Here is a 131,319-nt window from a genome sequence, read left to right on the forward strand (position 1 = left end):
CTGGGCAGGGTGGCTCATGCCTGTAATCCTAGCACTCTGGGAGGCTGAGGTGGGAGGATCGCTTGAGGTCAGGAGTTCCAGACCAGCTTGAGCAAAAGTAAGACCTCGTTTCTACTAAAAATAGAAAAATTGGGGAACTATAGTTGGGCAACTATAAATAGAAATAAAAAATTAGCTGGGCATGGTGGTGAGTGCCTGTAGTCCCAGCTACTGTGAAGGCTGAGGCAGGAGGTTGAGATAGGGTCTTACTGTGTCACCCAGGTTGGATGGTAGTGGCACAATCATAGCTCATAGCAATCTTGAACTCCTGGGGCTCAAGTGATCCTCCTGCTTCAGCCTCCCAAGTAGCTGGGCATGCACCACCATGCCCAGATAATTTTTATTTTTTTTGTAGAGACAGGGATCTTCTTATGTTGCTCAGGCTGGGAAAGTGTTAAATAGTATGCACTGTCATTCCTCAGACTCATCTGGAATTTTAGATAATTAAATATTATCACATTGTCAATTTTAACATAACCAGTTGTAATGTAAGCAACTGGAAGGCTACGGCAGGGTGTGAGCAGGAATAGCTTCCACATCAAGATAGTAAATAATTCAAAGATTCTTAAGTTTCTTCTTTGAAATTAAAAAATATATGATCTTGAATGAAAATGAGTACGATAATCCATTTATCTCATGCATTAACTAAATATTGATGCCCCATCCTTTAAAAGATGTGTTGTACTTTTCCTATTGGTTTAGAATTTGAGCCAATAAGGAAAAAGGAAACTTTATAAATATTCACGAATTAAGGCTGGCATAGTGAAATGTTGAGAGAAGATTGCTTTGTTCTTCATTGGAGTCTGACTTTCAGAACTTTATAGTATTGACGTTTTTCTTTTATTGAGTTAGTAAGGAAACTTAAAATATTCAGCTGGGGTATTGTCTTTGTGGCTTTAGATATATTTTCCAATGTTAAGAATGCTTTATTTCTTACTGTTCAGACTTAAGATGTGATGAATCCTTAACAGATGTTCACAGGAAAATAAAGAATTTAAATGCCAGTCTTTATTATTATCACGGTGAACATATTTCAGAAGCAAATTAATATTAATTTCCTAGACTTGTTTGAAGTTTATAATTAGTAGGTTTTTTTCATTTCTAAAGTGGCATGTATTACAGTTATTAGTCTCTTTTAATGGCTGTTTAGAGGCAGAGTTAATGTTAGGTTCTCAGCAATAGCTATTTATATCTTGAGATTCTGGGTTATTATAATTTTTTTGTTTTTGAAATTTAATAAAAGCATTAATAAAGGAGTTTGTATAGTAATTTCTTAGCATTAGGACTCAAAGGATCTCTAAAAATATAGAAAATCGTACAAAAGGAAAAACAATTTTCCCTTTGTATTTTTCTCCGCGTGGGCAATTTCATCAGAAAATTTACCATCCTGAGGTCTCTGCTTAAATATTACTGGTTTCTAGACAAACCACTAGAATGTTCTCATTTAGTGCGAGTAGGTGTTCTAATTGAACCTAAATAAAGGAAAAAAAACAAAACCCAAAAAACCCCACTTGTACTTGCCCCCAGTTTACACTCAGTTTAAAGCAATTGCCATGACAACACTGATAGATAATCTGTCACTTTGATGCAAAGGAATATTTCGTCGTGATGTTATTTTGTTTCTTTAGTCTATGAAAAAACAGTGAAAGTGGAGTAAAAAGTAATTGCAAAGGGAGGAAAAGAGGTAGGAAAAAATTTGGCAAAACCATTACCACCACCATCCCCGCTTCCCCAGAATGCAAGAGTGAAAAATTTGTGTAACCCAGAAAACACTGAACATTTCACGTCAGAACACAGAACACATAAAGCAGAAAGAGCAGAGTTTGGGGGGGGGGGGACGGAGCAGGCTCGAGGGACGGATCAATAATACAGCGGTCGCAAAAGGGAAGAAGCAGACCGTTGCTTCCTCTTGGCACCTGAAAACTCCAGCTCTGCAGGGGCAAAGGCCGGCGCCTGCGGTTCTCGTGCAGACGCGCACGTTGCTGTGCTCCCGCCGGCGTTTCCGGGCCGCGCGTCGGCAGCGCGGGCTGGGACTGTGCAGCGTCAGTCCGCCCTGCGGCCGCCCGCGGCTCCTTTGTCTCCCCGCGGGGCTGCGAGAAGGCTGTGCCGAGGCGGCCGCCGGGGCGCGCAGAGGGGCAGCGCCGCGCGCGAGGACGCGGGTCCGCGCCCGCCGCTCCCAGCCCGGGGTCGGCGCTGCGGCGCTGCGCTCGGGCCGCCTCGCCGGCCTCCGGCTTGCAGGCGGCCCCTGCCCGTATTTCCCCTCTCCTTGGCCGGCGAGTGCGACCGTGTGTTTGTTTTGTTTTCGGGCTCGGGAGCGTGCCCAGGGTAGAAACAGCTGTGGCTCGCCGCGTCGCTCGTTTCGGCAGAAATCCGGCCCCTGTTACCACGCTCACCAGAGAGAAACAGCTCCTGCTTCTCCCGAGAACCCCACACTGAAAGAGGCGTACGCCTCCAGTGACCCGCGTGCCCAGCAAAGGGGGAAACCGACAGTCTCCGGGCAGCCTAGGGGTGGAGGATCGGAAGCCGCAGAACCGGCCAGGCCGGGCGCGGGAGAGGTGGGAGCGCCCGCGGGGCGGACCGATGCGCCCTCGGAGCTCGGGGACGAACCAGAGGTCGCGGCAGGCAGCCGGCGGCTGTGGAGGCGGCGATCCACCTGGGCGACGTGGCGGCCACTGCCAGCTCCTCGAGACCCCTCCCCACTCGGCCGCCCACCGCCCTCTCGCGGCTGGCTGCTGCGAGGCTGCTCTTCCCCGGCCGGACGGAGAGCGGCAGTGTCTCCCCGCCGGGCGTGCTCGCCGCGCGTCCCCCGCGGCCGCCGCTGCTCGCCAGCCCTGCGCCGCGCCAGAGAGCGCAGCGGCGGCGGGAAAGGGCTGCGGGCCCGCGGCGGGGCGTTGCGCGCTCGACGACGCGGCTCCGGCTCCGGCGCCCTGCGCTCGCTGAAGCAGCAGGTAAAGGCAGCGGGTGGGAGGCAGGGCTCCGAGTCCGGGCTGAGGGCCTTGGAGGGAAGGGGTCCTGGGGCTACGAGCCAAAGTGGAGGGCCTGAGGTAGTGGCGGGCGCCGCTGTGTCCGGAACCCAAAGCTCCGAACGCGGGGGCCGGCGCGGGCCTCCTCCTGTCTGGCCCACGGCCCGGCCGCCCGGACGGAAGGGAAGTGAGGCGTCGGCGAGAGGCGGGCCCTGGCGTGCCGCCGGGGCCGGCGAAGGCGGGGGCCCGGCCACGGTCGCTTTCCCGGCCTCCCTGTGCCTGGCGGGCCTCCAGGCCCCGGAAACGCCCCCGGCCCCCGGAGGCTTCCTGCCTGTCCGTTCCCGCCGCGACTTGGCCCTGCGCGCCTGCGGCGCTGCCTGGCGGAGCCCGCTGGGAACTCAGGCCGCCCCCGGGCGCGCAGTGCCAGCAGAGCTGCAGCTTTACGCGCTCAGAGCCGCCCCGCCGCTCACTCCGCGCGTTCGGGTTTGGGCGCTGCGGGGAGACAGCCCTCCCTCGCCGTTTGTGCGTGTTTGACCCTCTGCCCCGATCCGTAACTTTGATCCTCACTGGGACCTTCTAGAACCCTTCTCTCATCCGGACGCTCTCCGAGCTGTCCGTTTAGAAATTCCTCTTCAATAGAGTGAGTCTCGTGTTTTTTTGGTTAAAATAGTTTTTTCCTCAGAAAGAGAGCTAGAGACAAAAACGTAGACGGCAGATCTCCGTCAGTGTTGGCTTTAAGCAGTCTTCCTTTTGGCAAGTTTCTAGAACCGGGACCCGATTGTTTGAGGCGCGGGCGTTTGCAGTCTGTCGCCGTGCGGCGGTTGTGGCGTCGCCGTGGCGCGGTGCGGGCCGAGGGCGGGCTTGGCCGGCCTTGCTCGCCGGCTTCAGCCAATCGAGCGGCGGCTCGCCGGGCCCGGCGCCTCGGAGGGGGCGGGCCGAGCGCGGAGGAGAAGCCTGAGCGGAGCCGCCGCTCGGAAAACGGTGACTGATTTGCAGCTGTCTCTCTTCTGCCTAGAAACAAAAAAATTTTCCTTAGCTCCCAACACCAGCCTTTTCACTCCGCTTTTGTTATTTCCAGTGTTTTTCTCTCAAACGCCAGCTGTCTTTTGTAACTGGTTTTAACCTTAACTGGTTTAATTCTTCAGTTTTCACTGAAAGAATTCTTAGGCGCTTCAAGAAATGTAAGAAATGTTTTGTGTTTTGATAAACGTGATTCAATTTTCTTTTCGTACGTTGTTCATTTTCAAAGGTCAGAAATTAGATCAATATTTTGGAGTTTCTGTGCCAGGGCCGTTGTTATTGAAGTGCTGTGTTAGGATGGGGGCGGCAGTGGTGGAGGGTGGTGGGAAGAAGAGGAAGTAAATGGCTGCTCTTCTGCAAGGACGCTACATTGTAGTTAATGGAAAAAGACTAACCTGTAAAATAATAAATCAGCATACAGTCTTTACGAATGTCAATTTGTGTACCTGTTGACTTCAGTTGTTTTGAAGGGTAGAGAGAGGATGGGATTACTGGATTGCCTGGAAAAATGGGCTTAAGTTATGGTAAAGGCATAATCACAGTATCTTGGGCATGACAGAGGCTAAATAAATATTACCATTGTTGGGGCATTTTTTTTTTTTTTTTTTTTTTTTTTTTTTTTTTTTTTTTTTTTTTTTTTTTTTTTTTTTTTGAGACAGAGTCTCGCTTTCTTGCCTAGGCTAGAGTGAGTGCCGTGGCGTTAGCCTAGCTCACAGCAACCTCAAACTCCTGGGCTCAAGCGATCCTGCTGCCTCAGCCTCCCGAGTAGCTGGGACTACAGGCACGAGCCACTATGCCCGGCTGATTTTTATATTATATATATTTGTTGGCCAATTAATTTCTTTCTATTTTTATGGTAGAGACGGGGTCTCACTCAGGCTGGTTTTGAACTCCTGACCTTGAGCAATCCGCCCGCCTCGGCCTCCCAGAGTGCTAGGATTACAGGCGTGAGCCACCGCGCCCGGCCTGGGGCATTTTTTTAACACTAATTATTTTCCTTTCCTTCATGATTATCCATGTCTTTTGATATGCAAAGCAGTAACCATTTATTAGTCTATGTGAATTTTAGAAAATAGCTATCTACCTTCTTTGCCTTGCTTTCTGCTTTTTATATGCAAAATCACATTGTAAGTCTTGGAAGAATCTCAGATTGCCAGGTCAAGCAATGAATCTATTAAATGCTTTCTGAAGTATTTTATGTTAGGAATTAAAGAAGAGATTGAACATTTGTTGATGTCTACCGTGCCAAGCTATGAGTAAGCTATACATCAAGCCATACATCATTATCACTCTCATTTGCCCTTATCTTCAGTGTATTATCAAATGGTATACACACACACCCTGGGCATGGTTTTAAGCAGTTTACATACACTGTTGTAGTTAATTCTCACACCTCTATGAGATTTACACTATTCTCAGCACTGTTTTATATTATAGATCAGGAGACAGAGACTGAGAAATGTTAAGAAAGTTGCTGAAGGCCCTTCCACAAGTGTGTGTGTATGTATATATCTCAGAGTCACAATTTAGTGGAACTTAGATCTCTGTGACCCAAAACCTTATTCTTAACATTATTTCCATGGTCTTTCTATCCATTCATCCCATTAGTTGTGAGATGGACTATTTTATGTGCCACCACAAAGAAAGTTGCTCCAAGTAAACTAGGACACGTCATTGATTCTGGGATGCATCCCAACTATATAAATGTAAAAATGTCTTAAAATTGATGAAATAAGTTACATTGGTTTGTCAGGTGAACATTTTTCCTTCCATATTACTCTTACTCAGTTTGTTCATATATAAAAAAATAACATATACAGGTGTTAACGTTTCTCTGAATTTTGGTATATTAAATTTATTTACAAACATCTTCCTTACCTATCTTACTAAAGTCTTAAAATATGCCTAGATAGTAGGTTGCCAGGCTTTTCGAAGGTAGGCCTTATGAGGCTTGGGGAGTATTTTACCTTCTTAACCCTGAGTTTAAATCTCAGCATCGCCCTCCAGAAATTATTTTATTAGTACTGTACATCTAGAATTTTAAAAATTAAAAGAGCAGTTCATCAATTTACGTGGGGGAATAAAGTGGCTAAACCAGTTAGATTTTTATGACTGTTAGTAGAATTACTGCATCAAAGAACTCACATTGTGACACTTAACCTGAGCACTGGGGCAGGGTGTAATGATTTCACTAAACCTCACTAGACTGATTGGTAACACTCTTATTTTTCTAAATGTGGACTGTCCATAGCTTTTGATTGTCTATTGGTTGTTTTTTCTTAAAATTCTGAGCAAGCCCTAAATATATGGTTATTAGCATCTTTTTTCTTTAGTTTGCTGTTTTACTTTTTGGTTGCTTTTAATAGTAGGAAGTTTAAAATGTTCATATATTAATCTGTCATTCTTTTCTTTTGTCATTGATCCATCTAAACTGAGACATTTCATTGTTTTAAAGATGTGATAATCAGTTTTTTCTAGTATTACTAGAGTTAACTCTTGGTCTGTCAGAATTTATTTTAGTATAAAGTGATGATTTTTTTTTTTTTTTTTTTTTGGAAGATAGGGTCTTGGTCTGTCACCCAGGTTGGAGTGCAGTGGTGTGATCATAACTCACTGTGGCCTTGAACTCCTGGGCTCAAGCCATCCTCCTGCCTCAGCCTCCTGAGTAGCTAGGACTACAGGTGCGTGCCACCACACCCAGCTAATTTAAAAAAAAATTTTTTATATAGTGATGGAGTCTTTTTTTTGTTTTTTTTTTTACTTTTCATTCAGTGCTTATTGAAAGAATTGATGGGGTCTTGCTATGTTGCCCAGGCTGGTCTCAAACTCCTGGCTTCAAGTGATCCTCCTGCCTTGGTCTCCAAAGTACTGGGATTACAGGCATGAGCCACCGTGGCTGGCCAGCCTCTATCTTAATTGTTTTATGAATTACCATTAAATCATTTTAATACTTTATTAAAAAATTCTATCATGTTTTAAAAAGCCTATTTTATTGCATTTAAGTTTTGAGATATATTTAGGCCTATTTCTGGCTTATGACTTCATTGTAATTCTTCCATCTTTATTGGATTTTTGAATCTGTAATACTAAATTTTATTGTGTTACTTTAATATGTGCTTTAGTATTTAGTAGGGCAAAATTCCTCCATGTGTCTTTTTTTTTATAACACATTTTATAAGTATTCTCTATTCATTAAATTTCAGAATTAGTTTGGGAGACTGACATGATTAATACTTAATTTTTCTGTTACAAAGCAGGGCATCTTTTTTTTTTTTAAATTTCTTTCTGTCTTTGAATTTATTATTTCTTCTGCCTGCAGTGTTGCCCAGGCTATAGTGCTATGGCATCATCATAGCTCACTGCAGCCTCCAACTCCTCGGCTCAAGTGATCCTCCAGCCTTAGCCTCCTGAGTAGCTAGGACTACAGGTGCACACCACCATGCCTGGCTAATTTTTAAATTTTTTGTAGCAATCGGGTCTCACTATTGCCCAAGCTGATCTCAAACTCCTGGCCTCAAGCGATCCTTTTGCCTCGGCCTCCCAAAATGCTAGGATTACAGGTGTGAGCCACCGTGCATGGTCAACCTGGAGTGTCTTCACTGCTCTCCCCGTCCTTCTCCTCCTAAACTCTATGCTAACCTACTTCAAGATGTAGATGATATTTTTTCTAAAGTCTTTTTTCTTCCTTCCCCCAGCAGAGATAATCATTTATGCCTTTTTATTACTGCTGAACCTTTGAAATATTTCCATTATTTGCTTGTCACGGTATTGAGTCACCTTCATTAACTGTGAACTTCTTGAGAACTGAGACTGAATCTTGCTTTTTTTTTTTTTTTGCCTAGCACCATTCCCAACACTTTACAGTTCTGTAGGTATTAAATATATGTTGGCATGAATAACAGATATTTTACTTCAAAAAATACTCTCCCCAGTTACCATCTGTATGCTGATAATTCTCTAATCTTCAACTCAAAGCTGTTTTCTGATAACTGGACTCGTAGATTATCTATCTTCATGATATGTCTATTTGGATGTTCCTACAGGTTCCTCAAACTTAGCTTATCCTACACTGTCATCATTAATAAACTTCCCATCCCCAAACCAAAGAAGGCAAGACAAACTTTCTCTCTTTTCTTTCGTATCTCTAGGAGATAATGCTTGTGTGGTAAGAAGTCAGTAAATAGTAATATGCTGCTAATAGTAACTTGGCAGCAACATGGCTATTCCTTGTGCTCTTCTCTTTACTTTCACATTCCGATTGATCACTGAGCCTTATTGGATTCTTTAATATCTCTTAAATCTGTTCCTTTTCCCTATTCCTACTGCTTTTATCCTACTTTGTAGTTAGTATCATCTCTCACCTGGGTTCTTACAGTAGTCTTCTTACCGGTCATTCTGCTTGCAGTCTTGCCTTTCAATCCATTTTTTCCCACTGTAGTTAGAGTGTTCTAACACATTTGATCCTGTAACTCCTCTGCTTAAAACCTTTTGTGTGGTGTTTCATTGCCTTCAGGATGAATTGTGAACTTTCTGACTTAACTTGCAGGATCCTTATGAGTTGGTTTGTGTTTATGTCTTCTTCCTTCTATCATTTTCTCTCTTTGTCCTCAAGACTGCTAGTCCTATTCAATTAGTTGCATTTCTCCCTTAAGATGCCCAGTTCCTTAAATATAGGCCTGAGTATAGAAGCTTCTCTTTGTCTGGAATACCTTCCCTAGTTCTCTGCTTACCTCCACTTTTGTTTTGTTAACTGACACTTGTCTTTTAGATCTCAGTCTAGGCGATAACTCCAGGAGAAAACCCTCTTCGATACCTCAAGTCTGGGTTACTGGTGCCTCCTATTTGTTTCCTTAGCACTTTATGTCCTCTTATCACATGTATTGCTTGCTTATTTGTCAACTCAGTATGTACTAGTTAGGGCGTAGCAAAGGAAAGAGGTAAATTACTCATCTTAGAAAATGATGTGATTTGCACAGATTATATCAAAAGTACAATTAAATAGTAAATTGGGGGGTTATCCAGTAGGGAAAAGAATGAGACATTGTATCTAATAAATGAAAGTTTTCTAAGTCAGAAAAGGTATAGTAGGCCCTTTTACAACCTGAATGGAAAATGTCTTTTGACATTTTATTTCCCTCCATTAAGTTTCTCTGTTTATTAGTTAGGACTCTATTGACTACAAGTAACAGAAATATAGCTTGAAATAGCCTGTGGGGGAAAAGTTATTGGTTCATGTAACTACATAACAGAAATAGTGTGGCTTGGAGATGTCCAGGAGAAGTTAGGATGGGACCTTGCCCATAGTTGGGTCCTTTCTCTTCTTATACTCTGTGCATACTGGCTTCATTCCTTTTACTGTAGACATGCGTCTGCACATGGGGTGGCCGGGTTCCTGGCAGCACAGGCTTTCTACTTAGAGCCTCCTGTTAGAGGCTCTAGATAGATTTGGTCACATGGCCATATCTTGACCAATGCCTGCAGTTGAGTGGATGAGGTACTATGCCTAGGTCAGCCTAGGTCTTAAGATATGCTCACTTATATGGCCAGGGATCTGTCAGCAGCAAACAGACCACTGATGGGGTAGGAGAGGGGAAGGAATTTGGGCAGACACAAACAATATCCATTGTAGTTCTTAACTACCCTTCTGATTATGAATTTATTTTCATAGGTGCTTTATTTGTGGGAAACAGATGCTTTGTATTATGGACCTAAGTATTCCAGGTACTGAAATGGTAAGTTCAATATTTTAAAGAACTAAGTTGGCTTTTTGGTTTGTGCTGGCATATGACACATATTTGTTGAGGTATTGTTTGCTAAATAAGACACATATCTGGGCCGGGCGCGGTGGCTCACGCCTGTAATCCTAGCTCTCTGGGAGGCCGAGGCGGGCGGATCGCTCGAGGTCGGGAGTTCGAAACCAGCCTGAGCAAGAGCGAGACCCCGTCTCTACTATAAATAGAAAGAAACTAATTGGCCAACTAATATATATAGAAAAAATTAGCCGGGCATGGTGGCTCATGCCTGTAGTCCCAGCTACTTGGGAGGCTGAGGCAGGAGGATTGCTTGAGCCCAGGAGTTTGAGGTTGCTGTGAGCTAGGCTGACGCCACGGCACTCACTCTAGCCTAGGCAACAAAGCAAGACTCTGTCTAAAAAAAAAAAAAAAAAAAAAAAAAAGACACATATCTGAAGAGATGCTTACAGACTAGTATACTAAACAAATAAATACAAAGGTGCTAAGCTAGAGGTATGCCTAGGATACAGTGGAAGCTATGGCCAAATCAGACTTTGGGATAGTGGAACACTTTCCTCAAGGAAAGTTAATTGAGCCAAAAAATATGGGTTGGATGGTAGCGGGTGGAGGGATTTCTGGGCAGAGCATGTGTGAACCACAGAGCTGTGAAATGGCCTACCTTGTGTGGGAAACAAATAATTAGGTACAGGTGGAAGAGAGAGTACAGAGGAGGCTGTGAGTAGGTTAGGGGCCAGATCATAGAAGTCCTTGAATGCTTCACCAAGGAGTTGGAACTTGATCTTGAAAGCTATAGAGAATCATTGAAAGATTTTTAAGCTGGATCCCTCAGGTTTAAAGTGCCCATGAAGTATTCAAGTGGGTGTGTCTCTAAGGCAGTTAACTATATTGGAGTTTGGGAGAGGATGCTTGGCTAGAGTCACAGTTATAGGTATCAAAGCCATGGGTTTAGATGGACCTAGAAAAGGTAGTGTTTAAGAAAAACTCACTCCATTTTTCTTTTGCTGTCACACCACAAAAATCAACACAGAAGACTTCTGTGACCCCAAAATATGTGGGGATTTCACTCTACCAGTGAGCAAGCAATCGTTCCTGCAGTAGACACCAACTGGGTGTCCTTCAATTTAGTTCTGACACTGTCTACCTGGAGATAGCATCAGATCCCACAGGTTGAGGGCTCAGTCCCCAAACTCTCCCACTTGAGACACCAGTCACAGTGCAAGCCTCCAGAACTTCTGACTAGCTGGCTTCACATTGGGGTTCCCATGACCTCCTCTTTGGGTTTGATTAATTTGCTGGAGTGGCTCATAGAACTCAAGGAAACTTCATTACCAATTTATTATGTAGGATATTACAAAGGATACAGATGAAGAGGTGCTCTGAAGGGGGGAAAGAGTGAGGAGATTGTATGCCTTTTTTTTTTTTTTTATAGAGACAGGTTCTCACTCTGTCTCCCAGGCTGGAGTATGGTGGCACAAACACAGCTCAGCGCAACCTTGAACTCCCAGGCTCAAGCAATTCTCCTGCCTCAGCCTCTTGGGAAGCCAGAACTATCGGGTACATGCCACCATGCCCAGATCTTTTTGGGTTTTTATGGGGCTTCATTACATGGGTGTGATTGACAATGATGTAGAAGTATGACTGGGTAAAAAGGGTATGATCTCATACCTAATAGACTAAGTGGGGAAACCCAGCAAGGCCTGTCTGTTCAGATTCTTCCTGGCCTGTCTGTGTAGCATTCCTTCCTTCAGGTATGAGACAGGACTCTCTGGAACGAGGGTTTTAGAATCCACAATCAGATTAGAGTCCTGCCTTAGACAGGTAAAAGGAGGGCAGGAGGTGGTCAGAGAGCGATTCTATTTCCTGGGGCCTAAACTGCCCCAACATTATACTACAACAAGGGCTATGGGAGTTATAAGCCAGGAACCATCGATGAAAATCAATCAATCTATCTATCTGTCTGTCTATCTGTCTTTTTCTACCATAATATCATAGGTAGGTAGAGCAAAAGGTTAGAGATAGAATCTAGGAGGATTCCAGAAGAGCTTTTGGAAGAAAAAAAAAAAAGGAACCCAGGAGGAGTAATAACATTGAAAAAAATGGGCAGAAGAGAAGAAATCCATGAATGAGACTGAGAAGGGCTAGGCAGAGAAACACCAGCAGATCCCAGGGGTTGTGGAGCCAGGGGAGGATGGTGTTGGGGAAGGAGTCAACAGAAAGTAAGAAGTTGAAACAACTATAAACTCCTCTTAAGAAGGCTTACACCTGTAGTCCTAGCACTCTGGGAGGCCGAGGTGGGCAGATTGCTCCAGATCAAAACCAGCCTGAGCAAGAGCAAGACCCCGTCTCCACTATAAATAGAAAGAAATTAATTGGCCAACTAATATATATAGGAAAACCTAGCCGGGCATGGTGGCGCATGCCTGTAGTCCCAGCTACTTGGGAGGCTGAGGCAGCAGGATTGCTTGAGTCCAGAAGTTTGAGGTTGCTGTGAGCTAGGCTGATGCCACGGCACTCACTCTAGCCTGAGCAACAAAGCGAGACTCTGTCTCAGAAAAAGAAAGAAACTGAAACTGTATAAGAAATATTAGGAGTTTGGTTAGTGTGAGTTAAGAATTCCTCTGATCATTATCAATTTTGGATATGTTGAGAAAATTTCTAGACAGTTCTTCCAGTGGAGGAAGGCATTTTTACAGACAGGTAGGAGAGCATGTAGGCTTTTTGGTGATTGGTGGTTGGGAGGAAAGAAGTAGTTGAGTAGGAGTGATATGATACAAGCACAGTTACTGGGAAGTACAGGTACCTAGTAGAGTATTTTGTACGTAGTTTCTGGACCTATGTATCTCCAGTAAAGCTTCTAGTCAGGGGACCCAGAGTTGATAATTGATTGTGTAGATGCAATTAAATTTAGTTCATTTCTCAGAATTTCTATTTGTGATTTTCTTTTGTTTAGTGAAATCCTAAGCCCCCTACTAACTGAACAGACCCCTCTTGGCCAAGGGGAGCCCAGAGAAACCTTAAAACTAGGTTCCCAGCCATGACAGGGTGGGAGGTATAAAACACAACTGCACATGTGCATGTTTTCTCTTTTTGTGAATATTCATGACTCCTATAGTTTGTTAAATATGTATATTTGGCCATCTCACTCAGTATAAACTCCGGTTCCCATTGTGCCTGCCTCTAAGCGGGTGTTCCTGGCTTGCCCTGCTTCCCGGTCTGCTGGAATGGCCATCGTGGGCTGAAACCCTTATGAGAAATAAAACTCTCTTTTTCCATATTATAAACCTCATCATATTTTTTTCAGTTAATGTTCTATTTTTGACTCCACCTCTCTTGAGTGAATATTCTCTTTCCCTACTAGACCAACTTCTCGAAATTTTTTCTTTGTAGTTAAACTCCTTATAGTTAAAAAAAATCATGAAACATTTACTACTGTAACCATTAGGAGTTAACTATATGCACACTGTTGTGCAATTTTTCATCTTGTAAAACTGAAACTCTACCCATTGAACTCCCTTTTACACCCTTCTCTCATCCCTTGGCAACTACCATTCTATTTTCTGTGTTTTAGAGTTTGACTGCTTTAGGTACCTCATCTAAGTAGAATCATGTCATTCTTTTCTTTTTGTGACTGCCTTATTTCACTAGCATAATGTCCTTAAGGTTCATCCATGTTGCAGCTTATGACCTGATTTCTTTCTTTTTGTAAGGCTGAATAACATTCCATTGTGTATATATAGAGCACATTTAAAAATTTTTTTAAATTTATTTTCTTTTCTTAAATTTTTTCTTTTTCTTCAATATCTTTATTATATGCCATAAAAATGAGAAACAGAGCACGTTCATCTGCTGGGCATTTAGATTGATTCTACCTCTTGACTCTTGTGAATAATGCTATAGTGAACATATGTGTGTAATTATGTCTTTGAGATCCTGTTTTCAATTCTTTTGGATATGTACCCAGAGGTGGAATTGCTGAATCATATGGTAATTCTATTTTTAATTAATTAATTAATTATTTTTTTGAGACAGAGTCTCGCTTTGTTGCCCAGGCTAGAGTGAGTGCCGTGGCGTCAGCCTAGCTCACAGCAACCTCAAACTCCTGGGCTCAAGCAATCCTCTTGCCTCAGCTTTCCAAGTAGCTGGGACTACAGGCATGTGCCACCATGCCCGTCTAATTTTTTTCTATATATATTAGTTGGCCAATTAATTTCTTTCTATTTTTAGTTGAGACGGGGGTCTTGCTTTTGCTCAGGCTGGTTTCGAACTCCTGACCTCGAGCAATCCACCTGCCTTGGCCTCCCAGAGTGCTAGGATTACAGGCGTAAGCCACCTTGCCCGGCCTGATTTTCATTTTTCTGAGATTAGTGATGTTGAGCATCTTTTCATATACTTGTTTGCCATTTGTGTATCTTTGAAGAAATGTCTATTTACATCCTTTGCCTGCTTTTTAATCAGGTTATTTGGTTTTTTTGTTGAGTTGTATTATTATTATTATTATTATTTTTGAGACAGAGTCTCACTGTGTTGCTCAGGTTAGAGTGCTGTTGCATCAGCCTAGCTAACAGCAACCTCAAACTCCTGGGCTCAAGTGATCCTCCTGCCTCAGCCTCCTGAGTAGCTGGGACTACAGGCATGCGCCACCATGCCCCAGCTAATTTACCATAGTGTTTTGATTACTGTAGCTTTGCAAGGTGTTTTGAAATCAGGAAGTATGAGGCCTCTACGTTTTTCTTTCTCAAATTTGTTTTGACTATTTGGGGTCCTTCTCATAATTTTTATCCTTTTAAAAATTCCTTTTCATTTTCTCCCTTCCTTTTACCTATAGCATGATTGAATTTTTCTTTTCTCAGGACACATAAGGACAGATAGCCTATAAATAACCTTTCAAATATGGAGTGTGCCCTGCTTTATGAAAACTTGGCATATTTGAATTATAAATTTTAAATTAAGGGTTGATATTTGAATTAAAGGAGTTTTTTTTTTTTAACCTTGTGGTGATATTCTTTGAGTGAATTAAACATGGTTTTATTTTTATCAAACGTTTTAGAAACCAGTTTGCTTGAAGCATGGCACATTTGGAAAATTTTTTTTTTTTGAGACAGAGTCTTGCTTTGTTGCCCAGGCCAGAGTGAGTGCCGTGGCGTCAGCCTAGCTCACAGCAACCTCAAACTCCTGGGCTAAAGCAATCCTGCTGCCTCAGCCTCCCAAGTAGCTGGGACTACAGGCATGCACCACCATGCCTGGCTAATTTTTTCTATATGTATTAGTTGGCCGATTAATTTCTTCTTATTTATAGTAGAGACGGAGTCTTGCTCTTGCTCTTGCTCAGGCTGGTTTCGAACTCCTGACCTTGAGCAATCCGCCTGCCTCGGCCTCCCAGAGTGCTAGGATTACAGGCATGAGCCACCGGGCCCAGCCTATTTTGAAAACTTTTATTAGGAAAATATTTGGACATATAGAAAAGTAGGATGGTGCATTGAATCCACACATACCCATCTCCTAGATTCAATAATTGTTAACATTCTGCCACGTTTGCTTTATCTACATGTATATATAAATTTTCTAAAACATTTAAAAGTAAATTAGTAGTGGCAAATGAGATTTTTCTTTGTTTTTTCTTGTGAGTATTATATATTTGTGTTATAAATGTTATTTGTATTTTGGACTTTGACATCTAAAAATTTAGCTTGAAATTTGCTCTCTTAAAAAAATTATAAGAAGACATATTATCTTTAGCGTATCGCCCAGGAAAAGGACATTGTCCTATAAAACCACAAAACAATTATTATTCCTAGCAAAATTACAAATAATTCTCTGACGTATTATACTATATTCATAACGTCTTTTATTACTGTGTTTCTTTAATAAATACCAAGTTTCAATCAAGAGCTACCTGTTGCATTTGGTTATTATTTATCTCTTGAGTCTTTTTGTATACAGAACTATCTCTTCTACCCATCCCATTCCCTTCTCTGCCTTTCCTCACCTCCCCCAGGTATTGACTTGCTAGCTCTACTGAGACTGTATTACATTTGGTATTGCTAATTGTTTCCTCATGGTGTAGTATAACTTCTTCCTCTACCCCCATATGTATTTCCTGTAAACTGGGAGTTAGATCTAAATGTGTAAATAGGCTCAGGCTAAACATTTTGGGGAAAGTACTTCATTTAGTAATACTGTCTACTTCATATTGTTTCATATTGAGACACATATAATATCTAGTGCTCAGTGTTTTGATGTATTTGATCACCAAGCTAAGGCGGGGAGAACCTGATCATTTCGTTGTAGAGTTACGTTTTTCTTTTTGTGTCTAGCAAGTTGGAATCTGTGGGATGGTACTTTGACAACAGGTCACTTTCTATCAACCTTTCACCTAATGATTTCAGCATTCATTGGTGATTCTTGATCTGCTGTTTAATTATGGGTTACAAAATGGTAATTAGTTTGGATTCTATTATTCCTTTTACATTTAGTAGCTAGCCACCTACTATAAAGACAAAATTTCTTTCATCAACTAGGGCTGTTTTGTTACCTAGAAATAGTGTTCTACTTAAAAGGTAGAATAAATGCTTAGTTCCTTCCCTTTACAGAACCATTTTCAGAGTGCATTAGTCACCTACAGTGATGACAAATGAGACCTTTCTTGTCTTTTTTCTTTCATGACTTTCTCTTTGGAATATCATATATATTTATATTATAAACATTATATCTATTTTGGACTTTAGTTTCATTTATATCAAATTTTTATATAATTTGATATGAATTTGCCTTTAAAGTACATACCTTTTTTTTTAATAGTAAGAAGACATGTTGGATAATCAGAAGAGCTATAGAGTTTGCAGATATCGACTGTGGCCTTAATAAGCACCTTGATAGCATCAATGCTTAGACAGACAGTAAGTCTTATTAAAATTGTGGGATATGAAATATTTTACTCATAGGTTTTTAAGCTTTTTTTTTTTAACATATTTGAGTGATTTTAAAAAATCTCTCAAGAGAAAGAAAATATAATCATAAATTGTTACTAGAATTTCCAAAAAAGCTATGGTAGTATAAAACATGTTGACCCAGGACATGTAAAGAACTGCATTGTGGTCCTGGTTTTCTCATTTAATGAATGTTTTGTTTTCTTTGCCTCTAAAAGTCTTGCTCCATCATATTTTACATATTGTTAGCCATCCACAAATATTATTTGTGCCCCTGTTTTATGTGTGGATCTGTGCTAAGTGCCAGATTGGAGTAGATGTCATGATTCCTGTTTTCAAGAAGCATGGTTAGTTTCGGAGATAAACACATACAGTCAGTAAAACCAGGAAAGTGAGGCTCTGAAATGATTAAGCAAGACTAGTACTGCAGTAAGCAGTGCAGGATTATAGAAAGTGTTGCTGGATTATGGAGAAATAGACCTTCCTGCCATTCTTTGGACTAAAGCTGTATATTGTTCAGCAAGTGGCTTTTTGCCTTTAACAATATGTCTTGGAGGTCTGTGTAGTTTTTGGGTACATCTTATGTCTACATTGTACTTTATTCTTTTTAACTCTGCTGTATAGTATTGCAAAGGGTGATTTTTTTTTTTTTTTTTAGCCATACTCTTTTCCATCAATATTCCATCAATAAGGATGTCCTTAATTCTTTTTTTTTTTTTTTTTTTTGAGACAGAGTCTCACTGTGTTGCCCGGGCTAGAGTGCCGTGGCGTCAGCCTAGCTCACAGCAACCTCAAACTCCTGGGCTCAAGTGATCCTCTTGCCTCAGCCTCCCACATAGCTAGGACTACAGGCACGTACCACTATGCTTGGCTAATGTTTTTCTATTTTTAGTTGTTTGGCTAATTTCTTTCTATTTATAGTAGAGACAGGGTCTCGCTCTTGCTCAGGCTGGTCTCGAACTCCTGAGCTCAAGCATTCCTCCTGCCTCGGCCTCTCAGAGTGCTAGGATTACAGGTGTGAGCCACTGCGCTGGCCTTTAATTCTTAATTACAATAATTCTTATGACAGATAAATACATTTAAAGATGATTAGTTACCATAATTATTTGGTTACCCCTCTCCCTCACCCGTCTCCCCTCTCCCCTCTTTTTTGGGATAGGGTCTTGTTCTGTCACCCAGGTTAGCACACAGGGATATAGCCATAGCTCACAGCAACCTCATACTCCTGAGCTCAAGCAATCCTCCCACCTCAGCCTCCAGAGTAGCTAGGACTACAGGTGTGTGCTACCACACCTGGCTAGTTTTCTTATTTTTTTGTAGCAATGGGGTCTCACTATGTTACCTGGACTGGATTACATTTTTTAATAAATAGTCTTTTAGTGACTACCCTTGGTACCTCCTAAAATTTTAGTATTTACCTTACTGTTATCATAGCAGTATGTTTGAAATCATCTTTTAGGCAACATAATCCCCAGTAAAGATTGATTATATTGTTCCTTGGTAGCATTTGCTTTTTTTTTTTTTTTTTTTTTTTGGGATATGGTCTTATTTATTATTTAACTCAAAAAATCTTATTTTTGGCTCGACTCAGACTTAGAAGTAGATGCTCTCAGAGAGGACAGCCTACGTCTCTTGGCAATCTGTTCCTGTGCTTTTCTTTGGCCTCCTTCATTCTCTTAGCCAAAAGTTTAGCATATTCTGCAGCCTCTTCCTTATTTTTCTTAGTGCGCTGCTGCTTCAGAGCAATACGCCGGCGTTTATGTTGCAGGACACGTGGAGTTACAAGTCGCTGAATCTTGGGTGCTTTGGTCCTAGGTTTCTTACCCTCTTTATTTAAGGGCTTCCTCACAACATACTGGCGAACATCATCTTCTTTAGACAGATTGAAGAGTTTGCGGATTCTGCTAGCTCTTTTGGGCCCCAGACGACGAGGTACTGTAGTATCTATCAGTCAGTCCAGGGATATCCTTCTCTCCTTTTTTTACAATAACCAAGTTGAGAACACTCAGGTTGGCATCCACAATACAACCACGAACAGATTTGCGCTTTCTTTCTCCAGTTCTCCTTGGTCTGTTCTCCTTGGTCTGTAGCAGGAATGCCCCTTACTCAGTAGCAGGCGAACACGGCCATGGGTCAAGACACCCTGCTTCATGGGGAAACCTTGCTTGTCGTTCCCACCACTGATTCGGACCACATAACCCTTCCATTCTTCACCCAGAGCGTCGGCAGCAACTTCCGTGGCCATACGCTTCTCATAGAAAGTACGAAGTTTGCGTTCATCGTCCACTTCAATGAGTTTCTGGCAGCCAGTGGCTGGGAAGGAGATATTCAGCTTCATCGTGAAGCAGCTGATTGCCTCCGAGGCGCCATGAAAAAGAGCAGCATTTGCTTTTGAGGAAGATGTTTTGTGATCTTTTCTGGGAGCATGCTGTGTTTGAATACTGTAACTTCTCTGTAATATTTTCTTGGTTTCTTTTATGATGGTTATTATTATTTTTTTTTAAATAGATGGGATCTCACTCTGTCACCTGGGCTGGAGTGCAGTGGTGAGATAATAGCTCAGACTGCTGGGCTCCTGCCTTAGCTTCCCCTTAATCCCCGTAGCTGGGACTACAGGCATGTGCCATTGTGCAAAGCTAATTTTTTCATTTCTTTAGAGACAGATCTTGCTTTGTTGTCCAGGCTTGTCTTGAATGCCTAGCCTCAAGCAATCCTCCTGTTTCAGCCTCCCAAAGTGCTGGGATTATAGGTGTGAGCCACCGGGCCTGGCTTATACACCAGAATTTTCTTTACTATACCAAACATTTGAACACTCAGATTGCCTATGCGTTTAGATCTTTCTACATACAAGTAGTGAAAAAAACGAGAATAAGAGATATATAACTTGCAAGCTGGTGGAAGTATAGTGAGAAGTCCATGATTCACCTTTAATTTATAATAGTGATTTTTTTCATGAAAAATGTATATATTATAGATAGGTGGAAAATGCAAAAGTAGTATATTAAAAAAGTAGTATATAAAAAAATGAAATCACCTATAATTCTGTTACCCAGAGATCTCCCTTCTAGTCTAATCTAATCCATCCCATTTGAGTGCCTGTAGATTATATTTAATTTAATGTCTTGCTTTCTTTTTGAACACTGTCTTTAAAAAAACTACAGACCGAGCATGGTGGCTCATGCCTGTAATCCTAGCACTCTGGGAGGCTGAGGTGGGCAGATCATTTGGGCTCAGGAGTTCGAGAGCAGCCTGAGCAAGAGTGAGACTAAAAAAATAGAAAGAAATTAGTTGGATAACTAAAAATATATAGAATAAATTAGATGGGCATGGTGTCACATGCCTGTAGTCCCAGCTGCTTGGGAGGCTGGGGCGGGAGGATCACTTGAGCTAGGAGTTTGAGGTTGCCGTGAGCTAGGCTGATGCCATGGCACTCTAGCCCAGGCAACAGAGTGAGACTCTATCTGAAAAAAAAAAAAAAAGAAAAACTACAATTGAATATTATCCAAAGCATAGTCTTTACTGGCTGCCTAAAATTCCATTATATGTATCTAAAGAAATGTTGTACTTAATAGAATCTTACAAACCTGGATTCAGGTTAACGATAAAAACAACCCAATTTACAAAGGGGCAAAGGATCTGAATAGACATTTCTTCAATGAAGCTATGCAAATGCCAATAAGGACATTTAAAGATGGTCAACAATATTAGTCCTTAGGGAAATGGAAATCAAAATCCACAATGAGGGGCTGGGCGCGGTGGCTCACGCCTGTAATCCTAGCACTCTGGGAGGCCGAGGTGGGCAGATTGCTCTAGGTCACGAGTTCGAAACCAGCCTGAGCAAGAGTGAGACCCCGTCTCTACTTTAAATAGAAAGAAATTAATTGGCCAACTAATATATATAGAAAAAATTAGGTGGGCATGGTGGCGCATGCCTGTAGTCCCAGCTACTTGGGAGGCAGAGGTAGTAGGATTGCTTGAGCCCAGGAGTTTGAGTTTGCTGTGAGCTGGGCTACTGCCACGGCACTCACTCTAGCCTGGGCAACAGAGCAAGACTCTGTCTCAAAAAAACAAACAAACAAAAAAAAAAACAAACCACAATGAGGTTCCACTAGGATGAAGTGGGAGGATTGCTTGATCCCAGGAGTTCAAGACCAGCCTAAGCAACATAGACTGTGTCTCAAAAACAAACAAACAAACAAACAAACAAGATGGACTGTAGCAGGTGTTGGTGAGGTGGTAGAGAAATCAAAACCCTTATACATTGCTGGTGGAAATTGAAATTGGCGCAACTGCTTTGGAAAAGTCTGGCAGTTCCTCAATAGGTTAAACACAGAGTTACCATATAACTTAACAGTTCCACTCTGAGGTATATACTTAAGAGATATGGAAACATGTCCACACAGAAGTCATATGTGAATGTTCATAGCAACATTATTCATAATAGCCCAAAAGTGGAAACAGCCCAAATGTCTATCAACTGATGAATAGAGAAATGAAATGTGATATATCTGTACCAGGGAATATTATTCAGCAATAAAAGGAATGAAGTACTGATACATTCTACAACATAGATGGACCTGGAAAACATCATGCTAAGTGAAAGAAGCCAGTCAAAAAAGGCCACATACTATACAATCCTATTTATATAAATGTCCAGAATAGGTAAAATTTACAGAGACAAAAAGATTTGTGGTTGCCAGGAGATAGGGGAAGGAGGAATGGGAGTGAGCATGGGGTTTCTTTTTAGTGAGCTAATGAGCATGGGGTTTCTTTTTAGGGTGATGGAAATGTTCTGGAATTAGTGGTGATGGTTGTACAACTCTGAATATACTGAAAATGACTGAATTGTACCCTTTATTTTTTTTTTTTTTTGAGACAGAGTCTCGCTTTGTTGCCCAGGCTAGAGTGAGTGCCGTGGCGTCAGCCTAGCTCACAGCAACCTCAAACTCCTGGGCTCGAGTGATCCTTCTGCCTCAGCCTCCCAGGTAGCTGGGACTACAGGCATGCGCCACCATGCCCGGCTAATTTTTTTATATATATATCAGTTGGCCAATTAATTTCTTTCTATTTATAGTAGAGACGGGGTCTCGCTCTTGCTCAGGTTGGTTTTGAACTCCTGACCTTGAGCAATCCGCCCGCCTCGGCCTCCCAAGAGCTAGGATTACAGGCGTGAGCCACAGCGCCCGGCCTGAATTGTACCCTTTAAAATGGTGAATTTTGTGGTTCGTACATTTTAGTAAAGTTGGTATTAAAGAGCTCATATGCTCACAAAAAATGTCTTTGACCCAGATGGTAGTGGTGGAAGTGATGATTCTAAATGTACTTTGAATTTATAACTAGCAGAATTTGTTGAATGATTAGATTTGAGGTGTGAGGGAAAGAGGAGACAAGAATGACTCTTAGTGTTTTGGTCTCAGAAACTGGAAATTGCCATTATCTGAGATTGCGAACACTATAGTTAGGGCAGGTCTTCAGTGGAGGATCAGATCAATTTTAAACATGCCTGGTTTGAGATGTTTATTAAATGCACAAAATAGAGATGTTCAGTGGGTAGTTTGTGGGTCTAGGGTCAGAGACAAGGTGCTGGTTGGAGATGCAAATTTGTTAGCATGTTGATAGCGTTTAAAGCCTTGAGACTGGATGAGATTACTAAGGGCGTGGATAAGAGGCACTAGTACTGAGTCCTGGAATACTCCATCATTTCCAAGTTGAGAGATGAGAAAATCCTGAATGGCAATGTCCTCAGGAGAAGAAACCAAGTTCTTAGGAGGAGAGACTGCTCAACTGTGTAAATGTTGCTGATAAGTCTAGAAAGATAAAGACTGAGAATTGACTATTGGATTAAATTTAAATTTGTTTTCTAATTGTTGCTGGTATAAAGAAACACAATCCATCAACTTTGGTAAATAATCTGATTAATCCAATAGATAACTATATATTCTTTTGGATTTTGTGTGTATGCAAAATATGTTAATAATGGTAGTTCTATATTTTCTTTTCCTATCCTTTTAACTTTTATTTGCTTTTCAAGTTTAATGCTCTGGCTGTGATCTCCGGTACAAGATAGTAGAAAAGTGGTGATAGCAAGAATCTTTGTTTCATTTCTGATTGCAGAGGGAATGTTTTCAGGCCAGGTGCGGTGGCTCACGCCTGTAATCCTAGCACTCTGGGAGGCCGAGGTGGGCGGATTGCTCGAGGTTAGGAGTTCGAAACCAGCCCGAGCAAGAGCGAGACCCTGTCTCTACTATAAATAGAAAGAAATTAATTGGCCAACTAATATATATAGAAAAAATTAGCTGGGCATGGTGGCACATGCCTGTAGTCCCAGCTACTTGGGAGGCTGAGGCAGGAGGATTGCTTGAGCCCAGGAGTTTGAGGTTGCTGTGAGCTAGGCTGATGCCACAGCATTCTAGCCTGGGCAACAGAGTTGAGACTGTGTCTCAAAAAAAAAAAAAAAAAAAAAAAAAGAAAGTTTTTGCCAATCCACAATTAAGTATGAGTGTTTTTTTCTTTGTGTTTTTATCAGTTCCCTTCTATTTCTAGTTTGTGTAGGGTTTTTTATGATGTGTAGAGTAAATGACTTTTTTCAAGTGCTTTTTCTACATACATTGAATTGATTATGTGATTTCTCTTTATTTTGTTAATGTCAGGAATTACATTGATTGATTTTTAAATATTAAAACAACTTTATATGTTAAATTCAAGTGAATTGTGGTACATTATTCTTTTCATAAATCACTGATGTAATTTTTTTTTTTTTTTTAGGATTTTTTTTTTTTTTTTTTGGAGACAGAGTCTTGCTTTGTTGCTCAGGCTAGAGTGAGTGCCGTGGCATCAGCCTAGCTCACAGCAACCTCAAACTCCTGGGCTTAAGCAATCCTACTGCCTTAGCCTCCCGAGTAGCTGGGACTACAGGCACGTGCCACCATGCCCGGCTAATTTTTTTTTTATATATATATATTAGTTGGCCAATTAATTTCTTTCTATTTTTTATAGTAGAGACGGGGTCTGACCTTGAGCAATCCGCCCGCCTCGGCCTCCCAGAGTGCTAGGATTACAAGCGTGAGCCACCGCGCCCGGCCACTGATGTAATTTTTATATCATAAAACATGTCACTCATACAATTTATCTATCACTATTTTAATAATTTGTTTTGGAATATTGCATCTATTGTCTTTTAATGTTTTTGTAAGGTGTTGGTATCAGGGTTAGGCTGGCTTCATAAAATGAGTTGAGAAGTGTTTTGTCTTTTTCTATTCTCTAGCAGGTTATTTAGTGGAATTTACTGATGAAGCCATCCATACCTGGGATTTTCTGTGTGGGAAGGTTTTAAGTTTCTTTAATTAATATAGGACTATCAGATTTTGTTGTGTCAGATATGGTGTGATGTGCATTTAAATAAATAAATTCACTGGCTCTACAGTTAAAAAATAGTTAGATCATTTCATTTAAAGTTTAAGTCTTTCTATTTTTAATAGAGACAGGGTCTTGCTTTTGCTCAGGCTGGTCTCGAACTCCTTACCTCGAGCAATCCTCCTAACTTAGCCTCCCAGAGTCGTGTATATTTGTTTTCTTTCCTTTTCTTTTTTTAGCCAACTTATGCAAACCATGGATGTATATTTGTTTTCCACTTTCTGCTCTTTATTATTTCATTCTTTCTAGTTTCTTTTGGTTTGGTTTGCTATTTTCCAGCTGCTTGTGTTAGATGCTTAATTAGATCATTGATTTTTTTTAGCCTTTCTTCTTTTTTAATATATCGTTTATATGTATTTTATTTCTATGCATGATTTTTGTTGCATTAAACAAATTTGGATATGTAAAAATTTTTATTTGGTACAAAAAATATATATATATATATTTTTTTTTTGAGACAGAGACTCACTCTGTTGCCTGGGCTAGAGTGCCATGGCATCAGCCTAGCTCACAGCAACCTCAAACTCCTGGGCTTAAGTGGTCCTCCTGACTCAGCCTCCCGAGTAGCTGGGACTACAGGCATGTGCCACCATGCCCAGCTAATTTTTTGAATATATATTTTTAGTTGGCCAATTAATTTCTTTCTACTTTTAGTAGAGATGAGGTCTCACTCTTGCTCAGGCTGGTCTCGAACTCCTGAGCTCAAGCAATCCTCCTGCCTTGGCCTCCCAGAGTGCTAGGATTACAGGCGTGAGCCACCTCGCCTGGCCAAAATGTATTTTTAAATTTTCAAGCAGTTGGGTTCTAATTACATTTTTGCTGGTGATTTCTACCATAATTCCACATGCACTTGAAAGTACATTGTAGCTAGGCACAGTGGTGCATGCCTGTAGTCCCAGCACTGTGGCAGCTGAGGTGAAAGCGTTGGTTGAGCCCAGGAGTTCTGGGTTATAGTTCTGAGCTATAGTTCCTGATGCTGATCAGATACTAAATTAGGTACTAAATTGGGTATCAGTATGGTGACTTACTTTCTTGTTGCCTAAGCAGGGGTGAACTGAGCAGATCAAAACTCTTGTGCTGATGAGTAGTGGGATGACACCTGTGAATAGCCACTGCACTCCAACCTGGGCAACATAGTGAGACCTTGTCTCTATGAAAAAGGCAAATTGTATACTGTGGCCATTGGGCCTAGTGTTCTATAGATATCAATTATATCAAGTTATATTTATTGCATAGCTCAAATCTTCATGTTCTTACTGTTGTTTCTCCGCCTCTTTTCTTCTATTAGGGGGAAAACCCCCAAAATCTTACCCCCTTTTTCCTCCCCACTTCTTTTCTTCTTTCCTCTCCTCTTCCTTTTTTGGAGGGGAAGTGGGCAGGGAGCTCTTTATATTAATAGTTACACACAGAGGAGTTTTATTTGAATTTTACATACTTTTTTCAAAATTAAACTTTTTATTTTGAGATATTATAGATTCACATGCAGTTGAAATAAATTATACAGAGAAATCTATACTCTTTACTCAGTTTTCCCCAGTGGTAACATCTTTGTAAAAAAATAGTACAAGATGACAACCATGATATTAACATTAAAATAGTCAAGGTCCAGAACATTTCTATCACCACAGGGATCCCTGAAGTTGCCCTGTGTAGTCATACCTACTTCTCTCCTTCTCCCACCCCCTTTATTTATTTATTTATTTATTTATTTATTTATTTATTTATTTATTTATTTATTTATCTATTTATTTATCTATTTATTTATCTATTTATTTATCTATTTATTTATTTATTTATTTATTTTTTTGAGACAGAGTCTCACTTTGTTGTCCAGGCTAGAGTGAGTGCCGTGGCGTCAGCCTAGCTCACAGCAACCTCAAACTCCTGGGCTCAAGCAATCCTCCTGCCTCAGCCTCCCGAGTTGCTGGGACTACAGGCATGCGCCACCATGCCCGGCTAATTTTTTATATATATATCAGTTGGCCAATTAATTTCTTTCTATTTATAGTAGAGACGGGGTCTCGCTCTTGCTCAGGCTGGTTTTGAACTCCTGACCTTGAGCAATCCGCCCGCCTCGGCCTCCCAAGAGCTAGGATTACAGGCGTGAGCCACAGCGCCCGGCCTATTTATTTATTTTTATTTCAGCATATTATGGGGGTACAAATGTTAAGGTTACGTATAATGCCCATGCCCCCCCCTCCTCCCACCCGCCCGACACCCGATAAATGTTACTCCTATATGTCCACTTAAGTGTTGATCCGTTAATACCAATTTGCTGGTGAGTACATGTGGTGCTGGGTTTTCCATTTTTGAGATACTTCACTTAGTAGAATGGGTTCCAGCTGTATCCAGGAATATACAAGAGGTGCTATATCACCATTGTTTCTTAAAGCTGAGTAGTACTCCATGGTATACATATACCACATTTTATTGATCCACTCATGTATTGATGGGCACCTGGGTTGTTTCCACACTTTTGCTATTGTCCCACCCCCTTTTTAAGCCTTGGCACCACTAATCTGTTCTGCATGTCTATAATTTTGTCATTTAAAGAATGTTTTGTAAATGGAACAATTTAGTATATAACCTTTTTAGGGTTGCCTTTTTTTACTCAGCAGAATTTTCTGGAATTTCATTTAGGTTGTTGTATGTATCGGTAGTATGTTTTTTATTGCTGACTAGTTATTTCATGGAATGAAGGTACCATAGTTTGTTTAGGTGTTTATGCATTGAAGGACATCTGAGTTGTTTCCAGTTGTTGATTTTTATGGATAAAACTGCTGTAAATATTTATGTATGGGCTTTTGGATGAATGCGATTTTTCAGTCCTCAGGGATAAATGCCAAGAAATGCAGTTGCTGAGTTGTATGGTAGTTGCATATTTTGCTTTTAAAGAAACTGCAAAATATTTTCCAGAGTGACTACATTTTACATTCTCATTAGTAATGTATGATCTAGTTTGTCTGAAGTCTTGCCATCATTTGGTATTGCCCGTATTTTTTTTAGCCCAATTTGATAGGTAAGTAAAATCTCATTGTAGTTTTAATTTGTACTTACTTAATGGCTAATGATATTGAACATCTTTTTATGTACTTACTTGCCATCTGTAAGTCCTCTGTGGTGTAATGTTTTTTCCTCTAATTTTGCTGATTTTCTAATTGAATTGTTGGGTTTTGTTTTTACTGTTGAGTTTTGATAAGTTCTTTATGTGTTTTAGATACTAGTTCTTTGTCACATATGTGGTATGCAAATATATTCTCCCAGTTCATAGCTTGTCTTTTTATCCTCTCAACAGGGCCTTTCACACAACAAAAGTTTTTGTTTTTGTTTTTTTTTTTTTTTTTTTTTTTTTTTGAGACAGAGTCTCGCTTTGTTGCCCAGGCTAGAGTGAGTGCCGTGGCGTCAGCCTAGCTCACAGCAACCTCAAACTCCTGGGCTCCAGTGATCCTTCTGCCTCAGCCTCCCGGGTAGCTGGGACTACAGGCATGTGCCACCATGCCCGGCTAATTTTTTATATATATATCAGTTGGCCAATTAATTTCTTTCTATTTATAGTAGAGACGGGGTCTCGCTCTTGCTCAGGCTGGTTTTGAACTCCTGACCTTGAGCAATCCGCCCGCCTCGGCCTCCCAAGAGCTAGGATTACAGGCGTGAGCCACAGCGCCGGGCCGCAACAAAAGTTTTTATTTGATGAAGTGCAATTTGTTTTTCTTTTATGGATCATGATTTTGGTGTTTTTGCCTAACCCTAGATCCTGAAGATTTTGTGTTTTTTTCCCCTAAAAGTTTTTTAGTTTTATGTCTTACATTTACATCTGCAATCCATTTTGAGTTAATTTTTCTGTAAAGTGTGAGACTTAGGTCAAAGTTTATTTATTTATTTATTTATTTATTTTTTTTGAGACAGAGTCTCACTTTGTTGTCCAGGCTAGAGTGAGTGCCGTGGCGTCAGCCTAGCTCACAGCAACCTCAAACTCCTGGGCTCGAGTGATCCTTCTGCCTCAGCCTCCCGAGTAGCTGGGACTACAGGCATGTGCCACTATGCCTGGCTAATTTTTTTTTTTTATATATATATATATATATATCAGTTGGCCAATTAATTTCTTTCTGTTTATAGTAGAGACGGGGTCTCGCTCTTGCTCAGGCTGGTTTTGAACTCCTGACCTTGAACAATCCGCCCGCCTCGGCCTCCCAAGAGCTAGGATTACAAGGCGTGAGCCACAGCGCCCGGCCTTCAAAGTTTATTTTTTACCTGTGAGATCTACTTGCTCCAGAATCATTTGTTGAAAAGGTTGTCTTTTCTCCATTGAATTGCTTTTGCAACTTGGTCAGAAATCAGTTGGGCATATTTTTGTTGATTATTTCTGGGTTTTCCTATTCGCAGATCTATAATCTCTTATTACTTCTATATGTCTGTCTGGACCTCCACTGATACCACTTGGTCTTAATTAGTGTATTTATGTAACAACTCTTAAAATTAAGTTGACTGATTCTTCCTACTCTGTTCTTTTTCAAAGCTATTTTAGCTATTCTAGTTCCTTTGTCTTATACATTTTAGAATAATATTGTCTATATCTATAAAAAAACTTGCCTTTTGATAGGAATTATATTAAACTTTATATCAATTTGAGAATTGATATCTTCACTATATTGAGTCTTCTAGTCTGTTAACATGATTTCTTTCATTACTCTTTTGTAATTTTCAGCATATAATTCTTGCACTTGTTTTGTTAGGTTTATACCCAAGTACAGTAAATCCTCACTTAACATTGTCAATGCATTCTTGGAAACTGCCTTTAACTGAAATAATGTATAACAAAATCAATTTTTTCTTCAACAACGTTACAATGAAATGAATGAAAGGAGGACATTATTCAAGGACCTTCTCTAATTTGTTTCATTTTAAAGTTGCAGTTTTCAAGAACCTATTGACAGTGTTAAGTGAGAACTTACTATATTTTTGGAGCAATTGTGAAACTATTGTGTTTTTAACTTCAGTTTCCATGTTTTTATTGCTGGTATATATAAATACAATTGCTTTTGTATGTTTATCTTGTTCCTGCAACCTTGCTGAACTCACTTCTTTTTTTGGAGACTTTATAGATTCTTTGGGATTTTCTACATAGACAAGCATATCATCTACAAATAGGGACAATTTTATTTCTTCCTTCCTGATCTGTGTGCATTTTATTTCCTTTTTTGTGGTCTTATTTCACAGGCTAGAACTTCTAGCATTACGTTGAATCAAAGTGGTGAGAGTAGACATCCTTGCCTTGTTCCTGATTTTAGGAGGAAATCATTTAGTATTTCACCACTAAATGTAATGTTAGCTATAGGTTTTTTTTTAGGTGCTTTTATTAAGTTGAGGAGGTTCCCCTCTGTTGCTATTTTTCTAGTAGTTATCATGAATGGGTGTTGGATTTTGTCATATTTTTCCTGCATTGATTGATATGATTGTGTTTTTTCTTTGTTAGCCAGATATGATGGTGGATTACAGATTTTTGAATTTTGAACTAGCCTTACATTCCTGGAATAAATATTGTTTCATCATGATGTATAATTCTTTTATATATTGCTGAATTTTATTTACTAGTGTTCTGTTAAGGATTTTTGTGTCTATATTCATGAGGGATATTAGTCTGTAGTTTTCTTTTTTCATACTGGCTTTGTCTGGTTTTGATATCAGAATAATACTAATGTCATAAAGTGAATTGGAAGTATTTTCTCTGATTTCCAGGGAGAAATTTTGTAGGATTAATGTTAATTTTTCTTAAAATTGTTTGTTAGAATTCTCCATTAATGCCATTTGGCTATAGAGATTTCTTTTTTGGGAGTTTTAAAATTATGAATTAAATTTCATTAAAAAATATAATGCCTTTATCTGTTTCTTAGTGAGTGAGTTGTGGTAATTTGTGGTTTTTGAGAAAGTAATCTCTTTCATATAAGCTGTCAAACTTTTGTGTGTGTAGTTGTTCCTAGGTCTGTTTTCATTCCTAACATTGGTAATTTGTGTCTTCTCTCTTTTTTCTTTGTAATTTTTGCTAGAGGTTTGTCAATTTTATTGATCATTTCAGTGAACCAGCAATTTGTTTCATTGGTTTTTTTAACTGTTTTTCTCTTTCAAATTTAATTGTTATTTGCTATTATCTTTATTATTTTCTTAATTTTGCTCTTCTTTTTTTTTATTTTTTTTGAGACAGAGTCTCACTCTTTTGCTCTGCCATGGCATCAGCCTAGCTCATAGCAACCTCAAACTCCTGGGCTTAAGCAATCCTTCTGCCTCAGCCTCCCGAGTAGCTGGGGCTACAGACATGCACCACCATGCCTGGCTAATTTTTTCTAATGGCCAATTAATTTCTTTCTATTTATAGTAGAGGCGGGGTCTCGCTCTTGCTCAGTCTGGTCTCGAACTCCTGACATTTAGCGATCCTCCTGCCTCAGCCTCCCAGAGTGCTAGGATTATAGGTGTGAGCCACTGTGCCTGGCCTGCTCTTCTTTTTCTACGCTCTTGTGGTAAGGGTTTAGATTATTGATTTGAGACTTTTCCTTTTTTCTAATGTATGCATTTAGTGCTAAAAATTTCTTTGTTATCACTGCTTTAGGTGTATCCTACACATTTTGATATGGTGTATTTTCATTTGCATTCAGTTCAATGTAATTTTAAAATTTTCTTTGAGACTTCATCTTTGATCCATGAATTATTTAGAACTATATTGCTTGGAGATTTTCATGTTATTATTCTATTATTGATTTCTAGTTTGATTCCATTATGGTTGGAGAATATATTCTGTACAATTTCAGTTCTTTTAAATTTGTTGAGATTTGTTTTATAGCCTAGGATATGGTCTATCTTGGTAAATGTTCAGTGGGCACTTGAAAAGAATGTATATTCTGCTGTTATTGGGTGGAATCTTCCATAAATGTTGATTAGATCCTCAATTGTTGGTGATTTTTTTTTGTTGTTGTTGGTTTGTTTTTTTTTTGAGACAGAGTCTCACTCTGTTCCCTGGGCTAGGGTGTCATGGTGTCAGTCAGCCTAACTCACAACCACCTCAAACTCCTGGGCTCAAGCCATTCTCCTGCCTCAGCCTCCTAAGTAGCTGGGACTGTAGGCACATGCCACCACGTGCCCAGCTAATTTTTTTCTATTTTTGTAGAGATGGGGTCTTGCTCTTGCTTAGGCTGGTCTTGAACTCCTGACCTCAAGCAATCCCCACCCCCCAACCTCCCAGAGTGTTAGGATTACAGGCATGAGCTACTGCACCCACCTTTTTTGGGGTTCTTTATCCTTGCTGATTTTCTGTCTAGTACTGTCAATTGTTGATAGAGTAGTATTGAAGTCTCCAGCTATAATTGTGAATTTGTCTATTTCTCCTTTCAGCTCTGAGAATTTTTTGTTTCACCTATTTTATAGCTATGTTGTTTAGTGCATACACACTTAGCATTGCTGTGTCTTCTTGGTGGACTGATCCTTTATCATTATATAATGTCCTTCTTTGTCTCTGATAATTTTCTTTGCTCTGAATTCTACTTATATCTGATATTAATTTATAAACATGTAATTTTATTTAATTATAATTAATTTAAATTTAAATAGGCACATGTGGCTGGTGGCTGCCATATTGGCAGTGCAGTTCTGGAAGGTGGAAAGAGCTATGACACAGATTTAATTAAAAGGTAAATTTTATAGTATGTTAGATGGTGATTAAGGCAATGGGGGTTAGCAGAAAAGAGGAGATTGGGATAGAGGAAGTGGGGTATGTGATATTCAGTTGGATAGTCAAAGAAATCATTGTATATGATACTTCAACAAAGATTTGAAGAAGTGAGGGAGTTAGCAATGCAAATATCTTGGGGAAGAATATATCAAGGGCTAGAAGGGAAGTAGGCCATTGTAAGAACTTTAGCTTTTACTTTGCATGGTGTGGCGAACCACTTGAGGGTTTGGAGCAGACCCAGATTCAATCTGACTTAGGTTGTATAAAGATTGTTCTGGCTGCTATGTTGAAAATAGACTGTAGGGGGCATGAATGCAAGCAGGGAAACCAGTTAAGAGACAGGAATATAGGTGAAAGATGATGGTAGTCATACCCAATGGCTAAAGCACATTTTCGTAAAAATTAGACATTTAGTTTTGGATATGAATCCCTGCCCTTGTGGAGCTTACACTTTGTCTGAGTACAGATAGTAAATAAATCAATAAAACATATGCTATGTTAGGAGATAATAATTCCTACGTAGAAGATTCAAGTAGAAAAGAGGGATAAATGGTGTTGGGGGACTGAGTTCCTGAGAAGGTAACATTTGAGTAATGATGAGGAGGTGGTGAAGAAATAAATCTTATAGATACCTGTGAGAAAAATAGTTCAGGTAGAGGGAACCAAGATATAAAGATTCCCCGGGAGTGCATGGATGTTGTGTTTGAAGCAGAGAAAGGACGCTAAGTGCGGCTGAAGTGGTACAAGTTAGGGAAAGAAGGTTATGGGCAACTGTGTGGAGGTAACAAGGGTTCACTTTATGGGCCATTTTAAGGGCTCCGGCTTTTATCCTTTGTGAGGTAGGAAGCTAATGGATGGTTTAGCAGAGGAGAGGCTTGATCCAGCGTACAGTTTAATTGAGTCACTCTGGCTTCTGTGCTAAATAGACTTAAGGGGCAAGGGTGGCAACAGGGCGATTGGAAGGGAGAATGTCACAGTAATTCAGGCAAGAGGCTGTGGTAGCTAATTAATTGTAGGATGGTAGCAGTGGAGGTGGTGAGGGATGATCGTGTTCTGAATACATTTTGGGGGTTACACTGACAAAATTGGCTTATCAGTTGGATGTGGGATGAGAGTAGTCAAGGGTCATTACAAGATTTTTGGCCTGAGCAATTGGAAGCATGGAGTTGCATTAACTGAGATCGGAAAGACTGGGAAGAGCAGGTTTGAAGGGGCTGATCAGGAGCTCAGTTTTGGACATGTTAAATTTATGATACCTATTAGATATATGACTGTAGGTGTTCAGTAGGCATTCTAGTTATATTTATGAATACTGCCTTCTGCTTTTTAAAAATGAAACAATGGTATTAAAACAGTATACTAACTGTTCTGAAATATATTACATTTTGTTAATATCTTAATTTTTAACATGTTCATTACTGGCAAAACCTGAATATTTTGGAGAGAGAAATTGACTACCTTTTGGTTTCGCTGCCAGAGTGGATGGTACTTTCTTAGAGTTAAATAAAGATGTCATTCGATTTTAGAAGTGGAAATATATAGTCTGAGTGTTTTTAATTGCTTTCTATTTTAGGTCCTTTTACAGCGGGATTGTGCAAGATATTTAACCCTGTTTTCTTTGAATTATGACTTAAATATCAAACATCTTAAATAAGAAAAGGGAAACATTTTAGTTTTGGAAGTCAGAATGCCAAGGAGAAAGAAAAATGTTGGGGGAAATCCTTTTCGGAAGACTGCAAACTCTAAGGAAGTTGTCGTATCCAGTGTTACTAGTCATGAGGAGCCAACTGCTACTCTTCCTTCCATGGGTGAGACAAAAGTTGATCAGGAAGAACTCTTCACCAGTATCTCAGAGATGTTTTCTGATCTGGATCCTGATGTAGTGTATTTGATGCTTTCTGAATGTGATTTCAAAGGTGAGAAAAAGTTTAGTTTGAACCCTTTGCATCTTATAAGAAGACTTTATGTACTATGCTATGACCAATAGTAACATAGAAAAATGACTGTGTTATTCCCATTTTATTCTTCATTTATTAAGCATCTGCTGTGGGCAAGTTATTAAGTTTGGTATTATGAGGGGTTTGAAGAATAAAGCATCGTTTCTGCTCTTAAGAAATGTATAGTTCTAGATGTATGACATATACATAGATATCATATTCTATGTTTTATCTCTTTTTATCTTCCCTCTAGAACAGGTTGGCACTATTGGCATTTTGGGCTGCATAAATCTTTGTTGTGAGTGGCTCTCCTGTGCAGTATAGGATGTTTATCAGCATCCCTGGCCTGTACCACCCACTAGATGCAAGCAGCACTCCACCTCTTCAGTTGTGACAATCAAAAATGTCTCCATATATTGTCATTTGTCCCCTGGGAGGCAAAATTGTATTTGGTTGAGAACCACTGTTCAGAATGTAAGCTCCATAAAGACAGAGGTTTTAAAAACTGTTTTGTTTTACTGCTGTGTATCCAACCCATAAAATAGCAAATGACCCATATTGGGAGCTTAGTAAATATTTATGAAGTGACTAGGTAATTATAATTATGAAAATAAGACCTGATTAAGAGTTGAGGCTAATAGAGTAATGTGGTTTCAGAACATTGGCTTTGGAGTTAAGAAACCTGGATTGGATTCCTATCCTAGCTCTGCCACTAACCTCTCATTTTTCTAATCCATTAATGAGAAAAATAATAGTATGTCCTATAGGACTTTTTTGGTGAGGATTGAGTTTTGTTTTTTGTTTTTGGTAAAATAATCAGTATTATTAATATTAATAACTGGTAATTAATCATTTAGAAGTATGTTTATAGACAGAAGGGAATCTATGTAAATTGGCTGAATGAGTAAATTAAATGTTGATGACTCAGTATTATTGGCCATGATTAGTATAAGATAAAATTATTCTAGATTTGTGAAGTTTTAGTAATGCATGTTAAACTTCTATTTCAGTCGTTGAGTGACTTGTGATGTGAGCATCTTATTTAGCTTGTTATGTACGCAGAGAACCAGGTCTTAGAAGTGCACATAATGCTCAGAAATGATAGTATATAGTGATATAAAAGTGTCTTCAACATTTATGTCCTCATTTTGATGTCTTTAAAATTTATTTGTTACACATACACTTAACATAGCAATGGAGAATTACAAGAAAACTATATTACCCTGTACCCTAACAAAAAACTTTTTTCTGTCTTCCAGAATCTTCTGTAGACTTTATTCAGAAACACTTGATATTTGAATAGTTTAAGTAATAGCATTGATGAAATTGTGTATTCTCCTTTTTTAATTTAACGTAAGCATTTTTTCGGTGTCGCTGAAATCTATATTTTTAATAGTTTTCTACTTTACTGTGGTGTTGTGCTCTCTTTAATTATATCTAAGTTTTTCATGAATAATTAATATTACAGAGAACATCTTGGTAAAAATAGCTTCTTCTTTCTTTTGTTTTTTTTTCTTAGTCTCAGAGCTTTACTTTCTTGCGTCACAGGGCTTTTGGCTCTTTTAACTATACTGCTGAATTGCCTACCAAATGACATGCGCCAGTTTGTAATGCCACCAGCACCGTATAACTGTAGTGGTGTTGCCATAGCCTTTTCAGCATTGTGTCATAGTATTTTAAGATTTTAATGGGAATATGGGAATAAAATTGTACCTTTTATTAAAAATTTGTGTTTTTTTAATATAGAGGAATGACGAACATTTTTGTACACAATTGTTCATTAATTATATTCTTGTGTAAATTGTTCATTCACTTTTTTGTTGTTTTCATATCATGGTTTTAATTTTTCCCAACAATTGTATAAGGACTTTTCTTTTGTGTGGTATCTCTGTATCTTGATCTTTTACTCATTTTTACTTAATGCTATTTTTCATCACATACATGTTATTATTTTTTTTTTTTAGTTGATCTTTTCTTTCTGGTTTTACTATCATGTAGATTTTTTTCATAGAAATACTTCTTATAATTTGCCACCTTCTTTTTTTTTCCATTTTTTTCATTGTTAGGGCTTCTAGCCTATGTAGTATTGCTATGATCTCCTGATTGGTCTCTCTGCCAGGCTTGCCCCCTCCAATCCCTCTTTGTTTTTCTTCTTAAGGGAACATTAATTGGGTGCTTACTAGGTGCCAGTCCTTATGCACAGCACTTTTTCATGGATTATGTCATTTAATCCTCACAGCAATCTATGAGGTAGGTACTTTTATTATCCCCATATTACAAATGAGAAAATTGAGATTGAGGGAAGTTAATTAACTTGTTCAAGGTGTCAGCAGTGGAGATTTAAATGCTGGTGTTCTGACTCCAGACCAGAGCTATTACCAGAGCTTTACTGTGTTGTTTCCTGATTTATCTTCCTTAAAGCAAGATAAAACACAAAAGAAACACCCCCATTCAAGTTCAAATGCTTAAAAACCCTAATGACTTCCTATTTGTGTTATAACAGAAAGAGCTCAGCATTGGAGTCAGACACGTCAGTCCTGGCTCTGTCACTTATTATCTATGTGACTTGGGCCAACTTAATGTACTTTCTGAACTTTCTTTTCTTTATCTATTTGCTAGGAATAATATATCTCATAGTATTATTTGAGGATTCAGTGGGGTGATATGTATAAAGTTTCAAGCTCAAATGCTATGACTGGTAGTTTTCCTCAAGTTCCCTTAGAAAATAAGATTAATATTTCTTAGCATGAAATACAGGCCTCTTCCCAGTTTCACCCAGTCTCCCTCTCCAGTTTGATTTCCTTCTCATCTACCACTGTGTGCCCACACTCCAACCAACTTTTTTTAACTCCTTAAACAAGCTTTGCATTTTTGTTCTCTCTGTTTTTTTTTTTTTTTTTTGAGACAGAGTCTCACTCTGTTGCCTGGGCTCGAGTGCCGTGGTGTCAGCCTTGCTTACAGAAACCTCAAACTCCTGGGCTCAAGCGATCCTCCTGCCTCAGCCTCTTGAGGAGCTGGGACTATAAGCGTGTGCCACCGTGCCCAGCTAATTTTTTCTATATATTTTTAGTTATCCAGCTAATTTCTTGCTATCTTTTTTAGTAGTGACAGAGTCTCGCTCTTGCTCAGGCTGGTCTTGAACTCCTGAGCTCAAACGATCCACCCTTCTCAGCCTCCCAGAGTGCTAGGATTACAGGTGTGAGCCATTGGGCCCGGCCAAAGTTTGCATTTTCAAGCCTGGGTTTACCTTTCCCCCTCTTGTGTCTGGTATATTACTTTTTCATCTTCAAGTTCAGTTCACATATCACCTTATGCAGAATCTTTTCTTAGTCTCCTATACACGTCTCAGCATTTGTACATTATCAGAAGTGTGCATTATTTAATCTCCTCTATTAGACTGCAAAATCCTTTGAGGGTAGCAAGGATTGTTTTATCTTTTTACAAAGTATTTCTGATACACAGAACATGCTCATAAATATTTTTTGTATTAAATGAAATTCATAGCATGGGCTATATAAATAAATTAGATTTACTAAGAGAATATGTAAAATACTACTTAAAAATACATACTGTAGGTAAGTATTTGTTGAATAAATCAACTGGCTTGAGGACCTTTATAAATAACCGTAATACATACAATTACAGATATTTATACATTTACTCAATAAATTCAGCAAAAAGTATTTACTTGATAGTTTATTACTGTTTGTCTGAAAGGACAACACTGCATGTCTCTCTCATTCAAACTTTTCACTAATGTAGACTTTGGTATATTAGTAAAATATTAATTTTGGGAAAAATGACTTGAATATTATAACTTTCTCTATATTCTATTCGATGCAAAAATCCAGTATGATTTTAGCTGGTTTTTAATACAATTTTTTCTCTCTATATATTTTTGTTATTGTTATTGTTGTTCTTGTTATTGTACAGTTGAAAATGCTATGGATTGTCTGTTAGAGTTATCTGCCACTGATGCCAAGATAGAAGAATCGTCTTCACAAAGTTTCATTGCTTCTGAGAACCAAGTAAGTGCAGCAGAAAGTGAAGTAATGGAAAAGTGTCCTCCTGAAGAAGAGAGTGAAGATTCAAAAATGGATTCATTTTTGGACATGCAGCTAACTGAAGACTTGGATTCCTTAATACAGAATGCTTTTGAGAAATTAAACTCTTCTCCTGATGACCAAGTATACTCATTTTTGCCTTTGCAAGATGTTAGTAGTTTTAATGACCCGAGTGAGTTTATAAATTCTGATTTAAGTACTATGACTCCCATTCTTTCTACACACAGTATGAATTTGAACAGTGAAAATTTAGAGAATTCTGCCTCCACATTAAGTTCAAACGCATTTCCTTCAGATTTGGTTTTCAATGAGTCCAAACATTTTATAAAGGATAACATGTTGGCATTGGAAGGTAAATACCCAGAAGATTCTCTTCTCAGTAGTTCTTTAAATCCAGCAAATGACTCTATTGTAGGTTGTAGCAATCTCGATCAAAAACAGAAAGAACTTTTAGAATCTGAGTGTGCTGAGGCTCAGTTCCCTCAAGCTTCTGTGCATCTGGATGCCAGTGAACCTCAGGCACCTTTAAGCCTTCCAGGGCTTGATTTACCAGGTACAGGTGGCGATCAGAAATCGACTTTTGTCTCTGATGTGTTTGTACCTTCTGAAGGGTTCAATTTTAAGCCACACAGGCATCCTGAACTGCCACCAAAGGGGAAGGATGTGAGTTACTGCCCGGTACTCACTCCCCTCCCTTTGCTGCTGCCGCCTCCCCCTCCGCCAGTGTGGAGCCCAGGGGTTCCTGCTTTGGACCTCTTTCATGGGAGCCGTGGCTTTGTAGCTCCTGTTGTGACCACAGCTGCACACTGGAGACCTGTCAACTATACGTTTCCACCCTCAGTTATTTCTCACACTTCCCCAACAAAGGTATGGAGGAACAAAGAAGGAACAAGTGCTTATCAAGTACAAGAAACCCCCGTTTCTCAGGTTGTAAGAAAGAAGACAACATCTTACGTAGGACTAGTTCTTGTTCTTCTCAGAGGCCTTCCTGGATCAGGAAAATCTTTTCTGGCAAGGTATGAAGTTAATTGAGTTTTTAAAAAAGAGTTTAATGCCTGAATATGAACAGGTAGTGTGAATATGCACAATGCTTTGCTTAGTAGAGATCTTTAATAACCTCTAGAATGTTCTCTCTCTCTTTTTTATTATTTCTACATATTATGGGGGTACAAATGTTTAGGTTACGTATGTTGCCCTTGTCCCCAGTCCCCATAGAATGTTCTCTTTTTACTAAATTTTTCTGACTTTGTGTTCTCTAGAAGTTTTTTTGGTTTGTTTTTTAGAGACAGGGTCTCACACTGTCACTTAGGCTGGAGTACAGTGGCCTTGTGTAAGAATTTTTGTCTTTTTTGTTTCAAACAATTTTGTTGAAACAATGCCTGGCACTTAATGGATGCTCTAGAAATGGACTTTACATCTTCAGAAAAGGATAATTAACCATTTGTTCATCTTCAAACCTTCATATAGTTAAGAATAAAGGTCTTTATAATGTTAAAAAAAAGTTTCTGAATAATAATTTACATGAAGCAAAATAGACCTGCCTTAGGTCAGTTTTTTTGGAGTTAAACTTCTGCTCAGAGGATTTTCAATATGATTTGTTTGAATATTATAATATTCTTACTCTTTTAAATGATACTATATGAGTTATTTATTTGGATTATGACTTTGAAAGTTAGGAGAAGGAATTTAGAAGAAAAATTAATGAAAATAATTCCATTTGTTATTCACAGGACTTTGCAAGAGGATAATCCGAGTGGAGTCATTCTTAGTACTGACGATTATTTTTACATAAATGGACAGTATCAGTTTGATGTAAAGTACTTGGGAGAAGCACATGAATGGAATCAGAATCGTGGTAAGACTAAGCATTAGATTCTGGGTAATATTAAGAGTAATACAGGCTGGGCACAGTGGCTCATTCCTGTAATCCTAGCACTCTGGAAGGCTGAGGTCAGAGGATCGCTTGAGCTCAGGAGTTTGAGACCAGCTTGAGCAAGAGCAAGACTTGGTCTCTACAAAAAATAGAAAAAACAGCTGGGTGTGCTGGCATGCACCTATAGTCCCAGCTACATGAGAGCCTTGAGCCCAGGAGTTTGAGGTTGCAGCGAGCTATGATGATGACATGGCACTCTAGCTGGGGCGACAGAGCAAGACCTTGTCTCATAAAAAAAAAAAGAGTAATATAAAGAAAAAAATTCACTTAATATATTTGTATTTTGGGAGATATAAGTAAGACATATAACTTAAATTTATAATCACTTTAATTCTATGATTATATAATACATAAAATTATAACCATAATTAACATTAATTTTCATGTTACATAATAAGAGGTAAAAGAGGTGGTCTTACAGAGTTGTTATGAGGATTAAAAGAATTAATTTTTTTTTTTGAGAATCTCACTCTGTTGCTTGGGCTAGAGTGCTGTGGCGTCAGCCTAGCTCACAGCAACCTCAAACTCCTGGGCGCAAGCGATCCTACTGCCTCAGTCTCCTGAGTAGCTAGGACTACAGGCATGTGCCAACATGCCCGGCTAATTTTTTCTATATATTTTTAGTTGACCAATTAGTAGAGAAGGGGTCTTGTTCTTGCTCAGGCTGGTCTTGAACTCCTGACCTTGAACAATCCTCCCGCCTCAGCCTCCCACAGTGCTAGGATTACAGGTGTGAGCCATCACGCCCAGCCAAAAGAATTAATTTTTATAAGGTACTTAGAATATTGTATGGCATTTTTAAGTATTATTTAATCAATGAGGATCTTGTCAGAAATAAATTTGATTTTCTACTTAGGTCTCAGAATAGCTTAAGGAAGTTATAGTTTTCTGGTATGCTTTGGTTCCTGTTTTCTAAGAGGCAATTTGCATTGTTAACCATAATTTTTATAGAGGATAGTATGAGAATAAAATGGCTCTCTTCAAACTGAATCTGTAGGGAGATCATAGGTAAAACCTTAGTTTCCTTATTAGTACAGCTGTCTATTCACTGAGATGATTTTCTTATTAAATGTTTAATTATTTGCATAATTTGAATTTTGTATGGAGAATTCTTATTAAGAGACACAGAGCATATTTTACTTAGCCTTTCTTCTTTTATGATAAATACACTCTGAGGGCGGTTCTTGAGTTTGCCATCTTTAGAGACTGGTATTTTTTTTTTATTTTATTTTTTTTTTATTTTGGCATATTATGGGGGTACAGATTTTAAGGTTTCAATAAATGCCCATATCCCCCGCTCCCCCCAAAAGTCTGAGTCTCCATCATGACCATCCCCCAGATGGTGCACATCTCACTCATTATGTATGTATATACCCTCCCCCCTCCCCCCTCCCACCTGCCCAATACCCTATTACTGTAGCACCTATGTGTCCACTTAGGTGCTACTCAGTTAATACCAGTTTGCTGGAGAATATATCTGGTGCTTGTTTTTCCATTCTTGGGATACTTCACTTAGTAGTATGGGTTCCAGCTCTAACCAGGAAAATATAAGATGTGCTATATCACCATTGTTTCTTAGAGCTGAATAGTACTCCATGGTATACATATACTACATTTTATTAATCCATTCTTGGATTGATGGACACTTGGGCTGTTTCCACAGCCTTGCAATTATGAATTGTGCTGCTATAAACATTCGAGTGCAGGTGTCTTTTTTGTAGAGTGTCACTGGATCATTTGGGTAGATGCCCAGCAATGGGATTGCTGGATCAAATGGTAGATTCACTTGTATCGCTTTAAGGTATCTCCATATTGCTTTCCACAGAGGTTGAACTAGTTTGCAGTCCCACCAGCAGTGTAGGAGTGTTCCTCTCTCTCCGCAACCACGCCAGCATTTATTGTTTGGAGATTTTTTGATAAAGGCCATTCTCACTGGGGTTAAGTGATATCTCATTGTGGTTTTGATTTGCATTTCCCTGATGATTAGAGATGTTGAGCATTTCTTCATATGTTTGTTGGCCATTCTTCTGAGACTGGTGTTTTTTTAAGTTAAAAAATTTTTCAATTTAGAAAATTTTTTCTTTCATGTTAGATGGGTAATGTGCTGATGTCGTAACAAGGTCTGAGGGAGGCATATTTTACGTGAGTGTGAACACCCAATCATTATGCTTATGAACTATAAAAGGATTTTCAGACATTATTAAATTTTTGTATATTATAGTTCTTTCTTGAACTAAAAATTAAAGTGAGAACTTAGGACTATGAAAATAATACAAACACAACTAAAAACAAAGGAGGCAGTATGATGTGGTGATGAAGATCAACCTTGAATTCACTAGTTACTAGCTGTGTGATCTTGGGCAAGTTATCCCAGGATTGCTGAAAAGGTTAAATGAAAATAAAAGTGCTTAGCACTTGTTCAGCATGCCCTTATGACAACAATAAGCACAGTAATAATAATAATAATATATTAATAGGCAGAACTCTCTTTAAAACCACTTTATTGATCTATAATTCACCCATATATTTATTTATTTATTTATGAATGAATGAGAGAGACAGGATCTCACTCTGTTGCCCAGGCTGGAGTGTGGTCGCAGCCTCCAACCGCTGGGCTCAAAAGCAGCCCTCCCACCTCAACCTCTTGAGTAGCTGGGACTACAGGCATGTGCCACCATGCCCTGCTGAATTCACCCATTTAAATTATGCAATTTAGGCAGCTCATGGTGGCTCATGCCTGTAAACCTAGCACTCTGGGAGGCTGAGGCGGGAGACTGCTTGAGCTCAGGAGTTTGAGAGCTTTGAGAGTTTGAGCTATGCTGATGCCATGGCACTCTAGCCTAGGTGACAGAGTGAGACCTTCTCAAAAAAAAAATGCAAGTTAGAATTTAATATTCAGAATTATGTTTTCATCACCACAGTCAATTTTAGGAAATTTTTATAACTTCAAAAAAATTCTGTACCCATTAGCAGTCACTCATTTCTCCCCAATGTACTTTTTGTCTCTGTAGGTTTGCCTATTCTGGACATCGTTTTTTTTTTTTTTAGATAGAGTCTTGTCTGTTGCCTGGGATAGCGTGTAGTGGCCTCATCATAGCTCACTGCAACCTTACACTCCTGAGTTCAAGCGTCCTTCTGTCTCAGCCTCCCCAGTAGCTGGGACTATAGGTGCACACCACCATGCCTAGTTAATTTTTCTATTTTTTTGTAGAGACAGGGTTTGCTTGCTCAGACTAGTCTCGAACTCCTGAGCTCAGCAGTCCTCTTGCTTTGGCCTCCCACAGTGTGAGCCACTGCGCCAGGCCAATTCTGGTTATTTTAATAGAAATGGAATCATACAATATGTGGTCTTTTGTGATTGGCATCTTTCATTTAGCATAATGTTTTCAAGGTTCATCCATGTTGTAGCATGTATTAGTACTTCATTTCTCTTTATGGCCGAATAATATTTCATTGTATGTTCATTGTATGTATATACCACATTTTATTAACCTATTCATCAGTTGATGGACAAATGGGTTTTTTCTACTTTTTGGCTATTGTGAACAATGCTGCTATAAATGTACATGTCTATGTTTAACCTTTTTAGGAACCACAAAGGTGTTTTCCAAAGCAATTGCACCATTTTATGTTCCCACTAATAGTTTATAAGAGTTTCAGCTTCTCCACATTTTCACCAACACTTATTATTTGTCTTTTTGATGACAGCTGTTCTGGTGGGTGTGAGTGGTAGCTCATTGTGGTTTTGATTACATTTCTCTGATGGCTAATGATGTTGAACATCTTATTGTATGCTTATTGACCATTTTTATATCTTCTTTGGAGAAATGTCTGTTTGTATCCTTTGCCCATTTTTAAATTGGGTTATCTTTTCATTATTTAGTTGTTTAAAGACAACTTAAAACTTCCAGATAAATTCCTTATAAGACTTTGTCATGATACCTCCTGAATGGTCTAATTCCTTGGTGGGGAGAAAAAAGGTAATTTTATAGGAAAATCCCTTGTACAACAATATAATGTTTTCTTTTTTCAAATCATTACATTGTGTATGTATATTTGTCCATTTATGTTTTTGTTTGTTTTCAAACTTTGTTTTGGAATAATTTTAGATTTCTGGAAAAGTTGCAAAGATAGTATAGAGAGCTTCTATATACTGTTCACACATTTTTCCCTCATGTTAACATCTTATGAACTGTGGTACCTTTGTCAAAACTAGGAAATTGGTACATTATTATTAACTAAACTCCAGACTTTATTTGAATTTTAGTTTTTGTACTAAAGTATTTTCTGTTCCAAAATCTAAACCATGATATCCTGTTGCTTTTAGCATGATATAATTTGGTCTGATTATTATATAACTTTAGTATTTATTTATTATTGTTCAGCATTTACCCATACTTTAATATTTTATGTACTCAAAAGTGATATTTAGAAGTTGAGTAGTGAATAAAATTAATACATGTCTGTGATTTCCAAATTATGAAAGTCCCAGCTACTTGGGAGGCTGAGGCAGGAGGATCACTTGAGCCCAGAAGTCTGATTCCAGCCTGGGCAACACAGTGAGACCCCATCCTTATTAAAATAAAATAAAATAAAAAAACCCAAGATAATTCTTAATATTGTTATTAAAAGTTATTTGTTATTTTCTGTTGTGTTTTTCAGCAAGAGAAGCATTTGAGAAGAAGATAACTCCTATAATAATAGACAATACAAATCTACAGGCATGGGAAATGAAGCCATATGTTGCTTTGGTTTGTACTATAAGTTATAAATTTAGAGTAGTGGGTTTGAAATTATTGGAGGATGTTATTTATTTACACAAGTGAATCTCAAGCACTTGAGAATCTCAGAATATTGGATTGTCTATAACTGAGCTTTCTTTGGTCTTTAGTAAGATGAGAAAAATAGGACAGTATAGCTGAGTTTTTCCATAAAGCTAGATTTGTTCAGTTTTTAAATTCTAAAATTCAGTTTATTTTCTTCTACAACTCATGGGGCTGAATGAAATTCAATTTTTAAATTCTGAGATTTTTGGGAGGTGTTTTTAATGAAAAAGTAGTGGTATTAAATTATAATTTTATGGGTTTTTTGGTGTGTATATATGTAATATATATATTTATATTTCTGATTCCTCTTGGAAGAATCAATATTGGGTAGTCCTTTGTTATTCTCCAAATTTCTTTTTAAATTTTGCTATTCTCAGATATTCTGAATTCTGTAAACTCAACTATTTTCTGTGAATCTGCTAGATTCCTTTTCATATCTAGTGCTTCTCCCTTTACTTGGGATATACCTGCTCCTCTACGTTTACTTGTTCTTTTTTGCCCAGCTTTGATGTCACTGCTTTCAAGAAATTAGCCATCATTAACTTATTAAAAAGCTGAATTTAGGTACTCAGTTATCCTTGAGTAGGAGAGAGGGGGGAGTACACAGGCACAGGGCTTGGCTGTTAGATTATAGCGAAATTAGAGCTTTGAAACATATGATGAGATATTGTTTAAAATAGTTTTAGAATTATAAAGGGCATGCATGTGTATGGTAAATAATCAAAGAGTGCCAAAAGTTCTACTCCCTAGAGATAGATGCTTTTTTCTTTTAAGAGGTAGATGCTTTTAATAGTATTTTTGAGAATTGAGATGTTTTCTATGTGTGTACCAATGTTTAAATAATCCTTTTTACTTAAGTGAAAATTCTTTATCTTAACAATTTATTTTAAGGACATTTTCTCAGTAACATATATAGAATTAAAAAAATACTGTATAATATTATCACCTTATGATTTTACTTTCATCTATTCAGCCCATTCTGTATTAATAGTCAGTGAGTTATTTGTATTCTTTTGCTTATAAATAATGGTGACCTCGATATCCTGGCATATATTGTATTTATCTTATTTAATACTTATATGTGATAAGTATTTATCAGTAGCATAAATTTCTGGAAGTTAATTGCTGGGTCAAAGAGTATTTTGTATATTTTGCCAGTTTAACATATCCATATAGATGAGATAATGTTTTAGGTTCTTTCTTTTTTTAACATGCTATGAGTTTGGTGTCTCACCCTCTGGATGCCAAAAATATATATAAAAAAAACATGCTGTGAGTTTGGAAACAAATTTAATTTCATGGAAATAATTATTTAAAAATGTTTTTGTCTCTTTTGTATGTAGTCTCAAAAACATAAATATAAAGTCCTTTTCCGGGAACCAGAAACATGGTGGAAGTTCAAACCAAAGGAACTTGCAAGGTAAAACTTGGAGAGGGTATCTAACAAGCTTTTTATTTTATGACAGTTATAGAAAATCATCTAGATTTTTCCCCTTGCAAATGATGAATGAATTGGTTAGATTGCAACTTTGCCACTTAAAAATTGATAACAAATTTTGTATTGCTTATGGGTCTTTGTCTCTCTCTGTCACCCAGTTTGGAGTGCAGTGGTCCCATCATAGCTCACTGTAACCTTGACTTCCTGGACTCAAGTGATCCTCCAGCCCAGCCTCCTGGGTAGCTGGGACTATAGGTGTACACCACCGTGACTGGTTAATTTTTTAATATTTTGTAGAGATGAGGTCTCACTATGTTGCCTAGGCTGGTGTCAAACTCCTGGGCTCAAGCAATCCTGTTACCTTGGCCACCCAAAGTGGTGGGATTATAGGAGTGAGCCTCCGTGCCTGGCCTCAATTGTCTTATATGCTCAGTACTTTATTACCTTTAATAACAAGTTAATATCTGAAACTAGAACAAATGCTAGGATTTGGCACACCTGACCCACCTCTACTGGAAAAGGCAAATTATTGTATCTGCCTAGTGACTTAGAATACTGGAAGGTAGTAAGGAGGTAGAGATAAAATAGCCAATAGCTAGCTGTCTGGGTATTTTGGTCTCCCCCTACTTCCCTTCAAAGCTGTACTTTTTTTTATTTGGTTGCTTGACTTGAGCAAAAGTGTTACTAGGGCATGGACATACAGTGTGTTTCGCTTTGTGCTCTGTGTTTCCTTAGAGCCCTAACTTAATTTTGGTCAAGCTATTTTTTTCTTGATAACTTAAACTAATTTCAATACTAACTAAAGGACAACCTAATTTTAGTATATCCACAATGTTGTGTGATCATCACCACTGTCTAATTTTGGAATATTTCCATCCCTTCATAAAGAAACCCCTTATTGCTAGCAGTTACTCCCTCTTCTCCCTCCTCTTGGCAACCACTGATCTGTTTTCTGTATCTATGGACTTTTCTATTGTGGACATTGCGTATAAGTGGAACGTATAATTTATGGTCTTTTGTGTCTGGCATCTTTTCACTTAATGTTTTTAAGGTTCATCCATGTTATAGCATATGTCACTACTTAATCTCTTTTTTTTTTCCTTTTGATACATTAGTGGATTGAATTTTCTAATATTCTTTTTAGGATTTTTGCATCTGTATAAATGAGTAGATTGACCTACAGTTTTCTCTTCTTTGATCTGCCTTGCCTGACTTTGGTATCATAGTTTTAGGCTCATAAAATTGGGAAGTATCTCCTCTTTTTCTTTTTTCTAAGTTTATCTAAGTTTGAATGTTTGTTAGAATTATGTACAAAATTCTCTGAGAATGAATGTTCAGTTGGAATTTTTCCTGTACACCAAAGTTTTTCAATTTATTAAGACTTTATTAAAACAATTATGGTAGTTTCTTATTGTTTACATCTCTGCCGTGTTAGCAGTTAAGTTCCCCCTTTCAATCTTAATATGTTTACATTATCTTCCTTCTTTTTTCCTTCATTATTCTCACCAGAGATCAAATTTCTTTTTTACTAGCCTTTTCCAATAAACAACTCTTGGCCTGATTGATCTCCATTGTAAGTTTGTTTTATGTTTAATTCATTTCTGTTTCTCTTTATTCTAACTTTTTGCTGTTTAAAAAATCTATTTTTCTTTTTTTAATTCTGTCATTTTTTTAAACTTCTTTACTTGAAGGTTTAGGTCATTTTCTAATATGAGCATTTGATCTAAAATTTCCCTATATACTACTCTAGCCACTCCAGAATTTTAATATATAATACTTTCTTTTTGTTATTATTTAGTGACTTTCTAATTTGCATTATTATTAATTTTATTCTTTAACTCTTGGGTTAATTTAGAACTGTATTTTTTAGTTTCTGAACAGGTGAGTGTTTTATATTTTTTTTAATAATTTGGTTTTTAACTTAACTGCAGTGGGTCAAATTGTGTAGTTTTTGTGATACTAATTCTCTGATATTTTTAAAGACATTTTATGGCTTAGTTAATTGTCAGTTTTTTATAAATGTTTCATGTTAAGAATGTATATCCATTAACTCATACACCCTCAATATATCCGTTTACTCATGCTTATTAAATCTGTTGCTCATACCTCCTATGTTTGAGAGTGGAATGGTGAAATGTCTTTGTTATGTTGAACATGTCAGTTTCTCCTTATAGTTATACCTGTGTTTGCTTTATACGTTCTGAGGGTATTTTTTGAAGTACATACAAGCTTAAGATTTTTATATTACTTTAATTAATTGAACCTTTTAAGCTTTTCTAGTGATTTTCTTTTGCCTTTGATAGTAATTTTTGTTGTAAAGTCTGATTTGTCTAATATTAATAGAATTGTACTATTTTGCTTTTAGTTAGTACTTGAATGTTATTTCTTTTTTCATACTTTTACTTTCAATATTCTTATGTTAAGTATCTCTTGTAACCATTATGGCTGGGTTGTAAGAAATCCACTCTGTCCCCTTTGGCTTTTAACTGATAAACTTAGTTCTTTTATAGTTATTTTGGTTATTCATGTAATTGATCTTGCTTATTGTCTCATTCTGTGCTTTCTATTTATCTCACCTTTTCTGTGATTGTTCTCCTATTACAGAAAATTCTATAGTTGGATTTTTTTTTCCTGTCATTCCTTATTTTGGATTTTTTAATTGATTGAATCCAAGTTTTCTTACTCAATTTTTTTCATCTCTACTAATTTGGAAATTGCATATACTATTTTTGTTCTTTTAGTGGTTATCTTACAAGTTTTAAAATGCAAACTTTAAAGTTAAACCATTTTCTTAGCTTTCCTCCTTACAAATATAGGACTTTAAAACATTTTGTCTCTGATACCTCCCTCCCAACTTACACGCTACATTGTCCAGAATATACAGACAGTATTTGTTTTCACTTATTCATGTAGCTATTGCTTTCTGCTTCATTTTTTCTTATATCATAGACCTTTCATTTGGGAATTTCCTTCTGCCTGACATTCATCTTTGAGAATTTTCTTTACAGTGAGGGCCTGTGTGGTGTTAAACTCTTTTTTTATAGATCTGCAAATCCTTTTATAGCTCTCATTCTTGTAAGATACTTTTGCTGGATATATATATTCTAGAAAGACAGTTATTTTCTGTTGTTGAAGGTAAAACACTAAACTCTCTTCTGACTTTCATTATTACTGTTAAGCCAGCTGTCATTTTAATTGTTGCTTTCTTTGTAGATGACTAGTTTTAAAACAATTTTTAAAATATTTGTAGTTGCTTTTAATATCTTTGTCTTTGGCAAATGACCATTTCAGTACTATGTTTCTAGTTGTGGATTTTTTTTTTTAATCTTGTTTGGGATTTGTTGGGCTTCTGAAATCAGGGGTTTGGTGTTTTTCATCAGTTCTGGAAAATTCTTGGCATTTGCTTCTGTCCCATGCATTCTCTTCTCTTTCTGGGACTTCAATTAGATGTATAGTAGACCTTTTTGCTCTGTCCTCTATGTCTATGTCTCTTAACCTCTCTCTCATATTTTCTATCTCTTTGCTTCTCTGTGATTTGAAGCCAGACAAGATTGAGGTAGGTAAATATGAAAGCCAGATTTGCCCTAGTGGCAAATGCTAATATTATCCCTGGGATCCAGGGATCCTGGGATCCACAAAGCCTTGACTCTAACCCAAGATAGCAGAGTTGCAACTGAGATGTTTGCATGAAGACAAGACCTTTGAGAGACTAATGCATACCATCTTACCTCCTGGCAGATGCAAATCTAGATGCTGTATAAATTGAAAGTACCCCCAGTTTAAGGCCTAAGGATTCCCATATATTAAGTTTAACCAAATATGAGCTCATAAACAAATATATAAGTAACCCACCATGGGTGAAAACATAAACAACAAGCTTCATATTTGGACATCCAGATACTTCAATACGAGGAATTTTTTTCTTTGTTTGAACTTAAAATGTATTTAAAAATATGTTTGCTTTAATTCACTTGGAATCTAGTTTTATTGTGACAGCAGAGCCCATTGGGACATATAGTCTGTCATACTGGCATAAGTGGAAACCTTTATAGTGGAAATTTTAAGAGAGAGCATCTCACCTGTTGCCCAGCCTGGAGTGCAGTGGCCATAGCTCACTGTAACCTTGAATTCCTGTGCTTAAGCAGTCTTCCCAAGAGCTGAGATTATAGCAGCATGCTACCACACCTGGCACATTTTAAAAATTTTTTGTAGAGATAGGGTCTTGCTGTGTTGCCCAGGCTGGTCTTGAACTCCTGGCCTCTAGCAGTTCTCTGGTCTCAAGTGATTCTCCTGCCTCAGCTTCCCAAAGGGTTGTGATTACAGGCATGAACCACTGATGGTTGTGCTTCTCTTATGAGATTTTTTTGCAGAGCTTGGAAATAACTTCTTTTGAAGTTATTGGGATCTATTTTTCCAAATTGATAAGAGTGTTTGGAAAAGATTATATGGAATGATTAATAAAATGATAATTTAAGAATCCTTAATAAAATGAACATTAGAATCAAAACACATATATTGTGTCATAATAAGCTAGCTTTGATATTCTTATGTATTAGAAATATATCATTATTTTTCTGAACATATCATACAGTTTTTAAAAACGTAATTACCAATATTTCTTCAACTCTCTTCTCCCTTGGAATTTTCAGGCGTAACATTCATGGTGTAAGCAAAGAAAAAATAACAAGAATGTTGGAACACTATCAACGTTTTGTTTCAGTGCCAATAATCATGAGTTCTTCGGTTCCAGAGAAAATTGAACGTATTGAGTTGTGTGCATATTCTTGTGAGGATAAAAGTACTGGGTAGGTTAAAATGCCTTATGTACAAAATTCAATTTGAGATATTTTAAAGAAGTATAATTTTGGAGCTTAGAAATCACTGCTGATGAAGTTTAGAAATAAGGTAGACTTTTTGTTATTGGTAAAGGTTTAGATATATAGTCTTACCTGGAGTGGAATCTATATAGTGAGCAAGAGAAGTAAAAGTTCATGTGAGAGATGACGTGAGAGTTTTTTCATTGTCCTCAGAATTTTGTAATTCCATGATTATACTATGAAACTCCTGCCCTTTTTATGTAATGTCCTCTGCTATTCCAATATTGCCCTTATCTTCTTGTTATTGTTATTTTGTATCTACTTAACATCATTTCTTATTTCCTTAGGTTTTAGTAAAAATAGCCTTTTAAACTAATATTATAAAAATTAATTATTAATGGTATACTTAATAATATAATCATAGCTTTCTAAAAGTTTACAGTCTGAGATAGTACTGTTTTTATTAAGCATTTAAGACACTTAAACAATTGAATAAATGAGTTAAGAAGAACCTAAATAAATGTATAGGTCTAAATCATCTATATTTTATGATGGTAACGGATGGAGAGACTATGTTATAAAGGAATTGGGAGTGGAGAAGAGAAAATTTATAAATGCTTTTTTATTGGGAAGCAGTGTAGTAAAGTGATTAAGAGCATGGCCTCTTGAGCTGTATTTCCTGAGTTCAAATCCTGAACCTTTGTAATCTTTGACAAGTTCCGAAATCTCTCTATACTTCAGCTCCTAATTTTTCAAATGGCAGTAATAGCCCTCTGTTCATAAAGATCTCATAAGGATCATGAAGTAATACATGTAAAGGACTTAGAATAGCATCTGGCACATACAAAACTCAATTAATGTTAGGTATGGTTTCACTTAGGAAGCCTTCATGGGAGAGTTGGGACTCTGAGAGCTCCTGGAATAAGGAAAGAAAGGAAGATGAATTGACAAATTGAATAAGGAAAAATCACTGAAATTGAAAGTATAATGATAGGTAAAAGTGTTCCGAGTCTGAAATCAACATTGAAGATGGTTTTAAAAAATTTCACAAATGACATTTCAAATGAATTCTCTCCCTGCTTTCTTTAATTTCTCTTAATCCTACAAATCATGTTCCGTTGGCTCTTTGTGGCTTTGTGAGTGGAGCTTCCTCTGCAGCAAATGATAGATTGGTAGTAAAGAGGCAGACCTAGTTTTACAAATGCAAGGCTTAGATAGGTCAGAAAGAAGCCAGGAACAAATTCAGAGCTTTGACATTAATATTTCATGCATAAATAAACACCTAAACTGAAATCTCATATATACTATTTAATTGGAAAAAAGTTTGAGTGCTTCATATATGCCAGGTATCATGGTAGGTACTAGGTTTATAAGAAAGGAATGTGTTCATAGTGTATTAGTGAAAGCTTAAGATTAGCTTTTTTAATTTTAATGTTTATTTCTAGAATTTTCAGAATAAATGTAAGTTCACTGTCAGGTAAATGCTTCTTTAAATTAAATATACTATTAATGACAGCAGTAAGAGATTTCCTTATGATACTTTAAAAAAAAAATCTTACAGCCCAAGAGAAAATGAAGATATCACCTCTGAAAAAGAAGAAAATGTTTTATCCTCATCGTTGAAGCACCTAGAGTTAATTGAAGAGAAGAGTCTTGAAGTGACCAAAGAAACTATGTTACCTGAGAATGTTACGTATCTCCCTGATGCAGATTTAAACAAAGGAAGAAAAGAAATAAGTGGTATGAGGCAAAACATTCAAAGTACTAACATTCAGGAAGTTCCACACATGTATTTTTCTGACTCTGAAAGCAAAGTAAGAGTGATGGACAAAAGTGAAGAAGAAGTAGAAATGTCATCTGAAAAAGAGTGTGGTAAAACTGATGCAGATAGTTTTGTTGAGAGAGTATCACTGAGTGTTTGCTATGATGAAAATAATCAAGAAAATTGTGATCTTGTAAATACTGTATCCCTTCAAAACGAAAAATCTTCACCTGGCGAAACATTAGAAGAAAGAGCAACAGTAAAGAAAAAAGCCTTTGGGAAACAAAAAAGTAAATTGACTTTGGAAAAGTTCCCAAGACATGAGCTATCAGATTTTGTTGGTGACTGGCCAGTTGATAAGACTATTGGTCAGAGGACAAAAAGGAACCGAAAAACTGAAAAAACATCTGTACAAAGTGACAGAAAGTATAATTGCCCTCAGTCATGCAAAGTATTAGATAATAGTGTATCTGTGAATATAGATTGTATCCAGAAACAAGGATCTCCACACGAAAGTGTAAAGGATGGCAAGAAGTCACAGGGTGATGCTGTTTCAGAGTCACTCAATAGCTGTAAATGCAATCCTTGTAAAAATACTGAAAAAAACTCATTCAGCATTGTGGGAGATTGGCCTTCATCTGACTCTTTAGCTCCGAGGGAGCACAGATCAAGAATGACAAAGACTGGTTTAAATGAACCCAACCTAGAACTTGGAACAAATGACAATATGAGTGAAATATTTTTATACACAGCACGTGAGGCCTGTTGGGACACAAACCTTGAAAAACTAAGAACATTGGGCAGCTCCAGTCTAGAAAATTCCGAAATGCTACCCAGTGAAATGAGCTGTGAGAGTCAGAGTTGTCTAAGTAAAAAGATTCATGGGCAATACACGTTGCCTCTTACCAATAGCGCACCAACTATTCCTGGAATAGTAGGACCACAAACTTCAGCTGAATTTCCAGAGGGAATGCCTCAAGGAGTCCCTGGAATAGAAGTAGGCATATGTACTCAGACTGAACCACAGGATTTTGCTCTCTTATGGAAAATAGAAAAGAATAAAATTAGTATTTCAGATTCTGTCAAAGTATTAACAGGAAGATTAGATGGATTTAAGCCGAAAGTTTTCAATATTAACACAAACTCAGACGTTCAAGAAACAATTCCATATAGGGTGATGTATGATAAAAGCACATATGTTGAAGAAAGTGAGCTTACCAGTGCTGATGAATCTGAAAATCTTAACATTCTTTGTAAGCTATTTGGATCTGTTTCATTAGAAGCCCTAAAAGACTTATATGAGAGGTGTAATAAAGATATTATCTGGGCCACAAGCCTTTTGTTGGATTCTGAAACTAAATTATGTGAAGATACTGAATTTGAGAATTTCCAGAAATCATATGATGAATCACAAATTGGGCCATTTTCTCTGGGATTGAATTTGAAAGAAATTATTAGCCACAGGGGAACTTTAGAGGATTCTAATTCTTCCTTGCCGGAATTTAGCCATGGATTTGCTGTCAGTAACACTAATACACAGTCCACCTGTGATGCAGAAAATGAAAACTCAGAGCAGGCAGAAATAAGAGCTATAACTCCTGAAAAACCTGATTTAATAACAAGTATATTTCCTAGTGCTGCTGTAGATCTAAAGAATAATAGTGAAACACTTCCTAACAGTCGGGCAGAACTTTTACATAGCATTAAGCAGACTTTTCCAGGTATTTCAAAAGCTACTACCCCTAAAGATGTGTGTGAAATGGAGAAAAATCTAGTAATCACAGAGACTGGAGACAATATACATTCTTCTTTAAATCTGTCTATTTTAAACTCTGTGTCAAGCACTTCAAATCTTGAATTAAATGAAGAAATTTATTTTATGGACTCTATTGAAATAAAGAAAAACAAAAATCTTCCAAAGGATTATATGAAATTTCCAAACACAGAAGAATTTATGAATGAAGATGAGCAGGAAATGGAGAAAATTCTAATGGCAGGGAGTAGTTTGTCAGCTGGAGTTAGTGAAGAAGATAAAACTGAAATATTGAATCCCACTCCAGTGATGACCAAATCTCTAACCATAGACTGTCTGGAATTGGCATTACCCCCTGAACTGGCTTTTCAACTCAATGAATTATTTGGCCCTGTTGGTATTGATTCAGGTAAGGAAAAAATAAATTAGCTACATGGATGCCTTTGTGTGAATAGACTATAGAGAGTTCTATTTTGATTATAAAATTATTTCATATTAATGTATAATATATACTATGTATACACATTATATATATGTATAACATATATACTAACTGAAATGTAAAAGTAATTTGTGTTGCCTAATTTCACGTAGTGTCTTATTTTTGACACAACATGTTTTAGAGGATTTTTAAAAATCTAACTTGAAGAAATAGGGAATATTTGCATGGAGTTTGTGTTCATTCTATGTATATGAAAGTTTCCTCCAGTATTTACTGCACACATATTTGTACAGATGAAGCTTCTTGAATCCCCTGGTGCTACTCCAGATACATTTAGGCAAGATTGATTTTTTTAGAATAAATTTATTGAAAAGTCTTGATGAATGGAAATAAATATATTTAGACTAACAGAAATGTATAACTTAAAATAGATTTATCTATTATTTAAAATAGATTTATTATGAAGCTTTGTATAATTTTTATTATTTAAGAAGTATGAAAACAACATAGCATATAACATAAAGATATTATAAGAGATTTAGTAAATAGAAACATAAATTAGCAATTAATGATACAAGTTAGTTTTATGATGTATAAGGTGGTTGAATGTTTTTTGCAAATACATAATGAGTAATGATTATATTTTCTTTTCTTCCTCCCCCACCCCCTAAGGATCTCTAACAGTTGAGGATTGTGTGGTTCATATAGATCTGAATCTGGCTAAAGTGATTCATGAGAAATGGAAAGAATCTGTGATGGTTTGTAGGCTTCTTTTTATAAAGAGCTCCTTTTTTGTCCATTTTGTCATCTTTGCTTTTCCATAAAATCTACCATGTTATATGAAAGAGTTCTGTTGAATTTTGACTTTTGAACTTTTACCAGTTACCAGATTACTGATTCCCCCCTCCCCCCTTTCCAGTATTTTAAATATTTCCAGACTGGCCAAATTATATAATTAGTGATGGAGCTCAATGTGATTGTTGATTTTTTTTTTTTTAAAGGAAAAAAATCATAAACAGTGAGTGTTTCACTACCGAAATTGAAGACTGCAATGCTGATTGATTAAAGACGGGCTTTTAAAAATGTAATATAAGAGCTCTATAAGTGGAAAAAATATATAGATATATTCATACCTTATAATTTGATTTATCTAGTTTTATTGTTTTATTTAGATTTAGGAAGAATTATTTATAGTTATGTAAGAAGTGATTTCTAGAGAAAAAAATAACATAACCTTGTAACTTTATTTACTAATGAACCCCTTCTTTGCCAATCCTCTGCCCTGCATTTGTGTTTAGGAGCGACAAAGACAAGAAGAGGTATCTTGTGGCAAGTTTAAGCGAGGTAAAGCACATATTTTTACTTCTAATGTTCTTGTCTTAATGGTGAAACTTGGCATGTATGTTTGAATTTTAACTCATTCTAAATATACTTCCATAAAATGTTACTCACAAATTTTCATTTGCAAATAAAAGTTCTTTAAAAATATTTAACATTTAATGTTGATATAAAATAAAACTGAAAGGAGAAAAGAGCCACTATAATATATATTTAACTTTTATGAGTGCTCTGGAGCACCTAAGATGTACTTTAGTACATATGGTCAAAGTGTTTCCTGTTAAGGTTTTGCTCTGCATGAAAGAAAACTGTTTTGGTTTGCAAGCAATAGATGTTCATGTGGGTGATAGCATTGTTGAAATGATTACTTGGCTATTCAAAATTTTATTGGTGTCAGTGTTATTAGAGCACAAAAGTCAGCCTGCCTTTTTGATGCATTCTGCCAACTTGAAAATATTTAATTACAAATGGCTTTTCTTAGTATTGTCTTCAGTGTTTATTGCAGGTTGGTAGAACTGTTATTAGGGCTCCTCCTTTTGTGCATAAGTTTCTCCAGATGCCTCTTTTGTCCACTTCATACTGGAACCAAGGCAAAGAGCTCCAGGTTGGAGATTCTTAGGATCTGCTTTGGTTCAGACCTGTGCTCATGTTGTACTTTAAGAACTAAAGCTATTTGAGGAATAGAGGTGCCCAAAGGGTATCATGGTATACAAATACCATTGTCAGCTGTTTTTTCCCCTCCCCAGAAAAGCATAGGAATATATCAGAATGTGTTGATATCCATTAGAGATGCTGAAATGTAACACATTAAATTCTGTTATTATGAACTTCTTAAATGTTCAGTTATTTTGAATGCCATTTGCATAGTCTTTATTGTGTACCTCCACTGATTTATATGTTTGTCAAAATATTGATCTTCTCAGTTCTTAGATTGAGTGGGCAGAGCTGACGAGATATATTCTAGTTGCTCACTTCCAGCTGGCTATAACTGCTTCAGTTTACCTGTGTCCAATATACGTGTCACCATTTTTTGTGTTTTGATGCAATAAGAAAGAGTGGGAAGCATTAAGTCAGTTTAAAATTTTAAAATTAAACCCAGATCTTTGCTCATTTGACATGTTTGTATATTAACACATATCAATTCTTTTTTTTTGAGACAGAGTCTCACTTTGTTGCCTGGGTTAGAGTGCCATGGTGTCAGCCTGGCTCACAGCAACCTCAAACTCCTGGGCTCAAGTGATCCTCCTGCCTCAGCCTCCCGAGTAGCTGGGACTATAGCCACCATGCCCGCTAATTTTTTTTCTATGTGTTTTTAGTTGGCCAATTAATTTCTTTCTGTTTTTAGTAGAGACGGGGTCTCCCTTTTGCTCAAGCTGGTTTCAAACTCCTGACCTTGAGTGATCCACCCGCCTTGGCCTCCCAGAGTGCTAGGATTACAGGTGTGAGCCACCGCACCCGGCCCAACCTAATTTCTTAATAGTCTTCAATCGAGTCTTCCACTTCAGTAGTTTTTTTTAGTTTTTTTTTTCTTGCTTGTAACTCTGTGAAGATATATTTTGAAATTTCAGAGTTGTGTTATATTTATAAACTGAAACATAAAAAACCCTGTTTCCTTGGTTTTGGAGGTATCTATGACAGAGTGAATAATGTTTAATTTGTATATTTATTATTGAGAGTATGATACTATTTATTCTGCTCTTGTAGATTCTTCCCTGGTTGGACATATTGGTCTTGATAATCCAGAACAAAAATCATCTCAGAGAACAGGCAAAAAATTACTGAAGACTTTAGCAGCATCTGAAATGCTACCTTTATTGGATCATTGGAATACTCAAACTAAAAAAGTATCACTAAGAGAAATAATGTCAGAAGAAATTGCCTTACAGGAGAAACATGATCTGGTATGAGTTAATATAAATATTAAGCTGTTGTTTCTGACTCTCCTTGGTTTTGTGTGTTTACTTTGTGATTTTCATTTGCTTGTATATTTCCTAGTCTAGAATCCATATTTAACCTGATTGAAGTTAATATTAAAATTGAAGGATGTTTTAAGTATACTTTGAAGCTGAAGGTTTTCACTTTCCGGGAAATTAGTTGATACTCTGTAACAATAAGCAATCTATGTTAAATTTGTGTGCTAGATATAATGTTGCAGGTGATTGAGCTACATCTTAGCATTTATTATTTATCTCTAAATTTTTGTATCTAGAAAATCATGAAAAAATCTTTTATTTAAAGATAATTTCATATATAAATTAGTAATAAGAAATGTCTTGCTATTAAAGATATGTCTATCTTTGAAACAACATTTTTTGGAGAAAAATTTTAGAAATTATGAATTTGAATTTAAAAAATTAAATAACTCTTCCTTTTCAATTAAAGTAGTTCAGACACTTTCCTTTGAACTTGCTTTATTTTTGTTCCTTATTTCAACGTATTTAATTATATATGAAACCATTAAGTGAAATTGTTTTCTTTTGGATTTCTTCTTAATCTTTTTTGGAATTCTGAAAATTAATACTAAAGAATTTCAAAATCTTCTTACTCTGAGCAGGGCAATAAGAAAAAAAAAGGAAATTTCAAAATTAAAAGGGAAAAAACCTTAGAGGTTTAGTCCAATTCTCAAGGGAAAAAAATTCTACGCTCTTTCTTATTCATTTAACTCCTCAAAGCAGCACCTTTATATTTGGCTGTAATACATAGAACTGGGGCATAGGAAGAATGACAGGATTTTTCCATCTTCATATTTATTTATTTTTATCTTGTTCATTAAATTAGAAATATGCTTTCATTTCTATCTTTGCATTCTAACATAATCCAAGGAACAATCTCTTCAGTAGATCTTATAATTTTAGTGTTGCGTCAAATAACCTCTGCAAGTAATATATGTAATAATTTGGAGAAATAGACTTTCTTAAAAAAAAAATAAGGAAAGCCTAACATGCCCTAATGGTGTCATTCTTTTTGTTGAAATGCCATTTTCTAGTACTGAAATTTATCTTTATGGTTCTAACTTGTCTTTAATATCTCAGTATGATCATAAATAAATGAGCATCTTTTGACTTCACAACATAATACATTTTTTTTCTCAGTGATTTTTGCTTGTCTCTCTATGGGTTAATAGAAATTGGATGACTTTGTCCCAGGTATGTGCTTTTTTACATAAAGGTTCAGTAAGAACATTTCTTGATGCTTCTCCTCACTTTGTTCTGAAAGAAGAAATACACTTTGTATATTTTTTTAAAGCAAAGAATATAAAATAAACTGTATATATAATATATGAATAATTAATTGTAAGATGATTATAGTCATTCATTTTTATTAGCTTCATTCATAGTTCATTAGACCTCAGAATTTGGAGTTTAGATACTATGAACTGATAGATAGCTAGAAGATCTGATCAGTGAATTTTATAGTAAGTTTAGATTATAATGCATATTCTTAAGTAAAATGTGAAAAAAAATTAAAATTATTTGTATTAATATATTTACTTATTTGTTTAAATTCATTTTATTTTATTTTATTTTTTTTTGAGATATGGGATCTTGTTCTGTTGCCCAGGCTGGAGTGGAGTGGTGCAGTCATAGCTCACTGCAGCCTCAAACTCCTGGGCTAAAGTGATCCTACTACCTTGGCCTTCTAAGTAGCTGGGGCTACAGGCATGTGCCACTGTTCCCAGCTAATTTATTTTATTTTACTTTTTTAGAGATGGGGTCTCGCTATATTGCCCAGGCTGGTCTCAAACTCCTGGACTCAAGTGATCCTCCTGCCTCCACCTCACAAGTAGCTGGGATTACAGGCATGAGCCACTGTTACTGGCTATGTGTGAAATATTTTTAATTGTTGAGGTGGCTTGTTTCCATCACTACTGTGATATGTTCAGCTTTATCAGTCCTTTTTACTTGTCATATTGTCATTTATTGTGGTTCCTCTTTTATTGCTGTTTGGTGTTACAAATGGCCTAAATATGGTTAGGCTTCAAAACAAATAACTGTTCTGGGATTGCCCTGGATTATTTTAATTTTTAAATTTAGGGATTTTCAGAATCACTTCATTGCCTTTGAAATTGTATATGAAGTAATTTTTCAGATATTAGGATCTTTGTAGGAAACAAAAATTATTTAGTTACATTGTAATGTTGACTAATTGTCACTTTGAGAATATTTACCATAATCCTAAAATAGCATATTTTAGGGAAGTTCTTTTGGTCTGGCAATTTAAATAGACAAATCCAAATATGTTTTGCAAAAAATAACATAATTCTTATACATTTATTTTGGAGTAAATGTGTTTGTGAAAATTTAAAAATAATTGTGAATTTTAAGATTTTCTGTCAATCTGAATTTGCAACTTATTTGTACATTATAGTTTCTGCCCATTGAGGAGAATTTGTTTTTGAGGACATTGTTCACAGCATCACACAGTGTCCCTTTTATGAGGACCCATGGGAGAAATTTCTCTCAGGTGTCAGTATCAGAAAAAGCTGTACATCTCCTGAGCAACTGGTTTGTTTTTATTTTATGGACACTGAGAATCTTTGTTTCCCCCTTTGCTTTGGCCACTAAGAGACTTAGAACTAAATTTGTGGCCCACCTTTAGCAATTGTACAGGATTTTGTGGCATGAATTTATATACTAATTTTACTTGCTAGCTTTATTCTGTATTCTTACCTTTATTTTCACTACTTTCTGGCTTCTTGATTTATTTATATCCTGTTTATTTATATGTGTATATAAAATATATATGTTCATCCTTTTTATGATTATGTTATGTGCATAGGTAAGAGTATGTATATATATTTACATACACAGTGTATACATATGTATATGTGATTGTGTGTGTGTATATATATTTATGGGCAACTTCAAATACTTTGCAAAAATGGGATATAACTAAATAATGCAAGAACACTTAACTTACTAATTTTAGCCTTTAAATGGTGAAGAAAGTCTGTGATTGCTTTTGAACTGTTAGTCTTTTTGCAACAACATAACCATGCTTTTTTGGTCAACATTGCTAGTATTATAAATTCCATCTTAGGGGTTGATTTTTGTGTTTTTGTTTTAGAAAAGGGAGACACTTATGTTTGAAAAAGATTGTGCCACTAAACTAAAGGAGAAGCAGCTCTTTAAGATATTTCCAGCCATTAACCAAAATTTCCTGGTGGACATTTTCAAGGACCACAAGTGAGTGCTAGAAGGATTGTCTATAGTTTCTATGCTAATGTCACTGAAAGCATATGCCATATGTTTTAATCTTTCATGTTTATTTTTCCAATAACAAAAATAATATATGTACATAGTAATCCCCCCTTATCTGTGGGGGATATGTTCCAAGACTCCCTGTGGATGCCTGAAATTGTGAATAGTACCGAGCACTGTATATACTTTGTGTTTTCCTATACATATATATGTATGATAAAGTTTAATTTATAAATTAGGCACAGTAAAAGATTAACAATAATAACTAATAATGAAAATAGAGCAATTATAACATTATACTGTAATAAAAGTTAAGTGAATGTGGTCTCTCTCTCTGTCTCAAAATACATTTGTCCCCCAGTATCCATAGGGGATTTGTTCCATGGCACCTCTCTCACCGCACGGACACCAAAATCCATGGGTGTTCAAGTTCCTTATATAAAATGGCATAGTATTTGCATATAACCTATGCACATCCTCATATATACTTTAAATGTATATATGTAAATGTTATGTAAATAGTTGTTATACTATGTTCAGAGAGTAATGACAAGAAAAAAAAGTCTGTATGTGATCAGTATAGATGCAACCATCGTTTTTTTCCCCTAATACTTTTGATCTGAAGTGGGTAGAATCTATAGAGGGCCCACATGTTGTAATATTTTTGAGCCTTCATTGACCTTGGGTAACTGAAACCTGGGAACGTGAACCTAAGATAATGTACGTGATGTAGAAATGAGCAGTATATAATAAGTTTCTAGCAGTTCATACTCCTTGTTAATTTTTTTCCTATGTATGCTAATGTGTATGTGCGTAGGTGTGTGCCTGTATGCTTTTGTGTGTATATATACATTTGTATTCCACCAGAAACGAGGTGGTATTTTATGTACTACTTTGTAGTTTTGCTGGTGTTTATTTTTTCTCTCCATACATAATGATCTGCTCTTTTCTTTTTTAAGTCTACATAATATTCTCTATTAGGGAAGTACCATAATTTATTTAAGCATGTTTGCATTTGCGGGCTTTTTGGCCGTAAGAAAAATTGGAGATCATGTTCCAATGAGCATCCTTGAACATACATCTTTGAGTACCTGGATGAATGCTGTTATTCCTAAAAGTAAATTGCTGGTTCAGAGTGTATATGTTTAAAATTTTAATAGCTAATGGCAAATTCCCTTTAATAAAGGCTGTCTGTATTAGTTATACATACTGACAATGTAACCTCTCTGGATATTAGGTATTTAAACACATTTTGTCAATCTGATGGGGAAAATGATATTTTATTATTTAAAGTTTTACTTTCCTTTTACTAGTATGGGTAAGCTTTTATTTATTTATTTATTTATTATTAATTGCTTGCTTTTTGCCTGTTTTTATTTCTATTTCTTTCTAGACTTCTAAAAGCTCTTTATTTTTTTTTTTTTTTTTTTTTTTTTTTTTTTTTTTGAGACAGAGTCTCGCTTTGTTGCCCAGGCTAGAGTGAGTGCCGTGGCGTCAGCCTAGCTCACAGCAACCTCAATCTCCTGGCTCAAGCAATCCTCCTGCCTCAGCCTCCCAAGTAGCTGGGACTACAGGCATTCGCCACCATGCCCGGCTAATTTTTTTTTGTATATATTAGTTGGCCAATTAATTTCTTTCTATTTATAGTAGAGACGGGGTCTCGCTCTTGCTCAGGCTGGTTTCGAACTCCTGACCTTGAGCAATCCGCCCGCCTCGGCCTCCCAGAGAGCTAGGATTACAGGCGTGAGCCACCGCGCCCGGCCTAAAAGCTCTTTATATATTATGTATAGTAATCTTTGTAAAAATAGATTACAATCATTTTTCTTGCTATGACACTTACCTCTTAACCTAGTGTGGTCCCTTTGGTCATATACACATTTTAATTCCTTTGTTTTATCAGAAAACCTTTTCCTTTATTGTTTTTCAGTTTTATATCTTATTTAGGCAGTCTGCTTCAACTTGACATTATAAAAATATTGTCCTTATTATTTTTAATACCTGTCTAGCTTTTTTAATGTGTATCGTATGAAGTAGAGATTTATAAATGAGGAGATTAACTTGTTTTTCCAAATAATTAACTGGATGAATGGATCATCTTTATCCACTGGTACAAAGTATAATCATTAATACTCATTATATTCCCAAATATACAGTTTCTTTTGAAGACTTCAGTTCCATTGAACCATTTGTTAGGTCCTGAGTTGCCACCATATTTCTTTAATTATTGTAGTAGTATAGTATGTTTTGATGTTTGGTATATTAGAAATGCTTTGGTTTGAATAATATGCTTTTGGTCATATATTTTTCTTAAATTCCTATTTTAGCAAGAGTTTGCTTTAAATAGAAACTTTTTTAGGATCCTTTGAGAATCTAGTGTAGGTTTTGATAATCTGTTTATTAATATATTTTGTTTCAATCACGATAATGGATTTCTGGACTAAGGTCTACTTTACCTTCAGGTTTTTCTTTTCTTTTTTTTCCTGTAATGCAAAGAACTTAATAACCTTGAAGGTTCTGTCTTTAGTAACCTTTCAATATCTTTTTAAGGTTATTACTTTATTCAGATGTTTGCTTTTTTTTTTTTTTTTTTTATTTTGGCATGTTATGGGGGTACAGATTTTAAGGTTTCAAAAAATGCCCATTCCCCCCTCCCCCCACAAGTCTGAGATTCCAGCATGACCATCCCCCAGATGGTGCACATCTCACTCATTATATATGTATATACCCGCCCCCAGATGTTTGCTTTTTTTCATGAGTCATTTTGGTAATTTGTCTTTGAGAAAATCACCAGTTTTACCTTGGCTTTCAAGTTCATTATTGTCAAGCTATATATAATATTTTATCATTAAAAACTATATTGTATTTGATCATATCCCTTTCTCCTTTCCTAATGTCGCATATTTCATGTTTTTCTGTTTTGTTCTTTATCAGATTGGTCCTTTTAAAGAACAAACTCTTGGCTTATTGGTCATAGTCTATTGTTTTATGTTCTCTATTTATTTTTACAGATTCCTGTCTATTAAAATCTATTTATTTTCAACTCTTTGATTAGTTTGTTTTAGTTTTTAATAACAAATATTATATTTAAGGTATTCATTTTTCTCTGCATATGGTTTTGATTTTGATACAGTGTTTTTATTTTCACTATTTTCTAAATGATCTCTAATTTCAGTTTGATTTTCTATTTACCCAAAGTTTCTAATTTTCTAAATGGCATGATGGCTTTGGTGGTAATGGTAGGGGAAACTTATTATTTATTTTATTTTGTTGTATTTGGGTGCAAGAATGTGGCCTGGAAGAGTTCTGTTTTTTGGAATTTGATGCTTGCTTTGTGCTTTAATACATGGCTAATTTTTACAAATATTATATGAAAGTACAAGTTAAGATTCCAAATCTAAAAATCTGAAATGTGAAATGCTCTAAAACCTGAAACTTTTTGTGCATTGACATAATACTACAAGTAGAAAATTCTACACCTGACTCCTTTGCTTTCTGATGGTTCATGTGAAACATAAATGAATTTTTTATTTAGACTTGGGTCCCATCCCCAAGATAACTGATTATGTATATATAAATACTCCAAAATTCAAAAACATCCAAAATCTGAAACACTTCTGGTCCTAAGTATTTTGGATAAGGGATATTCAACTTGTACTTTTGAAAAGAATATTTATTCTCTCCTGAGTATGCAGAGTTCTAAATGTGTCACTTAAATCAAGGTTTTAATGGTATTATTCCAAACCATAATTTCCTTATTAATTTTTGCCACCTAACTTGCAGTCTTCACAGAATTATGTGTTAAAATCTCCTAAAAGCTGGAGGTTAAGGGGATGGTGCTGGCATATGGTACTCTGTCCTATGGGGGCCTAGGGCAAGAGGGCCTGAGGTGAAACTGCACAGAACTGTGGGTCCCCAAGCAAGGTGAGGCGGCTGGGTGCATCCTTTCTGCAGATGGCCGAGTGATTGGCCAGTCAGGTGCCTTAGGTTAGGTGGTTGGTTGCACCATTTGTCTGCCAGCAGCAGGCCAATTCTCCTCAGATAATAGTAGTTTCAACTGCCTCCTGGTAAGAAGGGTAGGTGGGCTCCGTTACTACTGTATGTGCTTGAGGTGTAATCTTCTAGGGCTGTAACCCTCAAACAACACAAATGGTGGATAGAGACTGACTTCCAGCCCCACACATAGGTAGGTGATTTTAAGGGCTAGAAAGGATGTGGATAGTTGTTAGTAGCATCCACCTTTTAGCATGCTCTCTGTGTTGAGCGTATCTGAGGCAGCAAGATGGGAGGGCTAAAGTGAACTGGTGATCCCAAACAGCTTCCTTTCAAGGACTGTCTTTAATAAATTGAAGAATAGCAAAATACCCTGCTGTATTTTAGATAACTAGTTATTATATTTCAGAAAATATTCCTATGTGGTCAAGCTCTTCAGTATCTGGCCAGTCAATGGGAGAGATGAGAGGCATAAGTGGTATGAAATAATGAGCAATATAAAGTCATTTATAATTTTATTTGGGATGATTTTCTTTAAATATTGGAACATGAGTATATCAGACATTTGTCAATATTGTAGAATTTCATACAATATAGTATCACCTTGAAAACATGTCTGAATAATGTAGGAATGAGAGAGGTAGGATGGTGTTTTACTTTTTCTTTTCTGTATCCCACTTAGACTTTCTTTGACTAGAATCCCACTTTTATAAGTAAAAGTGGAATTTGATACGATAAAAATGTCAGCTTAGAGATCTGTTGTCTGTGTTTTTTTTTTTTGAGACAGTCTCTCACTTTGTTGCCCAGGCTAGAGTGAGTGCCGTGGCATCAGCCTGGCTCACAGCAACCTCAATCTCTGGGGCTCAGCGATCCTACTGCCTCAGCCTCCCGAGTAGCTGGGACTACAGGCATGTGCCACCATGCCCGGCTAATTTTTTGTATATATATTTTTAGTTGGCCAATTAATTTATTTCTATTTTTGGTAGAGACAGGGTCTCGCTCAGGCTGGTTTCAAATTCCTGACCTTGAGCAATCCGCCCGCCTCGGCCTCCCAAAGTGCTAGGATTACAAGCGTGAGCCACCACGCCTGGCCTGTTGTCTGTGTTTGATGTTTGAAGAACACTATAATAAAAGCATGTGTGAATTCAACAAAGGATTTAAGGAGAATAGATGATAAAATGAAAGAAAGATTTGTTGTGGATAATCTGCCTAGAATAAAAGATCAGAAATTGAATTATCAATATGTTATCTTTTGGTGTTAATTTTTTGAAAATTAATTTTTGAGAGCCTATTACTTGATAGTTTTCCCTCTAATCATTTTTGACTTTTTGATATACAATGAACACTTAATTTCAATGTTGAAAACTTAAAAGTAAGCCAGTTTTTTATATTCTTATAAAATGTTCGAAAATATGTTAATGTCTCTGCATAACTTTTATTGTCATTTATTGATATAGTATGTTTGTACTTAAACTTTCTACAGCTATTCATTAGAACACACAGTACAATTTCTAAACTGTGTTCTTGAAGGGGACCCTGTAAAAACAGTTGTAGCACAAGAGTTTGTTCACCAAAATGAGAATGTCACTTCTCATACTACCCAGAAGTCTAAAGAGAAAAAGGTATGAAGTTACTTAATTTTTTCTATAGTAGTAGATAATTGTCTATAACAGTATAATTGGTTTGTTGAATATAGTAATGTAATGATTGTTTCTCATCATTTTGACTGGATTAAAATTTTAACTACCAATTGCCAATTTGTTTAGAATATCTGTATACTCAAAAGAATGAATTTATAAGTGATTTTTTTCCTTCAATGTGAATGATAAATAGGCACTTGAATTTCTGCAATGCCTGTGTACTCTAGTGTATGAACACAGTAGAATATGAGGCTTAATTGAATAGCAGTGGGTTTGTAATATGATGGGTCTTAGAGTGTAAATATGTGGGCAGAAATGTTTAACCTTTTGAGAAAGTGTCAAACTTTATTCCAAAGTTGGCTGTACCATTTTACGTTTCCACCAGAAATATATGAGGATTACAGTTTCTCCAAATCTTCGCCGACAATTGCCTTTTCTTTTCTTTTTTTTTTTTTTTTTTGAGACAGAGTCTCACTTTGTTGCCCGGGCTAGGACTAGAGTGTCGTGGTGTCAGCCTAGCTCACAGCAACCTCAAACTCCTGGGCTCAAGCAATCCTTCTGCCTCAGTCTCCTGAGTAGCTGGGACTACAGGCATGCACTACCATGCCCAGCTAATTTTTTCTATATATTTTTAGTTGGCCAATTAATTTTCTTTCTTTTTTAGTACAGACGGGTCTCGCTCTTGCTCAGTCTGGTTTCGAACTCCTGACCTTGAGCGATCCACCCGCCTGGGCCTCCCAGAGTGCTAGGATTACAGGCGTGAGCCACTGCACCTGGCCAATCTGTTTTTGATTGTATCTATCCTAGTGGATGTGAAGTTTTAAGGGTACCCAAGATTTATTTTAATCAGGTATAGTAAGATATGCAGACATGGAAATGTCATGAAGGAAGAAGTTTATTATACTTACAGATTCCCTAGAAACAGGAGGTGTGGCTTGCTATAAAGACCACATGTGGAGCCAGCAGGGTAGGTCAGGAGACAGAGGGAGTTGGGGAGGAAATGTGGACAAAAGTCTTTATTGTGGTCTCTGTGGGAAGGAGTGGGCAAGGCAGTGTAAGCAGGTTTAGGATTGGCTAGTTTACATAATTTTAGCAGGCTCTGGAGCTTAGAGGATGCCCCAAGTTGTCTAATACTTGGCCCCAGGGTGATTAGGGCAGCTGGGTGGTGGCCTGCAGTGTGAGAGCCACATAAAGGAGGTGCTCTGGGATTGGTTGGTTTGCAAATGAAAGGTGTGTTTGCAGGCAGGTGTTTGCTATCTCAGGGAATTAGTTAAACCTGGAGGGGTAGCAGGGGTGGAGAGAAGTGAGGAAGCAGTCTCTCCAGGGACAAGCAAGGCTGCAAGTGTCAACTTCAGAATACAGAAAATAAAAGACCATGGTTAAAGGCCGGGCATGGTGGCATGCACCTGTAGTCAGTCCTAGTTACTTGGGAGGCTGAGGCAGGAAGATGGCTTGAGCCCAGGAGTTTGAGGTTGCTGTGAGCTGGGCTAACGCCAGGGTACTCTAGCTGGGGCAACAGAGTGAGAAATAAAAAAGGGAAAAAGACCTGGTTAATACAGAAATGGCATCTTATTGTGGCTTTGATTTGCATTTCCTTGATGGCTACTGATGTTGAGCATCTTTTTATTGCCATTGGCCATTCGTACCTCTTCTTTGGAGAAATGTCTATTTATATTCTTTTTTTTTTTTCCCCAGGCAAAGTTTCACTCTATTGCCCCGGCTAGAGTGCTGAGGCATCAGCCTAGCTCACAGCAACCTCAGACTCCTGGGTTCAGACGATCCTTCTGCCTCAGCCTCTCTAGTAGCTGGGACTACAGGCATTCGCTACCATGCCTGGCTAATTTTTCTATTTATTTTTAGTTGGCCAATTAATTTCTTTCTATTTTTAGTAGAGACGGGGTCTCGCTCTTGCTCAGGCTGGCGGCCTCCCAGAGTGCTAGGATTATAGGTGTGAGCCACTGTGCCCGGCCCTATTTATATTCTTTATGTATTTTTAAATTGGGTTATTTCTTTTTATTGTAGAGTTATAGGTGTTCTTTGTATTAATATATTCTAGATAAAAGTTCTTGTCAGATACGAGATTCACAAACATTTTCTCCGTTTCTTTCCATAGGTTTCCTTTCTACTCTGTTGATTGTTTCCTTTGTGGTACTGAAGTCTTTGGGTTAGATGTGGTTCAGCTTGTCTAGTTTTGCTTTTGTTGCCTGTGCTTTTGGTATTGTATTCAGGAAATTGCCAAATCCAACTTCATGAAGCTTTCCCTTATGTTTTCTTCTAGGAGTTTTATAGTTTTGGGTCTTATGTTTCAGGTCTTTAACCCATTTTGAGTTCATCTTTGTATATGTTGTGAGAATGGCATCCAAGTTTATTTTTTTGTGTGTGCTTTTCCACTTGTCTTGGTACCATTTGTTGCAGAGACTCTCCTTTCCTCATTGAATTTTCTTGGCACTCCTGTTGAAAATAAATTGACCGTAATTGTACAGGTTTATTGTTCGACTCTCAATTCTGTTCCATTGATCTGTATATCTATCCTTATGTTTGTACCACATTGTCTTCATTACTGTAGCTTTGTAGTAAGTTTTGAAATTGAGAAGTGTGAGTCTTGCCAACTGTGTTCTTCTTTTTTCAACATTTTGGCTATTCTGGGCCCCTTGCATTTCCATGTGAATTTTAGGATCAGCTTGTCAATTTCTGCAAAGAAGCCGCTTGGAGTTTTGATGGGGCTTGTGTTGAATCTGTAGCTCAATGTGAGGAGTATTGCCATCTTACCAATCTTAAGTCTTCCAATCCATGAACATGGAGTATTTTCAATTTATTTACATCTTCTTTAATTTCTTTCAACAGTGTGCTGTAGTTTTCACAGTATAAATTTTGCACATCTTTTGTTAAATTTTTTCTGTATACGGTATTTCATTCTTTTTTGATGTTATATATATATATTTTTTTATTTCAGCATATTATGGGGGTACAGATTTTAAGGTTTCAATAAATGCCCATTTCCCTCCCTCCCCCCACAAGTCTGAGTCTCCAGCATGACCATCCCCTAGATGGTGCACATCTCACTCATTATATATGTATATACCCGCCCCCCTCCCCCCTGCCCAATACCCTATTACTGCAGTACCTATGTGACCACTTAGGTGCTGTTCAGTTAATACCAATTTGCTGGTGAGTATATGTGGTGCTTGCTTTTCCATTCTTGGGAAACTTCACTTAATAGTATGGGTTCCAGCTCTAACCAGGAAAATATAAGATGTGCTATATCACCATTGTTTCTTAGAGCTGAATAGTACTCCATGGTATACATATACTACATTTGATTAATCCATTCTTGGATTGATGGGCACTTGGGCTGTTTCCACAGCCTTGCAATTATGAATTGTGCTGCTATAAACATTCAAGTGCAGGTGTCTTTTTTGTAGAGTGTCATTGGATCTTTTGGGTAGATGCCCAGCAATGGGATTGCTGGATCAAATGGTAGATTCACTTGTATCGCTTTAAGGTATCTCCATATTGCTTTCCACAGAGGTTGAACTAGTTTGCAGTCCCACCAGCAGTGTAGGAGTATAGAATTTTTTTATTTCCATCTTGATTTCTTCATTTATGAAATAATCATTTAGTAGGAGGTTGTTTAATTTCCATGTTTTTGTGTAAAAATGTGAGTTTCTGTTAGGGTTGATTTCTACTTTTATTCCACTGTGATCTGAGAAGGTACATGGTATGATTTCTATTTTTTTAAATTTCTTGAGATTTACTTTGTGTCCTAGGATATGGTCAATCTTAGAGAATGTCCCGTGAGCTGATAAGAAGAACGTATATTCAGTGGATTTTGGGTAGAACGTCCTGTAGATGTCAGTCAGACCCAGTTGTTCCAAGGTTTTGTTTAAGTTCATTATTTCTTTATTAATTTTCTGTTTGGAGGATCTGTCTTGTGCCGTCAGTGGGGTGTTGAAATCTCCGGTAATTATGGAGTTGCTATTAATCCATTTGCTTAGATCCAGTAAGGTTTGCTTTATGAAACTGGGTGCACCTAAGTTGGGTGCATATATATTTAAAATTGTTATCTCTTCTTATTGAAGTGTGCCCTTCACCATTATATAATGACCCTCTTTGTCTTTCACTACTTTTGTTGGTTTAAAAACTAAATCGTCTGAAATTAGAAGTGCCACGCCAGCCTTCTTTTGGCTTCCACTTGCCTGGAATACTGATCTCTACCCTTTTACTTTTAGTCTATATACATCCTTGCAGGTTAGATGTGTTTCCTGAAGACAGCATATACTTAGCCTGTATTTTCTTATCCATTCAGCCAGTCTATGTCTCTTGAGTAGAGAGTTTAAGCCATTCACATTTATTGAGAGAACTGATAGGTAAGGTAGATTACTGTTCATTCTGTTGGGTTGGATGTTGTTGCTTTGATTTCTCTCTTGAGCCATTGTATTATCTGGCCTTTAATCTTTGAGTTTTGGTTGTTTTTATATTCGTGAGTTTTTATTATGGTGTTCTATGGGTAACACTGTTTTGACTACTTCTTGTAGGGCTGGTCTTGTCTTGGTGAGTTCTCTGAGCCTTTGCTTGTCTGAGAATGTCTTTATTTCTCCTACATATATGAAGCTTAGTTTTGCAGGGAATAAGATTCTAGGGTGGGCATTGTTTTGTTTCAGAAGAGTGAGAATGGGACCCCAGTCTCTCCTTGCTTGTAAAGTCTCATTAGAGAAGTCTAGTGTTATTCGAATTGTCTTTCCCTTGTATGTCACTTGCTTCTTTCGTCTTACAGCTCTTAGAAGGGCCTCTTTAGTTGATATTTTGGTCAGTCTGATGACTGCATGTCGTGACGTCTTCCTGTTTGCATTGAGTCTCCCAGGGGTCCTCTGAGCTTCTTGAACTTGTATATAGAGATTTTGAGCAAGGCCTGGGAAATTTTCCTGTATTATATCTTCAAATAGCTTGTCCAACCCTTGGGTGTTGTCCTCTTCCCCTTCTGGTAACCCTATGACCCTCACATTAGGTTTCTTCACATAATCCCACATCTCTTGTAGGCTTTGCTCTTTTCTCTTGTTTCTCTGCTCTATCCCTGTGATGGTTTTATTTAGTTGGAGGGTGTTATCTTCAATCTCTGAGATTCTTTCTTCTGTTTGATCTACCCTGTTCTTGAGACTTTCCACTGTATTTTGTAGTTCCCTGAATTGATTCTTCATTTCCAGGAGTTCGGTTAAACTTTTCTTCATTGTGTCTATTTCTTTTTTTTTTTTTTTGAGACACAGTCTCACTTTGTTGCTCAGGCTAGAGTGAGTGCCGTGGCGTTAGCCTGGCTCACAGCAACCTCAATCTCTGGGGCTCAGCGATCCTACTGCCTCAGCCTCCCGAGTAGCTGGGACTACAGGCATGCGCCACCATGCCCGGCTAATTTTTTGTGTATATATATATATATTTTTTTAGTTGGTCAATTAATTTATTTCTATTTTTGGTAGAGATGGGGTCTCGCTCAGGCTGGTTTCGAACTCCTGACCTTGAGCAATCTGCCCGCCTCGGCCTCCCAAAGTGCTAGGATTACAGCCGTGAGTCACCACGCCCGGCCTTGTGTCTATTTCTTTAGTGAACTTTTGTTCTAGGTCCTGGAGGCTTTTTGTGGTTTCTTTGTGTTGGTTATTGAGTTGTTGTTGCAGGTCAGTGAGTGTTCTTATGATCCACATACGAAATTCCTCTTCTGTCATTTTGGTTGCCTGATTTGGGTTGGTGTCCGTTTCTAGGGGGCTGGTGCTCCTCTTTGGGGGTGTGTTTTCCGTTTGGTTCTTCATATTTCCTGATTTCCTTCGCTGATTTCTTCCCATGTCAATCAGTTGTTGTTTCTTTCCTTTAGGTTTTTGTTTGGGTATTCACACGCTTTGTTTAGTTTCTGAGCCGGTAGGTGGTGTCTGTGGGTGAGATTCGACCACTCCCTGTATAATGAGTCAGTGGGTGCCGTGAAAAGGCTGTGCAGGATGCTGTCCCTGTCAGTAGGTGGCGCTTGCTTGGAGGAACAGGCTATGCTGTTGTTTTTGTGTCCTGTTATCAGCTCTTGTTCTGGGCGGAGCTGGGTTGAGTAAGCCTGCCCTCAGGCACCACCAATGCGGTTAGCAGGGGTCAAAGTTCTGTTCTCTGCTTCCAGGAAAAGCTGTCAAGGCAGGGCTGGAATGGTCCCGCTCATCCAGAAAGTCTGCTTGTGGGGGTGGGGCTGTCTGAGACCCGCAGTCTGGAGCAGGCCTCAACCCCGCAGCTACTCCTGGGCCTCTGCCAGCAGGCCAGACCACACGCCACCAGGCCTACCCGGATTGTGATGCCGGCAGGGAGGTTCCCTGTGCAGAAACGCTGCCTGGGCTGGGCGCATGGTCTCCCTTTGGTGGGAGGGTTGCCCTCTAGGATGCTGATCTGCCCCTGGAGGCACACACACCTCAGCAGGCTGTTCACAGATATCCCTTCTGTGCCCCGGGCAATGCTAAACCTCGGTGCACGGGATCTGGTCTGCAGGTCCGACCTCTGGGTCCCGGAGTTCAAACTGTATCCCCACCAGGGAGAGGAGTTCCGGTTCCAGTTCACCCACAGGGAGCCCAAGCTGTGTCTGTGTCTCTCAGCCTCTGAGTCGGCACCGTTCTCCTGGGATCACCGTGCCAGCAGCACCTGGGAGGGCTGGCGGGTAGGGAGCTCACAGTCTGGGTTCCCCTTAGTCAGCTGTGGGGTCCCAAAAGGGAAGGTCCCGTTCCCTGGAGGTGCCTCCGGCTGGTGGCTGTATTGTCTCTCTGGGCAGCCGCAGGTAGGGTCGGCGGAGGGGAGAAGGAGGCAATATGGCGCCTGCCGCGGGGCTCGGGTCTGTGCACAGGGAGGTGCCGGGAGGGAGTTGGGAGCCTGGTGCCGGGTCCGCTACAGGCTCACTGCTCACTGGCGGCAGCCGTATCTGGGCTGGTGTCCGCATTTCTCTCCACCCGCTGGGGAGCTACCAGCAGTCCCAGATGCAGGGGAGGGGAAAGGTGATTTATCCACCTACCCTTCCTGCTGGTCCCCTGGCTGCTCCGGCGGTCTCAGCTTCCAGTTCTCCTCCGCAGCCTCCTCCCGTGGAGTCTCCGGGGTCTCAGGTACCCCTCCTTCCGGCCCTCGTCTGCTGTATGCTCGCCTTCTTGCTTCTCTTTTCTAATTTCTGCTAGAATCTGTCTTTTCTGCAGAGACACTCTTTCTGGCGGTGTTTCTCGTCCACCATCTTGATCCTCCTAGCTCTCCACATCTTTGTAATTGTCTTTTTTGATGTTATAAATGGAATTGTTTATTTTTGGGTTATTTATTGCAAATGCATAGAAATATAATTGATTTTATATATTAATCTTACAACAGCATTAGACTTTTTACAGAACTTTATCGTCTGCTCTTCTTATTAATAAAACCACTCAGGGAAAAGTTGCTCCCTTTTTTCTTTGAATGTTTCACCATCAGTCAGTTGATATGTAGGACTCAGGTAATTTAGGTTTTCATGTTATCTGTTTGTGCTACCACTGATGCCTTTGTCCAGCTGGAGAATATGGTACCACAGATGGATAGATGCAATATGAGATGCAGATAATGTGGGAGATGATTATGAGACCTTCTAAGCCAAGTTGGCAAAGAAGATTACTTCTCTCTTCTGATGATATACAAGGCATGGTGGGTCATTGTGGTGATAAGGGAAGGTGATGAGGAGAAGGTGCGCTTGCTCAAAGGGGAGATGATTGGAAAATGTTGTAAAACAAAATTTTTTTTGTGAGTTGTGTAAACCTTGGCCAAAATGTAAACTTTAAATTATTCTGGTGATTCTTATTCTTAGCCTTTCCCACAAAATGTAGATGGGTATTATAAAACTGATAAAAAGTCTTTTAGGATTGGTGAGCAGGATAACCTGTCTCTTTGCTATCCCAGGATGCTAAGGGGTCACACTACGAAGGGGAGTCATGGTGCCAGTGACATTTTGGTTTGTCTGTTTTCAACAAACTGTAGTTAAAGTTCTGTTTTATTGCCTGTAATCCTAGCACTTTGGGAGGCCGAGGCGGGCGGATTGCTCAAGGTCAGGGAGTTCAAAACCAGCCTGTGCGAGACCCTGTCTCTACCAAAAATAGAAATAAATTAATTGACCAACTAAAAATATATATACAAAAAATTAGCCGGGCATAGTGGCGCATGCCTGTAGTCCCAGCTACTCGGGAGGCTGAGGCAGTAGGATCACTGAGCCTCGGAGATTGAGGTTGCTGTGAGCCAGGCTGACGCCATGGCACTCACTCTAGCCTGGGCAACAAAGTGAGACTCTGTCTCAAAAAAAAAAAAAAAATTCTGTTTTATTAATTTTACTATGTTTTTCTTTAGCCTTTATTAAATTTTACAGGTTTGTTACCATAGGAAATTTTGGTATTATAGTGCATCATGCTTTCAAGAGAATATAGATAAATTCCTAGGAGGCAAATATTTCACTTGACTCTTGTAAATGAAGTAATAGTAAGCCATGTCACTATGAAATTAATATAACAACATTTATATTTATAAAAATATAAAAACATCTCAATTGTATTTTAAAAGAGAGTGACTATTTGACAAAGTATATTTCATTATATACTGTTAAAAAAAAAAGAAATTAAGGGTCTCTTGCCAGAGAATCAGATATAATTTGCCTTTTTTAGTACGAACACCAACAGAGATGCTATGAAATATTTATTATGTTCAATAGTGTTAGGCACTGTGGGGGTCTCAAAACCCAGAGAAAGTATTTTTATTACCCCCCCCCCAGTCTTTGATTTTATTAGGGAAGTAAGCCACTTACACCTAGAATATTTAAACATTAATATAAGGAAGCTTGTGATTAAGCACTGGTAAGAGTGACATCAGGATTAGTTTCTATGAATATTCTTATAGAAGAGACATCTTGTGTTTTTTCATAAAATATACTGGGTTGCAGAAACAAATGAATAGGCCAGGCGTGGTGGCTCACACCTGTATTCCTAGCATTTTGGGAGGCTGAGGTGGGAGGATCACTTAAGGTCAGGAGTTTAAGACCAGCCTGAGCAAGAGTGAGACCCTGTCTCTACTAAAAATAGAAAGAAATTAATTGGCCAACTAAAAATATATAGAAAAATTAGCCAGGCATGGTGGCGCATGCCTGTAGTCCCAGCTACTCAGGAGGCTGAGGCAGGAGGATTGCTTGAGCCTAGGAGTTTGAGGTTGCTGTGAGCGAGGCTGACACCACAGCACTCTAGATCAGGCAACAGAGTGAGACTCTGCCTCAAAAAAAGAATAAATAAAAAGAAAAAATAAATAAATAAAATAAAGCAACAGATCAACAGATTTATAGGTTTAGGCTCTGGTAATGAGTTAGGGGTATGGTGATATCTTTTTTCCTTTCTTTAATTCTTTGAAGCCTCTAGAGTTCTAGGGGATAAGTAAGCAAAATATAATGAATGAAGAAATTGTTTAACCACCTACTAATAGGCCAGTTTTCCCCCAACTTTTCTTGACTTCTGAACTCTTCATAGATAGGAAATTTCAAAATATTAATTAATAATTCTATATTATATAATACCTATAATTTTAACATAGTACTTAATATATATTAAATATTAGATAAAAATTTAAATCAATATATCATTGAAGATTATATTATAGAATGTATTATAATTCTTGATAATATTTCTAATTAAATGATTTTCAGCTTTTTGAAATTTGACAGAAAATCTACACTATTTTTAATTATATCAGAAAAGCATAATTTGTTTAAAATATTGAAATTTTTTGTTCTTGTTTTGATCTTAAAAGTTTATACATTTCTAGGTATGGTACCTAATAGTTGGGATTCTTTTAAGCTTTTAAGAAAATCAACTTAAATCATGCTAATTAAATTTTTCTCCTTGTGACAATCTCTAAGGGACAGATTGCTGTTTGCAGGTAGTTCTTTGTAACTAAGACTTTGTAGAAAGGGATAAGTGAAAAGTCAAATTGAATATGGAAGTCATTATATGTCTTTTTTTAACTTGGCTTTTGATATTCTAGAGATATCTGGATGAACAGTCTGAAAATACTGTTCAAAAATGCAATTTTCCTATTTGGAGATCAAAGTTGCATAATTATTATTTTTATTATCTTGTGATTTAAATTAGAGTTACTTTTGCTTCTGTAAAAGTCTGTTTTGGATGATAATTAACATGACAGATAATTTTTTTAAAGGTCATTGAAATTATGTAATAGTCAACATAATCACAGTAGCTGGTAGTTAGCTGATTGAAACTGTCCCTGTTAGCTGATTACTGTCAGGCATGATCATGCCACATGCCCTTGGGGCCTTTTTTGTTTTTTTTTAAAAAGATAGGGTCTTGCTCTGTTGTGCAGGATAGAGTGCGATGGCGTGATTATTGCTCACTACAGCCTTCAACTCCTTGGCTCAAGTGACCCTCCCCCCTCAGCCTCCTGGGTAGCTAGGATTATGGGCACACACCACCACGCCTGGCAGCCCTTGTGTTTTTTTGGTTTTTGTTTTTTGAGACAGAGTCTTGCCCGGGCTAGAGTGCCATGGTGTCAGCCTAGCTCACAGCAACCTCAAACTCCTGGACTCAAGTGATCCTCTTGCCTCAGCCTCCCAAGTAACTGAGACTATAGGTGCTCACCACCACACCTGGCTAATTTTTTGTTTCTGTTTTTAGTTGCCTGGCTAATTTTTTCTATTTTTAGTAGAGATGAGGGTCTTGCTCTTACTCAGGCTGGTCTTGAGCTTCTGAGCTCAAGCAGTCCTCCCACCTCGGCCTCCCAGAGTGCTAGGATTACAGGCATGAGCCCCCTTGCTCGGCCCAGCCTTTGTGTTTAAAGAGAAGATTATTCAATTATTTTATTGATTGTTTTTTAAAAAATATATGAACTTAAAAAACGCCTTTATTACCTTTAATGACTGAACCTTTGAATAGATTTACCAACTAAAAATTGGAAATTTTGCATTGGATAAATGAGTTTTATTCTTTGAATATCTTATATTCTGTCTTTTGACTTGATTTTGACCTAATTATATTTTGATAATTTTAGAGAACTCTTGACATCTCCTGAGATGTGTGGTTAAAAAAGGGGTAACCTTAATGGCAAAACAAGTTAATGATAGTCGTTAAGTGCTTGACTTAGATAGACACTGGGGAGAATCTATTCTTTGAGAAGAAAGATGAAAAATAGGAGAGCCTGGTTTTCATATGCATTTTCTGAAGGTCAGGCATTCGTTTTTTACTTTCTTTGTGATTGCTTATTGTGTAACATCTTATAGGCAAAGAAATCAAAAGAGTCTGAAGATACACCAAGCGAACCATCTTTTCAGGATTTCGAGTACCCGGAATATGACGACTATAGGGCAGAGGCTTTCCTGCACCAACAGAAGAGGATAGAATGCTACAGTAAGGCAAAAGAAGCTTATCGGATGGGGAAGAAAAATGTTGCCACCTTTTACGCCCAACAGGTAAATGGAAAGATGATTATGATATTTTGTTTGTCAATTAAAATATCTAAATAATCTTGGAGCAGATAACATCTATATTGTGACAAGATTAAGTTATTCTGGGGAATGCAGAAATTATGTAAAGTATCCTAATACCTAAGAAGTGTATTGTTCTGAGAATTTCATCTCCTTTAAAATGCTCAGTTTCTGTGATTGCTTTTACATTTACAGCTTCCATAAATTAGAGTTTATTCTAACAGTCCTATTTTCTTTTAGGTTAGAGTCTTTCATGTAGTACTATTAATACTTCTAAACGGATGCAAGTTTTTGAGGAAAGGCAGCAGAGTTAACATTGGTCATCTCAGGCTAGGATTACAAGGGTTTTGTGCTTTCTGTCATGTTTGAATTTTTAGTAATCACTTTTAGTGATTACTTTTATCACTAATTACTTCTATCTATCACTGTTACTTCTATCACTTTTATCACTTTTTTAGTAATCACTTTTACAGGCAGAAAAAGAAAATGACATTAATATTTTTCAGGGAAGTAAAATTTTTACCTAGGCATATTATTTGACATGGTGTTATTAAAAAAATACCTGCTTGATTCACTTTTTATTTTTGTGGTTCCATATGGCTTACTTCTTCATGATGGAGCAAAGAAGGGTATCAAACTGGTATAGCCCTAACAGCAGATCTTGGGGGATGGTTTTAAGGGTAATTACAAGATGTTGAAAGGTAATGCCAAGACAAGACCCAGGACTATCAAAGGATACACAAATAATAAGCCAGTAAGTTCCTTCTTGAGATGGTGTATTAGTCAGAATTCTCCAAAGAGATAGAACCAGTAGGATATGTGAAAGGGGATTTATTAGGGGAAATTGCTCACATGATCACAGAGGTGCAGAAGTCCTATGATAGGCTGTCTGTAGGCTGAAGAACCAAAGAAGCTGGTAGCATGGCTTATTCCGTCAAGAGCCTCGGAACCAGGGAACCTGGCAGTGCAGCCCCTAGTCTGAGGCTGAAGGCCCAAGTCCAGAGTACAAAAGCTGAAGAACCTGGAGTCTAATGTCCAAAGATAGGAAGAGAAACAACTTCCTGCTCTGGAAGGGAGAGAAAGCAGAGAGGGAGCCATCTCCCTTCTTCTGCCTGTTTGTCCCAGATGGTCCTCCAGTCAGTTGCATGGTGCTTGCGACAGTGAGGGCAGGTCTTCCTCTCTGTCCACTGGCTCGCACATCAGTCTCCTCTGGAAACAGCCACACAGGCACACCCAGAAGCAGTGCTTCACCCACTGTAGGCATCCCTCAGTCCAGTCAAGTTGACTCCTAAAATTAACCATCATAGATGGGTGGTGTTTAGTTAAGTTTCCCTCTTTTATGATTTTTGGTTCAGAAAATGTTAGAAACAAAGATTCAGTAATTTTAGAACTACATTATTAATTCACTGAAATTTGTCTAAATTTTGATACATTCTTGTATATTAGCTCATTGCATTATTTAAGATTTGAGATTTATGGTTCCTTTTTTCTTCTGCCTTTTACTTGGGGCAATATTAATTTCTTCATCACCTAAGTAGCAAATATCTAAAGTGTCCATTGGGGATATGTTTATAATTAAAGGGTAGTCTTCATGAGCAGAAGATGAAAGAAGCCAATCACCTTGCTGCTGTGGAGATCTTTGAGAAAGTCAATGCCTCGCTGCTGCCACAGAATGTTTTAGACCTCCATGGGCTGCATGTGGATGAAGCTATAGAACAATTGATGACAGTTTTACAGCAGAAAACTGAAGGTAGGATTAATGGTAATGACAAATTTCAATAGAATATATATTTTTGCTTATATCGGCGTAACTTGCAAATTCAGAAGAGTCTGAATATATAGGCTGAGAATATCTGGGCCACATTTGTAGATGTTTGCATTAGTCATTCTTCAAGAAAACCTTCTAGCCTGGGCAACGTAGCAAGGCCCCATCTCCACAAAAAATAAAATTAGCTGGACATGGTGGTACATGCCTGTAGTTTCAGCAACTCAGGAGGCTGAGGTGGCAGGATCACTTAGACCTAGTGAGCTATGATCACTCCATTGTACTCCAGCCTAGGCAACAATAGTGGACCCTCTCTGTTAAAAAAGAAAAAAAAAAAAGAATCTTAGGAAAGAATCCTCATTAGCAAGACCATTAACGTTTTTTTCTTTTTTTTTTTTTCCCTGTTTCATTTATTTGTACTCCTCTTTTGTGTTTAATAAAGGGATGGCATAGTGTAATCTGAGAATCCTGTGTGACTTATAAATGAGAACTTTAAGAAATACGTATTATCTTTGTCAAATAGACATTTATTAATAGATATTTATTAGATATCAGTTGTTCAATAGATGTTTAATAAAATACAGAAGTAAATAAGGGAGTAGGATTATTGCAGAACCATCACAGAAGGCAGGATTTCTGAGTCTGGTGTGGTGGCACCCCTTTCTTTCTCCACGTGTCTTATTTTTGCAGGCCAGTAGGAAAGACCACTTGCCTCATATCTAAGTTCTACCTCTTCCCAGGGCTTAGAATGAGGAACTTTTATATGCCTCCATTCAATATTATGTACTTCACATTAAAATATCATGTTGGTTTAGCATCTTATTCCTTTTCATCATCAGATGGTAGTACTTATTAGAAAAGCTCAATCTGGGCCGGGCGCGGTGGCTCACGCCTGTAATCCTAGCTCTCTGGGAGGCCGAGGCGGGCGGATTGCTCGAGGTCAGGAGTTCAAAACCAGCCTGAGCAAGAGTGAGACCTCGTCTCTACTATAAATAGAAAGAAATTAATTGGCCAACTGATATATATATATATATAAAAAAATTAGCCGGGCATGGTGGCGCATGCCTGTAGTCCCAGCTACTCGGGAGGCTGAGGCAGTAGGATCGCTTGAGCCCAGGAGTTTGAGGTTGCTGTGAGCTAGGCTGATGCCACGGCACTCACTCTAGCCTGGACAACAAAGCGAGACTCTGTCTCAAAAAAAAAAAAAAAAAAGAAAAAGAAAAAGAAAAGCTCAATCTGTTCTAGTTACCTCTGACTGTGATACTATCTGTCATCTCCTTTCATCACTACTAGCGTATTTTTGAATTCTCACCTTAGCTTTCTCTTAGTCTTCTATTTTATTGTGGAGATGCTAGAGCTCAGCTATATTACCTTATGACTCCACAGCCCTGCCCTGTCACTGATAGCAATATTATTCTGATTATTGGTTTATATACATTTTAGAAGCCTTTTTACTATATATAGGTTTACCAATTTGATATGTATCACCTATATTAATTAAATAGTTGATTAAGATTGATATGTAAGGTTGAAAATTCATATGTTTATCATAAAATATTGTAACCATATTGAAAAGGTTTTAGAGTAATACTATAAACACCTATACACCAGTGAATCCAAGTAACAAGTGATAACATTTTGCCATATATGTTTTTCATTTATGTTTACTCTTCCCTTTGTATTCCTTGTCAATCCTTTATTCTTTCTTCTCTCCCTTTCTAATGGAAATTACCATCCTGCAAATTTGATTTACATCTTTTCTGTCCATTTTTTATACCTTTACTATATGTGCATGTGTTCATATTTATGGTATTCCCTTTGTGAGTTTTAAGAAAATGTACATGGTGTCACATTATATCATTAGCCAAGCCACTTACTTTATTATCACCAAATATAGTTTTCAGGGTGTACTACTTATCTTGATGGCTTTACTCATCCTGGTGGACTATAACTGCATATAATATTCTGTGAATGCATCATAATGTATCCATTCCTGTCTTGATGGAAACTTAGTTATAATGTTGCAGTGAGCTTTACTTTTGCATATCAGCATGTGTACTCTTATCACTATCCTTTTTCCTAAATTTTTATATTGAGTAAGCTAAAAACCTACAGAAAAGTTGAGACTTATACAATGAACACCCATATATCCTTAACCTAGATTGGACAGTTGTTAATGTCTTAATCTCTAAAATTGTTTTTTGCTGAACCATTTGAAAATAAGTTATAATTTTCTTCAGCTTTTTCTATATTTTCCAAATTTTTACAATGAATATTATACTTTTATAATTGTAAAAAAAAATTACTTTCAGTAAAAAATTTTCCAACAGGAAGAAAAAAAAAGAAAATAAGTTATAGACTTTGTGGTGTTTTACCTCTAAATACCTTGGCATGCATCTCTCTTAAAAACAAATTCATTCTCTGACATAGCCATAATGTCATTGTCGCTTTTAGGACATGTAACATTGATAGAATAATATTATCCAATATATAGGCCCATATTCAGATTTCTCCACTTATATGGATAATGTCCTATATAGCTGTGCCTTTTTTCCCTTCAGTCCAGGATACAATCAAGCATCATATGTTTTAGGTGACTGTCCTATGTCTGTGTGGTTTCCTGTGATATAGATTAGTTCCCTTGCCCATTTTTTATGATCCATGTTGTCGACATTTTTTGAAGACTCCAAGACAGTTATTTGGCAGACAATATTAATTTGCCTGATTGTTTCCTTATGATTAGATTCAAGTTAAAAATTTTTGGGGGGCCAGGCACAGTGGCTCACCCCTGTAATCCTAGTACTCTGGGAGGCTGAGGCAGGTGAATCGTTTGAGCTCAGGAGTTCAAGACCAGCCTGATCAAGAGTGAGACCATGTCTCTACTAAAAAAAAAAAAGAAAGAAAGAAAGAAATTAGCTGTACAACTAAAAATAAATAGAAAAAATTAGCCGGGCATGGTGGCGCATGCCTGTAGTCCCAGCTACTCGGGAGGCTGAGGCAGAAGGATTGCTTGAGCCCAGGAGTTTGAGGTTGCTGTGAGCTAGACTGATGCTACAGCACTCTAGCCCAGGCAACAGAGTGAGACTCTGTCTCAAAAAAAATAATTTTGTTTTTTGGTAAAAATACTACTTAGGTGATGGTAAGCTATCCTTGGTGAATACATCAAGAGACATATATGGTCAGTTTGTCCCATTATTAGTAATGTAAAGTTTGATTTCTTAGCTGCAGTAGGACTCTATCAGATTTTTCTGTTTAAATGTACTTTTCCCCCTTTGTAATTAATTAGTAATCTTTGGTGGTTGATACTTTGTGGCACTGTGCATAATTGTTGCTCTATAGTATTTCACCTAATGGTTTTAGCATTCATCAATGATGCTTGGCTGACTCACTTATTGTATTTTATAATTTGTGTTCATTCTATATGATATTAGCTGACATTCTCAGATAATGGAGCAAATTCTCCTGTAGTTTTCAAATTGAATTTTGGAAATCTTGAAGAAAATCTAGAAACAGCAGTAAAGATTAAAAAAGAGAAAATTTAAGAGCAATTTAACACATTTAATCTAGAGAAAAGAAAAACTCTTCAAGTATATAGAAATATTATAAGAGATAGTCTCTGTAGAGGATGGATTAATAACCATTTACTCAATAAATACTTGGTTATCTTCTGTATTCTAGGCATCAAGGATAAGGCAGTGAAAAAGATACACAATCCCTGTCTCTATGGAGTTTACCATCTAGTGGCGTAGATGACAGTGAACATAAGTAATTAGCATTATGATAAGAAAATACAGGTTGAATTTAGGATGAAGTCCAGAATCCCTACATAGTATGTTCCTTGCCTGCCTCTCCAGTCTCGTGTTTTGCTCTGCCTTCTTTTCTGTATGTTTAGCTACACTGTCATTCTTGATTCTAACACTAGTTGGGCTTCTTGTTAATAGCTTCTCATAGTATTCCTGCTTACCATAGTGTTTATAAAAAGCTTTTGTATAATTGATTGTTAAATGTTTGTTTTTTTGGCCAAGAATTGAGCCAAGATAATTCTTGAATCATTGTGTATAGTGCTTTTTGTTCAACACTCAAAAAAAATTTGGATGAATGACTGAATAAGGGTAGGTATGAGCCGGGCGCGGTGGCTCACGCCTGTAATCCTAGCACTCTGGGAGGCTGAGGCGGGCGGATTGCTCGAGGTCAGGAGTTCGAAACCAGCCTAAGCAAGAGCAAGACCCCGTCTCTACTATAAATAGAAAGAAATTAATTGGCCAACTAATATATATATAGAAAATTAGCCGGGCATGGTGGCACATGCCTGTAGTCCCAGCTACTCGGGAGGCTGAGGCAGAAGGATTGCTTGAGCCCAGGAGTTTGAGGTTGCTGTGAGCTAGGCTGACGCCACGGCACTCACTCTAGCCTGGTTAACAAGCGAGACTCTGTCTCAAAAAAAAAAGGGTAGGTATGTCTCTTTTTTTTTGACAAATAAAATTGTATATATTTAAGGTGTGCAACATGACTTGATAAATACATTGTGAAATGATTATCACAGCGAATCACCTTATCACATCCATCACCTCATAGTTTCCACTTTGTGTGTGCATTGTGAACACTTTTGATCTACTCTGGTAACAAATTTCAGGTATTCAGTATGGTATAATTATTATTTTTTATATATTTTTAATAGAGACAAGGTCTCATTGTGTTGCCCAGGCTGGTCTTGAACTCCTGGGCTCAAGTTATCCTTAGCCTCTCAAGTAGCTGGGACTACAAGCACAAACCATTGTGCTTGGCCAGAGTGTAGTAGTAGCAAGCATAGTCACCATGTTGCACATTAGATCCCCAGAACTTATTCTTCTTATAACTGAAAGTTTGTACCTTTTGAGTAACATCTCCTCATTTCCCCCACTCCCTGGTAACTCCCGTTCTATTCTATTTCTATGAGTTTGACTTTTTTCAATTCCACACATAAGTGAGATCATACGTTATTTGTCTTTTTCCATCTGTCTTATTTCACTTAACATAATGCCCTCCAGGTGCATCTGTGTTATTGCAAATGGCAGGATTTTTTCTTTTTTATTGTTGAATAATATTCCTCTGTGTATATATCACATTTTCTTTATCAGTTCATCTGCTGGTGGACATTTAGGTTGTTTTCATGTCTTGACTATTGTGAATAATGCTGCCATGAACATAGCGGTGCAGATATCTTTCTGAGACAGTGATTTCATTTCTTTTTGATATATACCCAGAAATGGGATTGCTAGATCCCTACCATAGATTGGTAGTTCTATTTTTAATTTTTTGGGGGAACCACCATACTATCTCCTCTCATTTTATAGATGAGGAAAACTTTAAAGTTTAGTAGAATGGAAAATAATCAGTGTTAATAAGGATGTGAATAAACTGGAACCCTCACATATTGCTGGTGGAAATGTTAAATGGCACACCAGCTGTGGAAAATTCAGCAGTTTCTTGAAAGGGTAAACCGTAGAATTACCAAGACCTAGCAGTTCTGTTCATAGGCATGTACCCTAGAAACTAAAATACAATTTGTCTTCATAAAAACTAGTACATGAATATTTGTAACAGCCCAGAAGTAGAAACAACCCAAATGTCCATCAACTGATGAATGGATAAGCCAAATGTGATAGATCCATAAAAGGGAATTTTATTCAGTCACGAAGAGAAATGCTACAACATGGATGAACCTTGTAAACAGTGTGCTATGTGAAAGAAGCCATATAAAAAATGCCACATATTGTATTGTTTCATTTTTATGGAATGTTTTAAATATATAAATCCTTAGACAGATTAGTGGTTTCTAGGGCTGGAATGGGAAATGTATGGGGAGTGACTGCTAAGAAGCACAGGATTGCTTTGTGAAATGATGGAATGTTCTGGAATTAGTGGTGTAAGTTGTACAACATTGTAAATATACTTAAAAACCACTGAATTGTACATTTTTAAATGGTGAGTTTCATGTTATGTGAATTTTATTAATATCTCAATTTAAAAAAACCTGCAAGAAAAAAAAAGTTAAATAACTTGCCCAAGGTGACTCAACTACCCAAGGTGCAAATCTTTCTGGACACCAAGGCTCATCTAGTGCATGCTGCCACCTGTGTAGTTACTGTCAGTCACCACCAGATGGTGGTATTGTTGAATAGAAGTGCATCCAGTGGAAAATTTGGCTCTTCCCAGCATTGTTTTTCATCATAAGATGAAAAGATTGTCAAAATTGGGGATGAATAAAAGTAATAGAGACATCTGGACCTCATGTCCCTTCTATTGAAATATACACCAACACACTACTGTCTATGGAGTATTTTTGCCCCCAATCACACCAGAAGCAGAACTGACTACTACTTTATAGGGATTTACAGGGGACAGAGCAACATGTGAAACAACACCATGGGGAAACAATCAGCAAAATCCAGCCTCTGAAAATCTAGGGTAAATGATCCAATTTTTTTTCAATAAATTATAAAGAAAAACACAAGGAAAAACCTTTAGATTAAAGTTACTTGAGAAATATATCAGTCAAATACAGTGTATGAACTTAATTCAACCCTCATTAAAACAAATAACTGTAAAAACATATTTTTGAGATAATTGGGAGAAATTTTTAGAAACTGATAGTATTAAGGAACTATTGTTAATTTTTGTCAGATGATGTGACATTGTGGTTAATGTTTTTTAAAGGCATCCTTAACTCTTTTGAGTTACATACTGAAATGTTTGTAGTTGAAATGATAAGAAATCTGGAATGTGCTTAAAAATGAGTTAAACAGTTCGTTCAAAGGGGATAATGAGATTAGCCTGTAATTTGGGAAACTAAACCTGTACATTAACTTATATAACAAATATCCTTTGAGCTCTTACTTCATTTTGAGGCATGTCAATCAACTGGAGAACATTTTCAGAGTAATAAGTATACTATTGAAAGGTGAGGTGGTATAAATGACTGACCTAACTGGTAAGGGGAACAGTATTGAAGGAGTGATGAGAGTGAATTATGGTTAGTTAAGAGATTGAGGTTTGTTTTTTTTTTTTAAGTAAACTTTTATTTGTAATATAACATACATAAAAAACAGTGTACAAAATTTTGAGTGTATAATGCAACAACTTTTTAGCAAGCAAATACCATGTGAAGCTGGCATCCAGAGAGAGCTGAATTTTGAATAACATATTGCTTGAAGTAATAGGTATGGATTAGTAGAAATGGAGATCTTAAAGAAGAGGAAATAGAACTGTAAGGGTAACATATCATTTTAAAATTCCAGACTAAATATTGCCCTAGAGATATGATACGTTCTGCTGGAGTTTTAGGGCACCTTAATGAGCAGAATATGCAACACTTATATGTGTATTTTCTTTAAAAAAAAATATTTAGAGACAGAGTCTTGCTCTGTCACCCAGGCTGGAGTTCGGTGGCCTGATCATAGCTCACTGTAACCTCAAATGCTTGGGCTCAAGTAATCCTCCCATCTCAGCTTCCTGAGTAGCTGGGACTATAGGTGTGGCCTCTATACCTGGCTAGTTTTTATAATTTTTTGTAGAGATAGGGTCTTGCTATGTTGCCCAGGCTAGTCTTGAACTCCTGGTCTCAAGTGATCCTCCCACCTTTGTTTCCCAAAGTCCTGGTATTGCAGGCATGAGCCACTGTGCCCAGCTTTGTGTGTGTGTATTTTATGCTAAAGATCAAAACTTGAGCTATTTATGAATGAGGAACAAAATTTATTAGATTCATTAATTCAACTCTTATTATTAACAGTTTTTTAAAAAAATTCTATGATAGCTGTTACTAGTTTTAAAGATTTATATACTTGATTTTCACAAGATCATATCTAAAATAGTAACTGTACTCTTTCAAGAGGCTTCAGGTTCATTTGATATTTTAAGAATTATGAGTAAGAGTTTCTTATGTTAATAATTGATTGTCTTTAACAGTAAAACTATAAGCTATGCTATAATTAGTGGTTTTGCTACTAGACATTTCTGGAGGATAGTCTATAAAGTAGTTACTATTATTATCCCATTTTTCTGATGGGGAGATAAGCAGAGAGGCTCAGTAACTTGTCCATGGTTACACAGTCATTTAGTGGCAGAGCTGTGATTCAGACTAAAGCTGACTGGCTTCAGAGTATTTAATTAATAGAGTTGTTGTGAAGATTCTTATTTTTTTCTTTTTTCTTTTTCAGATCTATCTGACCAAGCTAAAGAGTCTTATTTAATATACCCTTTAAAGCAGTGTCTGACTCCATGTGCATATTAATTATTAGGTGTCATTAATGTTATTATTGTCATTATAATTATTTCAGAGGGAACTGGTAGTGCACAGAAATCTCCTTCCCCATAGGGGAAGAAATCTCACTGAAGACTTTGTATGGATAGATTGCACTGAGGCTATATATGTTTTAAAACATATTTTAAAACATTAATTTTGGGGCTTATTGAGGTAATAAATCTCTAAATCCCCATGAAAACAGTTTCATATGTGTTTGAGTATCTAGAATTTGTTTTCTGTTGAGAATGTAAGATAAATGAATTTAACTGTTCTAATTCCTGTTGTAACAGAATTTAAGCAGAATGGTGGTAAGCCCTATCTGTCTGTGATCACGGGGAGAGGAAACCACAGCCAGGGAGGAGTTGCTCGCATCAAGCCAGCCGTCATTAAATACCTCACAAGCCATAGCTTCAGGTGAGTAGATTTCTGTTATTGATAATGGCAGCTGCCCATATACAGCTGGTAAACACTAATAGCATGATCAGAATGCTCTGTCAAAATAGTTAACTAAATTTAATCATCTAATTTCAGTCAAAAGTTTATGCTTAAATTATAATATAACTTTCCCTGCTGGATATGTTGTTTGGTAAACCAGAAATAGAAGATTGTTGTCAATAATCATCTGATAAAACTTTCTATGATAAATTTAAAATTCTAAAAGAAAGTAAATATATTTGTGTTTCTTTGATAATATATTATCTGAGATAAATAGATTACACATATCATAGTTTATTACTTGCTGTGTGTATTTTGAAAGGAAATATAAGTTTGTGGATTTTGGATGGAATTGGGTAGCTTCTGCTGAAATATAGTCGTAATTTGGGTGTGTTTCATTTTTTGCAGACATTTTCCAGTTAATATAAATTTATATATATTTTCATAAGTTAAATGCCATTAATGATTTGCTGACAAACACAAAATGTCCTTTTTCATTAAGTGATCATTATTCAGTAACAGAAAATGACAAGAAAAGTCAAAGATGAAAGATCTTTTGATGGAGAGATTACCCCAGGATGTGCATCCAGTACCCCCCTCCAAGTTCAATTAGTGTAGCATATTTAGTTTATGCCATGTAATATCTTACTTGGGTGCATTATAGAAAGTGGTAGTATTAATTCGAGCATGAAGACAGGTGACATTTCTTGTTTATTTTTACAGAAGGAGTAGTTAGACCAGAACAGGATCATATTGACAAGATTAATCATCTATTTTAGAGACTAGTGTTCCTTGAAATTTTACACTGAAAGAGTTGAAAGCATTGCACAGCCAGATTGATCAGATTTACCTGCTAATCAGAGACTTCTTCTTGGTGCTTTCTTGATGCACAGAAACTGTGCAATGTAGACACCATCTTATCCTTCATCCAGCATGTTCTTTTTCATGAAGGTATAATTCAGGTTTGTGAGGTTTTAAAAAAGCTTAAATTATGTCAACTACTAAGTTAGGAATAATCTCCAGGTTTCGGATTGTGTTTGTTTTGACAATAGATTAAAAGCAACATATAAATGTAGATATTGGTCTTGGATATTGACTTAATAAAGGACAGTACTTTGATAGTAAATATCATGTTAAGCATAGGCACTTGGAATTGATTACAAAGTATATTCCCTAGCCAGTTTGAAATTTTTATTTTTAAAATAATTCTTTTTTCATTTCTACAGGTTCTCTGAAATTAAACCAGGGTGCTTGAAAGTCATGCTAAAGTAAAATAAACGTCCTTGACTTAGAAGTGTGAAGGTTTGTAGGTTAAAATTAGTTTTATTTGCAGTACTTCAGCTAGTTCTACTCTAAACATGTGTTTTATTGGAAATGTTGTTATGAGACACGAAAAATTACGTTTTTCAAAATTCAAGAGAAGTTTAATTTTTTACTGAATCAAATGCCAAATAATGTTACCTGTTAAAAATATTAAAGAGGATTTTTATTGATTACAAAAATCTAAGAAAAAATTATCAGCTGCAGTTTTAAAGTTTGAAGTGCTCTGATTGTTTCTCAGAGAGAATGTTACCTTTGTATTACCTTTGTTGTTTGACATTTAGTAAAGTCCTAAAGGTTTCTATGAGAGGTATTTTAAGTGCTTTGATATCTAGTTCATGCCCTTCAAAGGCTTGTATTAAAAGAAGAAAAAGAAGTTGTAGTAGTAGTAATAAAGAAAGGAGATCTAACAAAAACACTTGAATACTTTTTGCTTTTAAAACTAAACACATGAAACCATTTCATTTTGCCATATCCTACAGGAAGGAAGGCACTATATTGTACTTTCTTCTGCTTTGTACAGATCTTGGTCTCTTACCTTTTGTTCTGTTCTTCTGTATGTGTACGTTTTATGGGAGGAAAATTGGGTCTGAGATTACATTGCAGTTTTATACCTTCCATAGGCAGAAAAATTTTCAGAAAAGGAGAAATGGTTAGATATCTATCAATTGTCACTGCCTTTTAAAACTGCTTCTAGAACTGTGGATTTCTAAATAGTTATGTTTGAGGATGCAATTTCTAAACTGCAGTAGGTCAAAATCTTATTAAAACAAATGTAGAAAACATTTTGGGTATAATAGTGAAAGGAATCATTAGAATTTAAACGATTTTTACTTTTATTTTGAAAGAGCCAACTTTCTGAAAGGAAACTTTCCTTGACTTCTATTGTTTGTTTAGTTAATAAATCTGGTTAGTGTGTTTATAATCTCCTTTACACATGTTTAATCTGGTAAAGTATAATTTTCCAATATCAGACAGTGGCTTAAACAAATTTGACTTCAGATATGGAGAATATTTTCAACATACATAATTTTAGCAAACAATTATGTTGATCTTTGTTAAGCTTAAAAAATTATTTGAATAAAGAATTATAGGCTTGAGCTGGTACTGAAAAGAATCCTAAAATACAGAATGGTTTTCCAAAAGAGCAAACATTTTAATGAAAATAAAACTCAAAAACACTTGTTTTTATATGTCCTAATTGCATGCTTTTAAACGAAGAGCCTTACTGAGTTTTATTTCCATAAAAATAAGAATAAGTGTTTATTATTTTGAAATGGTTAGTGATTAGTATTGAAGTATTATTCACATTCTTCACATAGTTTAGCACACTTTTTGTAACCTCTACAACAGTTCTATACATTAAAAATAAAGCAATTTCTTTCAATAATTAATGAAATAAAATATTCTTATGTATAAATTAATATGATTTAAGAATATGGAAAACAATACCAAAACCTGCAGTTATTGGAGTGTATGCACCTGCATACTCATTTTCTGTGTTTTTATATTTTCTCATTTGATTTAAAAAAATCACTTTTCAGCACTTTAGCTAGACTTATTTCAATAGTATTATGATTAATGAGGGAGCAGTCAAATGAATTAGAGATGTGGTATTCTGCGGGCAGAAATCAAAGGAAAAGAGCTATGTTTTATCTAGTATCAACTTTAATGTTATGCTTTATTTTGGTAAATCTTTAACAGTATTTCTTAATCATTTATAAGCATACAGGCAAAGTGTGAGCATTTTAATGCAGTTTAATTTCAAATTGCCTCCTACCTACTAGCTAGCATAGTTTAAGCAACACATTCTTATGAAAGAATATTTTATATAATCCCTCCTCCTTTTGCCCATTTCTAAATCCTATACATCAAAGATAGTTTGGAGATTGTTAAATTTTTCATATATTGGTACAGGTTGAATATCCTTAATACTCCAAAATCTGAAACTTTTTGAGCATGGACATGGCACACAAAGGATATGCTTATTGGAACATTTGAGATTTCAGATTTTCAGATTAGGGATGCTAAACTGGTAAGTGTCATGCGAATATTCCAAAACCTGAAAAAATCAGAAATGTAAAACACTTCTGATCCCAAGCATTTTGGATAAGGGCTACATAACTTGTACGTTTGTGCCAATACATGACTCATTAGAATGCTCTTTGTAAACTTAATATTTTAAAAGCACAGCACTTCTCTTGTTTGGAAGGTTTTAGTAAAAACATTCCAAAAAAAGAGAGAGAGAGAGAGAGAACTATAATCTGGAAACCACAGAGGATGTGTAGTTGGACCTGAGAGACTCTTAATAGTGTTTTCAATCTGTCCATCTCTTTATTCCAATGTGAGAAATGGAAGCATATTTTCTTACATTTATCGGCTGTTCATATCTCTATATTATTTTCAAGTTTTGAAGTGTCTTCAATTTGTTAGTATTTCCATGCTATTTACAATTCTGTGGCCTTTAAATATAAGACATATAGTAGAAATTGTGACTTTAAAGTGTCTTGTGTATTAATATTATAACACATTTTAAGAAGGAAAGACTATACTATTCTTCTGGATAGTTTCTAGTCCTTTATTTTGACCTTTTTCTTTTTGAATTTATAAGTGTTTTGTATGCTTAGAAAAAGGACACGTATAATAGTGACATTGGTTATTTCTGAGCTGGAAATTAGAAACTTTTAAAACTCAGGAAATTGCTCTGACAATGTTTTAATTGCTGTCAAGTTAAGAAAATGACAAAATGTGTAAAAAACAAAAATAATGTGTACCGTTTTCTTCCAAGTGCTTTTTTAAAGTGCTTTTTCATTGTGCAGTGAGGTGAAATTTGATAATTTTTCTGTGTAGTGGCTAAATATTACTGTTTATTTTTATTTACACGTGAAGAAAACAGATTTAAATGTTTATGTGGCCAAAAGAGTGTCATTCAAAAGGTAAAAGTAAGTTTATGTAGAATGTATGTTAATGGTGCTTATTTTTAAAATGTAATTCAAGTTTACAGTATTACTTAATGCTTCTTTACAGAATTTAATAGAGAAACAAGGCTAGAACACATCTACATCCCGAAGAGCCTTTTATAACTTCACATTATATGATGACAAAGTGTGTTATTTTCCTTAAAGTTGAGCAGTTGACTTTTATGGTCTAAATGATGAATCTATTATTAATAAATGATTGAATTAACCATGAGACGTCTGATTAAAATACAATATTGCAGCTATCAGTTGGAGAAAATATTTAAAAATTTTCAGACAATATATCAGAAACAAAATGTTTTTATTTGTACTATAAAGAAACTGTAATTTTGCTGTTAACTCTGTACTTTTTTTATTAAAAATGTTTTATAACTTTGCTTTTAAAATTTCTTATGAAACCATTTGCAAATTACATACTTAATTTAATAAAATACTTTAGCCACAGTCCAGTGTGAGGAAATCATTCATTTGATGTGGTAGGGTTAGTGGTTTAAGTATTAAAAAATATTTTTATGTGTAACTTTGTAATTTTAGAGAATGATCATAAAAATTTTATTTCTGTACCACAGCTTTTCTTCTAGTTTAAATTATTTTGCTGTAGTAAATAGGAGTCAGTTAAAATGGATTAGCTATGGTTTCTTTCTTCACACCCTGTATCATCATCATCTTTTTTTTTTTTTTGAGACAGAGTCTCATTCTCTTGCCCAGGCTAGAGTGCTATGGCGTTCAGCCTAGCTTACAACAACCTCAAACTCCTGGGTTCAAGTGATCCTCCTGCCTCAGCCTCCTGAGTAGCTGGGACTACAGGCATGCACCACCATGCCTGGATAATTTTTTTTTTTGTATATACACACACACACACATATATATATATACATATATATATATGTGTGTGTGTGTGTGTGTATGTATATGTATGTATGTATGTATTTTTATATATATATATTTGTTTGTTTTTAGTTTTCCAGCTAATTTCTTTCTATTTTTTTAGTAGAAATGGGGTCTCACTCTTCCTTGGGCTGGTCTCGAACTCTCCTGAGCTCAAACGGTCCTCCCGCCTCAACCTCCCAGAATGCTAGGATTACAGATGTGAGCCACGGCCTGTATCTTTTGACTGGCATCAAAATTTAGAATTATGTCTGTTAGAGACTCAAGTAATATTTTAAATAACATTAAGGACCTTTGAACTTTATTCAGCTCCAAAGCAGAATAATTCATTTAGCAAAGACTTAAAAATATTTATTCAACAAATATTTATTGAGTATTCTTTACTAAGGTTATAGTATGAGACAGAGCTTTTGCGCAGTTATCTTATAATTATTCTTGTCAATAATTATGTGTAGTAGTGTTTACACAATGGAATACTTTCATATACGTTATATTTTAAATTTTAAGAGAATTTTATTACATAGGTGGTGCTATCCCAGTTTAATGAATAAAGCCACATAGTCGTAGAGAAGTTAGCTGGTTTGCCAGTTAGGAGCAGTGGTATGTCTCACACCTTGTTCTCCGACTCCTAGTATAGAGCGGCTGCAGCTGTCATAAGAGAGTGAGTTACTTATAAAGAGGTAATATTCTGTTATCCCTTTCTGAGAGAGATGTGGCTTCACAGTATATGTCTTTGAAAATCTGCTGCTTATGAATTTGCCTTCTTCCTTTATCCAAAGGAAGCTGGTATTTTGGAAAAACCCATAATACCAATGGCAAAAGATACAAGTTTATTTCTCTCTTCATATAAAATCCAAGAGGCGAAGAATCCAGGACTGATGGGAATCCTCTTCTCCACGAAGCTTTCGGGCATCTAGTGTAGTTTACCGTTCTGCCATACCCCGGGTATGGCCCTCATTTTCCTACGCCAGGGTGGGTGGCTAGAGTTCTAACCATCACCTCTATGTGCTACTGGAGGAAGGACAATGAAAAGGGAGCAAAGGGCAAGTGCCCACAGTCTTAAAGATGATTTTTAGAAGCTGCCATAGGTCATTTCTACTTACATCCTATTGACCAGAACTTAGTCATGTCACGTCTAGCTGCAGGGGAGGCTAAGAAACTATTTATTTCAGACTGCCATGTGTTCTGCTAAAATATGAGTGAAGTGTTCTTTTGGAGGAAAGAGAAATGGGTATGAGGGTGAGTATTAGTCTCTGACACATAATTTTTGATCATTATATGCAAATACTGTGAAAATTAGTTTTTATTTTTTTAAAGACAGAGTCTCGCTCTGTTGCCTAGGCTAGAGTGCCATGGTGTCAGTCTAGCTCACTGCAACCTCAAACTCCTGGGCTCAAGTGATCCTCCTGCCTCAGCCTCCCAAGTAGCTGGGACTACAGGCATGCACCACCATGCCCGGTTAATTTTATTTTTAGTGGAGATGGGTCTTGCTCTTGCTCAGGCTGGTCTTAAACTCCTGAGCTCTAACGATCCTCCTGCCTTGGCCTCCCAGAGTGCTAGGATTACAGGCGTGAGCCACCGGGCCTGGCCGAAAATTAGTTCTTGATATATTACTTCAACAGATCTTTGTTGATGGCTTCCAAGTGCTAGGAATAATAAAAGGGAAATCACAGTTGTATGTGCTTTAACTTTAAATATTCAAATGATATGGCTGTTGAAATGGACTTTCAGTCGATGACTTAACTGCTAATGGGATCACTTTTGATCTTATAACTCAGTTGTGGCAACTAGATTACATATGTAAGTTATTTCTAATGATACTGCTTAGTTAATGTATTTGCATATTGACTTTTGTTTCCTCTTAAACATTTATTCATCATGTCTGTGTGCAAAAGCTCAGTACTTGGTGCAAGTGATTTAAAGCTAAGTAGACCAGGGTAGGAAGATATAAATATGCATATGTCTTCAGAGCTAGAAACTGCATATAAAGAAAGAACTGTGCCAGTAAAAACGAAAACAAAAACAAACTGGAGGCATTAAGGGATGGGGGAGTAGTTATTTCCTTTGGAGGTAGTGAATTTGAACTTTGTTGCCTGAAATCTTTAAATGACTTTTTGTAGGAAAAAGATTAAGGACTTTAAATTCATGGCTTTTCTCCCTATATAAGTGTATACAATCTTTGTGCCTTTCGTAGCTTTTGGAACACTTCTTGTGGTAATCTTGACTTATTAAAATTTCATTTCTTAGAGGCTTATTTAATTTTAATAGCTAATGAAACATTAGCATTTTTTTTTTTTTTTAAACTTTTTTTGAGACAGAGTCTCACTTTGTTGCCCAGGCTAGAGTGAGTGCCGTGGCGTCAGCCTGGCTCACAGCAACCTCAATCTCCGGGGCTCAGCGATCCTACTGCCTCAGCCTCCCGAGTAGCTGGGACTACAGGCATGCGCCACCATGCCCGGCTAATTTTTTTTTTTGAATATATATTTTTAGTTGGTCAATTAATTTATTTCTATTTTTGGTAGAGACGGGGTCTCGCTCAGGCTGGTTTCGAACTCCTGACCTTGGGCAATCCGCCCGCCTCGGCCTCCCAAAGTGCTAGGATTACAGGCGTGAGCCACCACGCCCGGCCGAAACATTAGCATTTTAATATTAATGAATTTTCAAAATATAAACAAATTCCTCAATGTAAGGAATGACTATTTGGGGGTAGAGAAATGACCGAGTACATGATCCATCCGTAGTTCTCTCCTTGGTCAGACAGAGAAACAGCTGCAGGTAAGACAGTGGGATGAAGAAATGGGGCAATGGAGTTATCACAAGATAGCACAAAACAATCCATACTGAATGTGCTTGCTTTCTTCTGGATTTAAATGTATCAGATGAAAATATTCTTTTACAGCAGAAGCTATTAAAACATGTATAAATAACCTTTATTTGATTTTAACCATTTCTTTAGGTATCTAGATTGTGTTTTGTTATGCCAGTGGTATAACAAATGAAATTCTATTAAAAATGAGGTTTTAGAATGTTGTTCTCACTTACGAAATTTTGAGAAATTTGGATTGCCCTCTAAGGAAAACAAAAAGGATTAATAGCATCTAATACTGGACTTGGGACAAGTCCTGCCCACAGCATGAGGGGAGGCTTATTTGGAAAGATTGCTGTGTATGATCCATTTCTAGCCTTAATTAGGAAAGAAACTAAATGACATGGCCTAGCTCAGTCAGTGCTCACGGAAGGAAGTACATTAGTCAAAGCATGTTTCTGGCATTGCTACACCAGCCTGCCCTATTAATATAGAATATATGTACAGACAGTCTCCTACTTGGGATGGTACAACTTATGATTTTTCCAACTTATGGTTTTTCGATTTTATGATGGTGTGAATGCCATATGCCTTTGGTAGAAACCGTACTTCGAGTTTTGAATTTTGGTCTTTTCCCGGGCTAGTGACATGCTCAATACTCTCCCTCGATGCCGGGCAGTGGTGGCGAGCTGCACCTCCCAGGCAGCCACGCCAGTGCTAAGTGTTCTGAGTGCGTTTAAGATAAGCCTAGGCTAAGCTACGATGTTCAGTAGGTTAGGTGTATTAAATGCATTTTTGACTGTCAGTATTTTCAACTTATTTTTGTTTTTTGGGGACATAATCCCATCATATGTTGAGGAGCATCTGTATTTCATAGGTGTTTCTTAGTTAGAAACTCAGACTGACCCTCCCACTTGGGAGAGTTGGAGAAACTAAAAATTTTGGTTGAAAATATTAATACTTAGAGACACTTTTGCAAAAGGTGCCTCTGATCCTGATTCACCTTGAGCTTCAGTTTTCAAAGTTTAGGAGTGGAGGGACAGAAAACAAAGGCCAGCAAACTTGGAAACTAATAAGAGACCACCCCATAAAGCTCGCACCCTACTGGGCTTTATCCTTACTGGGAATAGGGATGGATAAAATAATTTTGTCCTCCTTCCTACCTCCAGAAGGACTAGGAATGTTGCCTTGGCACTAAGCAAAAGGAGAGACCAGGAAAAAAAGCTGAGACGTTATAATCACTATTGGCCCTCACAGAGTATCAGCCCAAAGTCACAGCACCTAGGATAGCAAGACCACTTCAAGTCATGAGTTAAATTTGTAGAGGTCCCAGCCTGGTAATGCTGCTGTTAGCTGCTTAGCAAAGGCAAATGCAGATCTTCTCAGGGAGCATGGGAGTGTGTACCTTCATCCTGGAGGATTAAATCTCATCAAACCTGTAGATTGAATAACCAATTTATAGGAATTACAGAGGAACACGTCAAACACTACCATTGTGATGCAGTCACCAAAATGTAGACTTTGGGAAACTAACAACACAGTTTCTTCAAATTGCAAAGAAAATAAAACCACACAGGTAGAGATAGAACTATACATTAAGATGTAAGAAGTATATCAACCAGTGGCAATTTGTGGACCCCATTTGGGTGCCAGTTCAGCAGAAAAACTATGACCATAACAGCACAATTGACAATGTGAGCCATGACTTGATAATTATATTAAAGAACTATTGTTTTTTAGGAGTGATGTTGCAGATATATATATATATATAACGAGAGAGAGAGACAGTCTCACTCTGTTGCCTGGGCTAGAGTGCTGTAGTATCAGCCTCGCTCACAGCAACCTCAAACTCTGGGCTCACGCGATCTTTCTGCCTCAGCCTCCCAAGTAGCTGGGACTATAGGTGCTGTCCACCATGCCTGGCTAATTTTTGGTAGACAAGGTCTCACTCTTGCTCAGGCTGGTCTTACCTCCTGAACTTGAGCAATCCTCCCACCTGAAGGGATCCTCCTGCCTTGGCCTCCCAGAGTGCTAGAATTACAGGTGTGAACCACCATGCCCAGCCAATTAACACATTAATTGCCATGTGAGTTGTGTTTAATTGATGCTAGTTTTGAGCCCAGGGTCTCATGAAGTATACATAACTTACACATCTCTTCACCTTGGGAGCTACAAGAACTATTTTTCAAGTTGCATATAATTCACAGAAAACAATAAAAAGTAACAAAATTTTCATTAAATTAGAAAGGATTATTTTGTTTTCAAAGTTTTTATTCTATTTTCCTAATAAAACACCATGGCCCCAAGGAAAAAAACTTTTTACTAGTTTGGCAATCAATGTGTTTAACTTTTTAAAAGGAGATACATGCTTAGAACAAAAGGGAGCCTTAAAAAAGAAACCTGCTGCTTTTTTTCAATTACATGCTGAAATAAGTCCATGAAATGTTGTTGGAGGGTTACTTCAAAATAAAGTGGAGGAAGTGGGTGGAGGAACTTAGGAATTAAGATTGGCTGTAAGTTAGTAAATGATGAAGATGGACGTTCATTATACTATAATGTCTACTTTTGAATATATTTAAAACTCTATAAGAAAGTGTTTTAAAAGCTGGTGGAAGAGTTGGAGAAGTAGTCTCTATATTTGGTTCTGGGAGTGAATTTCAGAAGAGTTAACCTGAAGAGTTAACCTGCATAGTAGCTGCTACCTCTGCCATAATGTAAAGGTGACAAATTGGGAGGCTATCATGGCACCATTGCCACAACTGTCTCTTAACATACCCAGAGCTGGTGACACCAGGAAAGTGTTCTAGAAAAAGCTGACATCTCCACAACTTGACCTTTTAGCAGAATGAGCCATACCAGTAGATAAATGGCCTCCGGCTTACCTCCAGCCTCCCAAATCTCGTAAGAGTGGATCTAACTGGTAGAAGCTATTTTATGTGGAGAATTTTACCTGCAGGAGGGGACTGGGAAATGTTTTGAACTTTCCAGCCTCTTCAATACAGAAAGGCTCATTAGAAGTAGAGCTGGAGGCTGAGTATCAAATGTCCATATTTACTACACTGATGGTACTTGTCAAACCAGGTACTAGAAATAAAATGGGTTGACATATTAGTCACAAAAGCTTTGCATGTCAGCTGGGGTATTTAGAGGTATGCTAGGAAGTACCCCAAGTCTAGAATAAATTTAGCATATCTTTCAGGAGCCTTGATTTTACTCATCTGCAAATAATGCACACTGTTACTTAATGTAGCTTATTTGTGTATATATTAGTCAGGGTGCTCCAGAGTGACAGAATCAATTGGAGATAGATAGATGAGAGGGGATTTATTAGGGGAATTGGCTCAAGTGATTATAGAGGCTCAAAAGTCCTACAGTAGGCCTTCTGCAAGCCAGGGAACCAGGGCAGCCAGTAGCATGACCAATCCAAGTCTGAAGACCCCAGAACTAGGTGTAACTCTCAATCCAAGGCTGGAGTCTTGAGCAGAACTACAGGGGAGAGGGCCCCATGTAGACCTCTCCAAACACTGCTTGAGTGTCCTTACAACATGGTGGCTGGCTTTCCCCAGAGTAGGGGGACCTAGTGTTGTACGTTTTATACCAAATTCTATTTTTTAGAACCAAGTCACTAAATTCAGCTCACATTCAAGCATGGGAGAATCAGCTCTACTTTTTGAAGAATACAGTGTGAAGGAATTTGTGGACATATTAGGAAACCACTATGTCTACTATGTACCAGGCACCACTAGGTAGTTTGCAAATGTATCCATTATAATCTTCGTAACTACCCAGTGGGGCAGGTATTATTGCCCACTTGGCAGACAGGTATTCTTATCACAGCTCTTTTCAGTTATCTGATGGCAATGTGTTCAGGGAAGATTGATCCGTCTGTAGCCCCTTTATTGGTCAAAAAGCCAATCATGGCAATTCAATTTCCTTTTGCCATTGATTGGTTAAAGGGTGAATATATGGCCATGCCAAAGAGAATTCTACTAGGGAAGTTCTAGGCAAGGTTTTCCATACTAATACAGTGAAGCACATAGGAAGAAATGCACTCCAAAGCAAGATTTGGCGTCTATATGTGAGGTCTAGAATTGCAATTGCCCTGTTGAAACCATGAAGAGACAAACCTGAGGCCCGAGCCGATGTGCTAAGGATGGTGCGCATGGAAAGGACATCAATGAGCCCCTGAATTAACCCTGGAACTGACCTTGTGATGGGAGACAATAGCTACTTTTGGTTGGGTTTCATGTTGTTTGCAGCTGAAAGTATCCTAATGATTTGATATATACCATTTTACAGATTAGGAAACAGATGTTCAGAAAGATTACATAATTTGTGGAAACTTTCCCAGCTAATAAATAGCAGAGCCAGGTGTCAGGATGAGATCTCTGTGTTCTAAGCACCTAGTATTTGCTTGTATCAATTAAGAGATTTTTCTCCAGAAATTTTCAGGAATCAGGGAGGAGAAACAGGAACATCATTTGGTTTAAGCAGGGTTAGTGATTGGCAAACAGGTATGGTAGAGGCTCATATGGGAAGGGAGGAAAAAGAATTCAAGGTGCTGTATGGGCAGGGTTGATGTGGTTGATGATGAGCCGAGCTGGGTAAGGAGTCTTGTGGAACCCACGGGGGCTGCTGGACTGAGAGAATGCAGGGGAGTGGGGAGAGTGCAGATGAGGTAAAGAACAGATTCAGAAAGTTTGAGGGGGAGGGAAAGTGGAAGGAAGTTGCAGGAAGGGAGAGGATTTCTGAGTTGAAGACATTAGGGATGCAGATACTTATTCCCAACAGAGTTTGATTTGTGACTGAGCATGAAGATGATGGTCATCAGAGTGGAGAATGTCACAGAATTGATGTCAAATCTCTGGATCATGCACTTTGTGTACATATTACCCAGGAAAGTGACAGGCCATGGAGTGGAGAAGAGGATTGAAACCCAGTCTGCAGGGAATTAAAAAAATGTTTTCTTTACTTGTATGGTCCCCTTCCTTCACACTGATAGGATCTGACTCAACGTAGCCCCGCTTTCATGAAAGATGTGTAAGGATTGTTATGCTTTAATCTGCTGCTTTATACCAACTGGAGAGAGGAGATGGACCGGGAGGAGCCGAGAGAAGGTTGTGAGAAATGGAGTTTCCCAGGTCTTTCTGAAACAATTCTTTGTAGTGGGACCTCATTGTTTTTTTTTGAAGTTGCTTCTTTCGTGTCTGTCTATACATCTGAATTTATGAAAAACAGTAAAATATATTTAAAATTATCCACTATTTCAGATTATTGCAGTTTCACTATTTATAGAAACAGTTAATTGATGGTAGCTCCCCTGAATCTCTTTGCTAGGATTCTGCAGTGGATGGGGCTGAATAATAAGAGCTTACTGCCGTTTTAAGTGCTGGGCTGTTTTTATTTTCATTGTTTTGTCATTTCTTAGATAAAATCAATTTTTTCCCTTCAAAAATAATTTTCTAGCAGTTGGTTACATAGGAATCTATTTTTAAAGCACCTTATTAATTTTGTATTATACTCATGAAATGATTAGCTAGATTTTTTAAATATAATTTCTCCCCTGACCCTTATATTTCTTGGTTCCTGTCCTTGTAGTCATGTTAATAGTTTTAGGTCATATGCCTGTCATTTTATTGTGAGTTAAATCTTTTCTTGGAAATAGGCAAGATAAAAAGCAATCAGTCTTTACTGTGAAGGGAAAAAGAAGCAAGGTGCAAAAGAGTTCTAGTATGATCCCATTTGTGTTTTTTTTTAAAAGATATATATAGATAGATTCACTTGTATACTATACATCACTATGTACACGTGTGTGTGTGTGTATACATATGAATGCAAACCCATGCATAGAGTGAATAGAACAGACTCTGGGCCCTCAAGACTCAGTTGCAGAGGATGTCATGTTCAGAAGACAGTAAAAGTCATTCTAATCTTTATTCCTCAAAGAACTTACATGAAGCACTTGTGTTTTATACAGTACAAGTTATATAAATATAACTTGCATGAACACCTCTTTAATTCTGCTTTCCCTACATGCTCTTTCTCTCTCCCACTCTCTCATATCCTGTGGATACCCCAAAGCCTCTGTCTCCATATTTCTTAATTTTCCCCTTTCATCAAAACACTCGCTCTCTCAGCCAGTGCTGGTCTCATCTATCTCCCCTCCAGCGTCCTTCCGTCTCCCTCCCTAGTGAATAGCTCTGGGCCTTTTCGATATAAATCTCTCATCTCCCATTTATCCTATCTGTGTGAGAAGGCAATGGGAGGTGTGGGTATAGGGGATGGGAAGTGGTCCGCATGTTTTTGTTAGCAGGCAGGAGAAAGGAAGCTATGAACACTTACATAGTAGTAAGTTTTCCTTGTTACACATGAAGAATTTCTGAAAGATTCTGTAAGATTCTGTGAACAGCAGGTTATCTTGGGGGTAGGCCTGAGGTGTCAGAGGTGGGTGTGAGAGATTTTACGTTCATTGTCTGGACAGTTTTTTTGTTTTAAAACTGTATTGCTTTTAGAAAACCATTCTAAAAAAAATGGACATGTTGAAATTAATAGGTGTATATTTTTAAAAAATAGTGAAAATGTCATACTTGATATTAGAGTGAATTATCTAGTATACAAAACATACATATTTTATTATATTTCACTTTAGGCTGCTTTCTAGTATGGAATGTTGTAATCGAGCTGGTATCTGTGATGACCCAATATTACCAGGACGAGCATGAATCTGCCTTTTCAGACTCTTACATTTATACTGTAAGTGCTGGGAGAAGGGAGGACAGATCCAGAAGTCTAAGGTGTGAGTGGTAGGAGTTCCAGAGTGAATTGCAAGTGAAAAGCCAATTTTGGTTTTTATTTTTGAGACAGTCTTACTTTGTTGCCCAGGCTAGAGTGAGTGCCGTGGCGTCAGCCTCGCTCACAGCAACCTCAAACTCCTGGGCTCAAGCAATCCTCCTCCCTCAGCCTCCCGAGTAGCTGGGACTACAGGCATGCGCCACCATGCCCGGCTAATTTTTTCTATATATATTAGTTGGCCAATTAATTTCTTTCTATTTATAGTAGAGACAGGGTCTTGCTCTTGCTCGGCTGGTTTCGAACTCCCGACCTCGAGCAATCCTCCCACTTCAGCCTCCTAGAGTGCTAGGATTACAGGCGTGAGCCACCACGCCCGGCCTTTTGTTTTTTTTTGAGACAGAGTCTCACACTATTGCCTGGGCTAGAGTGCTGTGGCATCAGCCTAGCTCACAGCAACCTCCAACTCCTGGGCTCAAGCAATCCTCCTGCCTCAGCCTCCCGAGGAGCTGGGACTATAGGCATGCGCCACCATGCCCAGCTAATTTTTTCTATATATATATACATATTTTTTAGTTGTCCCACTAATTTCTTTCTATTTTTTTAGTAGAAACAGGGTCTCGCTCTTGCTCAGGCTGGTCTTGAACTCCTGAGCTCAAATGATCTTCCTGCCTAGGCCTCCCAGAATGCTAGGATGCAGGCACGAGCCACTACGCCTGACCGAAAAGCCAACTTTAATAGAAGTAAATTTCCTGAGCTGAATAAATTCTTATATTTGCATGTTGAAAGTGCTCACTAAATTCTAGGCAGGATTGATGAAAAAAGGCACATACCTAAACAAAATTCCTGAATCTCAAGGTTAAAGAGAAAAATCTTATAACATTCCAGACAGAAAGAGGAAGTTATGTACAACAGGAAAAGAATTGTATTGGTATCAGACAGTGAATCATATCTATACTTATTGAGAAAAAAGGAAAGGAACCCAGGAAGTCTCTTTCCAGCCAAGGATCATTCGCTTGCCAGGGGGAAAGAGATGCAGAAATGGAAGGATTCCAAGAATTTATCACCCATATCTGAAGAAACTATGAGAAGAGGACTCTAAACAATAAATTAATAAGAATACACATGTCAAGATCAATGAGAAGGTACAGTAGAAGGGGAAATGGCGAGTGGACAATATATGTGGGTAATGGACTGACTGGAAATGTGTGCCGTATGTGTTACATTCTCTTAAGATAAATGCAACTCAGTGAGAGCCTGGAAATAAAAGTTGCAAAATTTCTCAGCAAAACCTAAGAGGTAAGGTTGGAAGAAAGGGAATAAGAAGTAAAAAATATTTTAACAGTATTATCTTATTGAGGTGTGGGGAAAGTATCAGGGAATAGAGTAACACGGGGGAAACAGTGTCTTTTTACATAACAGTAATAAATTGTGTTTGATGATGCATGTTAAAAAAGAACATAACCACTGGTGGAGTGGGAAATTATAATGTTATTTTCATATCTTAAGGGGGAAAAGGGTATAAATTATAGCTTGATCATATCAGGAATATGGTTATATTATATGTATAAAATATAAAGAAAAGGAAAAAAGGAAATGAATGAAGTAAGTTGAAAAGTAAACATAAGAGCCGGGCGCGGTGGCTCACGCCTGTAATCCTAGCTCTCTGGGAGGCCGAGGCGGGCGGATCGCGTTTGAGTTCCGGAGTTCGAAGCCAACCTGAGCAAGAGCGAGACCCCCGTCTCTACTATAAATAGAAAGAAATTAATTGGCCAACTAATATGTATATAAAAAAAATTAGCTGGGCATGGTGGCACATGCCTGTAGTCCCAGGTACTCGGGAGGCTGAGGCAGAAGTATCGCTTGAGTCCAGGAGTTTGAGGTTGCTGTGAGCTAGGCTGACGCCACAGCACTCACTCTAGCCTGGGCAGCAAAGTGAGACTCTGTCTCAAAAAAAAAAAAAAAAAAAAGTAAACATAAGCAAGAGAGAAGGAATAAAATCAAGAATATTAATAATTAGGCCAGGCGTAGTGGCTCACACCTGTAATCCTAGCATTCTGGGAGGCCGAGGAGGGAGGATTGCTCAAGGTCAGGAGTTCAAAACCAGCCTGAGCAAGAGCAAGACCCCTGTCTCTACTATAAACAGAAAGAAATTAATTGGCCAACTAATATGTATAGAAAAAATTAGCCGGGCATGGTGGCGCATGCCTGTAGTCCCAGCTACTCGGGAGGCTGAGGCAGCAGGATTGCTTGAGCCCAGGAGTTTGAGGTTGCTGTGAGCTAGGCTGATGCCACAGCACTCACTCTAGCCTGGGCAACAAAGCAAGACTCTGTCTCAAAAAAAAAAAAGAATATTAATGATTATATTAAATGTAAATGAGCTCAATTTTCCTATCAAAAAACAGACTAGGCCGGGCGCGGTGGCTCACGCCTGTAATCCTAGCACTCTGGGAGGCCGAGGTGGGCGGATTGCTCAAGGTCAGGAGTTCAAAACCAGCCTCAGCAAGAGTGAGACCCCATCTCTACTATAAATAGAAAGAAATTAATTGGCCAACTAATATATATAGAAAAAAAATTAGCCGGGCATGGTGGCGCATGCTTGTAGTCCCAGCTACTTGGGAGGCTGAGGCAGCAGGATTGCTTGAGCCCAGGAGATTGAGGTTGCTGTGAGCTAGGCTGACGCCATGGCACTCACTCTAGCCTGGGCAAAAAAGCGAGACTCTGTCTCAAAAAAAAAAAAAAAAAACAGACTATAAGATTGGATTAAAAATAAACCATATGTTGTCTACAAGAAAATCCTCAGTGGTAAATATTTAAAGCAGTTAGAAAATAAAATATAGATATATAAATTAAAAATTAGGAGAGGCAATGGTAATATCTGACAAGGTGTGATAAACCACTAATAAACTAAACAGGATGAAGAACATTACCTATAAGAGACATAATAGATGAAGATAAGCATCAAGCAACATAATAGCTAAATATATATAAACAAAAGATTACTATAAGTGTAAGGATAACTTTATAAAAATGGTATTAGAGTTGATTTTAATGTACGTTTTTCAGAACTAGACAGATCTAGTAGACAAAAAAATAAAAAAGACCATAAAAAACCCAGTTGACACATTTGCTTTAACATACACAGCATCATACATTCTTCAAACCTAATAAATATGCATTTACAAATGGCCATTGACTAGTTACAAAAATTGATCACAAAGTGGCCACAAAAAATATTAAAAGATTTTATATTTCACACTATCTGATAAAATTAGAAGTAAATTAATGAAATTAGAAATGCTTAGGCCGGGCGTGGTGGCTCACGCCTGTAATCCTAGCACTCTGAGAGGCTGAGGCGGGCAGATCGCTCGAGGTCAGGAGTTCGAAACCAGCCTGAGCAAGAGCGAGACCCCATCTCTACCAAAAATAGAAAGAAATTAATTGACCAACTAAAAATATATATACAAAAAATTAGCCGGGCATGGTGGCACATGCCTATAGTCCCAACTACTCGGGAGGCTGAGGCAGCAGGATTGCTTGAGCCCAGGAGTTTGAGGTTGCTGTGAGCTAGACTGATGCCACGGCACTCACTGTAGCCTGGACAACAAAGTGAGACTGTCTCAAAAAAAAAAAAAGAATAAAGAAATGTTTAAAATGTAAAAATTAACCAATTATTTGAAATTTAAGACCACTCCCCTAAATAATTTTTGGATCAAATTAGAAACTATTAATAAATTAGATTATAAATTCTGAAACAGAAAAGGAAAACCCAATATAACCAAACCTACAAGAACCAGCCAAAGCTGTACACAAAGTTTAGAAATATAGGAATTCTGTGTTCATCTTAAAAAAATAGAAAATCGGCCAGGCATGGTGTCTCACGCCTATAATCCTAGCACTATGGGAGGCCAAGGTGGGTGGATCGCTTAAGGTCAATAGTTCAAGACCAGCCTGAGCAAGAGCGAGACCCTGGCTCTACCATAAATAAAAAGAAGTTAATTGCACAGCTAAAAATATATAGAAAAAATTAGCTGGGCATCTTGGCGCATGCCTGTAGTCCCAGCTCCTTGGGAGGCTGAGGCAGGAGGATTGCTTGAGCCCAGGAGTTGGAGGTTACTGTGAGCTAGGCTGACGCCACAGCACTCACTCTAGCCCAGGCAACAGAGTGAGACTCTGTCTCAAAAAAAAAAAAATTAGAAAATCATAAAAGAAAATGGAATTAATAAAAAGACTTACATTAATGAAATTTAGAAAAGACAAAAGATTCTTTTCAAAAAAGATATTTTATGAACTTGAGATAAAGAAACTACTAAAAATTAAAATATGCATTTAATTCAGCAGTTCTACTTTACAGTTCTCATGGGAATAAAAACCTAAGTCTCAAGATATATGTTCAAGGATGTTTGTTGCAGGGTTGTTTACAGGAGCAAGAACTGGAGGCCGAGTGAGGCCCTTGCCAAGGGGCCGCCCGCACAGGCTGTCACGGCCGCACCGAGAACCCCACCGCTAGAAAGGACGAGCTAATCCTACCTGTTGCCACATAACAACGCTTCCCACAACTTAGTGACCTAAGACAGTATTTTTCTTATGCTTATGGATTCTGTGGGCCAGGAACTTGGATAAAGCACAATAGAGGCTAAAAGCACAGTGGAGATGGCTTGTTTATTCTCCGTTGTCCCTGAGGCCTCGTGTGGAAGATGAAGCTGAGGAGGGCTCCGTGGCGCGTCTGGCACCATCTGAAGGCTCATTCACTCCCAGCCTGGCTGTTGGCTGCGGCCTTAGCGAGAGCTGCCTGCCACGCTGGTCCCTGGGATGCTGTGGCTGGTGGGGGGGTGGGAGGGAGAGCCAGAGCCTGCTCGGTTCTCCTAGCCTGGTCTTGAAAGTCACAGCATCGCTTTGGCCACATTCCATTTGTCAAGACAGTCATAAGCCTCCGACCCCCAGATTCAAGAAGAGAGGAAATAGATTCCATTCACATTTTAAAAGGAAGAGTGGCAAGGTTCTGGAAGAGCACGTGTAATGGAACATATTGGGCTATTTTTGGATAATACAATTTGCCATAAATCCATACAGGCCAACTTGGAGGGCATTCCATGATGTATTGTTGTAAGCAAACAAAAAAATCAGAAAAATCTATTTAATTACATTTTTGTGAAACAGTTAATGGCAACTCTGTTATATGTATATAAATACATGAACAGATAGAAGGCTATGTAAAGATAAAGAGCACTGTTAACTTTGGTTGAGAATAGTGGGGCCAGATGCAGGGTAGAGGTGAACAAGAAGATAAAAGTACATGCACACCTACCTGCATACATATGAATAAAAGAAAGTGCTAATAGGAGAGAGAAAAATGGAGTGGATGTGGCAGTGTTGCAGGTGTATGTGGGTTCTAAAGGACAATTTTTTTTTTTTTCTGAGACAGGGTCTCTGTCAACCCAGGCTAGAGTGCAGTGACATCATCATAGCTCACAGCAACCTCAAACTCCTGGTCTTAAGTGATCCTCCTGCCTCTACCTCCCAGGTAGCTGGGACTACAGTTGTGGGCCACCATGCCCGGCTATTTTTTCTATTTTTTGTAGAGACGGGGTTCTTACTATGTTGTTCAGGCTGGTCTTGAACTCCTGGCCGCAAGCGAGTCTCCCTCCTTGGCCTCCCAAAGTGCTGGGATTACAGGCGTGAGATACCTGGCCTAAAGGACAAAATTTAGAACAATGGAAAGGACTGTGATACAGACCAGAGATAGGTCCACAAACAGCATCACTCTAGGTAGCACTTGTAATCAAGATTGGGGAATTACCAATTCATTGCCTGTGTTAATAGAAATAGGCTTGAGTCCAGATGATGATCCTATTATCATCAGAGAAGATAGTCTTGTTTTTCTTGAAGAAGAGGTTTCTCCCAAATTTTATATTTGCTTTGCTATTGATTTTAAAGAAGATTGTGTTGGCACTCTTTCTCTTTAGTGGTGTAATTATTGACCTAGGGGGCCAATGGGGACCTGAATTGGTTAAATCTACTTTATGGTTTCAAAGTTTTAAGTCTGACTAGATATAAATGGTAGTGGAAGGATTACTTTCTGATGTCTAAATGTTACATTCCTCCTGATGTATCAGTATTGTGTTTTGTTTTTGGAAACACTTTATTATGGGTGATTAAGTGACAAAGCTGCACCTGTTAGCACTTATATGGGGACCAATGGTCCATACCTTTTTTATTTTTTTGGTTACTTTGAGTTTTCACCTAATCACTAGTGCTCTGAGGTGGTTGGAGAAAGGAAGAGAAGAGTCTGAACACTAATCCAGGGATTATTGCTCTGTCTGGAGTTCTTGGGTAAGGCTTGCTTGCATGAGGCTTGAAATCTGCGTTTAAGCCTAAGTCAACCAAGAAATTCACTAATATACCCTGAACCAACTAGGGTCAAAGAGACCAATTTTCTCTGAGTTTGTGGATGATTGTTTTCCTTTTAATCCTTTATGTATGGGTTCTCTCCCCAATGGCAACAATAATTGAGAATTATGATATATTTGAGTACCTTATTATAACTTTACCACTAGAGGTCAGAAATTAGCCCATGAATAATACTATACTACTTCCATCAAGAGAGTGCTGGTAGATAATGCTTTGTGTATTTTTAAAATTTGGCTTATGCTTTTTTTGTTTGTTTGTTTGTTTTTGTTTTTTAAAGAGACAGGGACTTGCTCTGTCACCCAGGCTAGAGTGCAATGGCATGATCATAGCTCACTGTAGCCTTGAACTCCGAGCTCAAGGGATCCTCCTGCCTCAGCCTCCTGAGTAGCTGGGACTAGGAGTGCGTACTACCTTGCCTGGCTAATTTTTTTTTAATATTTTTTGTGGAGATGGGGTCTCACTATTTGTCCAGGCTCATCTCAAACTCCTGGCTTCAAATGATTCTCCTGCCTCAACCTAGCAAAGTGTTGGGATTATGAGCATGAGCCACCACACCTGGTCTGGTTCATACTTCTGAGGGGATTCAAAACACTTACCAGATACCTTGAAGGTTTAAAAGGACCTCTGATATCTTTTTTATGCCCAATTTTAGCAATTACCAGACACCTTGAAGTTTCAAAAGGACCTCCTATATCTTCTTTATGCCAAATTTTAGCAGTTGGATTACTTGGAGTCTTTACTACAATCACCCTCAATCATTAACCTCAATTTTTTTCCTACTTGTTATGCACACTGATCATCCCAAAAGTGTTCATTGTGGTAATATATTTAAAGATTACAAATAAAAAAGAAAATGAGCTAGGTAGATGTCTAGTAAGGACAGATTCACGAGCTCAGCAGACCTCATCCATTTTTGTGTTCTAATTGGAATTTGTTGACTATACACATTTTTAGCTGTATATTTTTGGCCAGATGCTAGCAAACGAGACCATTTCCTGTTCAGTAGCTATATCAGGTTAAGCATTAACTTAGATGATTGAGTTTATATGTCATGGGATGTTTTAGACATGCAGTTGTATTTCAGATATCCTCATTTTGCCCAATGATGTCTTTTGTACTTTAGTTCATCTTTGATATGGTGGAGAGGGATTGAGTACGTGATAGGAAATATGTTTTTACAATTGAGAGATTTATTTACTTTCTTGGGAACTTGTTCGAGAATTCAGTTTCAATATTTCAGTGAAAGCAGATTGGTGTACTTTAGTAGTGTCCAGTTTAATGATTTTATTAATTATATTGGAGTTTGATAGAGGCATTTGAATATATTTGGCCTTTCGTGGTGGGTTGCATATTTAAAGGACTGGGCTTCTACTTTTCTCAAGCTGTCTTCTGCCTTTGGCAGGTCCCTCCCGGGAAGTGCCAGGTCCTGCCCACTTTCGTTGTTTGCCCTTCCCCATTGCCAGGGATTAGACAGAAAACAGACGCTGAGCTCCAGTAGAAGGATGCCACCCGCCTGGGCAGGGAGAATGTGCCATCTTGTTTCTACCTGTTGCTGCTGGATTTGGTGTCCCTGCTACCTTTGCACCCAGGGGTAGTGCTGGACCACATGCAACATGGCCAGAGGAGCACTTTGGTGTTCTCTGATGGCATTTGGGTTTAGCTTTGGATTATCCTGTGTGGATGGGTATTATGGGTTGAATTATGTCCCTTCAAAATATGTTGAAGTCCTAACCCCCAGTACTTCAGAATGTGATCTTTATTGCAGGTAAGGGCTTTGTAGAGGTATGCACGTTAAAATACAGTCATTTGGGGTGGTCCCAATCCAGTATGATTGGTTTCCTTATAAGAAGGAGAAATCTGGACACACAGACTCCCACAGAGGGAAGATTGTGTGAAGAGACACAGGAGAACGACAGCCATTCAAACCAAGGAGAGAGGCCTGGAACAGCTCCTTCCCTCAGCCCTCGGAAGGAACCAGCCCTGCTGACACTGTGATTTTGGACTTCAGCCTCTAGAACTGTGTTGTGGTAAATGTTTGTTGTTTAATCACCCAGTCTGTGTTGCTTTGTTGCTGTAGTCCTAGCAAACTAATACAGTGAAGTTGGATCATTTCAACTCAGCAGTAGTATGTGTTTGAATCTGTGAGTGACCGTTTCACTGCAACCTTCCCAACAACATGTGTTATGATATCTTGAATTCTCTTAATATCCAGCACATGCCTGGCTAAAGCAGTATTCATGTTTGTTGAATAAATGAATGATTATATTGAATCTATGAACTTTTTTGCCTTTTTGCAAAAGCACCACCCAGTATTCCCTGGTCTTTGCGCATCAGGCCAATTTCCCCTTAAACGCCTTGCCTCATCACGGGCTGGTTTAGGAAACCTCTGTTCTCCTGCTGTGTTTCCCCAAAAATAAGACCTACCCATAAAATAAGCCCTAGCAGGATTTCTAAGCATTTGCGCACTATAAGCCCTACCCCAAAAATAAGCCCTAGTGATGGGCGTGGCTGTGCAGCGTGTCTGCACAACCCGTGCATGTTGTTGCGGAGCGGGAAGGAAGATGAGCAGCCCTTCTCATCTGCCCCATTGTGACAGCTACTATCCCAGAAGTGACCGGAAGGGTGCGGGCAGCCCCACCAACAAGGGCGGCTCCCCCTGTCAGGTCCCGGCCATCCTGTGCGTGCTGCAAGCTGAGGCTTTGAGGGGAAAGTAACACATCCCCTGAAAATAAGCCCTAGAGTGTCTTCCTGAGGAAAAATAAATATAAGACCCTGTCTTACTTTTGGGAACACGGTATTTCAGTAAATTGCTCAGATCCTGCGTGTGAACAAATTGACAACCAAAGTTGCAAAAGGCAATTGACTGCCCTAACCCCAGGGACTCTTTGGAAGGGAGCCCATGATGACAAAGAGTTCTTGCTTTGAGTATGGCTGGATGACCATTCAAATGTAATCTCTGTCAAGTTAGGTGCTGTATGGATACAATCCCTGCCCTCCAGGATTTATGCAATAGCAGGAAAGACAATAGAATACTCCTTGCTGTGCTAGGAGGCAGCACTGATGATAAAGGCTGCGTTAGAGGTATGGAGAAACAGTAAGACAGTCAGGAAAGGAAGACAGTCAGGAAAGGCTTCGTGGAGATAAAGCACCAGAGGTGAAGGGGATTTGCTCTGTGCAAGGAGACAATGAACACAAAACTCAAAGTTATGTTCAGCTTGTTCCCAGCAATATCCTCCCTCCTAAAGTGAGCCTGAAAACAGGCTGACAGTGGACGTAGACCAGGGCAGGTGGCCACTCAGTCACAGTTACACCACGTTCGCACTGCATGGAGCCTGGGCCAGACTCTTGTTAAATATCTTGTCATCCCTACTGGCAAACCAACAGTATTTCCTTTTCTCTGCTCAGTATTTCCTTTCCTCTCTTCTCCAGGCCGCCCCCATCTTCTCCTCTCTTCTTATCTTTCTTTTCTTTTCTAATCTCTTATTTTCTTTCTCCTGAACTGATTGCAAGGAATAGAAAGTACAGGTTTGATGTTTTACTCATAAACCTTTCTTATTTTGTTATATAGAGTCGAGATTCGCAGGGCCACGGGACAGAGAGACAGAGTCACCGAGGCTGTAATTATCAAAAGGAGTTTTACCGTCTAGCTCGAGCTAGGGTCCGAGCCCCCAGAGTGCCAGCGCAGTGGCCTCTTCTTCGGGCAGGGACCCTCCTTTGTGTGCTAGTGCCCTTTTATACCTCAGCTGTTTACACACTGGTCATGCATCCGCCCCACAGTGATTCTTACTTCATCCTGCCCCCAACAGGCTCCAACCTGTTCCGAGTCCTAGCTGAGAGACTCCGGTTTCCATGTTCTTTGTCTTTCTCCTCTGCATCCCATAATGTACCCATAATGTACCCAGTTAGCAAGCAAGCAGTAAACAGAAGCTGGAAGGTGTCCATTGTCCTAATAGCCCAGTATCTTACATTCTCCCCTTTCTCTTGGTTCTTACGAGCATTGTTGCTCGTATCCAGGGTCTTATATCTCTCCTGTTCCTAAGCTGTTTTAAGACCCTTCAGTATTGCTGCTGCAGTACCATTAACTGCACAGTATTTATTCGTTCCTTATGAAAGTGACTCGCCTGTTCAGAATACATGGCTCAAAGGTGAGGATGAGCATGAGCACTGTTATAGGTCCCAACAAGGTAGATAGCAGGGTAGTTAACCACGGGGAACTGTTGAACCACAACTCAAACCATCTTTGTTGTTGCTTGGCTCTCATTTTCATCGGGCAAGTCCCTCCCTGACCTTTGCCATGGACTCTCTGACTACCCCAGTGTGGTCTGCATAGAAGCAGCACTCTTCTCTTAGGGCCGCACATAGCTCCCCTGGTGGAGGAATACTAAGTCCAGCCCCCTCCAGTTCTGCAGCACTACTTCGGACAATGAAGTTAGGGATTTTTCTAAATGGGAGATGGACTCCTCAATTCTGGCTATGTCTTCGTCTACGGCGGCCCTTAAGCTACTGAACCCCCTGTGCTGCACTGCCAAGGATGAGATGCCTGTCCCTGCTCCTATTGCCCCCAGGCCAAAAAAGAGTAGCTAAGGTTATTGCTGTGAAAGGCTCCCTTTTGTTTTTTACGATTAAATTGGAGTCCTTTCCTTCTCTAGTCCAAGCAGCATAGACAGTGTCTTCTTGATGATAGATGACCTTAGGGAACACTAGTCCCATAATGCAGTATTCTTCAGACTCGTTGAAGACTGATAGGCTCAGGCAGGGGTTAGGCCTGTCTTTGAACAGACCCACCCCCCGCTGAGTGCTGGGACCAGCCATTTTATTCCACTGGTCCGGTCTATGGTAGGGTGAAGCTCGGCACAAAACTGCGTGTGGCTAGCGGGCACCTTTCCTATGCAGGTTCCATTTCCGGTGACTGTCGGAAGAATCAGTCCCGGTCCCTTGTGGTCCCATTTACAAGACTTGGGACTTTCTTCTCCTGACTGGCTAAACGGGGTAGCTATTCTCACTGCTTCATAGAAAGGAGGTCTGATGTCATATAACCAGCACGCCTCGGTGAGGGCTGGTTCAGTATGGTTTAAAGTCTCATGTGCCGCTGTCAGCATGTTCCATAGGGAGTCCTCGGCTTCTTCTGCTTCAGGGGTGTTCTGACCTCTAGGGATGACCTGACTTACAGTTTTTGCCCTGGCGAGTTGTGGAGAGGAGACTGTTGGTTGCGGAGTTGGTCTGTTCTGCTTTTTCCTTTTTACCTGTACCTCTGGGTTAGGCCCTACAGCGCCCGAGACGGGAGCCACTTTGAGTTTGATTTGTATTATGGAGCAGAGATATGGCCTTTGATAGAGGCATATTCCCCAGGACAGCCCTGACATCCACCTTTAATTTTCTTTCCCTCTTCTGTAAATTTTACCCGTATCAGGTTACAGTCTCTGGCATACCTGTTTCTAGTACAAGGTTGGACATAGGACATTTTAATGAAAAGAGGTTGTACCTGCCATTTCCACTCCCCGTCATTTGTGGCCACACACCACCATTTGGCACAATAATAGCCTCCAATACCCCCACACTGACGGTTTTCCTGAAGGGGCCGGAATCCCGGACAGGCGTAAAACCCATTCCGGCTCATAGAGGTCCGTTCCACGTCTTCCCTCCACGGTCCAGTTACCCAAGAACTGGGGATTGGGGCAGCAGCGGGGCCTCCCGAGGATATCGCTACTGTCTGTGCTGGCTTTTCTAGGGGACTGACTTTTTCTAAGTTGAAATATAAATCTGGCCACCAGGTGTTTAGTGGCTCTGCCCTTGAGGTGCTATTGTATACCTCATGGGTTTCTAAGTTAGTTATTTCCCATGTAAGTTTATATGGCAGATGTGGGTTCTCATTATTAATCACAACTGCAAAACTTTGGTCCAAGAGCAGGATATCCATAATGCACTTGCATATGAAACATAGAACAATACCCAACCCCATCTTTGCAGCTTAGTCCCAGTCTTTGGGGTAACTAGTCCCCGCCCGAGTCCTAGCAGGGCGATCAGCAGTTCTACCAGCATCTGAGTCAATAGTCTCGTTTACTCCGCAGACGCCACACGGGTCAGCCTGGTCTTTAGTGGATTTGTGAGGTCTGCTGTCGCCTTCCACTTGTCCTGCCATTGCTTCTGCTCATCTTCACCAGCCGGTCTCACGTGGGAGTGGTGGATCCAGGCTGCTACCCCGTCAACCTTAAGAGCAGTGGGGGTAACAAGAATGATTTGAAAGGGTCCTTTCCATTTAGGCTCTAGGGTTTTACTGTTATGCCGTTTTACCCGCACCCAACCCCCTGGCTGGTGATGGTGATACAAGTGTTTAATACTCTCGCTCCCTGGCCCAGCTGTCTGGTAGATGGCCTGGAGGGCCAGCCACACTCGGCTGTGAACACATTGCAGAGCTTGCACAGCCTGCAGCACCCCTCTAGGGTGTTCCGGGAGAGCCTCGGGGCTCACCCTGGGGATTACAGGTACCATACACAATCTCAAAGGGGGTCAGGCCCAAATGGCATGGGGTGTACCGACTTGGAACAGGGCGAAGGGAATGAGGGTCACCCAGTCCCCGCCAGTCTCTAGGACCAATTTAGTTAAGGTCTCCTTTAGGGTTCTGTTCATTCTTTCTACCTGCCTGAGCTCTGGGGATTATATGCACAATCTAACTTCCAATCCGCCCCAGTGCCCGGGCTAGCCCTTGACTGACCTGACTTGTGAAGGCTGGCCCATTGTCAGATCCTATGCTCTCCGGCAGCCCGTACCTGGGAATTATTTCCTCCAATATTTTCTTTGCTACTATTAGGGCAGTCTCTCCTTTAGTAGGAAAAGCTTCCACCCACCCTGAGAAGGTGTCTACCATGACCAACAAATACCTGTACCCATATTTTCCGTGTCTTACCTCTGTGAAGTCTATTTCGCAAAATAATCCTGGTTGCCTTCCCCGCTCCCTGGTACCTGCATGGGTCCCTCTGATCCTCCCCGGCTGCATGACCTGGCAGACACAGCAGCTCCGGACAATGTCTTCTGCTATCTTTCCTTGTGATTTGAATCTGATTTGTGCAGTGTCCAGCGACTGTAGCATCTTCCTTTTTCCCAGATGTGTCGTCTGGTGCAAGTGTCCTAGTAGGTGGTTCCCCAAGGTTTCAGGAACTACTTACTAGGTGGTGCTTTCCATCTTGGAGCCAACCGTCCTTACTCTGCGTTACCTGCAGTTTTTCTTTGGCCCAGTTTATGTCTGTGCTGGAATAAGCCGGTTGGGGGGGCATCTTTCCCATCCCAGGAGGTGGCAAACTCAAATATAGAACACCCGTTAGTGCTGGTTCCTCTGCAGCCCTTTTTGCCTCAGCGTCTGCAGCCCGGTTGCCTCGGGCTTCAAGAGAGTCCCCCTTCTGGTGTCCCGGAACGTGGACTACTGCCACTGCTTTTGGCAGCTGAAGTATTTCAGGGTTATGTCTGATTTCTCTGCCCTCCGCCGTGATGAAACCTCTCTATAGAGGGCCTCATGTATGTGGACCGCCCCGAACGCATAGCGACTGCCAGTGTATACCATCAGCCTCTTTCCTTGGGCCCGGCAGAGGGCTTCCGTCAATGCCACCAGTTCGCCTTCTGGGCTGATGTCCCCTGTGGGAGGCGTGATGCCCAGATAAGATTGCCCCGCTCATTCACTATGGCCGCCCCCGCGTACCTGTGCCCATCCGGGACGAAGCTGCTGCCGTCGGTGAACCAGGTCAGGTCGCTGTCTGGAAGAGGGCGGTCTTTAGGTCTTTCCTGGCCATCTGGGTCTCGCCAGGATCTCGAGGCAACTATGTTCAGGCATTTCTGGCTCGGGATCCGGCAGGAGCATGGCCGGGTTCAGGATGGCAGGAGTCCGGAACTCGATGCGAGGAGTGTCCAACAGAAGCCCCTGGCAGTGAGTCAGCCTCGCATTTGTAATCCGTCGTCCTGGCGGCTGCTTCAGGATCCCCTCTGTGGCGTGAGGCGTGGTACTCTGCAAATGCTGACCCAGGGTGAGCTTAAGGCGTCTTTGACCAGTAAGGCAGTAGCCGCCATGATTCGCAGGCAAGCCGGCCATCCCGCCGCTACCGGACCTAGCTTTTTTCACAGGTACGCCACTGGGCGCCTCCAAGGTCCTAGCGCCTGCGTGAGCACTCCCTTGGCTATTCCCTTCTTCTCGTCTACAAACAGGTGGGACTCTTTTGTGGGATCAGGGAGTGCCAGGGCCAGGGCCTCTAACATGGCTGTTCTCAAGGCTCGAAAGGCACCCTCCATCTGCACTGCCCATTTCCATGCTTGCCCTGCCTTGCACCCTTCATACAAGGGCCGAGCCTTCTCTGCGAACCCCGGAATCCAGAGGCGGCAGTACCCACTGACTCCAGAAACTCCCGCACTTTCCGACATGAGGTCGGGGTGGGAATCTCAAGCACAGTCTGTTTCATTGCTTCTGTTAGCCACCTTTGGCCTCCCTTAATTTTATATCCTAAATAGGTGACTTCATCCTTGCAAATCTGGGCCTTCTTGGCACTAGCCCTGTAGCCCATTTCCCCTAGCACTCTGAGTAAGTCTTTGGTGCTCTCCAGGCAGGTCTGAGGGTTGGAGCAGCTAATAGTAAATCATCTACATACTGCAGCAGGGTCACCTCTGGGTGGTTGGCACCGTACTCACCCAGGTCTTCGTGAAGGGTCTCATTGAACAAAGTGGGCGAGTTCTTAAACCCCTGGGGCAGTCTTGTCCAAGTCAGCTGCCCCTGGATCCCCCTCTCTTCGTCCTGCCACTCAAAGGCAAATATTTCTTGGCTGTGCGGGGCCACGGCTAGGCTGAAAAAGGCATCCTTTAAATCTAGGACAGTGTACCAAATCTGCGTTGGAGGAAGGGAGCTTAGTAGGGTGTAGGGGTTAGGAACCGTAGGGTGGATGTCTAGGACACGCGTGTTGACCTCCCTGAGGTCCTGCACAGGCTGATAATCCTTTCCACCCGGTTTCTTCACTGGCAACAAAGGAGTATTCCAGGCTGACTGGCATCTCCGGAGAATCCCGGCGTCTGGGAGCCTTCGAATGTGGGGCGTCATTCCCACTCTAGCCTCCTGGGGCATGGGGGACTGTCTAACTCGGGCTGGCTCAGTCCCTGATTTTAACTCAATGTATAGAAGTGGCCGATGCTTTGCCCACACTGCACCCCCCATTTCAGCCCAGGCTTTGGGAAATTCACAGAGCCAGTGCTCTATGTCCTTTTCCTGGCCCCTGACAGGCTGGTATAGTCTACACTCATCTGCCTGTGCCAAGATCAAGATTTGAGTGACCCGGGGGCTGCTAATAAGGTTGCCTTTATCATCAGTTATTATTATTATTTCTTCTTCAAAGTAAATATGGGCTCTTAATTTTGTGAGTATGTCTCTCCCTAATAATGGGGTGGGGCAGGTCTGGAATTACCATGAAGGCATGACTCACTTGTCCCGAACTTAAGTCCAACTTTCGCCGTGTAGACCATCAGTAGGGCTTGGTTCCAGTTGCCCCCTGCACCCAGCTAGTCTTGTTAGACAGTTTTCCCGTGGTCTCAGTAATCACCAAATGTTCTTCCCCCATGTCTACCAGGAAATTGACTGGGCTCCCCTCCACTAGTAAAGTTACCCTGGGCTCGGGGAGGGGAACCGAACCCCGTCCCCCCATTCATCCTCTATTTGCCCCACCACCATAACCTTCTCGGAGGATTCAGCTCTACATCCCCCCTTCCTCTTGGGGCAGTTCCTAGCCCAGAGTCCATGCTCCTTGCAATTGGCACACTGATCCTTGCCTAGCCTCTCCCTCTGGGGTCACTTCCGGCCTCTTGCCCCTAGCTGACCTCCTCCTGTAGCTGCAAGTAGGATCTTGGCCATCTCTCTCTGTTAGCTTTATGCGTATCACCTGACTAGAACTTCCTTTCCTCTAGCCTCATCCTTTCTAACTTTTCCTCAAGCCTCTTTATTGTTGTAAACTTTCTCTGCCACTTCCAGCAAGTCTTGCAGAGTTTTCTCACATAACCTATCTATTTTCTGCACCTTGCGCCTAATGTCTGGGCTGCCTGGTTAACAAAGGCCATCATAATAGCCACCTTGGTCTCTTCTGCAGTAGGATCTATGGGAGTGTACTGCCGAAAAGCCTCCATGATGCTTTCTAGATATGCGGCTGGGCTCTCCTCGGGCACCTGGCGAACGTCTCCTACCTTAGCCAAATTGGTCGGCTTCTGTGCCGCTGCCTGGAGACCGGCCATCAGGGTCTGGCGGTAGACCCGGAGACGCCCCCTACCTTCAGCCTCGTTGCGATCCCAGGGCGGCTGTTTAAGAGGGAAGGTCTGGTCGATGACTCAGGGGTTGATGGTGGGTCTGCCGTCCTCTCCTGGAACCAGCTTCTGTGCTTCTGCTTGGACTCTGTCTCTCTCTTCAGTTGTAAAAAGTACCTTGAGCAACTGTTGGCAATCATCCCAAGTGGGCTGGTGAGTAAAAAGGACTAAATATTCTGAAAATCCCTTGGATTTTCAGAAAAATTTGCATTCTGGGATTTCCAATTGTAGAGGTCACTGGTGGAGAAGGGCCAGTACTGGTACGTCTGTTCCCCATCTGCCCCAGGGGAAACTGCCACTCTCAGGGGAAGCGCCCTCACGGGCTCCAGATCTGGAGCCCGTCCAGTCCGCTGCCTAGTCCCGTAAGCCAGTCCCCCGTCAGTGGTTCCGTTGTGGCCATAGGCGCAGCAGGTGTGGGTGCCGCCACCACTAGGGGGGCGGGGTTGAGTGCCGTCACCGCCCCCAGAGAGGCAGGTGCGGTCGCCGCCACCGGGGGGTGGGGTTGAGTGCCGTTGCCGCCCCCAGAGAGGCAGGTGCGGGTGCCGCCACCAGGGGGGCAGGGTTGAGCACCACCCCGGAGAAATTATGGGGCAGGGGCGCATTCCACTCCAACTCTGTTAAATCTGGGTACAGATTTGAGTCTGGCAACACAGGGGAGGTGCCAGCAGAGGGCAGCCCTGCAGGCTGTGAGTCCTGCTTCTCGCCCTTCTTCACCTCTTTAGCAGCCAAAATCTTGGCCTTTTCCTTAGGGGCAGGCAGGAGGGTCTCTAGCCAGGATGCGGGGGTCCTGGAGCAAACCCTGCCAGACCACAATGTAAGGAACTTGGTCGGGATGGCTATGGTGACCAAACACCACCCTTTTAAGCTTTTTGATGAGGGAGGCATCAAAAGAGCCCTCCTTGGGCCATCCCACCCCAAACTTAGGCCACTCCCCCTCACAAAGAATGATAAACTTTCTTTTTTTAACCTCTGAGGACAGATCCTGTGCCCTCTCCCAAACATCCTTAAAGTGACTCACAAGGTTAGACAACGGCGTCGTCAGGGTTTGCCCCAGTCCTGAAAAGAAGAAGTCCTAGACACAGGACGAACACACTCGCACAATCGCACAGGTGATAGGACTAGACAGACGAGGAGCAAATAACAAAATGAGTAACGAACGAATAAATGAGAAACAATGACCCACCTATTCCAGAATCTCTCCCCGGTCCCCTTCTGACCGAGTCTCCAGCTCCAAGGTCAGCTGTGGGGATGCCAAGGAGGCCAGCAGACGTCTCCGTCTGGCCTCCACCAGCGACCCACAAGCGTGCTCGCCTAGGTCCCAACACCGGTCCGCTAGTCCGGGGCTCCAATCTATACACTCCTTCTCCGGCTCCCCGTCCTACCCAGTGGTCTGCGAGAATCCCGGACGAGCCCCCAAATGTTATAGCCGAGATTCGCAGGGCCACAGGACAGAGAGACAGACTCACCGAGGCTGTAATTATCAAAAGGAGTTTTACCGTCTAGCTCGAGCTAGGGTCCGAGCCCCCAGAGTGCCAGCGCAGTGGCCTCTTCTTCGGGCAGGGACCCTCCTTTGTGTGCTAGTGCCCTTTTATACCTCAGCTGTTTACACACTGGTCATGCATCCGCCCCACGGTGATTCTTACTTCATCCTGCCCCCAACAGGCTCCAACCTGTTCCGAGTCCTAGCTGAGAGACTCCGGTTTCTGATTACAAAATAATAATGACTCCGATTTCTGATTATAAAAGTAATAATGCTTGTGAGAAAAACACTGAAAGTACAAAAAAAGCATAAAGAAGAAAAAATTTTAAAAGTCTGTATTAATCCCATTCAAAACAAACAACTGGATAGCTATTATCAAAAAGACAAAAGATAACAAGTGTTGGTGAGGGTGTAGAGAAAAGGGAAGCCTTCTACACCACTGATGGGAATGTAGATTTGTGAGACCATTATGGTAAACAGTATGGAGGATCCTAAAGAAATTAAAAATAAAATTACTATATGATCCAGCAATCCCTCTTCTGGGTATATACATACCCCCCAAAAATGAAATCACCACCTTGTAAAGATATCTACATTTTATGTTCATTGCAGCATTATTTGCAATAGCCAAGATATGGCAACGACCTAAGCGCTGACAGATGAACACATAAAGAAACTGTGCTGTATACACACAATGCAATATTATTCAGCCTCAGAAAAGGAGATCCTGCCATTTGCTGCAACATAAATAAACGTGGAGGATATATGTCAAGTGTGATAAGCTAGGCACAGAAAGAAAAATATTGCATGGACTCACTTATATGTAGAATCTAACAACAAAAAAAGGCTAAATATATAGAGATATAGAATGAAACAGTGGTTACCAGGGCAAGGGTGGGCGGTGGGAAATGGGGAGATAGCGGTTGAGAGATACAAAATAGGAGATTTGTAGGATGAAGAAATCTAAAGATCCAATGAACAACATGAGGACTATGGTTAATAAAAGTGTATTGTATTCAGAAGGAAAAAAACCCCAACTGTTAGCCTTTTGGTGATTTGCCTATCCAGCCTTTCTGCTGTATATATAAATTAAGCATTTAAATAGTTGTATTCATATTTTATATATATTATGCTGATTTCTGCAATGAAACTTAAACCATGCATCTCTTTTCTGATGTTTTATAAAGCAGTTATAATAGTCACATAGTCCATAATAGATAACATAATGTAATTTATCTTCCTAATGTTGAACATTCATGCTGATCAAAGTCTTTATCATTAACAATGTGTCAAATATCCTTATTTCTAATTACTAGATTCCAAAAGTAGATTCCTAGATTCATGTTCATCTTTTATATCCCTCTTTCTTTGAATAGATCATTGCTCATCATCCAAGGAGTGGAGAGTGTATCGTTTTGAAAAACATTCTCCCAAGTGATTCTGATAAGTATACTCCCCTCTCCCCAAGCCCAGCGAAGAACCGCAGGGTCAAGACAATGAAATCACTGTGGTGACTGGGAGAAGATGCGAGAAGGACAGCAACCATAATAAAGGCCCAGAAAACTGTGATATCTCTTTTTTCATGGAGTTTACTTAATTATTCAAGCTCCCTGTGCTTGTGTCTAGAATTGACAGCTGAAGCAGAGGTCATCAGAGTATTTTTTTTTAGCGTATTATGGGGATACAAGTGTTAAGGTTACATATATTGTCCATGCCCCCACTCGAGTAAGAGCTTCAAGTATGTCTATCCTCCAAACGTTGCACATCTCACTCATTGTGTTTGTATATACCCATCCCCTCCGCCCCCTCCCAACACCCGATAAATGTTACTCCTATATGCCCACTTAGGTGTTGATCTGTTAATACCAATTTGCTGGTGAGTACATGTGGTGCTTGTTTTTCCATTCTTGAGATACTTCACTTAGTAGAATGGGTTCCAGCTCTATCCAGGAATATACAAGAGGTGCTAGATCACCATTGTTTCTTAGAGCTGAGTAGTACTCCACGGTATACATATACCACATTTTATTAATCCACTCATGAATTGATGGGCACTTGGGTTGTTTCCACAGCTTTGCAATTGTGAATTGTGCTGCTATAAACATTCGAGTGCAGGTGTCTTTTTCATAAAGTGACTTTCGATCTTTTTGGTAGATGCCCAGTAGTGGAATTGCTGGATCAAATGGTAGATCTACTTGTATCGCTTTGAGGTATCTCCATATTGATTTCCACAGAGGTTGAACTAGTTTGCAGTCCCACCAGCAGTGTAGGAGTGTTCCTCTCTCTCGGCATCCACGCCAGCATTTATTGTTTGGGGACTTTTTGATAAAGGCCATTCTCACTGGAGTTAAGTGATATCTCATTATGGTTTTGATTTGCATTTCCCTGATGATTAGAGATGTTGAACATTTTTTCATATGTTTCTTGGCCATTATTCTGTCTTTTGAGAAGTTTCTGTTCATGTCCTTTGCCCATTTTTTTGATAGGATTGTTTGATTTTTTCTTGCTGATTTTCGTGAGTTCTAAGTATATTCTAGTTATCAGCCCTTTATCAGATGTGTAGGTTGCAAAATTTTCTCCCATTCTGTGGGTTGTCTGTTTGCTCTCTTGACAGTTTCTTTGGCTGTGCAGAATCTTTTTAATTTGATCAGGTCACATTTGTTTATTTTTGTTGCTGTTGTGATTGCCTTTGGGGTCCTCTTCATAAAGTCTTTGCCTAGGCCAATGTCTAGAAGGGTATTTCCAACATTTTCCTCTAGAATTCTAATAGCTTCACACCTAAGGTTCAAGTCTGTTACCCAGAGTGAGTTGATTTTTGTGAGAGGTGAAAGGTGTGGGTCCTGTTTTAGTCTTCTACATGTGGCTATCCAGTTTTCCCAGCACCATTTATTGAATAAGGATTCTTTTCCCTAGTGTATGTTTTTGTCTGCTTTGTCAAAGATTAGTTGGCTATATGAGGATGGTTTTATATCTGGGTTCTCTGTTCTGTTCCACTAGTCAATGTCCCTGTTCTTGTGCCAGTACTATGCTGCTTTAATGACTATAGCCTTGTAGTATAGTTTGAAGTCTGGTAAAATGATACATCCTATTTTGTTTTTATTGCCTAGGATTGATTTTGCTATACGGGGTCTTCTCTGATTCCATACGAAGCTTAAAATTATTTTTTCTATATCTGTGAAAAATGATGATGGTATTTTGATAGGGATTGCATTGACTCTGTAGGTCACTTTGGGTAGTATAGACATTTTAACAATGTTGATTCTGCTGACCCATGAGCATGGTATATTCTTCCATCTGTTTACGTCCTCTGCTATTTCCTTCTTCAGTGTTTCATAGTTCTCCCTGTAGAGGTCTTTTACCTCCTTAGTTAAATGTATTCCAAGGTACTTTATTTTCTTTGTTGCTATTTTGAAGGGAATTGAGTCTTTCATTTGGTTCTCACTTTTAATGTTGTTGGCATATATGAATGCCTCTGATTTCTGTGTATTGATTTTGTATCCTGAGACTTTACCAAATTCATTTATCAATTCAAGGAGTCTCTTGGTTGAATCCTTGGGATTTTCTAGGTATAATATCATGCCATCAGCAAAGAGTGAGAGTTTTTTCTCTTCTGCTCCCATTTGGACGCCCTTAATTCCACTCTCTTGTCTGATTGCTATAGCGAGGACTTCTAGCACTATGTTGAACAGAAGTGGAGATAGTGGGCAACCTTGTCTTGTTCCAGTTCTAAGTGGGAATGTTTTCAATTTTTCCCCATTCAGTATGATATTGGCCATGGGTTTGTCATATTTGGTTTGTATAATTTTTAGGTAAGCCCCGTCTATGCCTATTTTGTTGAGCATTCTTATCATAAAAGGGTGTTGAATTTTGTCAAATGCTTTTTCTGCGTTCATTGAGAGGATCATATGGTCTTTGTTTTTGCTTCTGTTTATATGGTGAATTACATTTATAGATTTGTGTATGTTGAACCATCCCTGCATCCCTGGGATGAAGCCCACTTGGTTGTGATGAATTATTTTCTTGACAAGCACCTGGATTCGATTGGCTAGGATTTTGTTGAGAATTTTTGTATCTATATTCATAAGGGATATTGGTCTTTAGTTTTCTTTTTTTGTTGCAACCTTTCCTGGTTTTGGTATCAGGGTTATGTTTGCTTCATAAAATATGTTGTGGAGGATTCCATCCTTCTCCATGTTGTGGAATAATTTCTGCAGGATAGGCACCAGTTCTTTGTAGGTGTGGTAAAATTCGGGTGTGAAACCATCTGGTCCAGTACTTTTATTTTTAGGAAGGTTTTTTATTGCTGTTTGAATTTCAGTACTTGATATTGGTCTGTTCAGGAATTCTATTTCTTCCTGGTTGAGCCTAGGAAGGCTGTGTGTTTCTAAGAAATTGTCTATTTCCTCCACATTTTCCAGTTTGTGTGCATATAGGTTTTTGTAGTATTCATAAATTATATCTTGTATCTCCATGACATCAGTTGTAATTTCTCCTTTATTGTTCCTGATGGAACTTATTGGAGATTTTTCTTTTCTGGTTTTCGTTAGTCTAGCCAATGGTGTGTCAATTTTGTTTATTTTTTCAAAGAACCAACTTTTTGTTTTATTAATCTTCTGTATAGTTTCCCTGTTGTCAATTTTGTTTAGTTCTGATTTGATCTTAATGATTTCACTTCTTCTGCTGGGTTTGGGGATCATCTGTTCTTCTTTTTCCAGCTCTTCAAGATGATTCATTAGGTTGTCTATTTGTGATATTTTTGACTTTTGGATATAGGCATTTATGGAGATAAACTTTCCTCTTAGGACTGTTTTAGTTGTGTCCCACTGGTTTTGGTAACTTGTGTCACCTTTGTCATTTAGTTCAAATAATCTTTTGATTTCCATCTTGATTTCCTCATTTATGAAGTGATCATTCATCAGAAGTTTTTATAGTTTCTATGACTTTTTGTAGAAATGAGAACTCTCGTTAGGATTGATTTCTACATTTATTCCATTGTGGTCTGAAAAGATACATGGTATAATTTCTATTTTTTAAAAATGGTTTGAGACATGCTTTGTGTCCTAGGATATGGTCAATCTTAGAGAATGACCCATGACCTGATGAGAAGAACATATATTCAGTGGTTTTGGGGTATAATGTCCTGTAAATGTCAGTCAGGATTTGTTCTGTTTAAGTCCTTTATTTCTTTGTTGATTTTCTGTTTGGAGGATCTGTCCTATGCTGTCAGTGGGGTGTTAAAGTCTCCAACTATTATGGTGTTGTTGTTTAGTCATTTGTTTAGATCAAGTAGAGTTTGATTTATGAATCTGGGTGCACCAAGGTTGGGTGCATATCTATTTAGAATTGTTATGTCTTCTGGTTGAACTGTACCCTTCACCATTATATAATGACCTTCTTTGTCTTTTATTACTTTTGTTGATTTAAAAACTAAGTTATCTGTAATTAGCACCACCACACCGGCTTTCTTTTGGCTTCTATTTGCTTGAAATATTGTTCTCCACCCCTTTACCTTTAGTCTATATGCGTCCTTGCAGGTTAGATGTGTTTCCTGAAGGCAGCAGATACTTGGCTTGTGTTTATTTTATCCATTTGGCCAGCCTATGTCTCTTGAGTGGGGATTTCAAGCCATTCACATTTATTGAGATAACTGATAGGTGGGGCAGATTTCTGTTCACTATGTTGGGTTGAACTTTGTTGCTTTGTTTTCTCTCTTGAGCCATTGTGGTATCGGGGCTTTGATCTTTAGCTTTGAGTAGATTTACATTTGTGAGTGTTTATTGTGCTGATCTGTGGGTAACACTATTGTGAGTACTTCTTGAAGGTCTGGCCTTGTCTTGGTGAATTCCCTCAGTCTTTGCTTATCTGAGAATGTCTTGATTCCTCCTTCATATACAAAACTTAGTTTTGCAGGGAATAAGATTCTAGGCTGGGCATTGTTCTGTTTCAGAAGAGTGAGAATGGGGCCCCAGTCTCTCCTTGCTTGTAAAGTCTCATTAGAGAAGTCTGGTGTTATTTGGATTGGCTTTCCCTTGTATATTACTTGTTTCTTTCGTCTTACAGCTCTTAGAAGGGCCCCTTAGTTGATATTTTGGTCAGTCTGATGACTGCATGTCGTGACGTCTTCCTGTTTGCATTGAATCTCCCAGGGGTCCTCTGAGCTTCTTGAATTTGTATCTGGAGATTTTTAGCAAGGCCTAGGACATTTTCCTGTATTATATCTTCAAATAGCTTGTCTAACCCTTGAGTGTTTTCTTCTTCCTCTTCTGTTAACCCTATGACCTTCACATTAGGTTTCTTCACATAATCCCTTATCTCTTGTAGGCTTTGCTCTTTACTCTTGTTTCTCTGCTTTATCTCTGTTACTGATTTATTTAATTGGGAGGTGTTATCTTCAATCTCTGAGATTCTTTCTTCTGTTTGATCTACCCTTTTCTTGAGGCTTTCCACAGTGTTTTGTAGTTCCCTGAATTGATTCTTCATTTCTAGGAATTCGGTTAAACTTTTCTTCATTGTATCAATTTCTTTAGTGAATTTTTGTTCCACGTCCTGGAGTCTTTTTGTGTTTTCTTTGTGGTGGTTATCCAGTTGTTCTTGCAGGTCATTGAATTTTCTTATGATCCACATTCGAAATTCCTCTTCTGTCATTTTGGTTGCCTGATTTTAGTTGGTATCTGTTTCTAAGGGGCTGGTGCTCCTCTTTAGGCGTGTGGTTTCTGTTTGGTTCTTCATATTTCCAGAGTTCCTTCACTGATTTCTTCCCATTTGGATCAGTTGTTGCTTCTTGCCTTTAGGTTTTCTTTTGGGTATTGACACGCCCTGTTTAGTCTCTGAGTCGGTAGGTGGTGTCTGTGGGTGAGATTCAACCACTCCCTGTATAATGAGTCAGTAGGTGCTGTGAAAAGGGTGTGCAGGATGTCCTCCCTGTCAGTAGGTGGTGCTTGCTTGGAGGAAAAGGCTACACTGTTGTTTTTGTGTCCTGTAACCAGCTCTTGTTCCTCTAGAGAGGCACTCTAGTGCCTCAGGTGGTTGGTGGGGCTCAGGGTCTTCCAGGTGTGTCCTTTTCTCCCCCTCAGTGAGGACTGGTCTGGGAGTGAGTCTGGGTGGAGCTGTGTTGGGTAAGCCTGCCCTCCGGCTCCACCAATGCTGTTAGCAGGGGTCAAAGTTCTGTTCTCTGCTTCCAAGAAAAGCTGTCAGGGAGGGGCTGGAATAGCCCCGCTTAGAGAGTCTGCGTGTGGGGTGGGGCTGTCTGAGACCCGCAGTCTGGAGCGTGCCTCGCTTCTTTCCACCCTCCCTAACTCCACGGCTACTTCTGGGCCTTTGCCAGCAGGCCAGATCTCATGCCACCAGGCCTCCCCTGACTGTGATGCCGGCCAGTGGGTTCCCTGTGCAGGAACGCCACCTGGGCTGGGTGCACGGCCTCCCATTGGGGTAAGGGTTGCCCTCAAGCACGCTGATCTGCCCCTGAAGGCACACACACTTCAGTAGGGTGTTCACGAATATCCCTTCCGTGCCCTGGGCAATGGGAGACCTGGGTGCACGGGATCTGGTCTGCAGGTCTGACCTCTGGGCCCAGAGTTCAAACTACATCCTCACCAGGGAGAGGAGTGCTAGTCCCAATTCACCCATGGGAGCCCAAGCTGGGTCTAGTCTCTCAGCCTCAGGGTCTGCACCATTCTCCTGGGATCCCCGTGCCAGCAGCACCTGGGAGGGCTGGCGGGTGGGGAGCTCACAGTCTGAGTTCTCCTCTCAGCTCTAGGGCCCCAAAAGGGAAGGTCCCATTCCCTGGAGGTGCCTCTGGCTGGTGGCTGTATTGTCTGTCTCGGCAGCCGCGGATAGGGTCGGGGGAGGGGTGAAGGAGGCAATATGGTGCCTGCCTCACGGCTCGGGTCTGTGCACAGGGAGGTGCCTGTGGGAGTTGGGAGCCTTGTGCCGAGTCCACTACAGTCTTACCCCTCGCTGGCGGCGGCCGTCTCTGGGCTGGTGTCCGCAGGTCTCTCCACCCGCTGGGGAGCCACCAGCATTCCGAGATGCAGGGGAGGGGAAGTTAACCACCCCACCTACCCTTGTCGCTGGTCTCTGGGCTGCTCCTGAGGTCTCTGCTCCCAGTTCTCCTCCGTGACCTCCTCCTGTGGTCTCAGGTACCCTCCTTCTGACCCTCGTCTGATGTATGCTCGTCTGCTTGCTTCTTTCTTCTGATTTCTCCTAGAATCTGTGTTTTCTTCAGAGACACTCTGTCTGGCGGTGTTCTCATCCGCCATCTTGATTCCAGAGTATTTTTTTTTGCAGCAGGCAGCAGTAGAAAGCTGGGCTGCTGCTCCTCCTCCCAGAACTTTCTTCCAACCTGTAGGGGCGGAGGAGGACTGGGGGAGTGCCTAGCTGAAAAGCTCAACTTTGAAAACAGAATTCATGCAGTATTTCGTATTTGGGTTGATTATGGAAGGAAACAGATAATGAAGTTCTTTGGGGGATATCAGGTGATCTGCTACCAGGCAGAAAGAAGGAAGGGAGGGTAAAGGAGTTTTTGGTTGCTTTGCTTTTTAAGGCTTTTTGCTCAACCAGAGCCCAGACTCTGTGTGATGATATATGACTTTTTAATATTAGACAAATGATCTCATTTTCTGAAGTCAAATCCCTCATTTGTAGAGGGTGAGAGTTTGGCTTTCCTTTAGACTGTTCCCATTTCTAATGTTCTTCTGTTTTCTCTACACTCACCTTGCATACAGGGCTTTTTAGAAGAGAGCAGCACTATTTTCATAGATCTGATGTAGCCTAGGTGTCTGCTGGGGTCACCCTGTCCTTTGAAATCAAATAAAGTTGCCCCAGATAAAATGCTTTTATTATGAAACAAGTGTCACAGAAAACAAAAAGGCTAAGAATAAAATGCTCACAATCTAAAAACAGCCTTCACCTTTTTGTTACCTGTTAGTGTCAACACAAATGGAATGGATAGAATCAGAAATGAATAAATTAGAAAATAATAATATTGCAAGAGCTGGTAAGTAAACCCAAAAGCTGTTCCCTCAAGATATATAAATGTTATAGGGGAAACTGTCAAACAAAAAACTCATCAAGAAAAGAAAAAAGCAAAAAACATTCAGCTTTAGGCACAAGAAAGGTACTCACAGACATGGAAGACATTGAAGAATTGTAAGAGCTAGCCGTTCTATGGGCAGCATGTACCTTTCTGAAAGATTTCAATGATTATTGACACAGACACACTTTATCAGTGTAAAAATGATGAACAATCTTGGTCTTCCAGGTACTGTGCTTAACAAGGACAATGACTAAGCTGTCTCTAGATAACTAAAGTTTCCCAGAAGTAAGCAAAGATTGGAAAGGTCTGAACAGACTCAATATACAAGGTTTCCTTGAGACGTGCTAACTACAGGAAA

The 131,319-nt window shown here is 38.9% G+C and overlaps 1 protein-coding gene, 1 non-coding gene and 1 pseudogene across 12 annotated transcripts; 1 reads left to right on the forward strand and 2 right to left on the reverse strand.

Annotated features, from left to right (window-relative positions):
* The first annotated feature begins 3,537 nt into the window (after positions 1-3,537).
* Positions 3,538-107,579, forward strand: N4BP2 (NEDD4 binding protein 2). 11 transcript variants are annotated; one of them, XM_012753939.2, is made up of 21 exons: positions 3,990-4,183; positions 9,691-9,754; positions 16,574-16,671; positions 31,711-31,790; positions 33,405-33,747; positions 37,702-38,848; positions 39,563-39,687; positions 44,428-44,516; positions 45,935-46,011; positions 49,571-49,585; positions 50,679-50,834; positions 52,408-54,770; positions 55,476-55,561; positions 56,102-56,147; positions 57,846-58,042; positions 61,209-61,327; positions 66,816-66,954; positions 78,254-78,442; positions 80,039-80,207; positions 88,794-88,917; positions 90,165-107,579. In XM_012753939.2, exons 5-21 carry the CDS (start codon positions 33,519-33,521, stop codon positions 90,208-90,210), a joined length of 5,316 nt encoding a protein of 1,771 aa, XP_012609393.1. In that variant the 5' UTR covers positions 3,990-4,183; positions 9,691-9,754; positions 16,574-16,671; positions 31,711-31,790; positions 33,405-33,518; the 3' UTR covers positions 90,211-107,579. The 11 variants fall into 11 exon arrangements, with proteins under 11 accessions (XP_012609404.1, XP_075857321.1, XP_012609419.1 ...); XM_012753944.2 differs by lacking the exons at positions 3,990-4,183; positions 9,691-9,754 and adding an exon at positions 11,205-11,329; XM_012753950.3 differs by lacking the exons at positions 3,990-4,183; positions 16,574-16,671; positions 31,711-31,790 and adding an exon at positions 3,538-3,642.
* LOC105865418 (small ribosomal subunit protein eS6-like) lies at positions 18,208-19,064 on the reverse strand (annotated as a pseudogene).
* Positions 41,852-41,953, reverse strand: LOC142870396 (small nucleolar RNA U13). Its single transcript, XR_012918799.1, has one exon. It is a non-coding gene; the product is annotated as a small nucleolar RNA U13 (small nucleolar RNA).
* Positions 107,580-131,319: the final 23,740 nt, after the last annotated feature.

This window comes from Microcebus murinus, chromosome 3 (assembly GCF_040939455.1).
Source record: "Microcebus murinus isolate Inina chromosome 3, M.murinus_Inina_mat1.0, whole genome shotgun sequence".
In the NCBI taxonomy this organism is placed as follows: Eukaryota; Metazoa; Chordata; class Mammalia; order Primates; family Cheirogaleidae; genus Microcebus; species Microcebus murinus.

What these genes read in the sequence shown, in the direction of transcription:
- N4BP2 (XM_012753950.3), top strand. Translation starts at nt 33,519, where the DNA reads ATGCCAAGGAGAAAGAAAAATGTTGGGGGAAATCCTTTTCGGAAGACT. An exon ending in CCACCTTTTACGCCCAACAG is followed by an intron (nt 78,443 to 80,038) that starts GTAAATGGAAAG and finishes TTATAATTAAAG; the next exon opens with GGTAGTCTTCATGAGCAGAA. An exon ending in TTTACAGCAGAAAACTGAAG is followed by an intron (nt 80,208 to 88,793) that starts GTAGGATTAATG and finishes CTGTTGTAACAG; the next exon opens with AATTTAAGCAGAATGGTGGT.